We start from the raw sequence: 144,179 nt of genomic DNA, 5'->3' as shown, positions 1-144,179 counted from the left end.
CTGGCTTGCCCCCCCAAAGCGCCCGTGCGGTCAGAACCCAATACACTTTGTGGGTAGGGGGGCCATTGATATGCCAGACAATGTCTGAGCGGCATTTTAGGAATACATTTTTCTTTGAAACTCCAATATTTGTTTTCATTTACTGCTTGACTTGGTTTTAGGTATCTCCTAGGTAAATTTATGTTTTTTCTTGTTGTGCTTTTTTCAACAACAGTGCAAACCCAAGTTCTGAGCGAGATGAGGGGACAGTCTCTTCTTCAGATAATCTTATTATGTTCTGGGTCTGCTACACACACACCTTGTTTTTGTTAACTAATGTATGTAGTGCATTACTGACCAAAATCTTGCTCATTTTCAGCACCATGGCAGGAAAATGGCATGATTGTGAAAATTAACACATCACTGTGGGTGTTATTTACTAAAGGCACATCCACTATGCACTACAAGTGCACTGCAAAAGTACACCTGAAACTGCACTTGGAGTGCAAAGTGGAGTTACCTTTAGTAAATAACACCCATTGTCACCGAAAACAACAATTTTACTCCAAATACTGCTTTTGCGCAATGAAAAAGGAAGCCACACATTGTTGATAATTTAACTTTTTAATCAAAGCACATTCACATGTGCGTTTAGAAAGGGTTTTACAACAAACCAACATATTGGGTGTATCAAAAACATTATTTCAGGTATTTTTTTTTTTTTACTTGGTGTTTTTGTGTAAATAGGCGTGTATCAAAGCGTAACATACAGAACACAGGAACTTACAAAGTTCAACTTTGAAAAGTGAAGGCAATATCAGACATGAGTATGTACAAACTGGGCTGATATTGCCTTCATCACATGGGGTGTCACCCCTGGAAAATCCAAATTTGGAAGATGCACACAGTGTGTCAACATGTGCTATCTCCCATCATGGAGGATCAATGTACGTGTTTTGGGGCTGCAACCCCTTCATCTCAGCCACTTTCCACAAAACACGTACATTGATCCCCCATGATGAGAGATAGCACATGTTGACACACTCTGTGCATCTTCCAAATTTGGATTTTTCAAAAATACAAAAGTTGTGGTTTAAAAGCCAAAAAATAAAACCCTAGCTAGTTTGGGCTGTTTCACACTCTCCCCAAAACCTCAATGATGTTCTTCATTTTATTTTTAACATCATTGATGTTTTGCTGTATATTTTCTAAATCCCGATTGCACTCCATTATCTCCCCAATCAGGATCTGGGCACTTTCACTGGTAAAATGGGATTCTTCTTCCACATCACCTACAAAACAAAGCAAAAAAACACACCATGTATTATAAATATGGTGACATACATTGATGAGCTTACCGAAAGCTGTGGTCTCCGACACTCACCTGTTGTGGTGACAATTTGTCCAACTTCAACGATCTCTCCTTCCTCCTCCTGCTCCTCCGCTTCTGGTTTTGGAATGTTGCCTTCTTTGGGAGGGGTGTGGTCCCTGGTGTCCTCAGACTTCCCGAGTCTTCTCTCCCGTATGAGAATGTTAAAAAGGAATAATTAACACACAGGGGGCATAAATAGGAATATGAAACATTGCTTGGAAGTGTTGTACAATTGTGTTTTTTGGCCGAGTTCAACAGTGAGAACATTATTGTGGACACTTGGTTAAGCTGGAATACTTACCTGCAGAATGATGTTTCTTACGAACGAATGAAACCATGAACTTGAAAGTGCCCATTTTAAACTGCACAACATGAAATCAAAGCACATGGAGCAGTATGCAAGCAAGAATAATCATATGAACACATGACATCTACTTACTTTTTTGAAGAACATGCTTGATCCTTCTGTACTGATCATGCTCCCTCAGTTTCAGTTCTGACCAGCATTTTCTCAGTTGATCCTTGGATCGGCGTACCCCAAAATTCTTCTGAAGACTCTTCACAACTTTAGTCATGATCTTGGCCTTTCTGATATTTGGGTTTGGGTAAGGTCCATACTTCCCATCATAGTCTGTCCTGTTCAATATGTCCACCATCTCCAACATCTCTACAAAATACATATTTGAGGCCTTAAATCTTCTATTCCTGGATCGGGACGTTTCAGGCTCCGGGCTTTCCTCACCCTCCTCCTCGTTAGTGGAACTCTGATTGCGCACCTGCGTTCTCTCCGCCATGTGCTCTCCCCACTGCGCCGAAAGCGAAGGGGCGGGGAATAGTCTAGAAAGAACGTCAGGGGCGGGTGGAGTTTCACGCATGCGCACTGTATATAAAACGCAACACGCGTGTGTCGTCAGTACGATCTGTGAACATAGTGAGGAGCTGAATCGACGATCGTGCAAACGAAGGTAAAATTTTGAACTTGGTACATCACTAGACTAGACTGCTTCTATCTTTCTTTGGTGCGGATCATGGTCCCCACGGCAGACATGGCCTATATGAAGCGGAAAATTGGTGTCATGAAGAGTATATATCTCAGGGAGAGAAAGAAGCACCTGGAGTCCTTGAGATCAGGAGATCCAGATGCCATTTATTACCCCAGGATGGTTTACTTCGAGAGGCTGCATTTTCTGGTAGACCAGGGGGAACCCAGGCCACCACTCGATCGTCTTCCTTCAAGGCTTCCTTCACCCCCAGCTGAGGCTTCCAACGTCCAACCTGGGCCTTCCAGGCAACAACATGTGGTGGGGCCCAGCTTGAGACAGGTATTGCATTGTTGAACATCTTTCTTGTCGTACATTTAATGATGTTAACTAGATGTTCTTATTGATCAGTAAGTTGTGATTTAACAAAGTGGTTTACATATCAATAGACAGTAGTGAGCAAAAATGATTGGGACGAGAATAAAAAATGCTGGGCTCAGAATGATAGTCTATTTGGTAACATTCAATTTGCAACAGTCATGAGCTAAAAATGGTGTGATTGATGAGCAAAAAACTAAAACGATGTCCCATTTTCATACACAGGAAGACCTCAGCCGGGAGGTCGACCAACGCCCTACTTCTCCTCCTCCTGCCACAACTACAGGAGCCCAGCCACAGCCTGGAAGGACGCCTGGTGGGAAGTGCCTAAGGAAGACGAGAGAGTGATGGCCTGGGTTCAGTCTGGTCTGACAGAAGATTCAGCCTCTTGAAGAACCACATCCTGGGGACATAGATGGCATCTGATTTTCCTGATCTCTAGGACTTCTGGACCAGACTGCCCTCCCTGAGATATGTACTCCTCAGGCCACCAATATTTATTTTTCTAATTAGTTCATGTCTGCCCTGGGGGCCAAAGGCTTCGCCAAATTAACAAGTTTATCCAGAGCTGCCTTCCTCTTTTTAGTTGTTTGAGACCTAAATAAAGTTTTTTTTTGTTTGAAGAAATACTTGCGTATGTGTTTTACTTCAAAAAGGCCAGTTTATTTGTGAGCAGGCAGGTACATTTCAAAAAAACAAAAAAACAAAAAAACAATGAAATGAATAACAAGGGGCACCAACACTAAATAACCTCCTGTAGATTAAAAAAGAAAAAGAAAATATAAAAAAGATAATAATGTTGTTTTGGTAAGTTTACACACAAAACACACCCCAAAAAATGGAAAGATGAGCAAACTGTCAAAAAAGGAGATATTTATGAAAAAAAACACAAAATTCACCCAAAAAACAATAAACAAAAAATTAAATTGTGTAGATGTGACGAATTCAAAAATTGTATTGCTGAAATGAGTAAAAAAGAGTCAGGAAATAAGGAAATACGTTCGGGAAGTGTGTGTGACTATGAGCATCAAAAGAAGTTCCTTCTTGCAGCATTGTAAAGAACAAGAGAATGCGCTTCATGAAAGAATTTTTAACATTGCAACGTGACGAATGTGCTATTTCGATTACAAGCAGTAGTTTTACCTGAGCGAGCGCTTCCGTGTCTGAATTGGATTGTGAGCATGTGTGGCACCTTGTCCGTCGAAATAGGCTACACATGATCGGAGTATGTCCGATCGGAGCATTTTGTTGGAAATTTTACCGGCAAGTTGGAAAAGTAGTTCCGTCGGATATATAATCCGGACGGAAACAGTCCGATTGTCATGGTTATGCAGTGATCTTCCTGTGTTTGCTTACTTTCCCCCATGTCTTCAGACTAAGAAGCCAGTCACTTCCACCTGGTGGTTTTTATAACCTCTCCTCTAAGCATGGCTCCACCCCAGGCCCTATCAGGGAGCCCTATATTAACCTGTGCACTGCAGGCCTCAGTGCTGATCAACCATTGTGTATTCTTTGTGTGTTAGCTTCTGCTTTCCTGCTGTGTGCTCTGCTACTGTTTTCCGTTACCGACCTTGGCGTGTCTTGACTATCCTTGTTTGCCTGTGATCCTGACCTTTTGGCGTGTACCCGACTATTCTTGTCCGCTTGTGGCCCCGACCTTGGCTTTGTCCCTCATCCCTATCCTCCTGTTGCCTACTGTGGGTGTGAGCTGGGGGACCCTGGGGGTCGCGACCTGGAGCCAGTTGCAGCCAAGTCCATCCTCACCACTGGAGGCTCTGGTGAACACCTGCTGGCTCTTAGACTCCGCACCCCAGGGAATCTCACGCTCTATCCCCAGTGGGATCTGTCCCCCATCTGCAGCAGTCAGCCGTAGGGTCCACAACCTTGCGGTGCACTCCGGATCCCTACGGTGTGCACCTGTCACCTCGCCTCAAGGTGACCTGACAGTTTGATCAGCCATGGACCCGGCTGACGTGCCGCTTCCTGCAGATGATCCATTGCAGAGCTTAGTTCGGCGACTTGAGACCCAAGAATCGCATCAGACCCAGGTGATGCAATTCCTTCAGGATTTGGCGTCCCGTTTTGAACAGGTTTAGGCCTCATTAGGACCCCCGGTTCAACAACCTCAACCGCTATCTGCCACTGCACCTATCGCATCAGTCGCAGCCACACATTCATTACAACTACCAGCTCCGGTCCGTTTCTCTGGGGACTCCAAGGCTTGCAGGGGGTTCCTTAGCCAGTGCACAATTCATTTTGAACTTCAGCCCCAAAACTTCCTGTCCGATCGGGCAAAAGTCGCATATATCATATCCCTCCTGTCCGGCGAGGCGTTAGCTTTGTGGGAACTGAATGATCCAGTGGTTTCTAGCCTGTCTGATTTCTTGAAACTTTTTAGGAATATCTTCGAGGAACCGGGTCGTGTCTAGCACTCTTTTACGTCTCCGTCAAGAGTCCGCGTCTGTGGGACAGTATGCTCTTCAGTTCCGTATCCTCTCAGCTGAATTGAGCTGGAATAATGAGGCCCTAGTTGCAACCTTTTTACATGGCCTCTCTGATAGAGTGAAGGATGAATTAGCAGGAAGATCCCTTCCTGCTGATCTGGGCAGTGTCATCACCTTGTGTAACCAGATCGATATTCGCTTTTAGGAGAGGGCCCTGGAAAAAAGACGCCAGCACTCCCCGTTCTTTAGGCAGCCTGAGTCCCCAGTCCCTTCTCCTCGATCCGAGGAGCACCCCCTGCCTACTGAGGAACCTATGCAGTTGGGCTGGACTAAGTTATCTCCCGAAGAACGCGCTAGGCGCAGAACTCTGGGCCTATTCCTCTATTGTGGGGCCAAAGGTCATTTCCGTGACACTTGTTCTCTTCGTCCAGAAAAACGCTCAGGGCTAATACATCTGGAAGGTGGAGTATTAGACCCTGAAATATCACCTTCACGTTCTCGTCTTCTCCTTTCTGTGTTGCTTCATGTCGGTGCTTCCTCTCGTTCGGTCTCAGCACATCTGGATTCCGGAGCCGCTGCCAATTTCATGGATTGGGAGACTGCACCCTCCATGAGACTTACCCCTTTGCCCCTTACAACACCATTGGTGGTCTTGGCGTTTGATGGCACGGTTCTCCCAGGGGGTCCTTTCCGCTTCCAGACTATTCCTGTTAAGATGTCAGTAGGGACACTCCTCCAGGAGTGGATATCCTTCCTTGTCTTACCTAAGGCTTCATCTCCTATCATATTAGGTTTTCCTTGGTTTCGGCTCCATTCTCCACACGTTGACTGGTCTGCTGGACAGATCCTGGCTTGGGGTTCCTCCTGTTCCTCTTCCTGCCTACTCAAGGGTACCCCAAAGGAGAGACTTCCTGTTTCCACCATCCCAGTATCTTCTGCTTTTCCTGCTGTATATAGCGATCCCTGCGATACGTCCTGCAATAGTCGGACTGGTGCAGTCTCTGGGTCATGTGGTACTCTGGATGAGGAGCCCACCTATGAACCTGAGTCGATCATTCACTCCAGTTCGCATAACCATTTACCTCTGCCTGTCCCTAATCTCCCTTGGACGCACAGCCAGGCTAACTTGTCTGCAAGTTCCAGAGTCGCTATGCCTTGCGATGCGATTGAGATGGTCGCTACATCTAACAATACTATTCAGTCGGCCTCCACACCACTTATGCCAGTCCAGCCCATGCCCAATGAGCTTCCTGCTTCTTGTTTAGGACCTTCTGTGACCCAGCCTCACCCTACTACTACTATGTCCGTTCAAACCCATTTAAGAGGCTCAATCCATCCTTTGGATATAATACCTCTTTCGGCCAGGAGGGGTTTTCGATCTTTTTCTCAGGGTTCAGTTTGTGTTTCAGCTATCCAGCTTGACTCTTGCGACATGTCACCCTCTAACCAACCTGACCTCAGGGATCCACTGACCTCTGCCCAGTCTGGTGGTCCTGTTATGGATGCCCAACTCAACTTTAAGGGTGTGGGGGTCCCTGCTCAGACTCCTGATCTTCTCATGCCCTTACCCATTCCTAAAAAGCCTTTAGTCCTCAAGTCCTCTCGTCCTCTCCCTACCTCTGCTTTGGTTTCTGAGGATAATCTAAAATACGAGGTTAGTCATGTTTTGGATTCCCGGCTCCGTAAAGGCATTCTTCAATACCTCGTACTTTGGAAATGGTTGGGTCCTGAGGAGGGGTCTTGGATCACTGCATCTGAGGTCTTTGCTCCCTGTCTGTTTAGGAGGTTCCATCTGGAGTTTCCCTTTAAGCCTGGACCCAGGTGGGGGAGGGGGAGGCCTCGTAAGAGGGAGGGTACTGTCATGGTTATGCAGTGATTTCCTGTGTTTGCTTACCTTCCCCCATGTCTTCAGACTAAGAAGCCAGCATGGCTCCACCCCAGGCCCTATCAGGGAGCCCTATATTAACCTGTGCACTGCAGGCCTCAGTGCTGATCAACCATTGTGTATTCTTTGTGTGTTAGCTTCTGCTTTCCTGCCGTGTGCTCTGCTACTGTTTTCCGTTACCGACCTTGGCGTGTCTTGACTATCCTTGTTTGCCTGTGATCCTGACCTTTTGGCGTGTACCCGACTATTCTTGTCCGCTTGTGGCCCCGACTTTGGCTTTGTCCCTCATCCCTATCCTCCTGTTGCCTACTGTGGGTGTGAGCTGCGACCTGGAGCCAGTTGCAGCCAAGTCCATCCTCACCACTGGAGGCTCTGGTGAACACCTGCTGGCTCTTAGACTCCGCGCCCCAGGGAATCTCACGCTCTATCCCCAGTGGAATCTGTCCCCCGTCTGCAGCAGTCAGCCGTAGGGTCCACAACCTTGCGGTGCACTCCGGATCCCTACGGTGTGCACCTGTCACCTTGCCTCAAGGTGACCTGACACCGATGCAGACCACACACAGTCGGAATATCCGACAAAACGCTCCGATCAGAAACATTCCGTTGGAATCTCCGACCGTGTGTACAAGGACTTAGGCTACATGCCCCCGGACATTTTAAAAAATTAGCTGTAAAGCTAGTACCGACGCCAGGAAAAAAGTACTATTTTTTGCACGTTTTGCATTGGTGTTAATACCCGTTTAGACACGCTAGCCTTCAGCTGCGTTTCTCTGTCTCTATTCAAAATAGAGACGCCCCTTGTGATGTCATCACCCAGGGCATTATGGGGTGATGACATCACAAGGGGCGTGTCTCTAACTTACATTATCGGGTGGCCTGCCCCATGCCAATATAAGTCATTGCACACGGCGGACCCAGCATTACACAGGGAGATCGCAGTCAATATCGGAAGAAGAACAGGAGGGAGAAGACCCAGCAAAAGAGCAGAAGATAGTGGGGAGAGAGGAGAAGAACCGAAGAGGGGAGAAGACCCAGCAAAAGAGCAGAAGATAGGGGAGAGAGAGGAGAAGAGTCGGAGCTCCTTTAATAAAATACATTAAAAATCTGTGTAGTGTGTTTATTTTTGACACATTTTTATTTAGGTGAATGATAGAGCTGCACGATTCTAGCCAAAATGAGAATCACAATTGTTTTGCTTAGAACAGGGGTGTCCAAACTTTTTTCAAAGTGGGCCGGATTTGATGAAGTGAACATGCCTGAGGGCCGACCATTTTGCCTGACATTCTTTGAACCATTGAAAATTCGGTCTAAGTGTGTCCATCCGAGCACTAATACACGGCCCAACAAGAATTCTCCCGCCTTTGTCGCACTCGTTCCCAACACACAGACGAATGCTCTGCACTTTAGGGGGCACCGTTAATTCTTAATGGTACCCCACACATTGGAAAATGTAGGGTGCTTTTGGTGCAGTGCAATAAAAAAAAAAAACACATACAGACACATGTGCACACACACACACACACACATACTGACACATGTGCGCACACACATACAGACACATGTGCGCACACACATACAGACACATGTGCGCACACACACACATACAGACACATGTGCGCACACACACATACAGACACATGTGCGCACACACACACATACAGACACATGTGCGCGCACACACACATACAGACACATGTGCGCGCACACACACATACAGACACATGTGCGCACACACACACATACAGACACATGTGCACACACACACATGCAGACACATGTGCACACACACACATACAGACACATGTGCACACACACACATACAGACACATGTGCACACACACACATACAGACACATGTGCGCACACACATACAGACACATGTGCGCACACACACACACACACATACAGACACATGTGCACACACACATACAGACACATGTGCACACACACACATACAGACACATGTGCACTCACACAGACACATGTGCACTCACGCAGACACATGTGCACTCACACAGACACATGTGCACATACATGCACACAAATACAGACACATGCATACACATACATACATACACACACATGAATAAAGGCCTTTTTAACACGAATCTAGCTTGTAGTACAGTACCTTTGCAGCTTCCTCATTCAGCCGGGTACTGCACTGTAGGGGGAAGCAGAGAGCACAGCACAATCCTCTGCACTTTACTTTCACTTTTGAAGCTCACGGAGCTTCTCACAGTGCCGGGGATCGGCTGATCTGACAGCCCTGATCCCGCAGCACAATAAATTGAGAAAAAGCAGGCGGGCCGTTCAAAACCGGACCGCGGGCCGCAACTGGCCCGCGGGCCGGACTTTGGACATGCCTGGCTTAGAATAAAAAGAGCACAATTCTCGCAGCGTAAAATGTTTCACATTATACAAAAAAAAAAAATGGGCTTTTACTGGTTAGTTTTTTTTTTTTATTGCATTTGAGACCGCTGCCTAAATAAGTGTTTATACTTAAAGTGGTTCTGCACCTAAAAAAAAAATATTAAAAGCCAGCAGCTACTAATATTGCAGCTGCTGACTTTTAATAAAATCACACTTACCTGTCCCAGGGTCCAGCGATGTCGGAGCCAGATAACGAGCGATCGCTCATCTCGCAGGAAATCGGGAAGTGAAGCATTGCGGTTTCACTGCCCGGTTCCCTACTGCGCATGCGCGAGTCACGCTGCGCGTCTCTTGTGGTCCCCGCTGTGTCCTGGGAACTGTGTGTTTCCCAGAACACAACGGGGGGGGGGGGGGCGTCTGAGGGGGTCTGCCCGGAAGTGGGTGCAGATACCTGGATTATCCAGGTAACTGCACCCCCTCCCCCCTGAAAGGTGCCGATTGTGGCACCGGAGGGGGGGAGGGATCAGATTAGTGGAACTTCCCCTTTAGGGTGAAGAACCGCTTTAAGTTCAACTGATAAAGAATGTTTTGATTCTTTGCAGACTGCCCAGTTTTTCTCTTCCTTTTTGAGAGCTGTGGCTTCAAAAGAGCAGAGAGAATTCTTTGCATAGAAAGAATTGTGAAACACTTTAGTCAAGATCTCGATAACGATTCCTGACGATTAATTGTGCAACTCTAGTGAATGGGTAGGGTAAGATATACCCCATACTCATTCACCTAGGGTAGGGGGGGCTGTGATCTGGGGGGCCCCTTGTTGAAGGTAGCTTCCAGATCACAATAAGTCCCTGCCCACAGACCCCGAGAACCACCTGGCAAGGGTTGTCGGGAAGAGGCCCTTGTCCTCATCAACATGGGGACAAGGTGCTTCGTGGTGTGGGGTGCAGCGGCCCCCCTCTGCCCCAAAACACCCACCCCCTATGTTGAGGCCATGTGGGCTGCATGCTCGGATAAGGGTCTGGTATGGATCTTGGGGGAAACCTCACACAAAATTTTGTCAGGGATCCCCTTCTTGATCCAACTTCTGGTGAGACTTCTATTCAAATCAATGGGCTTCCATAGGGAACCATTGATTTCGAATAGAGACAGAGAAACTAGAGCGGTGCATAACACTGTATATACAGCTTTAAGCCCCATTATATCGCGTTTAACACCTTTTATTGGCATCTGGCGTTTTTACAGCTCTCGCGCTGGAGCCTCAGAATGCACTGGTCCTGGGGCTTGTTTGGAGGTTAAAAACGCCTATGCCACTTACAGCTCAAAAACACCATGGTGGGCACGAGGCCATAGGCTAACATAGATAGGCGTTTTTAAGCTGCAAAAAAATGCTCAAAAAAGTGGCTGTAAAAACATCCGTTGGCATGAGGCCTTAATAATAGGGGTAATGTTCTTTTTGTTTTCTTTTGTTCTTTTTTCTCTATTGAAAAAGTTTATTAATATATACCGTATTTATCGGCATATAACACGCACTTTTTCCCCCTTAAAATTGGGGGAAAGTCGTGGGTGCGTGTTATACACCGATCCCCACTGTCTGCGAGTCAAAAATACCGAGCACGGCCAAAAAATACCGAGTGCCGCCGAAAAATACCGAGCCGAGCAATTGCTCGGCTCCACTCGTAGTCCCGCCTCCCTGCTGTTTTTCTAGCGAGCGCTGCCGAAAAAGACTGAGCCGACTGTACTGTGTACCCAGCTGGGCTCGGCTTGCAGTCCCGCCCAAACTGGGTGGGACTGCAAGCGGAGCCCAGCCGAATACACAGTACAGACGGCTCGGTCTTTTTCGGCAGCGCTCGCTCGGTCTATCTCGGCGGCGGGAAATTTAAACATGGACAAGGCTGTAAACGGCGCTGGCCAAGCTGCAAATGACACTGCAAAGCTGCAAATGACACTGCAAAGCTGTAAACAGCGTGGGGCAAGCTGCAAATGACACTGATCATTCTGCAATGATGGACAAGGCTGCAGATGCACACTGATAAGGCTGCATTGACTGGCATTTAAATGTAAGTTTTTTTTTCCTTAAACTTCCCTCCTAAAACTTTTTTCCTTAAAATGCCCTCCTAAACTTGGGGTGCGTGTTATACACCGGTGCGTGTTATACCCCGATAATACGGTAATAACGTGTAATATGCTGCTTATTAAGCTCTATGATATAATTCTTAGTGATGTATGCATTCTTTGATTATATATCTATGTTAGCAATAGGTTTTTTTTCTCTATGGATTATCTTCTGTAGATCTCTGTGACATATTGGGTGTATTTTCTATCTTGCATGAGGACCCTCCTTGATTTGCATTATAGTCCTCGCTTACCAATATAAAAAGATTCCTTCTTTTTTTGTTTTTCTGTTTCAAACGGGTGAGTCTTTTTAGGTAAAGCTACTGGGGAGTGTCTACATGACTCAAGTATGCCTTCTGAGTGCCTATGCGATGCGGGTATGTACACGCTCATTGTTGAGAATGGCTGCTTTGTGGGTCTCATTTTCTGCCTCTCTTGGTGCTCCTCCCCCTCCCATGTTGTCTATGGTGTTTATGTGGAAGGATGCATTTGCAAGGCGATGTTTGCACTGTTGTGCCATGTTCGTTTGATGTCCCCTGTGGACGGCTCTGTTATTGCCGCTCACTCCATTGGCACTGGATGGTGGGCGTTTGCCATTTCATCACTCGGTAACATCATTTGACGGTGCCATTGCTCAGCGTGGGACCTGCGCCACGTGTGTTGGAATGTGGCTGCCTTTTGGACGCATCTGGAGGGATATAAATAGCTCCCTCCAATTTGCCCTGGTGTGGTGAGTGCGGGGGTTGTGGGACGGAGTTTTTGGCTATAGTAAGTACAAGCAATTTGAATTCCATCAACCTACACAGCTTCACAAGCGCTATGCTTACCTATATTACAGTACTTTTTTAGTTTTTCTTGTTTTTTTTCTATTTTTGTCTTTTAGATGGCTTTGAGAAACTGTTGAACTTTTTTTTTTTTTTTTTTTCTCTTTTTTTTTAAATATTGTTTATTTCGTTTTCCACATTTACAAAAAACAGTAAAAAATATTCCTTATACATACTATTAGAAATCACTTTGTTTAACATTCATATTATTTCAGTATTTTCGACATTCATATAAAAACAGACAGTAAAAAAAAAATACACATTGGGTGCCCGACCGGATCGATCCTAAATATACCGGAAGAAAAGAAAGAAAAGAAAAAAAAAAAAGGGGGGGGAGCCAATCCTCCTCCCCTCATGTGTTCAAAGTTATCCTTTTGTGATTTTATCTTGCCCTTATTGTTACCCCTCCCACGTGACGCTTTTTCTTAATTCCAATTTGTGATTTGTGTAAGGTGGGGATTCCTCTCCTTCCATCCCCACTCCCTTCTACCTTAAGATACTAAAAAAAAAAAAAGAAAAAACCCCGAAAGGACCCAAAAACAAGGGGTCCCCCCATCTCCTCCCCCCACAAAAAAAAAAAAAAGAAAGGGGTTATGAAGTATATGCATCCAGCCTCCCTCCCCTAGACACCCACTCCATCCCCCATAATTCCAAGATATATTGAGGATTTTCTGAATTCCATCCAGTTCCTCCAAGTCTCCTGGAATCTCATTTCTGCTCCCCTTTGAAGGTATATTAATTCTTCCATAATCCTCATTCTGTCTATTTCCCTTAACCAATCTCTTATCCCTGGTGTTTCCTTTGCTTTCCAGTATCTCAGGATCAATACTTTCGCTGCGTTCAGCAAAAATGGAGTTAATGCTCTTCTATATTTTTCCCTGGGGCCCTCGGTCGCGTGAAACAAACATTTCCAGGGATCCAGTTCTATTTCCTTCCCATCGATCTCTTTAATTAAGCCCACCACTTTTTCCCAATATAACTGGATTGCACTGCATTGCCACCATATATGGGCATGAGTTCCCTCCTTCCCACATTCTCTCCAGCAAAGGGGTGATAAGTCTTGGTTAATCTTATGCATTTTCGATGGAACATAATACCATCTAACCAATAATTTATAATTCATTTCTTGTATCTTTGTATCTATTGAAGTAGAATGGGTATAGTCTATATCTTTCCCTTTCAGTTTTTCTGGGATTGATTGATTCAATTCTCCTTCCCATCTCCCTAAAGCAGGCATCGCCTCGTCCTCCGTTAAAGATATTAAGGTCCTATATATTTTAGAGATCCCCTGTCTGCCCGCTCCTCCTCGGTCAATCAATTTCTCCCAAGGATTTAAATTGTCGCCAGAGCGGAGAGGTTTTGGAAGGGACTCTACAAAATGTTGGAGTTGTCTGTATCTCCATCCATCCCATCGTGTTCTACCATATTTCTCTCGCATCTCCACTAATGAGCATAAGCTATTTACTTTTATCACATCCCTTAATCTTAATATGTCCCTATGAGTCCACTTCAGGAACATTTTATTTTCTTTCCCCGGGGGAAAATAGTTATTTCCTGACAGGGGCATTAGAGGGCTTTTATTATTTTGTCCTACTGTACCTTTAAGTACCCCATCCCATGTTCTTAATGTTTCCATTGTAATCGGTGATATTCCTCTAGGGAGGCCCCTAAACTTCATTGGAATCCAAATGGTCTGACTCAGGGCGACGTTACTCATTTTTTCTTCCAGTGGTACCCATTTTTTATATGAGGCATTATAAACCCAATCCAGAATTCTCCTCATTACCGCTGCTGAATGAATCAGGGATTTAATAATTTTAAAGTAGGCCCCTGGGATATTTATCGGGAGGCTCTGAAAAATATATAGAGCCTTTGGAAGAATCATCATTTTAATTACGCTTATCCTGCCAAACCATGACAGTCTATGTGCAGGGTATCCTTTAAGATCTTGTTTAATTTTATTTAAAAGAGGGAGATAGTTATCTTGATATAAATCTGTAACTGATGTCGATAAGTATACTCCCAAGTATTTCAGGCCCCTCTCTTTCCACACAAAGGGGGAAAGAGCTCTAAGTTCTCTTCTCTCCTTTGGGGAAGTATAGACATTTAGTATCTCAGTTTTCTCCTTATTAATCTTAAAGTTCGAGACATTCCCGTATTCCTCCAGCTCCTGCAGAATCCTAGGGAGGGACTGTTTGGGGTTCGTTATATAGAGCATAATATCATCTGCGAATGCAGATATCTTATGCTCATTCTCTGAAACCTTTATTCCCTCAATGCCGTGGTTCGCTCTTATAGATGCCAAAAGAGGTTCTAGAGAGAATACAAAAAGTAGGGGAGACAGTGGGCATCCCTGACGTGTACCATTATACAGCCCAAAGGAGTTTGATAGGGTCCCATTCACCTGAATCTGAGCTGTAGGGTTAGAGTATAAAGCCTCTATCCACCTCAGCATTCTTGGGCCTAAACCAAATTTATATAATGTCTGCAGCATATATTCCCATTCTAACCTATCAAAGGCCTTTTCCGCATCGACCGATAGGAAAAGGGAAGACTGCCTCCTCTTCTTAATTTCCTGCATTAAGAGGGTTGTCCTCAGTATATTATCCCTCGCCTCCCTTCCAGGTACAAAACCTGCCTGATCTCCTTCTATACAATCTGGCATATACTGTTTCAGCCTCTCGGCTAAAATCCTTGCATAAATTTTTACATCCTCATTAATCAGAGAAATAGGTCTAAAGCTAGAGCATAATGTTGGATCTTTCCCTTCTTTTGCTAATATAGTTATAAAGGCCCCCAGAGCTTCCTTCCGTATCTCCCTTCCTTCCCCAATTGAATTCATATACTGATGAAAATAAGGTGTCAGTGGTCCCAAAAACTTTTTAAAGTATAATGACGTGTATCCATCGGGCCCTGGGCTCTTCCCATTCTTACTATCCTTAATTGCTCTTTCTATTTCCTCCTTAGAGATATCCCTATCGAGCATACCAGCATCCTCCTCTGCTATCCTCGGTAGATCTATCTTCCGGAGATATTGTTCAATTTTTTCCCTTCTCTTTTGTTTATCCTTGGGGTCCTGGTTGACATTTACCTTATACAGTAGTTGGTAATATTCTGAGAAGATGTTACTGATATCTCTTGTTGCATATTTCATTACTCCCTTCTTATCTTTAATTTTTGCAATATAATTAAAATTTCTTCTAGGTTTAATTACCCCTGCCAGGATTCTCCCCGGTTTATTACCAAATTCATATTGTCTTTTAGCGGACTTTAAAAAGGCCTGCCTGGTTTCCTGTTCCAATATATCTCTCAGTGCCTCCCTTTTTCCCATAAGTTCGTCCATTATTTTATGGTCATTTAACCCTTTATGTAACTGTTCCAACTCCTGGATTTCCTGTAAGATCAGTGATTTTCGCATTGACCTTATTTTCCTCCTCTTAGCTGCTTCTGCTATCAATCTCCCTCTCATATATACCTTATGGGTCTCCCACAACACAGTTGGTGTAATATTCTCTACATTATTTTCTTTAAAAAATAAGTTCATATCTCTTTCCAAAGCTTCAAATATTTTATGGTCATGCAAGAGGGATTCATCCAACCTCCATACTCTTTGCCTAATCGGTATATCCTCCAAGTCCAGAACAGCCATAACGGGGGCATGATCGGAGAGGGTTATTGATTTTACTTCTACTTCCTTTAACCCCTCCAGAAGCTGATGGTCTAAGAGGATATAATCGATTCTTGAATAAGAGTGATGTACCTGGGAATAATAGGTAAAATCCTTTCCCCTTGGATGCGCAATTCTCCACACCTCCACTAGTTGCTGTCGATGTAATTTTTGTTTAATTATCTTTAGGTATTTACCTTCTGAGCATAGGGATGGGGGTTGGGCATCCAGGGTTGGATCAAATACAAAGTTAAGGTCCCCTGCCATAATCACCCCTCCTTCCTTAAAACATTCTAATTTATTCAACACTTTCCCAAAGAAGGGACAGGGGAGATAATTAGGGCAGTAGATACAAGCCAACGTATACATTTTATTAAAAATCGAACCTTTGATAAATAGATACCTCCCTTCAGAATCCGATTCCATAGCCTTTAAAGTAAAAGGGGTATTTCTGTCAAACCCAATAGCAATTCCTCTTGCCCTTTTACTAGAGGAATATCCGTGAAACCAAGTTGGATAATTTTTAGACTTCAGACCACTATTATGGGACCATTTAAGATGAGTTTCCTGTAGGAAAGCAATATTTGATGACCATTTTTTCAACTCCTGCAAAATCTGATATCTCTTATCTCTTTTTTAAAAGCCAGCAGCTACAAATACTGCAGCTGCTGACTTTTAAAATAGTGACACTTACCTGTCCAGCGTGCCCGCGATGTCGGCACCCGAAGCCGATCGCTAGGTCGTCTGTCGGGTCCTGCCGCCGCCATCTTGGGTATGGGAATCAGGAAATGGAGCCTTTCGGCTTCATTTCCCGGTTCCCTACTGCACGTGCGCGAGCCGCGCGGCGCAATCCGGACGGTCCCCGCTGCCTCTGGGAACTGTGTGTTTCCCAGCAGGCAGCGGGGCACTTGCGCAAAGGGGCGGGCAGTTGCGGAAAGGGGCGTAAGTTACGCCCCTTTCCGCAGACAGCTATCCCGGAAGTGGGTGCAGTTACCTGGATTATCCAGGTAACTGCACCCCCCTCCCCCCTGAAAGGTGCCAATTGTGGCGCCGGAGGGGGGGGGGGATTCCGATGAGCGGAGGTCCATTTTAGGGTGGACCTCCGCTTTAACCCTCTAACATTATATGTAACAATCTTCAACGGGGCCATCTTTCATGGAGATCGGTTATAGCCCGCCATAGACATTCCATCGTGAAGTCAAAAACATAAATAAACGTATATTTTTTACCTAGATCGATCCAGTCGGTATACCCTTCATTGATAAATGTGAAACAACATATTCTCCCCCCCCCCGATATTTTCCTCCCTCCCTTCCCACCCCCCCACCCTTTACACATTGAATATCAATGTTACCGTCCTCCAGGCTAGTGCCTATTTACCAGACCCCAGCCCTGGTTGGATCTTCCTTGAGGGAGTATAAGTGCCCGCGTGAGCCCCCGAGCCTCACCTCCCCTTGGAGGTGGTCTCGGGGGGGCACGCGGGCACCGCCCCGCCCCCGGCGCATACCTCCCCTCCATGCGAGCCTACTCAAAATCATCCTTGCCTAGAACCTTTATTTTTCCCTTTTCTTTCTTTCTTCTTTCTCCTCTTTTCCCTTCTTTTCCCCCTCTCCCCTTCTTCCCTTCCCCTTTCCTTTCTCTTCCCCTTTCCTTCCCCTTTAATTTTCTTCCCCTATTCCTTCCCATCAACCTGTTATTATTTATTTACCCCAATATTTGCCTCTTCAACCCCCCTCTCCTCTCCCCTAATCCAGCAAAGGAGAAAGAAAGAGGAAAAAGAGGAAAAGAGGCCCTACACTCTGTTCCAAGGTTGTTCTCTTAATTTCGTCCAGTCTAGGGGTTTTTTCTCCCAGTTTTCTAGATTAACACATGGTATATTCAGTTTATTGCAAAATTCTTTCAAGTCCTCTGGGAATCTTAAGATGGCTGATATCCCTTGGTTTTTAGCTATCAGACATGCGGGGAAGCCCCATCTATAAGTGATCTTCTTCTCTTGTAGTTGATTTATTAGGGGTTTCAGTGCCCTTCTCCGGCTCAGTGTCTCTTGTGAGAGGTCAGAAAAGAAAAGCAACGTAGCTCCCTCATATTTAATAGTTTCAGAGCTTCTTGCATCTTGCTGAATTTGTTGTTTTGTTTCGTATTGAGTAAACCTCACAATCACATCTCTCTCCGTCTCAGGTCTTGGCTTCTCTTTTGTTTGAATTCTGTGTATTCTATCAAAAGCTATATAAGATGTTACTTCTTTTTTCATTATTTTATTAAAGACTTCTCGAAGCACAGTCTCCAACTCAGTGTTTTTCACGGATTCTGGTAGGCCACGGATTCCTAAATTATTACGCCTGTTCCTGTTTTCCTGGTCTTCTAATTTATATCTGATATTTCTCATTTCTATCCAGTCCATATCCGCCCTTTTTTGTAGTTCCGAAATAGCTTTTTTATGCTCTTCTAATTGTATTTCCGATTCTTCTACCCTTTTTAATACGTTTTGAATATCTGCACGGGTTGCCTTTAATTCTCCCTTAATCATCCCTTCCAAATGTGACATCATTTCTGCCATGTCCTGTTTAGTGGGGAGTGATTGGGGATTGATTCCTTCTTTTTCTGGTTCCCACATCTTTCCTAATTCTTTTTGTTGATGTCGTTCTTTCAAGCTTTTCTGTGGAGTTGTACCTTCCTCTATATTAAGTTTTTTATTTGTCTGTTCTTCACGGGCAGGTGATGTTCCTTCTCCCCTTTCAGCCTCCCTTTCTTCCCTCTGATCTACTCTGCCCTGGGCCATATAAGTTTTTATAGAGTTCCCTTTCCCGCTTTCTGTTTGTCCCGCTTTGGCTCCCCTCCTTACCATTATCCTTTCTTCCCCCCTTCCCCTTCGATTTAATCTTTCAAGTTTACGTAAATAAGCGTTAATATTATTTAACTCTATTACCAGCCTAGTCTCCCCCAGATTATAGCTCCTCCTGAGGAGCAGACACTCTTTCCTTATTTATTCCCTTCTTCTTTTCCCCTTCCCTCTCCACTTCCCCCAATATATTTGTATACAAATCCGTTTTCAATTACAATACATCCTCAGTATTATGCAATTTTTATATAATTTTTCCAAAACTATATATTATATATATTGTGTATCCTCACTCTTAAAAGAAAAGGAAGGGTTTTCCTTCTTTTTTGAGATAGATGCAAAAGGTGCAAAAAGTGCAAGAAAGATGCACAAAGTGCAAAAAGTGCTAGAGGTAGTGAAATTGCCAAAAAGTGCAAAAAGCGCTAAGAGTGCCACAGTATAGCGGTGCTAAAAAAAAAATAAAAAAAAAAGGGGGAATGAATAAATAAGTGCAATTAATGCAACAGGTGCAGAAAAAAAAAAATTATTTAATACAAAAATTACAAAAAAGTGCCAGACATACAAAAATACTAAAAAGTGTAAAAAAGAAAAAAGTGCAGAGAGTGCAAAATTGCAAAAAAGTGCATAGAATGCCAAAATTGCAAAAATAGAAAAAAAATAGAAAAAAAAAAAAAAAAAAGAGTTTTTTTAGGGGAAGGAAGGGGAGATGGAGTACTCCCAACAGCAGGGATAGGGGGGGAGGGGGGTACTTATTATTTCTTAGTTTGTCTACTTTTTTTTTTTTTTTTTACCAAAGCATTTTTTAGTCCAAACCCTGTATCCTTTTTATTTACCCCCGAAAAAAAAAAGGAGGGGGGGGTACAGGTGACAATAAGGTGACAATAAGGAAAGGGGGAGAAGAGGCAGGTTGTTATGTTGGTATACAGATGTATGCTCTAGTCTAGTCTTAGTCTCTTAATCTCTACACAGACGGAGAAGCAGTGTCCAATAACTTTTAACTTCAGCTGTATCAAAGAGAGAAAGGGGATTCCAGCACATACATCTTAATATCCATTCAACTCAATATCTGAAGTAAAATATCCGAAGTAAATTAAAAAAAAAGGGGGCGGGGGGGGAAATACAAAAAACAGTCCAATAACTCCTCCTGGGTCACACTTTCTCTGTTTGTAGTTGATTTAATAGCATTATTTTTTATAATTCATATAGAGTCCATATTTCAGGTTCCCCCAAAGCTCTATCGTGTTTTCTCAAAATATCATATCATCCAAAACCTTCGTTCAGTCTGCTGAGATAAAAGTTTTGTTTGGGGCAATCCACTCCGCTTCTACCATCCGATCGAATTCACCTCTCTCTTAGCCCCAGTGCACCAGCCAAGCCGTAGGTCTTTCATCCAATTTGATACTTAGAAGGGCTAGTTATATGAACCTAGGCATGAACTGGTTTCTATATCCACCATAGACCCAAGGCAATTTCTAAAGGAATAATCCAATGCAGCAGTCCTCTCAAAGCAATCCGCGGGACATGGGGGGGACAGGGGGGGGGGAGTAATTTCGGTTTATCAGTCTATCAGTCTATCAGTCTACACAGCCACAAGATTACAGCCGCTCTCTCTTCCCTACCCCCTCAAGAACCCTCTCACCGTCAGCCGCATCGGCATCCTCTCCCTCTGGATGTCTCAGAATCCTCCACACTCCGCTCTCTCACTAGGGGGAGGTCTCAGCGAGCAACCGCCTCCGCAGTCAGTAAGTCACGTCCTGGGTCTGGAGCTCCTGGAGCGGACCTCCGTCCGCTAATCTCCCTCACTCCTTCTCCTCCGCTCGTCCGCGTCTGGCAAGCTCCTTAGCGTGAGGGGTAAGTAGGTTTCTATGTCTGGCTCCACCGACGGCAGGGTACACGATCGTTGCTTTAGTTACTTCAGTAGCTAAGCATAGGCATAGGCATAGGCAGTGTCAGTAATTAGCACAGCATGCTTTTCAGCTCGCCGGGGAGGTGCGCCTTTGGCCGCGGCGTTCAGCTGGTGTGTGGCGCCATCTTCTGTAGCTCCACCTCCCTCCGAAACTGTTGAACTTGATGCAATCAAGTACCTTCTTTCTTATCTGGCTGTGGCTCTTTCATTTGATAATACTGGAAATATACTTGCCACAGAGTACCTATAACCCAGTGAGTATTTCCTACTTTCTTCTTTTGAACATTCATACTGTCTTTCCATTTTTGAATGAGTATTGTCACTATATATTGTTCTACTTGGCATTCTTGTATGAACACTCAAGGTATTGGGAATACTATAGATCAGAATTTTTTAAGTTCTATGGATGAGACTATCTTTCATGGATCCCTCTGCAAGGTATTTTTGTATGACGTATATTTTGCTCACATGTGATGATAATCTATTTTTAACATGTGTCATTACTATATGAAGTGTTATCTATATGTTTTCATTGTAGATCGTAAGACCTGTTTTTCTCCAACAATCCGAGTATGTCCTGACGAAGCTACACAGCGAAACGCATTGACGCACAGGGAAACACTACTATATATAATATGCATGCCTATTTTTGTTGTGTATTATGTATACGTTTTTAACTCTCTACACCTTTTTTTGCTTTATGTACTATGTATTGTTATAAATAATATATATTTTTCCATATATTGCCCACTGTCTATGTTAACTTTAAAGTCCGACCTTTGTGGCTATCATATGTCCAATTTTTCATTCTACCTTAAATATTTGTGGAGACCCAGCTTTTCTGCTCATTCGCTCACTTCCCTACATAACCTTTTTAGTGAGAGTTCTGAGTCTGCCCCATGGGGTTGCTGAAATCACATACAACACAGCGGCACACAGAAGCCATTCCAGGGTTTTTGGTTGTCTATACAGTGTTTGGCAACCTTTTTTCAGTCAAAGCCCCCCAGTGCAAAATCTCAAGGCGATCTTAAAATGTACAAAATGTGAACGTTACCAATTATCAATGGGAAAACCAAGCTTGGGATGATGCACAGAAATGTGAAAAGCAGCAGCATAGTCCAACACTGCTCACATAATTGGTCAGTGCCCCCCTTACATTGGTGCTGAGCATCTGTGTCCCAGTTACATTGGTGGTCAGTGTCTGTGCCCGTTACATTGATGGCCAGTGGCTGTGCCCCTTAAATTGATGGCCAGTGGCTGTGCCCCTTACATTGATGGCCAGTGGCTGTGCCCCCTTTACATTGATGGCCAGTGGCTGTGCCCCCTTTACATTGATGGTCAGTGGCTGTGCCCCCTTCACATTGATGGTCAGTGGCTGTGCCCCCTTCACATTGATGGTCAGTGGCTGTGCCCCCTTTACATTGATGGTCAGTGGCTGTGCCCCTTTTACATTGATGGTCAGTGGCTGTACCCCCTTTACATTGATGGTCAGTGGCTGTGTCCCCCTTACATTGATGGTCAGTGGCTGTGCCCCGTACATGGCGTTCAGTGGCTGTGCCCCCTTACATTGATAGTCAGTGGCTGTGCCCCCTACATTGATGGTCAGTGGCTGTGACCCCTTTACATTGATGGCCAGTGTCTGTACCCCCCTTGCATTGATGGTCAATGGCTGTGCCCCCCTTGCATTGATGGTCAGTGGCTGTGCCCTCCTTGCATTAGTGGTCAGTGGCTGTGCCCTCCTTACATTAATGGTCAGTGGCTGTGCCGCCCTTACATTGGTGGTTAATGTGCCCCTTGCGGCTCAGTGGTAATCAGACTACCCCCTTTTTGTTGTGGTCAATGAGTGCAGTTTTACCTGGCAGAGGAACTGCTGGCAAAGCATGAAGGGAAAGGCTCTCAAATGTAAACACAAGCTATATTTGTAATCACTGTGATTGGCCATCACACAGCACAGAGCCATTCTGATTGGTTTTGCCTGCTTTCAGTGGGACATACTAAAAGGAATGACGGAATGGAATGCCCATAGACTTTAACAGGGAGATGGAATGCCCATAGAGAATAATGGAACAAAGTGGAATGCCCATAGAAAATAATGGGAAAAAAAAATTCAATTTGTGACAGACTCTTTTGACATATAAATATATATATTTTTAAAAACCTACTTTTAAATATCAGTGGCCATGTTTAATATTGAGATTAGGTGATATTATTGTTGGTTTTTATGGCATAACAAAGGTGAATGACAGAATGGAATGCCCATAGAGTATAACGGGAAGTAAAATATAAACTCATTTGCAGGCAAATCTGAGAGACATGGCAGTTTATCCTTTACCAAAGCTTTTCCTCAAGTAGAGTAGCAGATTGTAAGATTGAGATTATTTGGGATTACATCTTTTTTATATGGAATGACAGATATATAATAGAAAGGAATGCCCATAGAGTATAATGGGAAGCAAGATGTGTCCTGGAGTCAGAACCATTGGTCATATCAGATCAATCTTTAGCAGACATACTCTGTATGTCCAGTGGTGATGCCCAAATTAGACATTAAGTGGGATTATTATTGTTTTCTATGGAATGACAAACATATGACAGAATAGAATGCCCATAGAGTATAATGGGAAGGAAGATGTGACCTGGAGTCAGAATCATTGGACATATCAGATCATTCTTTAGCAGACATACTCTCTACGTCCAGTGGTGATGTCCAAAATTCACATTAAGTGGGATTATTATTGGTTTCTATGGAATGACATACTGTACATATGACAGAGTGGAATGCCCATAGAGTATAATGGGAAGTAAAATATAAACGCATTTGCAGGCAAAGCGTGACATAGCAATTTATCCTTTACCACATCTGTTCCTAAAGTAGAGTAGCAGATTCTAAGATTGATATTATTTGGGATTATAGCTGTTTTGTATGGAATGACAAACATATGACAAAATGGAATGCCCATAGAGTATAATGGGAAGGAAGATGTGACCTGGAGTCAAAACCATTGGTCATATTAGATAATTCTTTAGCAGACATACTCTCTATGTCCAGTGGTGATTTCCAAATTTCACATTAAGTGGGATTATTATTGTGTTCTATGGAATGACATACATATGACAGAGTGGAATGCCCATAGAGTATAATGGGAAGCAAGATGTCACCTGGAGTCAGAACCATTGGTCATATCAGATCATTCTTTAGCAGACATATTCTCTACGTTCAGCAGTGATGTCCAAATTTGACACTAAACGGGATTATTATTGTTTTCTATGGAATGACAAGACATATGACAGAAGGGAATGCCCATAGAGTATAATGGGAAGCAAGATATGTCCTGGAGTCAAAACCATTGGTCATATCAGATCAATCTTTAGCAGACATACTCTCTATGTTCAGTGGTGATGTCCAAATTAGACATTAAGTGGGATTATTATTGTTTTCTATGGAATGACAAACATATGACAGAATGGAAGGCCCATAGAGTATAATGGGAAGGAAGATGTGACCTGGAGTCAAAACCATTGATCATATCAGATCATTCTTTAGCCACTTGAGATCCGCGCTATAGTCAAATGACGGCTACAGCGCGGATCTCAATTTTCGGGACTACGTCTATTGACGTTGTCCCCTTTAAGAGCTCCCTGCGCGCTCCCGGGAGCGCGCATCGGGGAAAATCTGTGTTGGCCGTGTCCCCTGGACACAGCCAATCACAGATCGCTGTAAACGGCCAATCACAGCGGCCGTTTACAGCGCGATCGCCGCCTCCAATGGGTGATGATCTCAAATGTAAACAAATGAGATCATCACCCATTGCCGAACGTGTCTCCTCACACAGCGATAGCGTGTGAGGAGACCGAAGGATTTAGTGAGTTTTACAGCATACTAAAAGTGACAGTAAACCTATTAAAAACCATGCCAGTGCCCAGATCTACCCCACCTGTGCCCAGATCTACCCCACCTGCATCCAAATCTACCCCACCTGTGCCCACCTGTGCCCACCTGTGCACCGCCAGTGCCCACCTGTGCTCCATCTGTGCACCGCCAGTGCCCGCCAGTGCCCGCAGTGCACCACCAGTGCCCGCCAGTGCCCATCTGTGCACCGCCAGTGCCAATCGGTGCCCATCTGTACCAATCGGTGCCCATCTGTGCCTCAGCAGTGCCCATCTGTGCCGCCTAAGCAGTGCCCATCTGTGCCGCCTCAGCAGTGCCCATCTGTGCCGCCTCAGCAGTGCCCATCTGTGCCGCCTCAGCCGTGCCCATCTGTGCCCATCTGCTGCCTTATCAGTGCACATCCGTGCAATAAATCAGTGCACATCTGTGCAATAAATCAGTGCACATCTGTGCCGACCTATCAGTGCCCATCTGCCGACTCGCAGTGCCCATCTGTGCCGACTCAGCAGTGCCCATCTGTGCCGACTCAGCAGTGCCCATCTGCCGCCTCAGCAGTGCCCATCTGCCGCCTCAGCAGTGCCCATCTGCCCCCTCAGCAGTGCACATCCGTGCAATAAATCAGTGCACATCTGTGCCGACCCATCAGTGCCCATCTGCCGCCTCAGCAGTGCCCATCTGTGCCGCCTCAGCAGTGCCCAAAATGTGAACGTTACCAATTATCAATGGGAAAACCAAGCTTGGGATGATGCACAGAAATGTGAAAAGCAGCAGCATAGTCCAACACTGCTCACATAATTGGTCAGTGCCCCCCTTACATTGGTGCTGAGCATCTGTGTCCCAGTTACATTGGTGGTCAGTGTCTGTGCCCGTTACATTGATGGCCAGTGGCTGTGCCCCTTAAATTGATGGCCAGTGGCTGTGCCCCTTACATTGATGGCCAGTGGCTGTGCCCCCTTTACATTGATGGCCAGTGGCTGTGCCCCCTTTACATTGATGGTCAGTGGCTGTGCCCCCTTCACATTGATGGTCAGTGGCTGTGCCCCCTTCACATTGATGGTCAGTGGCTGTGCCCCCTTTACATTGATGGTCAGTGGCTGTGCCCCTTTTACATTGATGGTCAGTGGCTGTACCCCCTTTACATTGATGGTCAGTGGCTGTGTCCCCCTTACATTGATGGTCAGTGGCTGTGCCCCGTACATGGCGTTCAGTGGCTGTGCCCCCTTACATTGATAGTCAGTGGCTGTGCCCCCTACATTGATGGTCAGTGGCTGTGACCCCTTTACATTGATGGCCAGTGTCTGTACCCCCCTTGCATTGATGGTCAATGGCTGTGCCCCCCTTGCATTGATGGTCAGTGGCTGTGCCCTCCTTGCATTAGTGGTCAGTGGCTGTGCCCTCCTTACATTAATGGTCAGTGGCTGTGCCGCCCTTACATTGGTGGTTAATGTGCCCCTTGCGGCTCAGTGGTAATCAGACTACCCCCTTTTTGTTGTGGTCAATGAGTGCAGTTTTACCTGGCAGAGGAACTGCTGGCAAAGCATGAAGGGAAAGGCTCTCAAATGTAAACACAAGCTATATTTGTAATCACTGTGATTGGCCATCACACAGCACAGAGCCATTCTGATTGGTTTTGCCTGCTTTCAGTGGGACATACTAAAAGGAATGACGGAATGGAATGCCCATAGACTTTAACAGGGAGATGGAATGCCCATAGAGAATAATGGAACAAAGTGGAATGCCCATAGAAAATAATGGGAAAAAAAAATTCAATTTGTGACAGACTCTTTTGACATATAAATATATATATTTTTAAAAACCTACTTTTAAATATCAGTGGCCATGTTTAATATTGAGATTAGGTGATATTATTGTTGGTTTTTATGGCATAACAAAGGTGAATGACAGAATGGAATGCCCATAGAGTATAACGGGAAGTAAAATATAAACTCATTTGCAGGCAAATCTGAGAGACATGGCAGTTTATCCTTTACCAAAGCTTTTCCTCAAGTAGAGTAGCAGATTGTAAGATTGAGATTATTTGGGATTACATCTTTTTTATATGGAATGACAGATATATAATAGAAAGGAATGCCCATAGAGTATAATGGGAAGCAAGATGTGTCCTGGAGTCAGAACCATTGGTCATATCAGATCAATCTTTAGCAGACATACTCTGTATGTCCAGTGGTGATGCCCAAATTAGACATTAAGTGGGATTATTATTGTTTTCTATGGAATGACAAACATATGACAGAATAGAATGCCCATAGAGTATAATGGGAAGGAAGATGTGACCTGGAGTCAGAATCATTGGACATATCAGATCATTCTTTAGCAGACATACTCTCTACGTCCAGTGGTGATGTCCAAAATTCACATTAAGTGGGATTATTATTGGTTTCTATGGAATGACATACTGTACATATGACAGAGTGGAATGCCCATAGAGTATAATGGGAAGTAAAATATAAACGCATTTGCAGGCAAAGCGTGACATAGCAATTTATCCTTTACCACATCTGTTCCTAAAGTAGAGTAGCAGATTCTAAGATTGATATTATTTGGGATTATAGCTGTTTTGTATGGAATGACAAACATATGACAAAATGGAATGCCCATAGAGTATAATGGGAAGGAAGATGTGACCTGGAGTCAAAACCATTGGTCATATTAGATAATTCTTTAGCAGACATACTCTCTATGTCCAGTGGTGATTTCCAAATTTCACATTAAGTGGGATTATTATTGTGTTCTATGGAATGACATACATATGACAGAGGGGCATGCTCATAGAGTATAATGGGAAGCAAGATTTTACCTGGAGTCAGAACCATTGGTCATATCAGGTGAATCTTTAGCAGACATATTCTATGTGTTTGTTAGTGATGTCCAAATTAGACATTAAGTGGGATTATTATTGTTTTCTGTGGAATGACAAACATATGAAAGAGTGGAATGCCCATAGAGTATAATGGGAAGCAAGATGTCACCTGGAGTCAGAACCATTGGTCATATCAGATCATTCTTTAGCAGACATATTCTCTACGTTCAGCAGTGATGTCCAAATTTGACACTAAACGGGATTATTATTGTTTTCTATGGAATGACAAGACATATGACAGAAGGGAATGCCCATAGAGTATAATGGGAAGCAAGATATGTCCTGGAGTCAAAACCATTGGTCATATCAGATCAATCTTTAGCAGACATACTCTCTATGTTCAGTGGTGATGTCCAAATTAGACATTAAGTGGGATTATTATTGTTTTCTATGGAATGACAAACATATGACAGAATGGAAGGCCCATAGAGTATAATGGGAAGGAAGATGTGACCTGGAGTCAAAACCATTGATCATATCAGATCATTCTTTAGCCACTTGAGATCCGCGCTATAGTCAAATGACGGCTACAGCGCGGATCTCAATTTTCGGGACTACGTCTATTGACGTTGTCCCCTTTAAGAGCTCCCTGCGCGCTCCCGGGAGCGCGCATCGGGGAAAATCTGTGTTGGCCGTGTCCCCTGGACACAGCCAATCACAGATCGCTGTAAACGGCCAATCACAGCGGCCGTTTACAGCGCGATCGCCGCCTCCAATGGGTGATGATCTCAAATGTAAACAAATGAGATCATCACCCATTGCCGAACGTGTCTCCTCACACAGCGATAGCGTGTGAGGAGACCGAAGGATTTAGTGAGTTTTACAGCATACTAAAAGTGACAGTAAACCTATTAAAAACCCTGCCAGTGCCCAGATCTACCCCACCTGTGCCCAGATCTACCCCACCTGCATCCAAATCTACCCCACCTGTGCCCACCTGTGCCCACCTGTGCACCGCCAGTGCCCACCTGTGCTCCATCTGTGCACCGCCAGTGCCCGCCAGTGCCCGCAGTGCACCACCAGTGCCCGCCAGTGCCCATCTGTGCACCGCCAGTGCCAATCGGTGCCCATCTGTACCAATCGGTGCCCATCTGTGCCTCAGCAGTGCCCATCTGTGCCGCCTAAGCAGTGCCCATCTGTGCCGCCTCAGCAGTGCCCATCTGTGCCGCCTCAGCAGTGCCCATCTGTGCCGCCTCAGCCGTGCCCATCTGTGCCCATCTGCTGCCTTATCAGTGCACATCCGTGCAATAAATCAGTGCACATCTGTGCAATAAATCAGTGCACATCTGTGCCGACCTATCAGTGCCCATCTGCCGACTCGCAGTGCCCATCTGTGCCGACTCAGCAGTGCCCATCTGTGCCGACTCAGCAGTGCCCATCTGCCGCCTCAGCAGTGCCCATCTGCCGCCTCAGCAGTGCCCATCTGCCCCCTCAGCAGTGCACATCCGTGCAATAAATCAGTGCACATCTGTGCCGACCCATCAGTGCCCATCTGCCGCCTCAGCAGTGCCCATCTGTGCCGCCTCAGCAGTGCCCATCTGTGCCACCTCATCAGTGCCCATCAGTGCTACCATGGCTAAACGTGTCTTTTCCGCTGAGGAGGCGTACCAAATTATTTCCGTGGCCGACGAGAGCAACGGGGAGCTCTCCTCTTCAGATTCCTTTTCGGATTCGGATTCTGAAGCCGACGTAAATTATGAGCCAGTCCTCAGCAGTGAAACACTGACTGATGAATCCGAGGAGGAAGATATCCGGTCCATCAAGCGAAGACGTTCTAGTGAGGCAGTGCCGTCCACCAGCACCGCAGTGCCGTCCACCAGCACCGCAGTGCCGTCCACCAGCACCGCAATGCCGTCCACCAGCACCGCAATGCCGTCCACCAGCACCGCAGTGCCCCAGCGAGAAAGGCCAAGTACCAGTGGGGTGTCATCTCAGCCCCAAAGGGTTAGGAGCCATGCTGGCCTTCCCTATGCCCTTCAGAACCCCTTGTGGCTTCCTCCTAATTCAGGAGAGGCCAATGTTCCCCCTTTCACCGCCCAGCCAGGAGTCCAGGTGGACACGGAGAATTTTAGCCCTATCGATTTTTTTTATTTAATTTTTTACGGAGGACATGTTGGCATCAATTGTGGCCCAGTGCAACCTGTATGCACAACAATTTATTTTTCAAAATCCGACCTCCTTTTATGCCCGTCCCTACGAATGGAGAGACCTAACGGTGGAGGAGTTCAAGCTTTTTTTAGGCCTCACATTTAATATGGGACTCAACAAAAAAAATCAATTACGTACCTACTGGTCAACCCACCCCCTCCACCACTCACCGCTCTTCTCCGCGGTAATGCCCAGACACAGATATCAGATGATCCTGAGGTTCTTACATTTCAGTGACAATTCCCAGTGCCTTCCACGAAACGATCCAAATTATGACCGCCTTTACAAAATTCGACCAATACTAAATTATTTTTCAGAGATATTCCCCAAATTGTTTACCCCGGACCAACACATATGTGTGGATAAGTCCCTTATTAAATTTAGTGGCAGGCTTAGAATGAAGCAATTTATGCCCAGCAAAAGGGCCCGCTATGGGGTGAAGGTCTACAAATTATGTGACCGAGCCACAGGGTACACATATTCCTTCAAGGTGTACGAAGGGAAGGACACCCAGCTACAGCCCCCTAATTGTCCGGACTATTTGGGATCCAGCGGAAAAATTGTTTGGGACCTCATATACCCCCTACTGGATAAAGGCTACCACCTCTATGTAGATAACTTCTACACATCTCTGCCCCTGTTCCACAACCTTCACCGGAAGAAGACGCCAGCATGTGGCACTGTAAAAAATTATCGGAAGGGCTTTCCTCAAAGTCTGGTGAACAAGAAGCTGCGGAAAGGAGAAACCGCAAGTCTAAGAAACAAGGAGGTTCTGGCAGTGAAGTGGAGGGACAGAAGGGATGTGTATATGTTGTCTTCTATCCACAACGATACCTTCGTGGAAATCCCCAGAAGGAATGGCCCCGTAAAGAAACCCAAATGCATTTCCGAGTATAATTTGTTCATGGGAGGAGTCGACTTCAACGACCAAATGATGGAACCATATCTGGTCACAAGACGGACATATCATTGGTACAAAAAAGTAATTAGTATTTTTTTCAATTGGCCATTTATAATTCATATGTCATTTACCGCAACGCCACCCAAAACCCCAAACGTTTCTTTGGCTACCAGGAGGAAGTTTTCACAGCCCTTATTTTCCCAAATGGCCCACCAGAAAATATCAGATCAGACGTTGTTAGTCGACTCTCCGAGCGCCACTTTCCGGATAAAATCCCCCCCACACCAACAGGCAAAAGACGCCAAAAAAGATGTAAGGTGTGTACCAAAGCAGGAGTCAGAAGAGACACATCTTATTATTGTGCACAATGTCCTTCCCAACCAGGCCTCTGTATAGGCGACTGTTTTCGGCGTTACCATACTTCAATACATTTTTAGTGAAGTATGGTAAACATAATCCTCAGTTCCTGCCTTCATACACCTTCACACCCCTTATGCCACTGCCTGCTTTGTAACTGACCCTGGCTTGTTATTTGACCACTCTTATGCCTGCCGATTCTGTACATACCGCTGCCTGATCTGGAACTGACCCTGGACTGTTATTCGACCATGCTTCTGCCTAACGATTCTGTACATACCTCTGCCTGATCTGGAACTGACCCTGGACTGTTATTCGACCATGCTTCTGTCTAACGATTCTGTACATATCTCTGCCTGATCTAGAACTGACCTTGGACTGTTTGACCACGATATTTGCCTGCCTCTTGGACTGATCTTGTATTCTGCAACTGGACTAGTGGGATTCAACACGGGGTCTCACATATGTGAGGGGCTCCAGTATAGTTTTTCTGGAAGAAGAAAACAATTTTCTTTGTTTTCTTATTCCTAGATTAGGGTCTGGAGACTCGGAGGCTTCAAAGAGATTTGGGAGGGAGAAGCCTCTACCCCTATCCCCATTCTGTCCTGAACGAGGCTCTACTTCTGTCTGCTGCCTGTAGGACTTACTGCCATCATGCCGCACTGACCACACCACAAGGACCTGCCTACTACCAGGACCAATATTTTTGGCACTGCTGACATCTCTGCACTAACCCTGGACTGTAATATGGACAGTATCCCTGCCTGCTGCCTGAAAAACTGTGTTCGCTGTTGCTGACCAAGTCCCTGCCTGCTGCCTGGACCAGTGATATCCTCCTGTGGACAACTGCACTTCTAAAACCACAGGTAATCTTTTCTTTACCCTTTGCTCAGCATAATGTATTTGGGGGTGTAATTCTTGGTATGTGCAGGCTATGTGTCCCTGGAACGCCGACGGTGTTTCTTGCATGTTGCGCCTCTGTATGTGGCCAGGCTGTATAAACGTCTCACACATGTGGTATCGTTATACTCAGGAGGAGTAGTAGATTGTATTTTGGGGTGTTATTTTTGCTATGTAAATGCTATGTGTTGGAAATATCTTATAAACGGACAACTTTGTGTAAAAAAAAATGCGTTTTCATTTTTTTCCACATTTTCCAAAAACTTCTGGAAAAAAATGAACCATTGAAAAGACTCATTATGCCTCATAGATTATACGTTGGGGTGTTAGCTTTCCAAAATGGGGTCATTTTCTGGACGTTTCCATTGCCCTGGTGTTCCAGGGCCTTCAAAACTGTAATAGGTGGTTGAGAAATGAAATGTGTAATTTATGCTCCTAGAATGCCTGAAGGTGCTACTTCAAAATTAGGCCTCTGTATGTGGTCAGGCTGTGTAAAAGTCTCACACATGTGGTATCGTTATACTCAGGAGGAGTAGTAGAACGTATTTTGGGGTGTTATTTTTGCTATGTAAATGCTATGCGTTGGAAATATCTTATAAACAGACAACTTTGTGTAAAAAAAAAATGCGTTTTCATTTTTTTCCACATTTTCCGAAAACTTCTGGAAAAAAATTAACCATTGAAAAGACTCATTATGCCTCATAGATTATACGTTGGGGTGTTAGCTTTCCAAAATGGGGTCATTTTCTGGACGTTTCCATTGCCCTGGTGTTCCAGGGCCTTCAAAACTGTAATAGGTGGTTGAGAAATGAAATGTGTAATTTATGCTCCTAGAATGCCTGAAGGTGCTACTTCAAAATTAGGCCTCTGTATGTGGTCAGGCTGTGCGAAAGTCTCACACATGTGGTATCGTTATACTCAGGAGGAGTAGGAGAATGTATTTTGGGGTGTTATTTGTGGTATGCACATTCCGTGTGGGAGAAATAAGCTATTACAATGAAAATTTTGTGGAAAAAAAAAATCGTAATTTTGCAAAGAATTATGGGAAAAAATGACAACTTAAAATAACTAACCATGCCTTTTACTAAATACATTGGAATGTCTACTTTCCAAAAAGGGGTCATTTGGGGGGCATTTGTACTTTCCTGGCTTGTTAGGGTCTCAAGAATGGAGATAGGCCTTAGTACATCAGATGTGATCTTTTTTTGCAAATCTTTATGATTTGCACCATAACTTGTAGACTCTATAAATTTCACACAGATCATATAATATGCAAAAATTTGGGTTATTTTTACCAAAGATGTGTAGTAGTATAAATTGTGGCCAAAATTTATGAAGAAAAATTGCTAATTTGCTAAATTTTGTCACAGAAACGAAGAAAAATTCATTTTTTTTCAAAATTTTCGGTCTTTTTTCATTTATAGCGCAGAAAATAAAAAACCGAGAGGTGATCAAATACCACCAAAAGAAAGCTCTATTGGTATGAAGAAAAGGACAAAAAAATCATTTGGTTACAGTGTTGCATGACTGAGTAATTGTCATTCAAAATGTGAGAGCACTGAAAGCTGAAAATTGGTCTGGGACTGAGGGGGGTTTAAGTGCCCAGTAAGCAAGTGGTTAGAAGGCATACTCTCTACGTCCAGTGGTGATGTCCAAAATTCACATTAAGTGGGATTATTATTGGTTTCTATGAAATGACATACATATCACAGAGTGGAACGCCCGTAGAGTATAATGGGAAGTAAAATATAAACACATTTGCAGGCAAATCTGAGAGACATGGCAATTTATCTTTTACCACAGCTGTTCCTCAAGTAGAGTATCAGATTGTAAGATTGAGATCATTTGGGATTAAAGCTGTTTTCTATGGAATGACAGATAAATAATAGAAAGGAATGCCCATGGAGTATAATGGGAAGCAAGATGTGTCCTGGAGTCAAAACCATTAGTCATATCAGATCAATCTTTAGCAGACATACTCTCTATGTTCAGTGGTGATGTCCAAATTAGACATTGAGTGGGATTATTATTGTTTTCTATGGAATGACAAGGGTGAATGACAGAGTGGAATGCCCATAGAGTATAATGTGAAGCAAAATATAAACTGATTTGAAGGCAAATCTGAGAAACATAGCGATTTATCCTTTCCCACAGGTGTTCCTCAAGTAGAGAAGGATATAGTAATATTGAGATTATTTGTGATTCCAGCAGTTTTCTATGGAATGACAGAAACATAAAAGAAAGGAATGCCCATAGAGTATATGGGAAGCGAGATGTGACCTGGAGTCAGAATCATTAGTCATATCCGATCAATGTTTTCTAGACATACTCTATGTTTAGTGGTGATGTTCAAAATTGAAGTGGGATTATTATTGTTTACTATGGAATGACAAAGGTGAATGATAGAAGGGAATGCCCATAGAGTAGGGGTGCAACGGATCAAAAAACTCATGGATCGGATCGTTCCTCAGATCAGAGTCATGGATCGGATCATTTTTCGGATAAGCAAATAATAATTGAATTTGCAAAAACCTGTGAAAATTCTACCGCCATATAGTTCCCACTGTAATATCCACAATCTCCCCCACTGTAATATTGGCTGAGCATGGCTGGGTACGGCTGAGCATGGCTGGGTACGGCAAAGCATGGCTGGGTACGGCAGAGCATGGCTGGGTACGGCAGATCATGGCTGGCTATGGCAGAGTATGGCTGGCTATGGCAGAGTATGGCAGAGTATTACAGAGCATTACAGAGTATGGCAGGGTATGGAGGGGGAATGGCAGAGTATTGGCAGGGTATTGGCAGGGTATTGGCAGAGTATTGGCAGGGTATTGGCAGGGTATGGCATAGTATTGGCAGGGTATGGCAGAGTATTGGCAGGGTATGGCAGAGTATTGGCAGGGTGTTGCAGAGTATTGGCAGGGTATGGCAGAGTATTGGCAGTGTATGGCAGAGTATTGGCAGGTTATTGCTGGGTATTGGCAGGGTATTGCAGAGTAGGCTGTCAAAGAGCAGCACTGTGAACACTACAGATGCAGCCCACAGCGCTGCATCCATCTGATGTCTCCCCCTCTACTGTACAGATCAGTACAGAGAGGGGAGAGAGGAACCGGCATCATGACATGACGCCGGTTTGTTTACAAGTGATCGCATTGTAAATGGCCTGGGTGTAGAAAGTTGGCCGCCGCTTCGGAGCTAGGCCGAAGCCGCAGCCTTTCCTAAGGCCGTGACCGCAGATCGCGGCATGTGCCGATCCAAGCAGGATAGTGGGTGTTGTGTGCCTTCAGCGCAGTATACACCTGTATCTACCCTTTATTGCTGTTCTCTAATTGAGCCATCTGCAGGAGTTAGTGGGTGTTTTGTGCCTCCAGCACAGTATACACCTGTATCTACATTTATTGCAGTTCTCTAATAGAGCCATCTGCAGGAGTTAGTGGGTGTTGTTTGCTTCCAGCGCAGTATACACCTGTATCTACGTTTATTGCTGTTCTCTAATAGAGCCTTCTGCGGGAGTTAGTGGGTGTTGTGTGCCTTCAGCACAGCACAGTATACACCCGCATCTACCCTTTTTTGCTGGTGTTCTCTAATACAGCCATCTGCAGGAGTTAGTTGGTGTTGTGTGTCTCCAGCGCAGTATACACCTGTATCTACCCTTTATTGTTGTTCTCTAATAGAGCCATCTGCAGGAGTTAGTGGGTGTTGTGTGCCTCCAGCACAGCACAATATACACCTGTATCTACCCTTTATTGCTGGTGTTCTCTAATACAGCCATCTGTAGGAGTTTGTGGGTGTTTTGTGCCTCCAGCACAGCACAGTATACACCTGTAACTACCCTTTATTGCTGGTGTTCTATCATACAGGCATCTGCAGGAGTTAGTGGGTGTGGTGTGCCTCCAGGACAAATTACACTACCCAATTGCTGGTTTTCCCATCTCCCTGCAGGCCATTACCATGTCTGGAAGGCCAACAAGGAGAGGCAGACAGGCATGAGCCAATAAAAGAGGGCAAGTAGGCTCTGTGTCTAGAGACAACAGTGCTGGTTGTTGGACGTGGTGCATTGTCATCAGCACATGGCCATGGGACACGCTTGTCCCTATTTTTGGCAGATGGACGTGTTGAGCCGCATCATGCCAAAGACTTGGTAGAGTGGATGGCCAAGCCCCCTTCATCCTCCTCATCTTGTGTGCTTCCAGCGCAGTATACACCTGTATCTACGTTTATTGCTGTTCTCTAATAGAGCCAACTGCAGGAATTAGTGGGTGTTGTGTGCTTCCAGCGCAGTATACACCTGTATCTACCTTTATTGCTGTTCTCTAATAGAGCCATCTACAGGAGTTAGTGGGTGTTGTATCCTTCCAGCGCAGTATACACCTGTAACTACCTTTATTGCTGTTCTCTAATAGAGCCATCTGCAGGAGTTAGTGGGTGTTGTTTGCTTCCAGCGCAGTATACACCTGTATCTACGTTTATTGCTGTTCTCTAATAGAGCCTTCTGCGGGAGTTAGTGGGTGTTGTGTGCCTTCAGCACAGCACAGTATACACCCGCATCTACCCTTTATTGCTGGTGTTCTCTAATACAGCCATCTGCAGGAGTTAGTTGGTGTTGTGTGCCTCCAGCACAGCACAATATACACCTGTATCTACCCTTTATTGCTGGTGTTCTATCATACAGGCATCTGCAGGAGTTAGTGGGTGTGGTGTGCCTCCAGCACAAATTACACTACCCAATTGCTGGTTTTCTCATCTCCCTGCAGGCCATTACCATGTCTGGAAGGCCAACAAGGAGAGGCAGACAGGCATGAGCCAATAAAAGAGGGCAAGTAGGCTCTGTGTCTAGAGACAACAGTGCTGGTTGTTGGACGTGGTGCATTGTCATCAGCACGTGGCCATGGGACACACTTGTCCCTATTTTTGGCAGCTGGACGGGTTGAGCCGCATCATGCCGAAGACTTGGTAGAGTGGATGACCAAGCCCTCTTCATCCTCCTCATCCTCTCTCACCCAGGCTCAGGGTACTAGCAAAGCAGCTGCCAACGCATCCTCTTCCCTTGTCTCAATGCCATCATCAGTCACTCCTTCCCTAGACCCACCATGTCCTCCTGAGGAGTCCCCCGAACTGTTTGAGCACAGTGTTGGGTACATGCTCCAGGAGGATGCCCAGTGTTTAGTAGTCTCTGATGATGATACTCAGCTAGAGGAAGGCAGTAGCATAAGCGCAGATAGAGAGGATGCTCAAGAAGGACAGCAATCTGGCAGTCATGTTCCATAAGCTGCAGCATACTGCCAGGTTTGCTCCAGTGATGAAGAGGGAGGGGATGATGAGGTCACTGACTCCACGTGGGTGCCTGGTAGGATAGAGGAGGAGGAAGAGGCACATCTCCAACGAGGCAAGATGCCCTCCGGGGGCAATCTTAGGGGCAGCACACTGACTGAATCACACTGCAGAGCTCCGCCTGTCCAGGGCGCTGCCTCTGCGCGTTATTCTAAAAGTTCTTTGGTGTGGGCCTTTTTTGAGACGAGTGCATCAGATTGCACCGCTGCTATTTGCAACGTATGTCTCAAATGTATCTTGACCAGACATATGTTGACCTGCCATGCAACTCATGGGCAAGCGTACCTCAAAGACCCACACCAAAGAACAAAGCGGACCTCTCCTTGCTCCTCATCAGCTGGGATCTCCAACCCCACTAGACCTTCAGTCCTCTCTGAAACTTGCAGTGAGAGAAATGAAGGTGTAGAATTAGGTGTGTCACAGCCAAGTGCTTGCGGCACTCTGCTAGCAGTACACCCATGTCCGATTGTAGCAGGCAAATTTCCCTGCGCCAGCTGCTGGACCGTAGAAAGAAGTTCACTCCCAGCCATCTACATGCCCAGCGGTTGAATGCTAGCTTGGCTAAATTGCTAGCACTTCAACTGCTGCCTTTTCAGTTGGTAGACTCTGCCCCCTTCTGTGAGTTTGTGCAACATGCGGTTCCTCAGTGGCAGGTACCCAAACGCCACTTTTTCTCACGGAAAGCGATTCCGGCTCTCTACCGGCATGTGGAAGGCAATGTCCTTGCCTCGCTGGACAGGGCGGTCAGTGGTAAGGTGCATATTACTGCTGACTCATGGTCCAGCAGGCATGGACAGGGATGTTACCTGTCTTTTACGGCCCATTGGGTCACTCTTTTGGCAGCTGGGAAGGATGCAGGACAAGGCGCAGTAGTGTTGGAGGTTGTTCCGCCACCATGCCTCCAAAATGCTACTACTGGTTGTGACACACCTCTCTCATCCACCCCCTCCTCTTCTTCTTCCTCCATGGCCTCTTCCAGTGCTCTGTCTTCGGAACCAGCGGTGCTCCATAGGCATTCAAGGGGCTAGCAAAAATGCAGGCAAAACAATGCCATGCCGTGTTGTTGTTTGGGGGACAGGAGCCACACTGGGGCAGATATTTTGTCAGCTCTGCAGGGGCAGGCCGAGAGGTGGTTGATGCCATGCCAGCTTAAGGCAGGAATGGTGGTTTGCGACAATGGCACCAACCTCCTCTCCGCCCTCCGATGGGGACAACTGACCCATGTGCCCTGTGTGGCTCACGTCCGTAACCTGGTGGTGCAGCGGTTCTTGGGCAGGTACCCGGGCTTACAGGATGTCCTGAAGCAGGCCAGGAAAGTCTGTGTGCATTTCCGCCGATCATTGAATGCCAGTGTTTGGCTGGCTGAGCTTCAAAAGGAGTTGAACCTGCCCAAGAACCGCCTTATATGTGACATGCCCACCAGGTGGAACTCAACGTTGGCCATGCTGCAGCAGCTGCACATGCAGCAGAGGGCCATCAATGAGTACCTGTGCGACTACAGCACTAGGACAGGGTCAGGGGAGCTCGGTTTTTTCTCACCACGCCAGTGGGGCATGATCTGGGATGCATGCACTGTCCTGTCACCACTTGAGGAGGCCACAAGGATGGTGAGCAGTGACAGTGCATGCATCAGTGACACTGTACCTCTTGTCCACCTGTTGGAGCATACGCTGCATGGAATAATGGACAGTGCACTTGAGGCAGAACAGAGGCAGGAAGGGGACTTCCTTGTCTCTCAAGGCCCCCTTTATCCAGACAGTGTTCCTGCTGTCCCACCCATCACACAGGAAGAGGACAAGGAGGATGATTGCATCAGCATAGAGGTGGAGCCTGGCACTCAGCATCAGCAGTCTTGTAGGGATGATTTACAGTCCCAAGAAACACGTGGACTTGTACATGGCTGGGAGGAGGTAGCTGCGGATCATGTTGTCCTCAGTGACCTAGACGACTCCGGACCGAATGCCTCAGGTAACCTACGCTGCATGGCCTCCCTGATCCTGCAAAGCCTGCGGAAGGATCCTCGTATTCTTCGGATCAAGGAAAGGGACCATTACTGGCTGGCCACTCTCCTTGATCCATGGTACAAGGGTAAGGTTGCCGACCTTATCTTGCCGTCGCAGAGGGAGCAGAGGATGAGACATCTCCGGAAGGCCTTGCAGAAAGGTCTGTGCAACGCGTTCCCAGAGATTGGGAGGTTACAAACTCCTGGTCCTGGACAATGTGTTGCTGAGGCATCGGTCAGAAGGAGCGGTGGAGAAGGTGGCCGTCTGACCAATGCATTCAGACAATTTTTTAGTCCGCAGCCCCAAGGTATGATCTGTTCCAGCAACCATCGCCAGCATCTGATTTACATGGTGCAGGAATACCTAGGGGCAAGGTCAGACTTGGACACTTTTCCCACCAAAAATCCTCTGGCTTACTGGCTCTTGAGGATGGATCACTGGCCAGAGCTTGCACAGTATGCAATTGAGCTACTGGCCTGTCCTGCATCCAGCGTTCTTTCGGAATGCACCTTCAGTGCTGCTGGTGGCTTTGTAACCGATCACAGGGTGCGCCTGTCCACCAACTCGGTTGATCGACTGACCTTCATAAAGATGAATCAGACTTGGATCACCACCAGCTACCAAGCACCTGAAGCTGATGTAACCGAATAATTTTTTTTGAAATATCACATCCCTTCAAGACTGCCTATGTTGATGCTGAGTGACTGTCCTGTTATGTTGACTGTCTATCCTCTTCCTCCTCCGCTGATATCTTGGAAGAACATTTTTGGTTCTGGGTGATGCCTAAGGCCCAATTTTTCAGCCCCTGTTTAACAGGGGTGTGTAATTACAATTTTTGATGCAATGCTTTGCAGCAGGGCTCATTCCTCCACTCCAAATAGAGTATATGGGAGAGGTTTCAGTGTCGTGGCACCAGCACCAGTGCCTAAGGCCCAATTTTTCAGCCCCTGTTTAACAGGGGCGTGTAATTACAAGACCCAAAGGAGGCTGGTAATGGGCAGGGGGGGCTACCCATGCCATTTTTCTCAATGATTTTCATCCATATTGCCGGAACCAGATATTACATTAAAACCGCAAGCAGTTTTAAATGATTTTTTTTCTGTTAAATGTCATTTTGTGCAGGGACTGTACTAAACACGGGAAACACGTGGCACTTCACAGGCATACTATAGACACCCCCCAGGGTGTTTTTAAAAACATTTTAGCCATTTTCCCCTGTCCCCTGGGGCAGGAGCCAGGTCGCCAAACCCTTTTTAGGACAATATCTTGCATATTAGCCATTAAAATAATTTCGAACGTTCGAGTCCCATAGACTTCAATGAGGTTCTAAAGTTCGCACAAATTTTTCGGTCCGTTCGAAAGTTCTGGTGCGAACCGAACCTGGGGATGTTCGGCTCATCCCTAATAGAGAGTATGTCTGCTAAAGATTGATCTCATATGACCAATGGTTCTGACTCCAGGTCACATCTTGCTTCCATTTATACTCTATGGGCATTCCTTTCTATTATGTATCTGTCATTCCACAGAAAACAGCTGTAATTCCAAATAATCCCAATCTTACAATCTGCTACTCTACTTGAGGAAAAGCTGTGGGAAAGGTGAAATTGCTATGTCTCTCGATTTGCCTGCAAATGAGTTTATATTTTACTTTCCATTATACTCTATGGGCATTCCCTTCTGTCGCGTTTGTCATTCCATAGAAAACAATAATCCTGTTTAATGTCAAATTTGGACATCACCGCTGAACATATAGAGTATGTCTGCTAAAGAATGATCTGATATGACCAATGGTTCTGACTCCAGGTCACATCTTCCTTCCCATTATACTCTATGGGCATTCCTTTCTATTATTTATCTGTCATTCCATAGAAAACAGCTGTAATCCCAAATAATCCCAATCTTACAATCTGCTACTCTACTTGAGGAAAAGCTGTGGGAAAGGTGAAATTGCTATGTCTCTTGATTTGCCTGCAAATTCGTTTATATTTTACTTCCCATTATACTCTATGGGCATTCCATTCTGTCATATTTTTGTCATTCCGTAGAAAACAATAATAATGCCACTTAATGTCTAATTTGGACATCACTAACAAACATATAGAGTATGTCTGCTAAAGATTCATCTGAATTGACCAATGGTTCTTACTCCAGGACACATCTTCCTTCCCATTATACTCTATGGGCATTCCTTTCTATTATTTATGTCATTCCATAGAAAACAGCTGTAATCCCAAATAATCTCAATCTTACAATCTGCTACTCTACTTGAGGAACAGATGTGGTAAAGGATAAATTGCTGTCTTTCAGATTTGCCTGCAAATGAGTTTATATTTTACTTCCCATTATACTCTATGGGCATTCCATTCTGTCATATGTCTTGTCATTCCATAGAAAACAGTAATATTCCCATTTAATGTCAAATTTGGACATCACTGCTGAACGTAGAGAATATGTCTGCTAAAGATTGATCTGATATGACCAATGATTCTGACTCCGGGTCACATCTTACTCCCCATTATATTCTATGGGCATTCCATTCTGTCATATGTTTGTCATTCCATAGAAAACAATAATAATCCCACCTAATCTCAATATTAAACATGGCCACTGATATTTAAAAGTAGGTTAGCAAAAAATACATTTGATATGTCTAAAGACTTTCTCACTAATTGATATTTTTTTCTATTATTTTCTATGGGCATTCCACTTTGTTCCATTATTCTCTATGGGCATTCCATCTCCCTGTTAAAGTCTATGGGCATTCCATTCTGTCATTCGTTTTAGTATGTCCCGCTTTCGGCAGCCTAACAGTCAGCACCCCGGTTGAGAAAAGCTGGTCTGCACAAGGGAGACAGAAAAAAAAAGCAGACAGTAACCCTAATTCTGCTGCACAGCCCCATCTCAGTGACCTATTGCACTGGTTTAGAATTCGACGAGAAATGTTTGTTTCCGACGCTGACCGAGCACTCAGCGATCCGCTCATCACTCCACACAACCCCTTCCCTGCATTGTCACCGCTCTACTTAGTCCTTACCTAGCCAGAAGGGCGGGAGTGCGTCCTGCCAATCAAACAAACCCGAAAACCGATTGGTCCACTCAGCGGACAGGAAGTAGCCCAGAAACGTCAGCGTGTGATTGGGCGCGTCTGTGCATTCGGGGCTGTGGGCACTTCCGGATCCCTGGTGTCAGCTCTGCGGGAGAATGGATACAATGCCGGAGAATGGGAGCCGCTGAGAAGTTGTGACCCCGGGGGAGACAGGCGCTACAGGCGGACACAGAGGTCTTGGGAAGTCGGCAGTTCGGTAAGAGGCGGATGTACCAGAACAGTATCCTTCCCTTCGTACTGCCATCAGCTGTACAGGGACTGGGCACTGTCTGCTGCCCTCCATCACAGGGGGACAGGCCCTCAGTCCCTCCACAGCTGGGGCTTTTCATACACCCAGGAATGCCAGAGTTTATAGGACAGATCCTGGGCCAGCCCCTCCCACCTGGGTCACGTGATGGCTGCTCCTTGTACTGGTGTAGGGATTGGAACATATTGCAGTTTGCCCATCCATAACCCTGGTTCATATTGGAGTGACTCGTCATGCAGTTTGACCTGTCAAATCGCATGACAAGTTTCACGCTATTGTCTGCAAAGCCGTGTTCAAATTGATGCCACTCAGACTTTGAGGTGCCTCATCGATTTAAAGTAGTGCATGCACCCTGGTGGATTTGGGTGCGACTTCTAGACATCTATGCATAAAACTGCACAGATGTCTTCAAAGTCACACTGACTTGCGGCTTTGAAATTGTGCGATTTCAGATCGTCGCACAATTTCAAAGCCTCATTCAATGTGAATGAGGGCTAAAGGTAACTTTTTCCATTGGGGCAGCATTGGGTGGCTATTCCAGAGTAATCGTGTTGCATGGACACAGCAAAATTATACAGAATTTATATAGTGTCTACAGTTTGCTCAGTGCTCTACAAAATGAAGGCAGATCGTACAGTTGCAATACAATTTGGTACAAGAGGAAACCGCAATGTCTGGGGAATGCCCAGGATAAACCCAAAGCTTACTTACCACCAGCTCGCAGACAACCAAATTGACCTTTCTAACAGTATGCGTTAAAAACGGGGGGTTTAGTCCACACACATTTGCAAAAGCATGCTTGAGCCACTTCACGGCACCCTGGTGTCTGTGGTCCTAACACTAAAATAAAGGTGTCCCCGCAGTGGAGGCACATGCATTCTGATGGATAGATGAGAGCAGATGGACTCCTTAAAATTACAGGAGCACATCAAACACCCAGCGAGAGCACAATGACAGCAAAGGTGTTGGTGCGCTGCTGGACCAATACAAACACACGTTATAACAAAAACTTGCCACCACCCTCATCTATAGCTGGCTATCGCAGTAAGCGGCATTGGAGGGCTAAAACCAGTAACAACAATGTCTGGAGAATGCCCAGGAAAAACCCAAAGCCTACTTACCACAAGCTCGCAGACAACCAAATTGACCTTTCTAACAGTATGCGTTAAAAACAGGTTAGTCCACACGCATTTGCAAACGCATGCGAGAGCCACGTCACGGCACCCTGGTATCTGTGGTCCTAACAGTAAAATAAACAAGGAATTGGAGGGCTCTGCTTGTTAGAGCTTACAATCTAAGAGGGAGCGTCATGTGATACAAAAGGTAATTACTGGGGGATGATCTGTTTTTACTTTCTCAATCACAGTGTATTAGAAGCAGGATAGGCTTCTATAAAGAGAAGGGGTTTCTGTGTCCCATTGAGATTTCCCTTCACTTCCTGTCCCATAGTCAAAACGGGAAGTGAGATAAAATGCTTCAAGTGCGGGAATCCCGATGTGTCACCAGAAGAAGTGTCCTCTTTGGAAGATTTGCCCTCTTTTACTGTTTTAGGGATAACCTAAAATTTAGAATTTTTTTATTCCTTTCATGTTTGATGAAAAATGTTAGAGGGCAAATGGAGAGTGTGACACCTAATATGGAAATGGACAATACAAACCTGATTATCCCTCTCCACTCTATCCAAAACTACACCAAAAAAGTTTTACCCTGTTACACTTTAACCACTTAAAGCAAATAACTTCGTTGGCTCTGGAGCGAGTGCTGCCGGAGCCACGATCCCGCTGTGATTGGACATAGCGGGTCTGATTGCCACCTGCGATCGATCGTTCAGAGGCCAGACAGAAAGGTGATATGCCTACTGTATGTAAACAAGGCAGACCACCCTTCTGTGAGGTAAGAAAATTAAGATCTTGTGAAGAAACACGGATCTCGGTTTTCCTCCAGTTAGCACTCCCTAGGGAACACTTAACCCTTTGATTTCCCCATTATGTTAACCCCTTCCTTGCCAGTATCATTTATACTGTGATAGTGCAATTTTATTTTATTTTTTTAAGCACTGATCACTGTATTGTCATTTGGTGTTAGATTTGTCCGCCGCAATGTCACAGTCTCGCAAAAAAATTGCTGATCGCTGCCATTACTAGTAAAAACATTAAAAAAAAAAATCCATGAAAATATACCATAGTTTGGTTTGAGCAAAAGTTATAGTGGCCACAATAAACATACGCTTTTTTTTTTTTTACCAAAAATATGTAACAGAATACATATTGGTCCAAATTGATGAACAAATTAGATTTTTTTTTATTGGAGATGTTTTATAGCAGAAAGTAAACAATAATGCTTTTTTTTTTTCCCCCAAGATGGTGTGTCTTTTGTTTTTTTGTTTTATAGTGCAAAAAATAAAAACCACAGAGGTGATCAAATACCACCAAAAGAAAGCTCAATTTGTGGGGGGAAAAAGGACATACATTTTATTTATTTTTTTGGGTACAAGGTTGTTTGACCGCACAATTGTCAGTTTAAACAACACAGTGCCGTGTCGCAAAAAAATGGCCTGGTCAGGAAGGGGGTAAAACCTTCCGGAGCTGAAGGTAAAAAAAAATTCTTACACAGGCTAGTCTGAATAGGTGTTAGGGGATGGATAATTTTTAAGAGTAGTTAGGTTTTGGCCAAAATTCTACTTTTAACTGCTTCAACCCTCATGCTGGTTCTAAAACTTCTTACATTTATGTAAAAATCACTAAATTACTTGGAACCCCCAAACCAGTTTACATTTTTTTAAGCAGAGGCCCTAGAGCATGGATATGCAATTACCGGACCTCCAGCTGTTGCAGAACTACAAGTCCCATGAGGCATAGCAAGACTCTGACAGCCACAAGCATGACACCCGGAGGCAGAGACATGATGGGACTTGTAGTTTTGCAACTGCTGGAGGTCAGATAATTGAATATCCCTGCCCTAGAGAATAAAGAGGTAATCCCTGACGCTGTACATCTGTTTTTAGTTTTATGGTGGTAGTGATGAGAGCGAAAATATCAGTCTGGACTCCTACTAGGCCACAGCCCCAATGCGTTTACCCCCCCCCCCCCCTTTTCATAATTGAGTGATTATTGATGATGATCAAATATTCCCCCACATGCATGGGATCTCCATGACTAAGCTCTGGAGGTAGAGTGAAATGTGTTGGGGACGTGGCTTGGTAGGAGTCTAGGCTGAAGGTGTCACTCTCACCAACACCATAGGACTACACGGATGTGCGGCACCAGGGATTAGCTTTCTTCTCCCTTGAGCTAGAGCCAGGATGAGCTCCATCCCTTGCCAGTGCTCCCAGCAGCGGTTGTTGAGCTATCCACATGCACACCCCATATCGGCAAGCTTTAGCGGCACACACAGCAATACCATTGGCCCTAGAGAATAAAATGGTGGGTGTTGCAATGCTGTTTTTTTTTTTTTCCATGGCGAGTGGTTTTTGCGCAACAGTTTTCAAATCCAAATTTTTGAGAGATACTTTTCAGGAAATTTTAGTGCACACAAACAATATATATATTATTATTTGGCGAATTATAAAAGATTATTTTACACTAAGCAAATAGATACCAAACCCGTCATGCTTTTAAATTGCACATGCCCATGGAGCGGTGACACAATATGGTACATTATATATTGGGGACGCTTTAAAGGCCTTTACAGATTACCACTTTAGATTCACACAGGAGGTCTGGTGCTAGAATTATCGCGGTCGATCTGACGTTTGCAGTGATACCTCATGTGTGGTGGGATTTCTATTTACGTATGCATGCAGGACGGATGCATTCGTTCTCCTTTGCATGTGAGCACTTAAAAAATTGTTTTTTATTTATTTTTTAATAAACTTTTTATTGGATAAACAACCCTTGCGATAGCATAAGCAGTGACAGGTACTCTTTATTGTAAAATCTATTCGACCCCAGAACACTCCTGCACTTAAAAGCAACAGATCGATCAGATATCAGTTTTATCTGATGCTTTCACAGGCCGATAAAGGCCTGTTTACATTGTATGAAACCAACGGTGACAAAATACTCAAAGTCCGGTTTCTTAGACCGCAGAGATGATTAGAGACATTCCAGTCCTCAGGCATCACTGTGATCAGTCGGGATAGGACAGGAGGGGGTAGCCCGTTTCCCTCACCTGTAATGGCAATCCAACTGCTAATTAGCCGCTAGGATTGCTTTTAAATTAAAGATAGCAGGATGATGCTTGTAGCTATAGGCATTATCCTGGTATAACCCTTTCAGCCCTGGTTCACACTGACTGCGGGAATGAAATTGTACTAGTTCATTCCCGCATATCAGTCGCGATTTCAGAGACATCTGTGGTTTGATAAACATTTGTGCATATACCGTGGTGTCTGAAAAAATCAGTAGCACCTTCTTTTTATTCTAGAGGTCATATGGTTTCATAAAAAAAAATTTGGGGTCTTTCGCAAATTCTGAAAGCTGTAGGGAAAAATGAAAACCTTTCATCCATTCTTTGAGAAATTTGGATATTTACACTTTTGTGTCTGTTCAGTTTTCACCATTTCACACAACTTAAGTTACAAATATTTGTTATTTATTAACTCAGTACAGGTTAAGCTTTTATATATAGTAGGAATTTTGTAAAATTTGCTGTGCTTTTATCTGCTAATAATTGTTTTAATGTATTTTTTACAAATATGTTCGTTTGAACATTTGCACAAACACAGCGGGGTCTAAAAAAAGAAAAAATCTGTAGTGCCTTCTTTTTATTCTACTGATCATGTGCTTTCAGAAAATATATGGGTTTGGGGGGGGGGGGGGGGGGGGTCTTTCACAAATTCTGAAAGCTATAAGTGAAAAATAAAAAAGCCAAGGAAAAATTGCAAAAATGGTTTGGCCACCTGAGTTTAAAAAATGGAGCACGGGACCTGGCAGCAAAAAGGGTACGCTTTTTAAGTGGTTATAGCAAAGTTTTTTTTTTTTATTTATTTATTTATTTTTTTTTCCTTTTGTGATAAATGTTTTACAGTAAATTAATAAAAGCTGATCATTGTATGCACTAAAGTTCTGCTATGATACCCTGTGAGTAGGCAATCATTTTATCACAATAGAGAAATGCAATGTGTCTTCTGCAATAAAACATACCTACCTTCCTGCTCATAGTGATCCCTGAATTGTAAACTGAGCTGTGCAAGCGCAACCGTCTAATGCAGCCTTTCTCAACCTTTTCAACACAGAGGAAGGAACCCTTGAAATAACTTTCCTGTCTCAAGGAACCCCTGCTAAAAATTACATTAAATTCAATCCATAATACGTTAGTGTGAAGGTCAGTGGGAAGAATACTCCTTTTACACTTGTGGACATTGAGAATTACCCCTTAAAGATAGCTAAAAAGATCATTTGGTATTGGTGGGTATCTGAGAGGCAGAAATGGTTCAAGGAACCCCCTAGCAACCTCCTGGAGGGGTACTCTACGGTTCCATTTAACCCTGTTTGAGAAACCCTGGTCTAAAGCCTGCCATACACATTACAGATGATTGCTCAATCTCTTTTAGATGTAGTGTAAAGGCCTGCCTGACTGAATACAAACAGAGTTGATAGTTTTAGTAAATCTAATCATTGTTCCTAATTTTTACTGACAATCATGGTACCAGCTGGTTGAAGAAAAGCCAATGTAGCACCAATATTTAAAAAGGGCCCAAAATACAACCCTGGGAATTAGACCAGTTAGCCTAACATCAATAGTATGTAAACTCTTGGAAGGGATAAGGGAATATATACAAGATTTTAGTAATGAGAACGGTATCATTATCAGTAATCAGCATGGATTCTTGAAGAATCCTTTTTGCCAAGCCAATCTTTTACCCTTCTATGAGGAGGTGAGTTGCCATCTAGATAAAGGAAGGCCCGTAGACATGGTGTATCTGGATTTTGAAAAAATATTTGACACAGTTCCCTGTAAACGTTTACTGTACAAAACAAGGTCCATTGGCATGGACCATAGGGTGAGTACATGGATTGAAAACTGGCCAGAAGGGCGAGTTCAGAGGGTGGTGATAAATGGGGGAGTACTCGGAATGGTCAGGGGTGGATAGTGGGGTCCCCCAGGGTTCTGTGCCTGGACCAATCCTGTTTAATTTGTTCATAAATTACCTGGAGGATGGTGTAAATCTCTGTATTTGCAGGGCAATAACTTCTAAGCAGGATATGGAAACCTCGCAAAAGGATCTGAACAAATTAATGGGGTGGGCAACCACATGAGCCTAACAAAGCAACCAGAATATTGGTAATGCATTATAAAAGGGATTCATTCCAGAGATAAAACGATATTTCTTCCACTCTACAAGACTCTGGTCTGGCCGCACCTGGAATATCCTGTCCAGTTCTGGGCACCAGTCCTCAGGAAGGATGTACTGGAAATGGAACGAGTACAAACAAGGGCAACAAAGCTAATAAAGGGTCTGGAGGATATTAGTTATGAGAAAAGGTTGCGAGCACTGAACTTATTCTCTCTGGAGAAGAGACGCTTGAGGCTGGATTCACACCTATGGCATTTTTAGTGCATTTTTCAGATTTGTACTACAGCATGTATTAAATGGACTGTAGTGCAAATCTGCAAAAAGCACCAAAACTGCATAGGTGTGAATCCAGCCTGAGAGAATATGATTTCCATTTATAAATGCCATACTGGTGACCCCACAATAGGGATAAAACGTTTCCACAGAAGAGAGTTTAACAAGACTCGTGGCTAGGGCTGCAACTAACTATTATTTTCATAATCGATTATTTGGCCGATTATTGTTTTGGTTAATCGGTTAATAAACTACAAAAAAAAGTGGGTCAGATTGACGTTCATTTTCAACCACAGTGACGGAAAAATTTGGAAATAGAAAACTTCTTGGTCAAAGGAATTTTCAGACAATGTATGTGGTTTTCGTTCAGAAATTAAGTGAAAATTTCAAACAAAATTCTTTCATTCAGCAAATGTACAAAGATTTTTCATCTGAATAGTCTCACCTGAAAATTGATCCGTGAGGCCAGCATAAGGCTCGGTACACACCTATGCAGTTTTTGCTTTCGATCTGTTTCTGCAGTGCTTTTTGCTGTACATTTTGATATTTGCGCACGTGATTTTACTGCAATTTGCGTTTTTTTTGGGCAGATTAAAAAAACACAAATTGCTGCAAAAACGCATTACATTCTTTTCTGCAGCTTCTCTATTGAAGTATATTAAACCAAAAAAGCTCCGTTTTGCGTTAAAAGTCCCTGACCCTTTCCAAATATGCAGCGGCTGAAAAAAAGCACAGATATGAACGTGTCCCATAGGAAACTATGTAAATGAACTGTAGTGCATTTCTGCAAAAAGCACCAATAAACATATAGATGCGAACCAGGCCTAAGACGTTTAGTAACCTAATGGGGTTAAAAAAAAAAACTAAAATTCGAATTAGCCCTTTATAGTACAAAAAAAAGCAAATCGCTACTGGAAGGGGTTCATTTTTTTTTACTGTAGAACAGTGAAAGTAATTACAGTAGTGATTATATTTTTGTACTATAAAGGGCTCATATTTTTTATTTTTTTTGAACCCCATTATGTTACTGGCTGATCGATTTATGAAAATGGTAATCAATTAATTTCATAATCTATTAGTTGTCGATTAATGTTTCAGCCCTACTCGTGGCCACTCATTAAAATTAGAAGAAAAGAGGTTTAACCTTAAAATACGCAGAGGGTTCTTTACTGTAAGAGCGGCAAAGATGTGGAATTCCCTTCCACAGGCAGTTTCAGCGGGGGGCATCGATAATTTCAAGAAACTATTAGATAAGCACCGGAATGACCGCAACATACAGGGCTATACAATGTAATACTGACATATAATCACACACGTAGATTGGACTCAATGTTTTTTTTTTTTTTTCAACCTCACCAACTATGTAATCTTGATTGTATGGTCAGATTACAATGTGTGTGGTGACCTTAAAGCAGAGCCTAACTGTGAGGTTAATTTATTAAAGGCAAATGGACTGAGCACTTTGATGGTTGCAGCTTCTGGCTTATAATTTCAATTAACTACCATGGCGCTGTTGAGCGCTTGGGTAGTTCATTTTCTCTTCCTTTCAGTGTGTATCTGCCTGGTATGATCAAATAGAAAAACAGACAAGTCTGCAGGAGTGCTGCTGCTTTACAGGCTTCAAGTAAAAAACAAAACAAAAAAAAACATGCGTGCACTTCCCTTTTATTTTTTTTTTTTTCCCCTACAAAAGATGTGCATTTTATTTTTTTAAGAAGGTAAACTTATGCTTTAAGCACTTTCCAATTGCACTAATTTTCCTCAGAGTTTAGTGAATGTGATTGAGCTCTGAGGATTACCATCATTCAATCATATGCAAGCAAAGATGCAGTTTTCCCAAATTTATCTTCCAGGATGGCCATTTCAGAGATGAATGGCCCCATCTTCAACAGGAAACGCAAAAAAGGTTAAAAATCCCATCCCTTCCCCCTCATCCTCAGCTATTTTGTTTCTGTCTTTTCCCCTATATTGTTTAGGGCTGGAGCATTTCATTTGGCAAGAGTCTTCCTGTGCAGAGCGTGTTGAAGCATGTGAGGCTGTTCTGCCTCTGTGACTGGTGCCATCTTGGGAACTGTCCGGCCACGGGCCGCTGAAGAATTCCATGAGCTGGCGGGGCTCCGGCAGCTTGTTCTTCTTTCGGGACATCCCTGCTAGGTCACTGGGCTGAGAGGTGCAGGATGGCGCTGTTGGTAGCGGCTGGAACTACTAGTGCTCAGTGTCTGTTTCGCTGCAAGGCTCCGTCCAATTTGGCACTATTTTTAAAACCCTTGCCAGACCCATTGGCATCCACAACTTTCTTTCTGAGGGTCTTCGAGAGCACAGTTGATCTTTGATATTGACATGTGGTGTCACCTTGACAAGAGAACAGCAGACCCTGGATAACTGAGGTTTAATTACTTCAATACATGTCACTCACTGTACCCAAATAAGAACATTTTTATAATTTTCTTCCCACAAATGGAGCTTGCTTTTTGGTGATATTTGATCACCACTGGGGTTTTTTTTTTTTTTTTTTTTGCTAAACAAACTAAAAAAGACCAAAAGAAAAAAGTTTTTCTTTGTTCTAAAATGTTGTTTCTCTTATATTCACCGACAGCTCCTCTCTGTAACAAAGTGGGTTGTTAGCCCTATCACTGGAGATTACTAGGCAAAGTTGTAATACAACACTTCAGAACTCTAGTTCTGCCCAGGGGACGGTCCCTTAGGCTACAATCCCCACCCTCTGCCCTAGCAGCCTCAGTTTTTTCTTGCCTAGTGAGGAGATAGATCTAGGAACCCTGCGGGCCCATAGGTCCATGTTTTTTGATGCAGAAGCTTAGCTTTTTGCGCAAGATGAATGATCCTGTGATCTTCTATCAACAGCGGCTGGGTGACAGGCTGGTTTACTTATCCTTATAGTCTCCTCAGTCCAGCCATCGAGCATGTGCAGGTCGCAGCTACGGTTCGGCAGGCCACGACATACCTCAGCTCCAAAGGTGGTTGGTGAGCTTTTATGCTCCAGGGCATACATATGACCGGGCTACTGATGTCTGCGTCACAGTATGCCGGGCCAGTATCCTTCCTTGTACTGATCAGGAGTTGGATACAATGGAATGTCTCCCAGCTCTTCAGGACTGGTAAGTACGGCTCTCCCTGTCTCGGCAGGGTTGAGCAGCTGGGCATTCCCTGGGAGGTAGATTGGGGGGGCCCCCTTCACCCCCCCTCTCTTCTCTCCCCTGTCCTTAACTCCCCTCCCTTGGGGGGGGGGGGGCGCGTGGATGCTGAGCGGTGTGTGTGTGTGTGTGTGTGTGCCCCTGGGCCCTCACCTGGGTTCTGGCTGTACTGGGGTACCTGGGTCCTGAGTGCTTAATCCTGGGAGGTGCCTGTGAGTGTTGCCCCTGTGTCAGTGCTGCGCTGTCTGCCACATGTTTTCTTTCTGCCTCTCATGGCGCTGGCTGGCGGCCATTTTCAGTGTGGGCAAGGCACACTTCTGGGCTTCAAGCGGCCATTTTCCTGGTGATTCCCTATTCAGAACACTGGTGGCCACTTTCTTGAAACCACACCACGTTTTTTGTGCTCTAGCAGCAGCTTCCTGTGCCCTCAGCATCCTGTTTTGTCATCACAGAGTGCTGGCAGGCTTTCTATGTAATCTGGACACGTTTTTTCAGATCGCTGACACAGCTTTGGTCCTTCCGCATCTGGGAGCACCAGGGGGCTACAAGCACTGCTGTATACAGCGCGGAACTCCTCAGGGCGGTGAGTCCGGCGGGTTAGAACCCCTCAGCCAGCGGCAGCAAGGAGGGTGGGACTGTCACTGTCCTAAGTCCCCTTCGGGTGGCAGACAGGGTAGGGTCAGCATGGCTTCAGAAACTAGTGTTTCTTCCCCCGAATTCCAGGCAATTGCAACCGGGTCACCTGTGGACTGCGCGGTTCCCATGGACACCCTGATGGCGGTCCTCAATTTGTTTGTTGCCAAGATAGAGGCAGTGCGTGGGAAGAAAGGTGCCCCCATCCTCTTGGGAGAGCTCTGATGCAGACTCGGGTCCTGCTGAGGCCGGTGACCCCTGCTCTGTCTTGTCAGATGATGCTGACCAGGACAGTGAGGATATGTCCCCATCCGGGTCCGTGCACGACAAAGGACTTGTTGGAGCACTTATCACAGCTGTGCATGATATCCTGAAGATTCAGGAGCCAGCGGATCCCTTTGCTGATGTACCGGTGCCTTTTGGGTCCCGCAAGCCAGCGCGTTCACCTGAGGTGTTCCCGTATCTGACTTATTTTGACAAGTTAATTTACAAGGAATGGGGTCACCCACAATGGACCTTTTCGGTCTCCAAATACATGGCGGTTCGTTACCCCTTTTTGAGGAAAGCCTTCTCAAAAAGTGGTCGGCTCCTCAGGTCGTGGACCCCCCCCCTCCCCCCCAGTATCCAGGTTAAATAAAGTAACCACGATCCCGGTTGAAGGGACTCCTGCATTCAAGGATCCCATGGACAGGAAGGCCAAGGTGGTGGCTTGTTCCTTGTTTACAGTTGTGGGGTCAGTCATGCGACCTGTACTGGCATCCGCACTTGTGTCGCATACACTGAGTGGGCAAAACTTTTGCACCGTGAATTGGGAGAGCAACAGACTTCCCCTGTCTGCGTGGAACTAGTAGACCAAATAGTGCAAGGCCTTAAGTACGTCTGTGACGTGGCCCTGGATACTCTTCCTCTTTTATCCAGGGCTTCAGTGTCAGCTGTGGTTCTGAGGCGCCTAATTTGGCTAAAATGCTGGTCTGCTGACCAGGCATCCAAAAAAGCCCTGACGGATCTGCCTTTCCATGGCGACTGGCTCTTTGGAGCCTCATTAGATGACATTATTAAAAATGCCACTGGTGGTAAGAGTACACTACTCCCACATGCCAGAAAGCTAAAGAGCCACGCCGTAGGCAAGGGCCCTCCTTTCCCCCCCCCCCCCCCTCACAAACTGCTTTTTCGTCCGCCCGGAGCTTCGACTAAGTGTCCCCAGCCCGACAGGACACCCACGGATGCTCAGAAACATCCCTGGAATCGCAAGCAAGAACACAAGAAAATAAAAGTGCTACCGCATGAAGGTTTGCCCCCACCCTTGTCTCGGGTGGGAGGTCGCCTTCGTGAGTTTGCAGCCCGGTGGTCCTCCTGGTTACCCGACCAATGGGTTTGCCATCTGATTTCCACAGGCTACAAGATAGTTTCTCTCTTGGCCACCAAACAGATTCTTCCACTCCAGCATACCCTTATCCCTGGCTCGCCGGGAGGCCCTCTTGTCGGCAGTAAGGGATCTGCTGAATCGCAGGGTGGTTGTACCGCTTCCGGACTCAGAACACTTTCAGGGATTCTATTCAAATCTGTTTGTGGTTCCCAAGAAGAAAGGAGTACGTCAAATCTTGGACTTAAAAGCCCTCAATCACTTTGTGAAAGTGCAGAGGTTCAGAATGGAATCAGTTCGCTCAGTAGTCGCTGAGCTCCATCAAGGGGACTCCCTGGCATCCTTAGACATCCAGGATGCGAACCTGCACATACCCATATGCCTTTGGCATCAAAAGTTTCTGCGTTTTGCAGTCGGGGACGACCATTACCAATTTGTGGCTCTTCCCTTTGGTCTGGCATCAGCCCCCCGTCAAACTACTGATGAACCGCAAGTCGTCGTCGCTCCGGTTTTGCATGCGAGTACTGGGACTCGAGGCAGTACCTTACGCCCAGTTCCACGCCAGAGTTCTGCAGAAGGAGATCTTGTCAGAATGGTGAGCCAGCCAGTCAGGGACTCGCTGATCTGGTGGCTGAGGTACCCGGTGATTCAGTCCGGGAAATCGTTCCTTCCTCTGAAATGGACGGTGATCACTACGGACGCCAGTCTATCCAGCTGGGGTGGAGTGATGGGGGTTCAGTCAGCTCAGGGCCTCTGGTCGATGGAAGAATCCGAGTTGCCGATCAATCTGCTCGGATTGAGAGCGATCAGGCTGTGTCTCCACACATGGTCGATGAGTCTTCAAGGGCGTCCGATCAGGATTCAGTGGGATAACGCCACGTTTGTGGCGTATGAAAAATCACCAAGGGGGAACAAGAAGCTCAGCCGCTGCACGGGAGGTCGCTCACATACGTCGGTGGGCAGAGCGACACGTACCGGCCCTGTCGGCCATTTACATCCCGGGAGTGGAGAACTAGCAGGCGCACTATCTAAGCCGCCAAATGCTGAACCCAGGAGAATGGGCGTTGCATCCGCAGACATTTAGGCCTGAAGTGGGGCATGCCAGATGTGGATCTACTGGCCTCCTGTCTCAATCGGAAGGTGCAAAGATTCGTGTCCAGGACAAGAGATCCATGAGCAGACACGCTGGTGGCCCCGTGGGATCAGTACCAGCTGAACTACGCCTTTCCTCCACTGAAACTGTTGCCATGTCTGCTTCGCAGAGTGGAAGCTGAGGGGATCCCAGTAATACTGGTTGCCCCGGATTGGCCTCAGCGTCCTTTGCCACCAGGTCTGCGTACAGATGCTCCCTGGTGACTGCCGTTGCGAGAGGACCTCCTATCAAGGTCCAATTCTCCATCCTGCTTTACCATCGCTGGCTTTAACGCCATGGCTATTGAGAGCCAGGGTCTGTCGGACTCAGTTTCATAGTTTGTTAGGTTGAATAAAGACACCAGTCCATCCAGTTCAACCTGAGTGAGTGTCTACAATGGTCCATTTCCCTGTACATTGCTACACCCACATCGGTCCAAGGTCCCCATTCATATACTAGGGCCAATTTTGGACAGAAGCCAATTAACCTACCTGCATGTCTTTGGATTGTGGGAGGAAACCGGAGTACCCAGAGGAAACCCACGCAGGCACAGGGAGAACATGCAAACTCCAGGCAGGTAGTGTCATGCTTGGGATTTGAACCAGTGACCTTCTTACTGCTAGGTGAGAGTGCTAACCACTACACCACTGTGCCGCCCAGTGATTCCAACTATGTTGCGGGCACTGAAATATTCTCGGAAGATATACCATCGCACCTGGAAGGCCTACATTCCCATGTGTGAGGAGAAAGGATGGCATCCGTGCTCCTTTTCCATATCCAGGATCCTGCTGTTTCTCCAGCAAGGAGTTGACCAGAGATTGGCATTAAGCATCATCAAAGGGGCAAATCTCAGCCTTAGCTGTCTTTTTTTTTTTTTTTTTTTTTTCCCATGACCCCTGGAATCGCATCCTTTAGTGAGTACCTTTTGTTCAGGGGGTACAGCACCTAGTCCCTCCGGTGCATCCACCGTTACCCCCATGGGATTTGAACCTGGTGTTGTCGGCGCTTCAAAAAAAAACGTTTTGAGAATATCAGAGAGATTCCCTTTTTGACTCTTTCCCAGAAAGTGGTCTTTCACCTCAGCCAGGAGGGTTTCGGAGTTGGCGGCCTTGTCCTGCAAGTCGCCTGATCTGATTATCCACAGGTATAAGGTGGTGTTGCGTCCACAACCATATTTTCTACCGATGGTGGTCTCGGCTTTTCATATCAATGAGGACATTGTATTACCATCTCTGTGTCTTAAGCCGAAGCACCCTAAAGAGGTGGCCCTTCACGCTTTGGACGTGGTTAAGGCTCTGAAGGTATATTTGTCTGCCATGGCTCCCTTTCGGAAGTCAGATTTACTGTTTGTTTCGGTAGCTGGTCCCAAGAAAGGCATGGCGGTCTCGTCGGCCACCATTTCCAGGTGGATCAGACAGATTGTGGTACAAACCTACGCCTTGAAGGGGCAGGTGCCCCCCTTTCCGGTCACGGCCCACTCCACAAGGGCAATCGGAACGTCTTGGGCCTTCCGAAACCAAGCGTCGGTCGCTCAGGTGTGTAAGGCGGCGACCTGGTCGTCTGTCCATACGTTTACCAAGTTTTACAAGGTAGACGTCAGTGCATCAGCTGATGCCTGTTTTGCCCGCAAAGTTTTGCAGACGGCCGTGTAGTTGCAATTGAATATGCAACCGACATTTTTTTTCTTGGTTTTTCGAAAAAACGCAGTACTGTTATGTTAATGCACTGTTGCATTACTTCCGCAGTTGGCTGCAGTCTTGGGGATCACTCCTGTTGAGGATACCCTGTTTTGTGGTGGTTTTCCACACACTGCTGTGTGGTGTTTTTTTATTTATTTATTTTTTTTTTTTTATTGTGTGAGTTTAGTTTCACTAGTTCCCACTTGCCATGGTGGATGAAGTTTTTATGCCGTTTTTTTTTCCTACCCCCCTGTTTGGCACTGCTTGGGGACGTCCCACTTTGTTACAGAGAAGAGCTGTGTCGGTCGGTGAATATAAGCGAAAATAGGATTGTTGTACTCAACGTAAAATCCTTTTCTCCTCCTCCCTCCTCCTCCTCCCTCCTCCTCCCTCCCTCCTCCCTCCCTCCTCCCTCCTCCTCCCTCCCTCCTCCCTCCCCTCCCTCCCTCCCTCCTCCCTCCCTCCTCCTCCCTCCTCCTCCTCCTCCTCCTCTTTACGTTATACTGCTTGTTGACGTACTGAGGCTGCTAGGGCAGAGTGTGGGGATTGTAGCCTAAGGGTTTGCCCCCCCCTGGGCGGAACTAAAGTTCTAAAGTGTTTTGCCTAGTAATCTCCAATGATGGGGCTAACAACCCACTTTGTTACAGAGAGGAGCTGTGTCGGTCGGTGAATTACAGAGAAAAGGATTTTACGGTGAGTACAAAAAATCCTATTTTTCTCCTTCATGGACAGGCACTGATGAGGTGGCATTGATGAGGTACTGATATGCAGCACTGATGGACAATACTAGATGGCACTGATGGGTAGCACTGGTGACCAGGTACTGACAGGTTTTACTGATGGGCACTGATTGACACTGTGGTGGGCACCCCCCACCCCACAACAGGGAAAGCTGCCGATCGGCTCTCCCTGTCAGCGCCAACTGAGCAAAGCTGTTACTGGCTCTTCCTGGTTCACGCTGTGATTGGTCACAGCAGATCACGTGGTAAGGAGCCTCCCTCAGAGGCTCCTTACTAGGATTGGAGATGTAGTGTGTCAGAGTGACACACGGCACCACTGATCAGCGAGCCGGCATGTTATCCTACTGGATGTCATGACGCCCAGTCAGGATAACTGAACCACCGCCCGGCAGTTATTTTGCTATAGGGCGTGCGGGAAGTGGTTAAATAAGACAGGTTCCACCTTCAAAGGGGTTCTACTCAATGAACCTTATCTGGAACATCTTAAAGCGGAGTTCCACCCAAAAATTGAATTTCCGCTTTAAGTGATGGTGACCCCCTGACCTGCCACATTTGGCATGTCCTTTTGGGGGGGGGGGGCAGATACCCCCCCCCCTTTTATTTATTTATTTTTTTGAGGCATCCAGCTCCCACTTCCTCCCGGCCTCTGTGGCACCGGAAGGAAGTTCACCTCTCCCCCCCTCTCTCTGCAATCTTCTGTTACACGTCGCAGGTTCCTGAAGATTGCCCAGCCATTCACAGCACGCCACAGCTGGGCACCCACAGTTACAATGTCGGCGACGCAGAGATTTGTTCGCCCGCATCACTGAACCATGGGACAGGTGAGTGTCCGATTATTAAAAGTCAGCAGCTACACTTTTTGTAGCTGCTCTCTTTTAAATGGGTGGAACTCCGCTTTAATGGATTTGAAGTGGTGCTAAATGTGGGGTCTACTTACTTTTGTCCATGTGAGAAATCTGTATTTTTATTAATTTACATTATAATAAATACACTGTTGATTTTATGTGCCATTTGTTCAATCATATCACCTCTGTTTATAGGCACTCTTTGCCTGTCAGATATGTGGAAAGAGTCAACAAATGTAATGGAGTGTACTTGTTCTTCACATGACTGTTACTACACTTACTCCTATGATCCAAATCTACTGTCCAGATGTCAGGTGTTTCGCTTTTCAGACTTGCTATCTTCTACATATGTCCGAGTGTTCAATAACTTAACTCGGATCTCTTTGTGACTGTTATATGCAGGTAACTTAGTAAAACTTTCTATGGGTCTTGAAAGTAAATCGCACCAGGACTGCCTTGAGTTTTGATATTAGAACCTCAAGAGTATTTTATCTTTTTCTATTCTTGTTCTACAGCATGAAGTTTCTTTTTTATAAAGTGATCTGCTGACAAATTTTAATACTTCTATTTTATCATCTTTTGCCTTAGACCGGATCTGTGCAAGTGAAATGACTGAATACAAGCTTGTCGTGGTTGGTGCTGGAGGCGTGGGCAAGAGCGCTCTGACCATCCAGCTCATACAGAACCACTTTGTTGATGAGTATGATCCTACTATTGAGGTGAGCAGAACTTTGTTATGATGGCTTTTCAGGATTAGCCTAATAAACCTGTAGTGCCTCACTGCATCTTTAAAAAAAAAAAAAAAAAAAAAAAATGCAGTTCATGATCTACACAGCAATAACATTGTAAGCTTGAAATCTGATGGTTTGATTTGAGTTTACGTGCCCACCTAAACCCACCCGATTCTAAGCTAACAATGTATTAATTAACCTGAAAAACCTTTGGTCATGCTGCAGCCTCCCAGTGTCCCTGTTTTACTCACCTGAACCCAGTCTTTTTCTCCCTGGAGACGAGCATACCAGCTCTACCTGGTGTCTCGTGTCCTGATTGGATAGATTGATAGCGGCGCATTGTCTCCCGCTGCTGTCAATCAAATCCAGAGATGCGGGGGCGGGGCCAAATCCTGCTGTCTTTGTCAATAGATGCAGGACTTGGGAGAATGCCAGTCCGGGTGTCCCGAAGTTGAACGCTTCTCTGACGGGGCACTCGGGAAGAGGAGGAGCTACTTGTGCCGATGTGGGGGGCCCAGAAGAGGAGGATCAGGGCCGCCACTCTGTGCAAAACCAACTGCCCAGTGATGGTAAGCATGTCATGTTTGTTATTAAAAAAAAAAAGAAAAGAAAAGGGGTTTAGTAACCCTTTAATTTCTTAACCACTTCCCGCCCAACGACATCATATGACTTTGAGTGGGGACATCTGAATGATGCCTGCAGCTACAGGCATCATTCAGATATCATATTTTAAAGCCAGCGATTCCCTGCACCGCAAGAACAATTCTAGTAGCTTTATCATTCTTACAGGCAGCGAGAGGGGATGTCCCTCCCCCTACCGCCACCCTCCGGTGCTTCTCCCGTTTTGCCCGTACGAACAGCGAGAGGGAGAAGGAATCGGTCCATGCTGGAAGTTTACCATAGAGAATCTGGTGGGCCAGACGGCCCCCGGACATCTATATGATCTTTTCGGAAAAATATGCCACCACCGCCTCCCTTTTTTAATTTTTATTTTTAATTTTCCCTTCATGCCTCGCAGCCTAGAGGCGATATGTGGAGACTTATTGACCCCAGATCTCACTGTAAAGAGGACCTGTGATGCACTATTCCTATTACAAGGGATGTTTACATTTGGGCGGCACAGTGCTGTAGTGGTTAGCACTCTTACCTAGCAGTAAAAAGGGTCGCTGGTTCGGATCCCAACCACAACACTGATAAGAGAAAAGGGGGTAGGTGCGCTATGGACCCTAAATGTGAAATAAAATTAAAATACTATATATAAACAACTCAAAAACGGAATTGGAACCCTAAAATTGAAAAGGGGCTGCCACTACCATGTAAATTCACCCGGAATGTGAAAAAAGTGAATATGTACCCAAAGTGGTAGTCACGGCGCTCACCTACTATTAATTGCACGTAAGCAGGCTCACCTGCTATTAATTTGCACTTTTTTTAAACAAAGGTGTAACTGAAAAATGCCTACGTGACAATATCTCATAAGATGTCTCACATAAAATGATATACAAACATGAAAATGAAAAGAAACCAATATTATATGAGAAACATCAAGTGGGTATAATACATGTATAAATCCCTAGCCATATGCTTAGAAAAAATTTGTGAAAAAAACCTACTTCACATATAAACATTAAATTCACTTATTGGGATTTACCAGAAGTGCAAAAATGCTAAAGTGCTAAACATGCAAGAAAGTGCCTTATTGACAATAATGACAAAAGCCACTGCAAAAAAGTGCTGCTTAAAGTGCCATAGTATATAAATTATCTGTCCTTGTGCGATTATAAAGTCGCTAAATTATAACGTGCAATTTTTAATTGATATAAAAGTCCATCGGCATAAAGGCAAGAAAGACAAAAAAGACAGTATAGCTCCAATAAAAGTTCTTCTCTAGCAAAGGTGACTGTGTGCTTTGATTTTCAATGGATTCCTGGATTGCGACCGGTGCGATTTTTCGTGTGAAAAGACAATAATCCGCACTCACCAGCTCCCTCTCCCCTTAAGGGGTTAATACGCCTCCACAGTGTAAGCCCATGTGTCGCTGTGCAGAGCTGGTCCAGTTAAAATCCAGTAGTAATCCAAAGATTTCCAACTCCCTCTCCCCTTAAGGGGTTAATACGCCTCCACAGTTCCTCATTAAAAGTAAGATAGGGCAAACATAGTGTAATCCCAGTTTTTTTAAACTTTATTAAGGTAAAAAGAAAAACTACTCACACATATAACTGATATTTTAAACCTCTAATGTGTGAGTAGTTTTTCTTTTTACCTTAATAAAGTTTAAAAAAAACTGGATTACACTATGTTTGCCCTATCTTACTTTTAATGAGGAACTGTGGAGGCGTATTAACCCCTTAAGGGGAGAGGGAGTTGGAAATCTTTGGATTACTACTGGATTTTAACTGGACCAGCTCTGCACAGCGACACAGGGGCTTACACTGTGGAGGCGTATTAACCCCTTAAGGGGAGAGGGAGCTGGTGAGTGCGGATTATTGTCTTTTCACACGAAAAATCGCACCGGTCGCAATCCAGGAATCCATTGAAAATCAAAGCACACAGTCACCTTTGCTAGAGAAGAACTTTTATTGGAGCTATACTGTCTTTTTTGTCTTTCTTGCCTTTATGCCGATGGACTTTTATATCAATTAAAAATTGCACGTTATAATTTAGCGACTTTATAATCGCACAAGGACAGATAATTTATATACTATGGCACTTTAAGCAGCACGCAGCACTTTTTTGCAGTGGCTTTTGTCATTATTGTCAATAAGGCACTTTCTTGCATGTTTAGCACTTTAGCATTTTTGCACTTTTGGTAAATCGCAATAAGTGAATTTAATGTTTATATGTGAAGTAGGTTTTTTTCACAAATTTTTTCTATGCATATGGCTAGGGATTTATACATGTATTATACCCACTTGATGTTTCTCATATAATATTGGTTTCTTTTCATTTTCATGTTTGTATATCATTTTATGTGAGACATCTTATGAGATATTGTCACGTAGGCACTTTTCAGTTACACTTTTTTTTTTTTTTTTTTAAACAAAGTGCAAATTAATAGCAGGTGAGCCTGCATTATGTGCAATTAATAGTAGGTGGGCACATATCCAACCACAACACTACCTGCCTGGAGTTTGCATGTTCTCCCTGTGCCTGCGTGGGTTTCCTCTGGGTACTCTGGTTTCCTCCCACACTCCAAAGACATGCAGGTAGGTTAATTGGCTTCTGTCCAAAATTGGCCCTAGTATATGAATGGGGACGTTGGATTGCGGGCTCCTTGAGGGTAGGGCCCAATGTGAGTGTGCAATGTACAGGGATAGGGACAATTGTAGACACTCACTCAGGTTGTACTGGATGGACTGATGTCTTTATTCAACTTTACTAACTATGTAATAAAAATTATAAAAAAAAGTGTGTCCAAAATAGAAAAATAAAAGTAAAACAAACAATAATAAAAAAAAAGTTTAAATCGCCCGCCTGCTCGTGCGTAGACGCAAACGCATACGTAGGTCGCTCCCACATATGTAAACGCTGTTCAAACCACACTTGAGCTATCGCTGTGAACATTAGAGTGAGGGCAATAATTCTAGCACTAGACCTTCTCTAACTCTAAACAGATAACCTGTAAAACATTTTAAAGTGTCGCCTATGAGGATTTTTAAGTACCGAAGTTTGGCGCCATTCCACGAGTGTGTGCAATTTCAAAGTGTGACATGTTGGGTATTTTGGGCTAACTTTACTGTTTTTTTTTTTTTTGTTTTTTTTTGTTTTTTTTATGCATGAAACTGGTTTGTAAAAAAAAAAAAAAAAAAAAAAAAAATCGTTTAAAAAGACTGCACACATATCGTGCAAGATAAAAAGTTGCAACGACCACTATTTTATTCCCTACGGTCTCTGCTAAAAAAAAAACATATAATGTTTGGGAGTTCTGGGTAATTTTCTATCAAAAATATGGTTTTTACATGTAGGAGTGAAGTGTCAGAATTGGCATGGGCAGCAAGTGTTTAAAGTGGTTGTAAACTCACCCAGCTAACTTTTCCCCATTTAAATCAGTAATAAGCACTTTACAGATTGCTGTGTATGAATTCATTTTAACCTGCTTTGTTTGCTTGTAATCTGCCTTTTTTCATTTTCATGTCACTGGCGCATGCTTATATTTCGCCTGATTCACGGCACATTCATTGTGCTGTCAGTCCATTCATATATGTGCTCTCCTCTCTGTGGCACAGCTCCAAGATCCCGCAAGAGTTCAGTGCTATTCACAAGTTCCTGAAACATCCCATGTGACTTGCAACGCACAGGGGGTGTAAACTTTAGCACTTTGCATGGCACACAGGAGCAAGGAGATCAGCTTTATCATGTAGATTGTGTCAAAAATATATTAAACCATCAATAAATGTCTCATTAATGACAGGAATAGTACCAGTGGATTGGCGCAGGGCCAATGTAGTGCCTATATTTAAAAAGGGAACAAAGTCTTTACCAAGTAACTATAGACCTGTTAGTTTAACTTCTATAGTTGGGAAGATACTGGAGGGATTAATAAAAGACCACATAGATGAGTTCTGACAGGAAAAAATATTTTAAGCAACAGACAACATGGATTCATGAAGGACAGAAGTTGGCAGACAAACCTGATTTCTTTTTATGAGGTGGTAAGTAAAACCTTGGACAGAGGGGTGGCAGTGGACATGGTATACTTGGATTTTGCAAAAGCGTTCGATACAGTTCCACACACACGGCTCATGTGTAAGGTAAAGTCTACAGGTTTAGAAATATCAGTTTGTAAATGGATAGAAAACTGGCTAAAAGACAGAATTCAGAGAGTAGTGGTTAATGATTCTTACTCTGAATGGTCTAAGGTTATCAGTGGTGTACCCCAAGGTTCAATGTTGGGACCCTTACTTTTTAATATCTTTATAAATGATATTGGGTCTTGGATCAAAAGTAACATTTCCGTCTTTGCAGATGACACCAAGCTATGCAGTGGAATAACGTCCTTGCAGGATGTCTCCAATTTAGAAGCCGACCTCAATGCTCTGTCTAATTGGGCGACTATGTGGCAGATGAGGTTTAATGTTGAGAACTGTAAAGTTATGCACTTGGGGGCTAAGAATATACATGCATCATACATGCTAGGGGGGGTACAACTGGGGGAATCCATAGTGGGGAAGGATCTGGGGGTTTTGGTAGATCATAAGCTCAATAATAGCATGCAATGCCAAGCCGCGGTTTCCAAAGCGAGCAAAGTCCTTTCCTGTATTAAGAGAGGTATGGACTCCAGAGGGAGAGATATCATTTTGCCCCTGTTCAAATCATTAGTAAGACCTCATCTGGACTATGCAGTTCAGTTTTGGGCACCAGTTCTCAAAAAGGATATCGGGGAACTGGAGAACGTGCAGAGAAGGGCAACCAAACTGATAAGAGGCATGGAAGAACTTGGCTATGAGGAAAGATTAGAGGAATTGAATTTATTCACTCTTGATAAGAGGCGATTAAGGGGGGGTATGATCAACATCTACAAATATATAAGGGGTCCATATAGTGAACTTTACAGTCAACAAAGAGGACAAAGGGACACTCTTTACGTCTAGAGGGAAAGATTTCATCTCCAAATAGGGAAAGGTTTCTTCATAGTAAGAGCTGTGAAAATGTGGAATAGACTCCCTGCAGAGGTGGTTCTGCCAGCTCAGTGGATTGCTTTAAGAAAGGCCTGGATTATTTCCTAAGTGTACATAATATAACTGGGTACTAACATTTTATAGGTAAAGTTTATCCGGGGAAAATCTGATTGCCTCTAGGGGGATCAGGAAGGAATTTTCTTTCCCTGCTTTAGCAAATTGGATCATGCTCTGCTGTGTTTTTTTTTTTTTTTTTTTTTTTTTGCCTTCCTCTGGATCAACTGTGGGTATAGAATTGGGTATATGGGATTGTGTGATATTATTATTATAATAATTATATATATATATATATATATATATATATATATATATGTATATTATTTTTTTATTTTCTCTGTTTTTGCTTTGTGGTTGAACTGGATGGACTTTTATCTTTTTTCAACCTGACTAACTATGTAACTATTTCCTGCACTATGCTTCAATATGTGGGACATTATTGCTATACTAATCGGGAATGAAAACAAGGCTTGGCTACAACATTATTGAGCATATGCGAGGTTACAGCAGGGACAAACCGAAAAACAGGGTGGAAGTAAGCTGCTTTTCAGACTCGGAAGACAGTAGCTAAAATGGTGCTGGCTGCAACCAGGAAGTAGGAATTGGATATCAACTGGAAAAATGTAAGGAACATCATTAGGGGGAAAGCATAATGTAGAATGTTATTGAAAGCTTTATCAGACTGGGTTTATCGAGAAGCATTTGAGGGGCAGAGTTTACTTTTTAAAGAGGAGGGTCCTGGCTCCTTCAGAAATATTAGGTCAGCAGCTATAAATACTGCAGGTGATATTAGGACACCTGTCCAGGGATCCTGCGGTGTCTTCACCCCAGATGATCTTTCAGTTGGCTCTCGAGTGCCGCTATTGCTTGTAAGGGAAACCGTCAGTAAAGCCTTGCGGCTTCACAGCTGGTTACTGTGCATGCGCGCTGCGCTTTGTGAATGTGTTCAGGCGGTGGGGAGCCGAACTTCCGAGTGATCACACGGGAGCGGTACCTGTCAAAACTGGGTACCCACTCCCCCCCCCCCCCCCCAATGTGGCATCGGGGGGGGGGGGGGGGGGTGTCAGATAAGGGTGGCGCTCTGCTTTAACATCTGTCTTTGGTTAGTGAATAAACTTAAGTGTGGAAGTGTTACACGTAAATCTGCATCACTAAGCCAGGCACAGCTTGTGTGGTGTGGCAGAACATTTTGTAAATGACATGACTGGTTGCATAAATTGTGATTTTTAGTTTACATGCAAAATCCTGTTCTTGGAGTACATCACAGGACATGGCATTTTCATATGCATTACCATAGGGATATGCTGTCGCCTTCAGTTGATTAGGCATTCGTAAAAAAGACAGTAATCAACTCCCCGGTATAACCCTTCCCAGCTAGACACAACCTTGGTTTTGTAGCCATAATGTACAACACAGGACAAGAGGTGGGACCCCTGTGTCCTGCAATGTATTCTAAGAAAGATTTTACAGGTAAACCAAAAATCCTGTATTCTTTATCGTACTTCCAAGGACACATGGCAAATTTGTATCAATTATGATAGGGAAGTAAAGCAAAAGAAAGCTGGGAACCTGAAAGATAAATGGATGGTGCCGCCCTACATGCGGGCAGGGTGTCTAACATGGCAAATAACCATAGAAACAAAAAATTGTGTACACCCAAAAGGCTACCTTTATCACATATTTTATTAATCATATGCAAAAATAGTACATATAAAAACATCACAGACCATGTAGCAAACACTTCCCATTCCTATCCCTCCCCCACCTCCCTCCCAGACAACCCTGCAAACCCCACCAGTTCCCTTACCCCCTAGACCTATGAACTGCCTCACCGGGATCTCCCCAAGGAGCTGAGAATGTGTGGCTATGCCGTTAACCCCTCACAGAGATGAAACAAAACCCTGGTGACTACACCTACAAAGATAGTTACTTGAACAATGGGGATTCATACATCCCCCCCCCCCCCCCAAGCAGCTGAGAAGACAGCACTGCACCTTTTTAAAGCCACTATGGGCAAATGCAGTGCAATCTGACAGACGGCTGCACCTGAGGGATGGATGTAAAATCTGATTAACCACTTAACAACCGGCCCATAGCCAAATGACGGCTACAGGGCGGTTGCTTAACTGGGAGGGCGCACAGTACCGTCTTCCCAGAATCCCGCTCTCAAGCATCCCCTGGGGCGCGCACCCGAGAACTTCCGTGACCGGATCGCGCTAAACGGCCGCTGATTGCGGCCGTTTACCACGTGATCGCTCCGTCAAATGACAGAGCGATCACATGTAAACAAACCAGCGAGATGTTCGTCTCCTCCCTCCCCTCTCCGTCCAGTGTGAGCGGAGAGGGGAGACATCAGTGGCAGCAGCGCTGTGGGCTGCATGTGTAGTGCCCACAGCACTGCTCAGTGACAAATCCATCCATACTCTGCATACCCATGCTCACCCATCCATGCTCGGCATAACCATACATACTCGGCATACTCCTCAATCCATCCACCCATGCATACTCAGCCATCCATACTCCTCCATCTATCCATGCTCAGCCATCCATCCATCCTCAGCGATACTCATCCATCCATGCTCAGCCATCCCATCCACCTCATCCATAATTAGCCATACTCAGTCGTACCCAGCCATATTCAGCCATACCCGGCCATCCCCATTCATGCTCATCCATCCCCATGCTTATCCATGCCACATCAGTTATCATCCATACCACATCCATGCCACTACAGTGCCTCACAAAAGTGAAATAAGTTTCATATCTAATTTGACTACCTATGTCCCTAGAACACCTGATGGTGCTCCCTATATGTTGGCCCTCTGTATGTGGCCACGCTGTGTAAAAGTCTGACACATGTGGTATTGCTGTACTACTATTTTGGGGTGTAATTTTTGGTCTGTACATGCTATGTGTTAGAAATATTGTGTAAATGGACAACGTTGTGTAAAATGCATTTTTTCCTTTCGTCTTCCAGGACAGCCTCTGAGATATAGGGCTCCTCCCTCCGGGACAGGAAACACGTCTACCCAATCAGATAAAAAGGGTGGTCCTCCAGGCCCTCAGTTATTTGTGTTTCCTGCCAGACAGGAAGGGATCATGTGAGGAACCTGGGGAGCTCCATGTTCCAGGACTGTCCCGGGGGGAGCCTCTGAAGTACCTTCTCCTCTGCCCAAAGCGCCCCTCTGTCTAATGCAGTGAAGAGGGGGCTGCTTGTACACCGCTGCCTACAAGCTCGGGGAGAGTTGGACCTCTGAAGAGCGGCGGATCCCCTACCTCCATTTTGTCGCACAGTCCGGTCGTGGTTCTTCATCAGAAGAACGAACGGCGTCCACGAGGCATGCGGGACATCGGTTCCGGGTATGGTTACGAACGTATGTGCGTCCAAGGAGGGGCTTCCGTGTTCCAACGCGTCAGAGGGTGCCAGGAGACGAAGGTTCCAGTTTCCAGGCGCAGTGTGTGTGGCTTGTCGGGCATCTGGAGCCTGTGTAGATCCAGCAGAGGCTGTAATATTAAAGAGCCATGAAGGGCACTGCAGCAGTTTAGGCAGTCGACTCCGGTTCCTCTGGCACCGGTACCTCTCAGGTAAGCATGGTGAGGGCAGACCATGGCTTACTGGCTGGGAGGGGGTAAGGTCCTTGTGACCGAGGCCATTCCCTGGGTGGAGAACCACAGGTGAAGGGCTGAGCACTTCTCTCCTTCCCCCTGAGCAAAGTGGTGGTGACGGTTGGGAACAGGCTTTCATGATTTGTTTTCTGTCCTTTCTTTTTCTTTCAGGGTAAAGCACGGGACAGATCTCAGATACAGCCTACAAGGAGAAAGTGTGCTGTTTGTGGGACAAAGCTTGGGTCCTGTTGGGAGAAGCCACTTGCCCCGAAATGTGTCAATTTATCGAAGGATGACTCTGACAGAGCGTTACAAGAGCCTTTCATCACTAAAAGACGAGATTGCATCCACCTTCAAATCATTTAGCCCTTGTACACACGGTCTGACATTCTGACAACCAAATCCGTTGGATTTTGTCCGAAACTGTTGCATACACGCGGTTGGACAAAGTTGTCGGAAAATCCGATTGTACATAACGTGATGACGTTATTTTGTTACGACGGGACTACGTTCAGGCTAGTAGCCAATGGCTTTGGTCTAGGAATTTGATCTGAGCATGCGTGGGACTTTGTCCGTCGGAGTAGGCAACACATGATCGAAGAATTTTGTCGGAAAATTTTACGGACAAGTTGGAAAACTTGGTCCGTCGGATACTCCGACGGAAACAGTCTGATGGAGACCACACAGTCGGATTATCTGACAAAACGGTCCGATAGGACACATTCCGTCGGAATCTCCGACCGTGTGTACAAGGGCTTAGTGGAAGGATGGATAGGATACAGGGTCCCTCTGTGCCCTTATCTAGAGCGGCAAGTTTTCCTTCCCTGTCTGAGCCCAGTCGGGAGCATAGGCCCAGGTTGCTAGCCTCTTCTCAGGTGGACTCAGGGTCTGACTCTGAGGAAGAGGAAGATTGCACCAGAGGGTCCAGGTACAAATTGACATTGGACGAGGTGGAGAATTTGTTAAAAGCGATCTATGACACCCTAGAGATCAGAGAGGAGTCGGTACAGTTTTCTAAGCATAACCTCATGTATCAGGGGGTTTTTTGCTTAAAAATCCAGAGTTTTCCCTGTGCTCAGATCTCTAGTGGAAGTGATCCTGCTGGAGTGGGAGCACCCTGAGAGGAGACCGTTTTGTTCTTTTCCGGCAGTCTCAAACGCAGATTTTCCTTCATGAAGGATGCAGCCCAGCCTTGGAACAAGGTTCCTAAGTCTGTTGCGCCGCTAGCAAAGGTGTCCATTAAGGACCCAATGGACAAATGGGGTGATGTGCTGTTCAAGAGGGCTTGGGATGCCTCCTCTATTGCACTCAAACCTGTGCTTGCAGCCACCTAGGTGGCTAGAAATTTAGAATGCTGGATAACTCAGTCTCATTTTTCTACAGGCACGTCCCGAAAACAACGGCTGAAATCCTTTCCCTTACTATTTAAGGCAGTTGGGTTCCTGGCCGATGCTTCTGCAGAGTCGATAAAGCTAGCGGCCAGGTCTGCGGCTTTGGTTAATATGCCCAGAAGGGCTGTATGGCCGAAAGCCTGGTCGGGAGATGCAGCATCTAAACTCAGGCTTTGTGGATTAACTTTCTCAGGCGATCACCTTTTTGGCCCTGGAATGTACCCAGGACAAGAAGCAAGCCTTTCCAGAGAATAAGAAGCAGGAGAGCAGATATCTTTTTCGAGGGCTTAGGCAACAAACCCAGCAGGAGAGAGAGGGTCTGCCTAAAACAAAAAAAAAAAAAATGGCCGGGTCACTAGGGGTGTGGCAGAGGAGGAATACTATTCAGTCCTCCGACCAACTCAAAATACCAGTGACTCCGCTGTCTCAGTGGGAGGAAGGTTGGGGGATTTCCTCCCACAATGGACCAACACAACTTCAAGTCTGTTTATATTACCGATTTTATAAAAAAACGGTTACAAGTTTGAGTTCAGTGCCATTCCCCCACCTACCTTCCTAGTAACCAAGTTACCAGAGACCGGGAGAAGGCAGAAGCCCTGATTCTGCTGTTGGGAGAGTTGTTAGATCAACAGGTCATCAGCTGAGTACCAGAAGCAGAACACGGATGGGGGGTATATTCCCTCATGTTCGTAGTTCGAAAGCCATCAGGTTGATCTTCAATCTCAAGCCCCTGAACAGGTTTATCAGGTACAAACGGTTCAGGATGGAGTCAATCATTTACGATAGCGAACCTCCTGTTTGCCGATGGCTTTATGGCAACAATTGACCTCAGGGACGCATATTTGCTTGTACCGTTACATCGGAAATTCCAGAAATTCCTCAGACTGACAGTCTGGGTGAACTAGGAAATTCTCCGCTTCCAGTTCTAGGCACTTCCGCTTGGCCTAGCATCCTCTCCCAGGATTTTTACAAAGGTCCTGGCAGAAGCCCAAGCACCGATGAGGGTCAAGGCCATTACAGTGATCCCCTATTTGGATGATCTTCTGTTTGTCGCCCAGTGTTACCAGCAGCTAGAAGAGGATCTACAGGAGGTGCAGCACTTCCTGCATTCTCTTGGTTGGTTGATCAGTCTGGACAAGTCCCAGTTGATCCCAACCTAGGAAGTATTGTATCTGGGTTACAGAATCTCCTCTGTAGAGAAGGGCTTTCTCCTATCAGAGAAGATAGACAAGGTAGGTCTGGCAGTAGCACGGCTTAAGACTAGTCAGTGAGCCCAGGTCAGAGATGTCATGAGAGTGATAGCTTAATGATATTCTGTTTTCCAGCAGTCCCTTGGGCAAAGATTCATCAGTGCCTGCTGCAGACTTTTCTTATGCATTGCTGGGATGCCAGCTAACAGGGCTTGGATCAGCCCATGCTGATTCCCACCAGGGTCAGAAGGACTTTGTGATGGTGGCGAACCAGTCGCAAGTTGGACAGGGGTCTGTCGTGGTTCAGACCAACAGCTCTGGTGCTGACAACATACGCCAGCTCTTTTGGCTGGGGTGCGCAACTAGAAAAGGATCAGGCTCAAGGAGCCTGGTCTCAGGTAGAAGCCGGACGGACCTCAGATCAGAGGGAATTGCTGGCAGTACAGAGGGTGATGGTAGACTTCCAGCAAAAAATAAATAAGGGGACAACACTTCTAAGTAAGGTCGGACAATGCAGCTGTTGTTGCCTATATAAACAAGCAGGGGGGGACCAGGAGCCCTGCTTTGCAGAAGATAGCAGGAGAGATTTTCTTTTTGGCTGAGATGAATCTGGTGTCTGTCAGCGGTTCATCTGAAGGAGCCTCAGAACTCGCTGGCAGACTTTCTCAGTTGTCCGTTTGTGAAACAGGACGATTGGTCACTCAACCAGGAAGTGTTTGCGCGGGTCTGGGGCAGACCAGAGGTGGATTTGTTCGCCTCAGAAAGCAACAAGAAGGTTGCTCAGTTCTTCTCCCTGCACTCGCAGGATCAAGCCAGAGGGATAGATGCCTTCGCCAGTGCATGGCACTTCAACCTGTGCTATGCCTTTTAACCCGGTAAGGCTGGTTGCAGCGGTCCTTTAGAAATTTCAGACCCAGGAACGGAGCTCATTCTGATAGCCCCATTTTGGTCCAAGAAGGGCCTGGTTTGCAATCCTAAAGAGATTGGCAATATATCCTCCAATTCATCGTCCGAGGAGGGAGGATCTGGTTACCCAAGCCCTATCCGGCATTCTTAAATAGAGACCCTCAGACTTACAGCGTAATATCTGAGGAACAGCTGGTAAAAGCCCAAGGTTTTTCAGAAGGGATCATCAAGACTCTCTTGGAATGCCGTAAGCCAGTGACCAGGGCCATTTACACAAAGGTGTGGAAGAGGTTCAATTCCTGGTTGGCAGAACAGGGGCAGGAAGATCCAGGTATCCCAGCAGTGTGGGACTTCTTACAGGCAGGAGTGGAATTAGGGCTTTCTGTCAGCACCTTGACGGTACAGGCTGCCGCATTGGGCGTCTTTCTTCAGGTCCCCCTGCAGCAAGATCGTTTTGTAAAGAATGTCTTTAAAGCCCTCTTCAGGTCCGGACCAGTGAAGGTCAGAGCCTGTTTCTTCTGGGATTTAGCCTGGGTACTTGGTACTCTTACAAGGAGTCCCTTCGAACCTCTGGAGAAATCTGATGCTAAATGGGTATTTTTAAGAACCGCTTTTCTGATGGCAATTGCCTCAGCCCGAAGAGGGAGTGAGTTGCAGGCGCTCTCGATTAGAGAGCCTTTTTTGTTGACTTTGGGAGGATAGGGTTGTGCCTAAAACGGATCCTAGTTTCCTCCCCAAGATTTATTCTACTTTTCACAGAACTCAAGACATTATCCTGCCAACATTTTACTCCTCAGAAGGTGATGAGGAAGGAGGACTCCGTTGAATTGATGTTGGGCGTAGCCTTTTAGTTTATTTAAAAATTAGCAAAGACTTCAGGAAGTCGGAATCTTTGTTTGTGAATTTTGCGGGGTCGCGCAAAGGACTTAAGGCATCTAAATCCACCATAGTCAGATGGATTAGGATCACGGTTTTGGAGGCATACAGGTTGGCAGTGAGGCAAGCGCCTCTAGTTGAGGCACATTCAACTAGGGCGGTGTCGGCTTCGTGGGCAGAGAAGGCCGGTGCCACTCTGGAAGAGATCTGCAGAGAAGCAACGTGGTCCAGCTACTGCACGTTTGCAAAGCATTACCGCTTGGACCTGGCTGCCGATAAGGATCAGGCACCTGTGAGAAAGGGCAGGACCTCTGCCTGGAAGAACTAACAGAGTAAGTTCCTTGCTCATCTCAGAGGCTGTCCTAGAAGACGAAAGGGAAAAAAAACGGAGTTAGACTTACCGGTAACTCTCTTTTTCTAGGAGTCTTCCAGGACAGCCTGGTTTCCCACCTGGGGTTGTTTAGATTGACTGGTGGTGAGGGTGCCTACTGTCGTTAGTGTGTTATGTTTTTCAGAGCCTTCCAGCGGTACTTGGATTAAACTGAGGAGGGCCTGGAGGACCACCCTTTTTATCTGATTGGGTAGACATGTTTCCTGTCCCGGAGGGAGGAGCCCTATATCTCAGAGGCTATCATGAAAGGCTCCTAGAAAGAGTTACCGGTAAGTCTAACTCCGTTTTTCTTTACACATTTTCAAAAACTTGTAGAAAAAAGTTTACATGTTCAAAAGACTCTATGCCTCATAGATTATACATTAAATTGTTTGCTCATTTTTGGGGCGTTTCCATTGTCCTGGTGCTCCAGGGCCTTCAAAAGTGTAAGAGATGGTCAAGAAATTATACGTGCAATTTAGGCTCCAAGACCGCTTGATGGCGCTCCCTGCATGTTTGGCCTCTGTATGTGGCCACCCTGTGTAAAAGCCTCACATGTGGTATCGCCATACTCAGGAGGAGTAGCAGAATGTGTTTTGGGGTGTAATTTGTGCTATGCATATGCTGTGAGAAATAACCTGCTAATATAACAATTTTGTGGTAAAAAAAAAAAAATCTTGATTTTGCAAAGAATTTTGGGAAAAAATTACAACTTCAAAAAACTCACTATGCCTCTTACTAAATACCTTGAAATGTCTTCTTTCCAAAAAGAGGTCATTTGGGGGGTATTTGTACTTTCCTGGCTTGTTAGGGTCTCAAGAAATGATAGGCCGTCGGTACTTCAGGTGTGATCAATTTTCAGATTGGCACCATAGCTTGCTAACTCTATAACTTTCACAAAGACCAAATAATATACACTAATTTGGGTTATTTTTACCAAAGATATGTAGCGTTATAAATTTTGGCCAAAATGTATCAAGAAAAATTACTAATTTGCAAAATTTTATAACGGAAATGAAGAAAAAGGCATTTATTTAATTTTTTTTACAGAAGTTTCGGTCTTTTTATAGCGCAAAAAATAAAAAAACTAGCAGTGATTAAATACCACCAAAATAAAGCTCTATTTGTGTGGAAACTTGTATACTTGATACTCATTGTATGTGCCTAAAAAGTCCACCGCTAGGGGTGCTTTTAATTCTTGAAAATGTTATATAGTTACAGTGTTGCATAACTCTGTAATTGTCATTCAAAATGTGAGAGCACTGAAAGCTGAAAATTGGTCTGGTTAGGAAGGGGGTTTAAAATGGAAGTAAACCCTTCCAAACAACTTTGACCTACAGGTAAGCCTAGATTAAGGCTTACCTGTAGGTCCAAGTAATATCTCCTAAACCTATATGGTTTAGGAGATATTTGCCCGAAAATGGGCACCGCTGTCTACGGCGCATGCGCCGTAGACAGCGGCGCGCATGCGCACTAAATGCGGCAAGTCCAAGAATGGATTTGCCAAATTTGTCGACTCCCGTGCGCATGCGCGGGAGTGACGTCATCGCGGCCTCGCCGTATGACAGCGGCGGAGCTGCGAGGCGCGACTCCCGTGCGCATGCGCGGGAGTGACGTCATCGCGGCTTCGCCGCTGTCATTGGTCGGAGCTGCGAGACGCCACCAGCAAGATGGACGCGGCGGACTACAGGGATCAGCGGCGACTTCGCTGGCTCCTGTGTCAGGTAAGTGACACATAATGAGCTACTATGCGATGCATAGTAGTCCATTATGCTTTACCTTTGCAGGGAAAAAAAGAGGAAGTAAACCCATCAGGGTTTACTTCCTCTTTAAGTGCCCAGTGGTTAATAATTTCGAGCCCTGCTGTTAGTCCTGTAACAATACAAAAAACCTCAGTAAGGCCTCATTTAGTCCCGAATCTCAGGCAACAGTGCCAGTAGGATAAACGCACAGAGGTAGCTGGTGCTAAGATGATATCCAGCAATCTGCTACGGTATATAGTGTTATTGAACACCTCATAAGGAATAAATGTGATATTAACTGCTTGCTTTGCTTGGTTTCAAAGGTGAATAGCACAGAAATGGTCACTACTAGGACATAGCATCAAAGGACATAAGCTCAAACATTTCTGGCATCAAATTGAAATCCGACCCGGCCAGTACTAAACCACTGTGTCCCAGAGCCTCTAGGTACCTCATGAATAATGCCAATATGGTCAGTCTGTCTGTGTATAAATGTCTCACTGTTCTGTGTTTTTTTTTTAGCAGCCATTATATGTTGATCCTATGGTCCATAGTTTCTAGTGGAAATAGCCAGAGGGTTTCACAGCCAGTTTGTTCAGAAGGCAAGTACAGTGGAAGTCCTTACAGGTGTCCTGTGTGAATAATACGGGTGTTCAGTATCTCCTGTAGATAATCTCAACTGCTGACATCCTATGGAGCATAGGACAGGTGCAGAGTGGGATGATCCTGTAGCACAGTACACCAAAAGCCTTTGTTAAGTCTGTTAGGTAAATGGTATTATGTGAACAGATAGCCGGATGCAGTACATCAAGGGGTTTGAAAGGTGCTGCTCCAAATGGATCTGCATATGTTTCATTCCGCCCCCAGAAACGTCTTCAGGCTCGAATTGGTGGGGTTTGTAGGGTTATCTGGGAGGGATAGGATTGGGAAGTGTTCGCTACATGGTGTGTGCTGTTTTTATATGTACTACTTTTGCATATGGTTAATAAATGTGATGAGGTAGCCTTTTGGGTGTACACAATTTGTTTTTTCTTTGTTTCTACGATGGGGAAGTCCCAGCGAACTGAATATGTGGGGAGGGCTACAGGTCTTGAAAACAAAGCCACAATAGTTTAGAACCTTACACAGCTGCCTGCAAGACCCAAAGTAAGCATCCATAGAGGCCTGGACATCTACCTGGTAGAACTTGGTAAAGGTATGAATTGAAGACCAGATAGCTGGGTTACAAACTTGAGCTACCGAAGCTTGAGGTTGAATAGCTCAAGAAGCGCCAACACTCTGGTAGAATGAGCCGTTACAGAGATTGTAAGCCAGAGAAATAAGATTCATCTAGAAATTGTAGATTTTTAAGCCGCATGCCCTTGGGTCATCAGGAAGGACAGAGAGCATCAGATTGTCAAGTCAGAAGCTGGAAACACAGAACACTGGAGCCCAGCTACTATTCAGAAAGGTGAAGATGCATCTTTAGCCTAAACCCCCTCCTGACTACATTCTGCTGACATGTTTTGCTCTGCCCATGGGGCTTAATCATAGAGCTGAGAGGGTAACCGAGATGGCAAACTTTTATACATCATCAGTCACACTGCTAGTGACACACATGCATGCAAACAGAAATAGCTGGGCTGGAGCCAAAACAAGGCATGACATGGATGTTAAAGAAAAAAAAACTTAGCCTTAAAACAAATAATGCATTACAATCAAAAATGAGAATAAGGAATAGTGTGGATAATAAAGTGCTAGAAGGCAGAGTATGTGTAATGATGGAATAAATCCCATTTAATAGATTACTTGCCAGCCCAGCTAAAAATATTACAATTTTTTTTTTTTTAAGCTGTTAATGAATTGCGTGAACCTCAAAAGTCTGGACCCATAAAAACAAAAACTCTTTATTACACCAAAGATAGATAATATCATTATTGAGAATATTGAAAAAATAATGCCTAAATGTATACATTTAACCACTTGGGTACCGCGCTATTGCAAAATGACGGCAACAGCGCGGACCCACATTTCCGGGACTACGTCTATTGACGTCGTCCCGGATACGAGCGGCCTGCGCGCCCCCTGAGGGGCGCGCGCGGCGCGCTCTGTGATCGGCGAGTCCGTGAGACTCGCCTGATCACCGATCCGTGTAAGGGGTCGATCCCGACCCCTTATCACGTGATCAGCTGTCAGCCAATGACAGCTGATCATGTGATAAAACGGAGCCGGTAATCGGCTAGTATTCCTCCTCGCGCTGACAGCGCGAGGAGAAAAAAAAAAAGCCGATCGCCGGCGGCCGTGTTCGGGACATCAGTCCCGATCACGGCCAGCAATTTAAGCGGACACCTGCCCCCTGCCAGTGCCCACCTGCCACCCGCAGTGCCATCCTGAAATAAAGTAAGTGCCCCCCTGTCAGTGCCACCCAGCAGTGCCCATAGTGCCCACAGTGCCACCCACAGTGCCACCCAAAATCTGCCTCAAAGGTGCTGCACCCCAGTGCCGCCCATCAGTGCCCAGCAGTGCCGCCCATCAGTGCCCAGCAGTGCCGCCCATCAGTGCCCAGCAGTGCCACCTATCAGAGCCACCTATCAGTGCCCATCAGTCCCATCTATCTGTGGTACCTATCAGTGCCCATCCGTGCCACCCATCCGTGCCACTTATCCGTGCCACCCATCCGTGCCATCTTATCTGTGCCCATCTTTGCCCATCAGTGCCGCCTTATCTGTGCCCATCGGTGCCGCCTTATCTGTGCCTATTAGTGCCGCCTTAACTATGCCTATCAGTGCCCACCAGTGCAGCCCATCAGTGCCCACCAGTGCAGCCCATCAGTGCCCACCAATGCAGCCCATCAGTGCCCACCAATGCAGCCTATCAGTGCCGCCTAATCAGCGCACTTCAATGAAGGAGAAAAATGACCCGTTTGCAAAATTTTATAACAAACTATTAAAACATGATTTTTTTTTTTTTTTTGCATCTTTTTTTGTTTGTTTAGCAAAAAATAAAACTCCGAGCTGTAACTAAATACCACCAAAAGAAAGCTCTATTTGTGGGAAAAAAATGATAAAAATTTCATTTGGGTACAGTGTTGTATGACCGCGCAATTGTCATTCAAAGTGCATCAGCGCTGAAAGCTGAAAATTGGTCTGGGACTGAGGGGGGTTTAAGTGCCCAGTAAGCAAGTGGTTAATTATGAGCAATAATCTGGGAGGTGAATAGAGAGATATAGGCATAGCATTCCATGGGATTTTCAAGAGTGTCAAAAAAACACATCCCAGGGAAAAAAAGATTTTGGGTAAATCGTTACTGTACAAACCACATCCAAGGTATATAAAGATCAATAATCTGTGTGCTGAAGATTGGGGCCAAAGAAGACAATATCCTGATTTGAGGTGGAGAACAAACTCCCTTGGGCAAAAAAGAAGGCTGATGGGATAAGACCAATTTATCTCAATCACCAAAAAAGGTTTCTTAAGACCCATACACAGATTTTTTGCCGATTTTGTTTAAGATTTACCAAAACCATGTAGTGCAAGGGCCTGCCTGATTGCATACAAATTGAAACTCCTAAGGTTTGACCTCATATTATATGGTTTTGGTAAATCTGAAGGAAAAAATCTGCAGAAAAACAGATAGTGGGTATGGGGCTTTACAATTAATAGCAGCCAAGTCTGAAACCTTGCAAGGGAAGTTAAGGTCCCACAAATGATACTCTGAGCTAAACTTTTGTCCAATCTCGATTTAGAGAGCAGCCAGAACGCGCCCCATGTCGTATTTGTGAGGGTGAAGTTTATTTATCTTACATGACGCAAAATAAGACTTTCTAGTCTGATCTTGCATCCTCTTTGATGACGCTTTCCTAGCCCTAAGAGGCATAGGGATCCCAGGATCTCACACCCTGCCTTTTTAGGACCCTGACTTCAACAGCAAAGTTGTTAAATCCAGTGGCTGTAAAGCTGCATGGGATATCGGACCCTGCCACACCAGGTCGGGTCATTCTGAAAGAAACCAAAACTAGTCCATAGACAATGTCGGCATATCGTGCCCTCCCTTGGTTTGGCAAGAACGTCACCGGAATCCCTTCTAATTTTATCCTGCAAAGCAGCCAGGGCAAAAACTGCAGCAGAGGCAAGACTTAAATGATAGAAAACAGGTCCCACATCACCAAGGCATTTGTTACGAATGCTTGTCAATCACTAGTCTTGAACACAAATCTGTCACGTTTCTCATTGTGCCTCAAATTCCTCTGAAGGGCCCATGAATTCTGGATTCAGACTTCTGCTGAGTAGCACCTGTCAATTTTTGCACACCGGGAATGTGTATGGTGGAGAGGGCAGGATCATGATTATTGGCACAAGACAGATTTTAGATCAGGAGGAAACGGAGCAGTGCAACTTCTTGTTCCTCCCTGGTGATGTATACCACCGCTGTGGCAAAATCCGACTTTTGCATGGATTTGCAAGGGGAGACCTCTCACTGGTGTACAGACAAATCCAGAACAGCTAGCCAAACTGCACTCTATGGCTATGGCTTATTATTGCTATAATATTGATAGGCACCATTCTTTCCTCCAACCAAGTACCTGATCCAAGAGGTTCTCTAGGGCTCTGGCCCAGCTACGCAGGCTAGCATCTGTTGTCAGCACTCAAGGACAGTGGAAGCAACAATTGGCCCACCTCCAATATCTATGTGCAGATCCACTAATTGAGCGACAGATGTGTTAGGGTGCAGACACATCAAAGAATCCAGTAAATCCCCAGTCTTACACACGACCGCTGACCCCATACGAGGAATTCCTCACAGGCACGGAACCAGTTTCTCGAGTCCTCTCTAAGATGTACTCGACACTGAATACACCAGCCCACCCGCCAAGCCTAGCGTGCTTGGACAAGTGGGAGGCGGAGCTTCACTGCACCTTTACTGCAGTCCAGAAACAGAATATAATTGACCATTCTCTTAAAACGTCACTGTGCACTAAAATACAAGAGACCAATTATAAAATCATGACCTGGTGGTATCTTACACCTAGTCGCCTACATGCCATTTTCCCAGACACGTCAGCAAGTTGCTGGCGATGTCATGAGGAGAGGGGGTCCATGTTACACATGTTTTGGTCCTGCCCTAAGTTGACGCCTTTCTGGACTGCAGTGCGAACAGTGTCTCAAAAATTTACGGACCTGCTGATTCCCAACGACCCGGCGTTCTTTCTACTCCATGTGTCCACCCTGCCCCCCCGAAGATACAAGAGATCTATACTGCGACACTTGACTAACGCTGCCAAATCCTGTATCCCCCTACTGTGGAAACAAGACTGTTCTCCGACCGTAGCAATGTGGTTGAGGAGGGTAGAAGACATGAATAAAATGGAAGACTTGGTGTTGACAGCGCAACACAAACAGGACACCTACAGGAAAACCTGGTCTCTCTGGAATATGTTCATACTTTCAGATGAAGGAAAGTCGCTGCTTGCGTCTTGAGCTGTTGTGATTACATGGACACTAGGCAGTACACGGAGGTTCCAATCCCATGGACGGGTATCTCAGTCGCACGCCTCCCATTGTCCCTCCACGCCCCCCCTTCTCTCCCGATCCTCCCCCCTCTCCCCTCTAACTTACCTTTCTTTCTTCTTTCATTCTTTTCTGGTAGCGATATGTCGACCTATATTGTTTAGATCTTGGCTATACCAACAAACTGGACCTCGGGGACATATGGACCCTGGTTATATTCTCTTTCTTGTGCTGTTGGAATATGCACTGTATTTTATATCTTGTCAAGATGAGTGACTTGGAGGCTGCGACCTCCATTTTTTTTTTTTTTGCTACCGCTGTATGTTAAACGGGCCCTTGTCCCGTTGTTGAAAACGAATAAAATATATATTTGAAAAAAAAAAGAATTCAGTAAATGCGTCCATCCCATATAACCAATCCTATATCCACAGTTGATCCAGAGGAAGGTGGAAAAACCACAGCAAAGCATGATCTAATTTGCTACAGCAGGGGGAAAAAATCCTTCCTGATCTCCCGAGAGGCAATCCGATATTCTCCTGATCAACTTTGCTTTAAAAAGGCCATTTATAGGTAATCTACTGAGCTATCCAGAACCAGCTATTCCACATTTCACAGCTCTTACTGTGAAGAAACATTTCTGTATTTGGAGATGAAATCTCTTTTCCTCTTGACATAAAGCGTTCCCCCCCCTTGTCCTCTGTGATGACCTTAAAGTGAATAATTCAACACCAAGTTCACTATATGGAACCCTTATGTATTTGTATTTGGTGTATGTTGATCACATCCCCCCTTAATCTCCTCTTCTCAACTGACAAAATTCAGTTCCTCTAATCTTCCCTCATAGCTGAGCTCCTCCATGCCTCTTATCAGTTTGGTTGCCCTTCTCTTCGCTTTCTCCAGTTCCCCAATAGCCTTTTTGAGAACTGGTGCCCAAAACTGAACTGCATATTCAAGATAAGGTCTTGCTACTAACTTGTACAGGGGCAAAATTATATCTTTCTTTCTGGAGTCTATTACCTATCTTAATACAACAAAGGACTTTGCTGGCTTTGGAAACTGCAGCTTGGCTTTGCATGCTATCATGAAGCTTATGATCTACCAAAACCCCCAGGTCCTTCTACATTGATTCCACCAGTTTTACTCACCCTAGTATATATGATGCATGCATATTCTTAGCCCCCAAGTGCATAACTTTGCATTTGTCAACATTACACCTCATCTGCCACATAGTCGTCCAATTAAACAGTACATTGAGGTTGGCTTGTACGTTGGAGACATCCTGTAAGGACATTCCACTGCATAGCTTGGTGTCATCTGCAAACACTAAAATAGTATTTTTAATCTCAGACCCTATATCATTTTTAAAGATATTTAAAAAGTAAAGTTCCCAACATTGAACCTTGGGGTACACAACTGATAACCTTAGACCATTCAGAGTAAGAATCATTAACCCCTGCTATCTGAATACGGTCTTTTAGTCAGTTTTCTTTCCATTTACAAACTGATCTGTCCAAGCCTGTAGACTTTATCTTACACATTAGCTGTGTGTGGGGAGCTGTGTCAAACACTTGTGCAAAACACAAGTATACAATGCCTACAGCCACCGCTCCTGTCCAAGGTTTTACTTCCCACCTCATAAAAAGAAATCCGATTTGTTTGACAAATTATGTCTTTTGTGAATCCATGCTCTGTTGCTTTAAAATTATTATTTTTTTTCCAGCAAGAGCTAACCTATGTGGTTTTTTATTATTGTTAAATTAACAAGTTTTTAGTTAGTGGTAAAGACTTTGTTCCCTTTTTAACAACTTTAACCACTTCCCGACCAGCGCACGACGATGTACGTCGACAGAATGGCACGGGCAGGCATATTGGCGTACATGTACGGCCAATATTCGTTGCCGCCGTGCCATCGGGAGCGCGCCACCGGCGGTGCGCTCCCGCGCTGGTCGGGACCCCCGTGAGTCCGGTCGCGGGACCCGCGGACTCGATCGCCGCGGGCATCCCCGCGATCATCTCACGGAGTGGCCGAATGGAGGAAATGCTGTATAAACAACATTTTTCCATTCTGCCTAGCAACTAGTGACGCTGATCTCTGCTCCATGTGATTGGAGCAGAGATCAGTGTACACTAAATGAAAGCCCAACCCCCCACAGTTAGTAACACACCCCTAGGAACACTTAACCCCATACACTGCCACCCACTGGTTAACCCTTTCACTGCCAGTGTCATTTACACAGGAATCACTGCATTTATATAGCAGTGATTACTGTATAAGGCTGGGTTCACACTGCTGCGGGGGGAGATCCGGATGTGATTCGCACCGCAAATCACATCCGATCTCCGTAGCGATGCGAGTACAGCCATACAGATAGTATGGCTGAATTCTCAGCGCTCCCGCAGCAAACTCGCACGGGACCCTTTTTTTGGTCCGCAACAGAATCGGATCGCATGGTGGTTCACACCATGCGATCCGATTCCTGTGCGAGTCGGCAGATCACACTACGATATGCGGACGGATCTGGGGGTGTCATTAACATAACATTGACACTCCCAGCCGTCCGCATAGGGCAGTGTGAACTGCCGTCGGGAGGTGTGCGATGCGGGAAAACGCCGCGGATTCGCGGCGTTCCCGCATCGCAGCGGTGTGAACCCGGCCTGAATGACAATGGTCCTAAAAATGTGTCAAAAATGTCCGATGGGTCCCCCACAATGTCGCAGTCACAATAAAAATCGCAGATCGCCGCCATTACTAGTAAAAAAAAATAAAAAAAAAATATTAATAAAAATGCTATAAAACTATCCCTATTTTGTAAACGCTATAACTTTTGCGCAAACCAATCAATCGCTTATTGCGATTTTTTTTTTTTTACCAAAAATATGTAGAAGAATACGTATCGGCCTAAACTGAGGGAAAAAAATGTTTTTTTATATATTTTTGGGGGATATTTATTATTACAAAAAGTAAAAAATAATGCGTTTTTTTCAAAATTATCGCTCTATTTTTGTTTATAGCGCAAAAAATAAAAACCGCAGGGGTGATCAAATACCACCAAAAGAAAGCTCTATTTGTGGGAAAAAAAGGACGTTAATTTTGTTTGGGAGCCACGTCGCACGACCGCGCAATTGTCAGTTAAAGCGACGCAGTGCCGAATCGCAAAAAGTGGTCTGGTCTTTGACCAGCAAATTGGTCCGGTCTGAAAGTGGTTAATACATGTCACTTTCGCACCTTCTTGCCCAGGCCAATTTTCAGCTTTCAGCACTGTCGCGTTTTAAACGACAATTGGGCGGTCTTGCTACACTATACCTAAAGTTTTCTCCTTCATTGATGAGCACCGATAGGCAGCACTGATTCATAGGTGGCACTGGCAGGTGACACTCGGCACTGAAAGGCTGCACTGGGAATTATGGGTGGCATTGATGGGCACTGATGGATGGCATTGAATTTTACTGATGGGCATCCTTGGCAGACATTTTTCATGGGCACGGATTGGCAGCTGCCAGGGCACTGAGTAGCATTTCCCTGGTGGTCTAGGGTGGCCATCCCTTGTGGTCCTGGGCGGGCATCGGAGGGGGGGTCTGCACTGATAAACACTCAGCACAGCCCCCCCCCCCGCCCCTTGTCAGGAGAGCAGTAGATCGGCTCTCTGCTACTCGTGTCTGTCAGACACAAGTGACGAAAAGCCGATCAACGGCTCTTCCTGTTTACATCGTGATCAGCCATGCCCAAAGTGTCTGTCAGACTCTTTACCTAGATTGGATTTGCGGTGTGTCAGACTAACACACCGCAACAAGGATCACCGTGATGTGCGCCCCCAGGGGCGTGCAGCGGCTTGATATCCTGACAACGTCTGGTCAGGATATGGCAACCACTTTACCGTCATATTGCTATATGGCGGGCGGCATGTGGTTAAATATAGGCACCACATTGGCCCTATCCAGTGATACTATCCCATTGATTAAAGAGTCCCTAAAAAATAGAAACAATGGCTTTGCAATAACGGAGCTCAATTTATATTAGGATCTGTGGGTGGATGCAATCTGGTAGAGGTGCTTTTATCCACCTTTTTATCCGGTCTAAATATTTCTGGACCATATCACGTTTGAGCTATTGTGGATCAATTGGGGCTGTGTCCATACTCTCCCCATTATTGACATGAGCTCCCCCATGCTCCTTTTGTTTATATACAGAGCTGAAAGTATTTCATAAATTTGCACTCTGTCCCCAGTCACCCACTCTAGATTTTGTAAAGGGTCTACATGCTCGGCCCTTTTTACTAATATACACTGCACCAAAAAATTAAAGGAACACTTTTTTTTAATCAGAGTATGGCATCAAGTCAATTAAACTCTTGGGATATTGATCTGGTCAGTTAAGTAGTGGGGGGGGGGGGGGGGGGGGGATAATCGGTTTCAGCTGTTTCGGTGTTAATGAAATTAACAGGTGCAATAGATGGGCAACAATGAGACGACCTCCAAAACAGGAATGCTTTTACAGGTGGAGGCCACTGATGTTTTTTCCCTACTCCTTTTCTGACTGGTTTTCACTCGTTTTTCCTTTTTTGGCTATGTAGCACTGACCTCTGAAGGAGCTGCTGGTTTTATTTGGGCTTACTGTTACTTCACTTGTTTGCTTCTCCGTCTTGGGGTTCCTGTGGTAGATTGTCCAAAGTGCAGCGCTTGGCCACTAAATATAAATGTAAAACAAAAAAAGCTGAAGTTTTTGTGTGAAGAAAAACAGGGCCAGGATAGTTGAAAATAACAACAATGCATTTAAAGAAGCCTCATCTCTTCATAGCTCTGGCCAGCAGTTGCACTCCAATGGCTTAATTTTCAGTACAGAACCAGTAGTCCTGCATTGTACGCAAGGATCGCGAGAACCTACTCACAAGCCATGCAACAAACTGGACCAGAATTCTTTTTTCCCCATCAAAAGTGGTAGCCTGGCTTGCTGGAAGTGATAGGAAGTGACTGACAGTTACTTCTCTCTGCTATATGAGCCACAGCATCACACAGCATCACACTAATGCTGTGGCATGGAGGTGATACATCGCTTTGAGGCCTGCTGAGAGGATCCGAGTGGATTTGAAGATCACGTGACATCCGAACGATTGGGTCGTTTTCCGTCATCCTGTATTGAGACGTCTATGTGATTTGTGATCGAATCTGCCCAGTTCGACCTCCCTTAACGGGGTCACTGGGGATCTGGTAAGCCTCCATTTATTAGTGATCTATAGAGGTGAAGGGTCCACGTGGTCAAGTATTATTATTATTTTTGAACAAACAAGATTAGCTACCTTTGCTTCATATTCACATGGGACATTATTTATATTATTTTGCTGCATCGATTTTATTTATGATCATTTGGATTCACAGTTCGTTTTTGATTCTATTGGACACTTGAGTTTCAAAAGCATCTTATATTAATGTTTTTTCACAATATTTGTATATTTCACTTCACAGTTTTTTTTGTTTTACATTAGGCCACATTCATATTTAGTGGCCAAGCGCTGCACTTTATTTCTTTTGTTTTCGTTGTGCCCAGTATCCTGGTTATCCTGATTTATTCGTTTTTACTAAGCGCAGATTTTTTATTTTTCTAGTTACTTTAGGATAGCTAGACAGGGCTGTCTAGCTCTCCTCCTAAAGTCTGAGCTCCTTTGTGCAAAGGAGGACAGGATGAACACTGCCAAAGCCCTACAAAATGACCGTGTACTGTATAAAAAAAAAGTTGTATATACGTGATCTGTGAGCTCTGATCAGCAATCACATGACGTGCCGCATCTCTCCTTCTCTTGCCTCCTCTCCACCTCCTCCAAACCGACTTCAGTGGGGCAATCTCGGCTGTTCCCGTTCCATCTGTCAGACTAGGAGAGATGCTGCATGCCACGTGACCACTGATTAGCGCTCACAGATGAGGTATATACAGTGTGTGTTTGTTTGTTTGTTTTATTGTACTACACACAGGGGACATACAAGGCAGAGCGGATTATATTAAAGTACTTGATGTGGGTTAACAAACTCTTTAATAAATTAGTTACCTTAAAGCGGCGTTCCACCCAAAAGTGGAAATTCTGCTTATCTGATTTTGTTTTTTTACAGGTTCCCTGTCCCCCTTTCTGGGAGTATGTGTAGCTGCTGACTTTTTTTTAAATTTTTAAAGTGGTGGGCAGAACTCCACTTTAACCACTTGCTTACTGGGCACTTAAACCCCCCTCCTATCCAGACCAATTTTCAGCTTTCAGCGCTGATGCACTTTGAATGACAATTGTGCGGTCATGCCACACTGCACCCAAATTAAATTTTTATAATTTTTTCCTCACAAATAGAGCTTTCTTTTGGGGTATAGGATCACCTCTGTGGTTTTTATTTTTTTAAGAGGCTTCTGGGCAATCTGAGCCGCTGCGCCCATCTGGTTTTGTGTCTACAGTCAATGCTGCTGCTTCACCCTTTATCACCAAGGATCCTAGCTGGGTTAGAGCACAGGATTGCTGGCATGATATTTGCCTCCATCCCTCAGGATGGCAAGAAGCGTGACAGGTCCCCCTCCCCGGAACCTTCTAGTTTGGAGCAGGAATGGGTTAAGGATGCGGGAGAGCTAAAAGTTCAGGATTCTGCGGAGGGCCTGACGGATGAGTCTGCTTCTGAGCGATCTGGACAAGAAGAGATCCAGTTGATGTCTGCCTTAGTCGCAGAGGCTTTTGATCCAGACTCTTGCCAAAATGGTTTGTTCTGCCTTTAAGTTGCTTCTTACAGAGGTTACTGAGCCCGCCATATCCTCTTTGTGGTCCCTAGCAGACAGTTCTGTTGCCAGAAATACAGACCCTGAAGTTATTGGCCTGGCTTCTGAAGAGAGCCTCTTGAAGTCTAAGAGGCTCTCGGATAGGGTGATTAGAACACTCCTTTCTAGTAGAAAGAAGGTAACCCAAGCAATTTATGTTAAGTTTTGGAAGGTTTTTTGTTCATGGTTAGACACTAAAAAGGTGTCCAAGTATCCCGACAGTCTTGGAGTTTTTGCAAGACTGTGCGGATAAGGGACTGGCCATTAGTACCTTTAAAAGTACAAGTTGCGGCCCTGTCTGTTGTTTTTTGGATCAACCTCTGATGGCAGACCCGCTAGTTAGCAGGTTCTTTAAGGGGTTGACCAGGATTAAACCTGTTCCTTTCAAAATTTTACCCAAATGGGACCTGTCAATTGTTTTACAGGGATGGGTAAAAAAGTCACAGGAAGAGCTTTCCTTGAAATGGATCACGCTCAAAACAGTGTTCCTAGTGGCCATTTCCACAGTCAGACGCATTAGCAAGCTTCAGGCACTCAGTGAAAGAGAGCCATTTTTGAAGACAGGCTGGTGTTGCGCACGGACCCTGGGTTTTTACCCAAAGTAGTGACAAAGTTCCACAGAACACAGCAAATTGTTTTACCTTTGTTCTGTGGGTCCCCACTAATCCTAAGTAGGTAGAGTTTCACCAACTGAATGTGAGAGCCTGTGTCTTATGCCCCGTACACACGAGAGGACTTATGTCCGACAGACCTCCAAAGGAGTTCCGCCGGAGTTCCGACGGAGTTCTGGCGGACTTTTCGACCGAACGGACTTGGACACACACCATCACACCAAACTCCGACGGAGTCGAACGTGATGACGTACGACTGGATTCGAATAAGGAAGTTCATAGCCAGTAGCCAATAGCTGCCCTAGCGTCGGTTTTAGTCCGTCGGAGTAGCATACACACGAGCGGATTTTTCGAAGGGGACCGGGTCCGGCGGAGTTCCGTCGGGAAAATTTGAAGCATGCTTCATTTCTAAAGTCCGTCAGACTTTAGCGAAGCTAAAGTCCGTTGCAGCCCACACACGATCGAATAGTCTGACGGACTCAGTCCGTCGGACTTTGGATGTCGAAAAGTCCGCTCGTGTGTACGGGGCTTTACAGTATCTGGAGATGTCAAAGCATTAGAAAATCAAATGCATTATTTGTTTTACATGCGGGTAAAAAATTGGGGTCGCAAGGTGGATCAAACAAGCTATTGTAGAAGCTTACAACGTGATGAAAATGGAATGTCTTCAACCCCGCCCCCCCCACCCATGGCTCACTCTACACGGGCACTATCGACCTCTTGGACAGAGCGAGCTGGAGCGACAACAGAACAAATTTGTCGAGCAGCAACTTGGTCAAGCTCCTGACGTTTATGAAGCATTACAGATTGGACCTTATCTCAGCGCAAGATCAGGCGTTTGGGAGAAAGGTCCTTCAAGCTGTAGTTCCCCCCCAATCTGGGATTTTCTGATTGATCCTCTCTAGTGCTGTCCTGGACAGACGACTAGAGAAAACGAGAGTTAGACTTACCAGTAACTCTGTTTCTAGGCGTCGTCCAGGACAGCATGGATTCCCACCCTATATGCTGTTATAATGCTGGACAAGTTTTTTTTTTTGTCGTTACAGAAGCTGTTTCGGGGAAGTTCTCGGTTACAAGACTGAAGGGGAAGGGACGGAGACCGCCCTTTAAAGATCTGGATTGTGTTTCCTGCCTCTGGAGGTGGAGCCTATCTCTCTAGTGCTGTCCTGGACGACTCCTAGAAACAGAGTTACCGGTAAGTCTAACTCTCGTTTTTCAATTTGGCTCTATCCTCTGTGCTTGCCACAGCTCCCTGGCTGTTCACAAAGGTCCTAGCACCAGTACTGGGTGTTTTATGGGCCCAAGGGATCTTGGTTCTAAACCAAGGTGGGACCTGGAGTCGTTCAGCTCTGAAGGAGGTGACCCACATACTAGCCTGGGCAGAGGAACATGTACCAGTTCTATCTGTAGTCCATATCCCGGGAGTAGAGAACTGGAAGGCAGATTATCTCAGCCATCAGCAGATCTGCCCAGAGGAATGGTCCCTACACTCAGGGGTGTTTCAGGAAATTTGCCAGCTTTAGGGATGGCCAGAAGTCAACCTAATGGCATCCAGGTTCAGCAACAAGCTACAGCAGTTTGTGTCCCGAACAAGAGATCCTCTGGCAATCGGAGCAGATGCTCTGGTAGTTCCATGGAGCCAGTACTCCCTGGTTAATGCTTTTCCTCCGATTTCCTCTCCTTCCACATTCGCAGGATTCTGGAAACCAGAAGGCCCTGGTTCCCAGATATTGTGAGACTGACAATAGATGGGCCATGGACACTTCCACATCGCCCCGATCTACTGTCTCAAGGTCCTATATTCCACCCCAATTTACAGTCTCTAAATTTGATGCCATGGCTATTGAAGCCAGGGTGTTAAAGGACACTGGCATCTCGGGACCAGGGATTTCTACCCTAGTGAATACTAGAAAAGCTGTCACTAGGAAGATCTGTCATAAAGGTCTGGAAGACTTATTGACTTATTGCTTGGTGTGAAGCCAAAAAATGTCATCCTCAGAAATACATTTGGAAAAAGTCAGCTGTGGAAATCGGATTTTCTTTGAGTACAATCAGAGGTCAGATTTCGGCCCTGTCAGTATTCTTCCAAAGTCCTTTACTCTCCCATTCTCTGGTCTAAACCTTTATGCAGGGGGCAACTCGTCAGCTTCTCCCCCCCCCCCCCCCCCATTAGGTCACCTATGTTATGCACCTTGAACTGGGTGCTGTCTATGTTACAGAAACAACCATTTGAACCTATCAAGAAAATTCCATTAGACTTACTGTCATGCAAGCTAGCCTTCCTGATGGCCATCACCTCAGCTAGAAGGGTGTCGGAGCTGGCAGTCCTTTCAAACCATACTTGATGCTTCACCAGGGTTGTGTTACGACCTGTTCCATCCTTTTTGGTGTCAGCCTTTCATTTCAATCAGGACATTATTTTGCCCCATTTCTCCTCCGTTGGGGCTGAGAGAAAAGACTGCATTCCTTGGATATTGTCTGGGCAGTCAAGGTTTATTTGTCTAGATCTGCGGAGATCCGAGGATCCCTTTGTTAAAAAAAAAAAAAAAGGACCCAAGCAAGAAGGGGCAGGCAGCTTCCAAGGCTTCCATTGCCAATTGGCTCCGTCAATTGGCCATTCAAGCCTATGGTCTGAAACGTAAAGCTCCTCCCTTTTTAGGATTAGAGCTCGTTCTACCAGGGGTGTAGGAACCTCCCTGGGCTTTTCGCCATCAGCTATCTGTGGCTCAGATTTGTAAGGCTGCTACCTGGTCTTGGTCTCGGATGTTCACGCAGCCGAGGATTCAGCTTTCAGGTGCAATGTACTGCGGGCTGCCGTATAAAGTCTGATGGCTATTGTTTGGCAGGGTGTCTCCCTCCCCTCAAGGCTATTGCTCTGCTCTGGGACGTCCCAGTAGGTAATAAATATTAGCCTAACTCTGTGTCCTATGATGCATGGAAAAGAAAATGGGATTTTTTTTTTGTCATACTTACCTGTAAAATCCTTCTCTTTGAGTACATCATGGGACACAGATCCCTCACCTTTCTTTTTTTTTTTTTTTTGAAGATTCAGTGCTTGCTACAACACTGAAGTACTTTCTGTATGAGAGAGGTTATATAGGGGATCACTTCCTGTCTATAGACCCTTGGTCTACCAGTGTCCATTCACCTGGTGATGAAGTATAACCCAGTAGGTAATGAATATTAGCCTAACTCTGCGTCCCATGATGTACTCAAAGAAAAGGATTTTACAGTTGAGTATGATGAGAAAATTCCTATTTTTTATTTTTTAAGGCTTGTTTATAACTTGTTAGTTATATTTGAATCAGTATGTCCATAGCCTGGCACAGGTTCACATTATTTGATTTGCACTTCAAGATATCCAGCAACGTGGATAGTTTTTTTTATTTTTTTTTATTAGCCAGCAAAATAAATCGCCTTATTCTGACTCCACTAGACCACTCGATTTGCTTATTACCAACATATATTAAGAAAATAAATAACCTACTTCTAGCAGAGCTCTGGGCAAAATGTCAGTTTTCCGGAGGATTGGCGGATCAGGAGAGTATAATAAACTTTTTGCTCACTCTTAGAAAAGACAAGCAGTTGACTGCACTGCATGGGGAAAAACAATTCTACAAGAGTAGAGTATCCCAGTATTGTACAGTACAATCCCACAAGAGCTGCCATTTTGGAGATGTTTTTGACCCAGTCTAGCCATTACCATATTGGCTCTTGTCAGTCACTCAAATCCTTAAGCTTGCCAAATATATATATATATATATATATATATATATATATATATATATATATATATATATATATATATATATATATATATATATATATATATATATATATATATATATATAATATAATTTTTATTTTTTTATTTTTTTTGTTTTTTATCTTCTGCTTTCAACCCATCAACTTCAGGGACCATATGTTCACTTGCTGCCTAATAGATCCCACCCACTTCGGATGCCATTGTTGCGTGTGTTACGTATCGGTGGTCATAAATTGGCTGATTGGTTTAATCGGTTAGTATGGCTGATTTTTGCAGAAATCTGTTTTTAACCAGTTGCTGCCTGCAGGGTGGTACAGCTCTCGTTCTGGGACGTCATCTTATGACCACATCCCAGAACGGCTGCTTCTGCATGCCCACGGGGGGGCATGCAACGCAGCGATTGTGGCCGCTCCGTGTTGCAAGGACATGGTGCGACCCCCGATCTCAGTAAAGAGCCACGTCCGCGTGAGGTAAACGGCGCTCCTCACCTCCACACAGTGTGTGGCGAGGAGAGCCGATCAGCGGCATCTCCACGCAGGAGGACATCTAAGCAATATATAGACGATATAGCACCAACAGTGTCACAAATCAGTGCCCCTTGGTGATGGCAGTCAGTGATGCCCATCAGTACCACCTATCGGTGCCGCCTATCAGTGCCCATAAGTGCCACCTTATCAATGCCTACCAATTCAACCTATCAGTGCCACCTCATCAGCGCACATCGGTGAAGGAGAAAAATTACTTGGTTACAAAATTTACTGACAAAAACTAAGTAAAAAAATATTTTTTTTTCAAAATTGTTGGTCTTGTTAATGTAATCATAGAATTTAGTTAGTATTTTATTTTTTGTCTTCCTTTTTACAAATGCAGGATTCGTACCGAAAGCAGGTTGTGATAGATGGTGAAACATGTCTGCTGGATATTCTCGACACTGCAGGTCAAGAGGAGTATAGTGCCATGAGAGATCAGTACATGCGAACTGGAGAAGGCTTTCTGTGTGTCTTTGCTATTAACAACACAAAGTCTTTTGAGGACGTCCATCATTACAGGTTAGATGCATATATCTTTGCCTTTTAGCTTCTTGATTTTTTTACTTTCAATACTTCTTTTTCTCATCGTACATCACGGGATACAGCGCCATAGTAGTTACTATGTGGGTTATAGGCCACCTTCAGGTGATGCACACTGGCATGCCCTAACACAAAAAGTGCCCTCCCTATATAACCCCTCCCACTACTGGGAGTACAAAAAATTTTTTGCCAGTGTTTAAGGTGTTGGTTATCAGTAAAGATGTGCTGTGCTGAGCTCCACTGGAGCAATCCTTGCTGTGGCTAACCCTGCTGACCGGATCCATTCAAAGTGTCACTTCTGGCCAAATTCAATGGTACCCGGGCTTTATATCTGATGGAACAAGGTTTTTTTCTTTTTGCCTGTGAATGCTTCTCTTTTTAGAGAGCTGGCCCTGGTAGTAAGGCCATAAAGTTTTACTGGCGGGGTGCTGTTGCAGGTCCAGGATTGTGGGTTTCCTCAAGGATCCCCAGCTCCTGAAGGTTTAATGGAACCCACCGTGAAGGGTGAAGATTGGGTCTGTTGGTTTACCACAGAAAACCCTGCGGCGGCAAAGGTAAGTGGCGTTGTCTAAGACATTTTTGGAATTTTCTTTTGAATGTCTCCCTTTAAAATCATAAAATGTTATCATGCCTATATGTCACCACTAGGGTCTGTATTGAGCACTCACCGCCTCATGCTGGAAACAGCATTGTCAGAGAGCTGAAATGCTTCCTCTTCCTCCAGCCGAACAGCAGGACCTCCGGTAAGCTTGAGGGGGGTGGGTTTGCCCCGCTTATCACCCCCCCAGTTTCCCCCTTGTGGGTAAGAGGCGCTCGGCTTTTTTTTTTTTTTTTTACTTTAAAGAGACAGGACTAGTGTGCCGCTCGGCGGCTTGCGAACACCCCCGGGCCATGCTATCTCTTGGTAGATCCGAGAGGACCTGTAGTCCGCTGCTCTCACGTGGGAGAGCCCTTACTTTAAAAAAGTGGGAGGAGCCATAGGCAACACGGGAGCGGGGCTTAGCGGCGTCAGCGTTCTCCGATGCCCAAACCCAAGGAGGCAAGTTTTTAAAAGCACATTGTGTGTTACTGCAGGCTGTGGAGAGACACGAGCAAAAAGGTGACATTAACAGGTTTAGTGACATGGGTATTTTCTTTGACATATTTTTTTACTGCTGCTTCAGGCTGGGCATTAATAGTAGCAATTGTGCTGGACTATAGACCTAGCAGCGTAACCATTCCTTCTGGTAGTGCCTCTGCTTTATGCATCAGGCTATGAGCGGAAGGGGGACAAGGAACACCTCAAAGGGTTCTAGAGGATAGATCTTTTCACGGCAACCTAAATCCATGTCTAAAAAAGGCATTCTCCTCTGAGAGTGATGTGGTCGGTCAGTGAGCCGTCATGGGGGGGACTGATGTTGCAGCAGCTCTGGACACTTCAGTGTGGGGGGTGTGTGTGTGTGTATATATATATATATATATATATGTATGTATGTGTGTGTGTGTGTGTATATATATATATATATATATATATATATATATATATATATATATATATATATATATATATATATATATATATATATATATATATATATATATATATATATATATAATATAAATTTTAGAGGTCGACCGATATGGGTTTTTCTCTGGCCGATTCCGATATTTAGAAAGCACGGCGGCCGATATGTTAGGCCGATTTTTTATTTTTTATTTTTTTCCTTTCTCCCCCATCTCGTAAAATCTAACAGACACCTTTCACACTGGGGCGTATTTCAGGTGCTTTTGGGCTAAAAATAGCTCCTGTAAAGTGCCTGCAAAACAGCTCCCTTGCAGTCTGTGTGAAAGACAGTGCATTCACACTGAGGCAATGCGCTGGCAGGATGTTAAAAAAAAAAGGAAAAAAAAAGTCCTGCAAGCAGCACCTTTTGGAGTGGGGTATACTGCTCCTCCACCACTCCTGCCCATTGAAATCAATGGGCACCACTGCCAAAGCACATGGATAGCTGGGATATATGCACCCCACTAGCAGCTGAATAGCACCGCTAAAATGACGGTAAAGCACCGCTAAAACGAGTCAACGCCTGCCCGCTCCAGTGTTAAGGCAGCCTTAAGTAATCAGTGATGCAGAAAATTTCTTACCTTTAAACATTTATTAAACAAAAACAACCCTCCAGTCAGTTTACTTGTATGTATAATTTAGATTTAAAAAAGTGTGTGTGTGTGTGTGTATATGTGTGTAAAATATATATATATATATATATATATATATATATATATATATATATATATATATATATATAATCAAAACGAAAAAAGATGGGCTAACTTTACTGTTTTTTTTTTTTTTTTTTTTTTTATCGTTGGTGTATTTAAAACAAAAAGGGTTTGAAAGACCTCTGCGCAAATGCCTTGTGACATAAAATATTGCAACAACCGCTATTTTATTCCCTAGGATCTCTGCTAAAAATATATATATAATTTTTGGGGGTTCTAATTTATTTTCTTGCAGAAAATACAGGATTTTTACTTGTAAGCAACAAGTGTCAGAAAAGATTTAGTCTTTAAAGCGGGAGTCCGCCGGGACTCCGTGTTTTTTTTTTTTTTTTTTTTTTTTTTTTTTTTAAAGCCAGCAGCTACAAATACTGCAGCTGCTGACTTTTAAAATAGTGACACTTACCTGTCCAGCGCGCCCGCGATGTCGGCACCCGAAGCCGATCTCTAGATCGTCACTCGGGTGCTGCCGCCGCCATCTTGGGTATGGGAATCAGGAAATGGAGCCTTTCGGCTTCATTTCCCGGTTCCCTACTGCGCATGCGTGAGTCGCGCTGCGCAATAAGGACGGTCCCCGCTGCCTCTGGGATCTGTGTGTTTCCCATCAGGCAGCGGGGCACTTGCGGAAGGGGGCGGGCACTTGCGGAAAGGGGCGTAATCTAAGCCCCTTTCCGTAGAGAGCTATCCCGGAAGTGGGTGCAGTTACCTGGATTATCCAGGTAACTGCACCCCCCTCCCCCCTGAAAGGTGCCAATTGTGGCACTGGAGGGGGGGAGGATTCCGATGAGCGGAAGGTCCATTTTAGGGTGGACCTCCGCTTTAAATGGTTAAACTGAGAACTCCTACACACACAGCTCAGTTCCTTCAGAAGTGTAAACATTGCATCTCTTTGCTCTTTTCTTGGCAGACTGCCCAGAGAGGAGGAAAGTCTTCACTGAAGACTCAGGCAACTTGCATTGACTTCTATTACAGAAGTCATTTGCAAGTTGCTCTGTAGTTATAATTGGCTTTTTTATTAGCACAATCGGCCGATGCCGATTAATTAAACCTCTTTTTTTTCTTTTTTTTATATATTCTCACTCGGGGGGGGGGGGGGTTTCTTCTACCATTTTAAGTTTGGAACAGAAGATTAATGCTTTATTCATTTCACACAGTGGGCCCAAGTATAGCTGATCCCTGCCATTGCTCAGGACCCTCATACTGAGGAACATGGGACAAGAGATCATGAAGTTCTCTCAAAAGATCAGGAAGAGGCTGATGACTCCTCTTCTGAAGATCCTAATATGGCGGGATCAGCCTCATAGGAGAGACTGTTGGTACACTCCCTTACTAAGTTGGTCCGCTCAATTTTTTTTTACTGCCTGTAACACAGTTTATTGATGAACCCACCTCTGGTTTGGGATCACTAAAACCTCCCCAATCTATTGATACCTTTCTTATCCATTCATGGCTAAAAAAGCTGATACGATTAAAAGTTGTATTTTCTTTTTAAAAACATTGCTCTTGCAGGTTCAGTTTTTCAGTCGGCTCTTGTGGCGATTGGAGTATCTCAGTCCATAAACGACTAGTTTGTGAAGGTACTCAAAATTATTCCTGATCAGCAGGCCCAGCAGATGGCTGGCATATCAGAGGCACTGTGTTTCACAGTGGATGCTATGAAAGATTCTATTATTCAAGCCTCACGGCTTATGCCAGGGCTGGTACATATGCGCAGAGTCTTATGGTTGAAAAATTGGTCAGCCGAAGTGCCATGTAAAAAGCTCTTGGCCAGTTTCCCATTTCATGCTGAACGGTTGTTTGGAGACGATTTGGATAAGTATATCCAAAGAATTTCTAGAGGGGAAAAATTCTCTTTTACCAGTAAAGAAGTTTAAATGTTTTTTTTCCTTTAAACTCGCATCTTCTCCAGTGCCAGGAGCATCTGCCTCCAGGAAGTCTCGATGGCCTCCACCGTCCGGTTCAAGAAGAAGGCTTCAGGGGCAGTCCCAGGGCACAAATTGGACTTGGAAGGAAACTTGCGAAGCAAAATACTAAAGCCTCCTTATGAAGGGGCACCCCCGCTCACTCAGCTGGGGGGGAAGGCTTCTACACATTTCAAAGGTATGGCAGGAACATTGTCAGGACAGATGGGTGGCTTCCTCAATTTCTCTAGGTTCCAAACTAGAGTTCCGAGAATTCCCATCTCCCTGTTTTTTTAAGATCAAATGTCCCCAGAGATCCATGGAAAAGGAAGTCTCTTTCTGGCTCTAGAGCACCTCTTGTCTCAGAAAGTGATATCAGAGGTTCTCCCACAGAAGAGCAAGGATCAGGGTTTTATTCAAACCTCCTCACGGTACCAAAACCAAACAGGGAGGTAAGACCCATTTTAGAACTCAAGGATCTAAACTGGCACTTAAATATCCATCCCTTTCACATTGGAGTCAATCCGATTGGTTGTCTCCATTCTACAAGGCAGACATTTTTTGGCATCGATCGATATCAAGGATGCCTATCTCCATGTGCAAATTTTTCCCACTTTATCAGAAATTTCTATGCTTCGAGGTAGAAAATCGTCATTTGTGGCTCTGCCTTTCAGTCTGGCTATCACACCTCATGTGTTCACAAATATCCTGGCCCCTCCTTTAGCCAGGTTAAGGGCTCAGGGTAGAACAATTGTAGCCTACCTAGACGATCTGCTCTTAGTAGTCACCTGTCTAAACCAACGTTTTTAATCTCAGCCGTGAACTACCTAGAATTCCTGGGCTGAATTCTCAACCTAGAAAACTCCTCCTTAAAACCATCAAGGAGATTACAGTACTTGAGGCTGGTCATAGATACCGTTCAAAAGAAGGTATTCTTACCCCAGGGAAGGATCCGCTCCATAAAGGAACGGATTTGGCTTGTCAAAACAAAGAAAAATCCTTCCATTTGGCTGTGTATGAAATTGTTAGGAAAGATGGTGCCCTCCTTCGAGGTCGTTCCTTATGCGCAGTTTCATTCAAGACTGCTGCAAAACAGTATTCTGTTGACTTGGAACGAGAAGATCCAGGCTTTGGACGTTCCAATGCGATTATCCCCCGAGGTGCGTCAGCGCCTCAATTGGTGGTTGATATTTAGCAACCTTCAACAGGGGAAATCCTTTCTACCAGTATCCTGGAAAGTGGTAACAACGGATGCCAGCCTTCTAGGCTGGGGAGCAGTCCTGGAAGAGGCATCTGTCCAGGGGAAGTGGTCCAAGTCAGAAAGGACCTTACCCATCAATATTCTAGAAATTCGGCAGTTCGTCTGACTCTAGAGGCCTAGACGCTCAGATTATGAAATTGTCCTGTCAGGATTCAATCCGACAATGCCACGGCTATGGCCTACATCAATCACTAAGGGGGCACAAGAAGTCGTGCAGCCCAAAAAGAGGTGAATCCTGTTCTGTTTTGGGCAGGAAGGAGGTGATTCTGGTGGCCCAGAAGATCTTGGTTTGCCGAGATCCTAAAGATGGCAGTAGGGGACCCTTGGCCCCTGCTGCTGTGGCCACACCTTCTCAGACAAGTTCCGGTATTCCACCCTACCTTACAAAAGCTAATTTTAACGGTTTGGCTATTGAAACCCACATTTTAAAAGGCCGTCGGTTGTCTCCTTCTGTAGTGTATACTTTGGTTAATGGTAGGAAGCCGGCCTCCAGAGTCATATAGTATAGATTCTGGAATACGTATGTCTCCTGGTGTGAGTCCAGGGGTTGGCACCCCAGAAAGTATGTCATAGGTAGGATCCTTGAATTCCTGCAGATGGGATTGGAATTGAAGATGGCCTTGAGTACTATCGAAGGCCAGGTCTCGGCCTTATCAGTATTGTTTGAACAGCCTCTTGCCTCTCACTCTTTGGTTCGTAACTTTATTCAGGGGGTAACGAGGATTAATCCTCCCGTCAGAACACTCTTGAACCCTTGGGATTTGAATTTAGTCTTAGCGGCTTTACAGAAACAGCCTTTTGAGGCTATATGGGATATTCCCTTGGTTCTTTTAATGAGAGGGATGATAATCTTTTTGGTTGCCATATCCTTCGCCAATAGAGTATCGGAATTGGCGGCTCTTTCTTGTAAAGAGCCATAATTGATTATTCATAAGGATAAGGTGGTATTATGGCCTCATCCTAAATTCCTAAGTCCCGTGATGTACGATAAGAAAATAGGATTTTTATAACCGCCTACCTGTAAAATCCTTTTCTTTGAAGTACATCGCGGGACACAGAGGTCCCTCCCTTCTTTGGTATACACGTGTATTGCTTGGCTACAAAACTGAGGTACTCCCAGTAGTGGGAGGGGTTGTATGGGGAGGGCACTTTTTGTCTTGGGGCGTGCCAGTGTCCATCACCTGCAGGTGGCCTGTGACCCACATAGTTACTACTATAGCACTGTGTCCCGTGATGTACTTCAGAAGAAAAGGATTTTACAGGTAAGCTTTTATTTTATACAGGTATGAAGGTGTATGACTGCTTATGTTAACCACTTGCCGCCCGCCTATAGGCAAATGACAGCAGCAAAGTGGTTTCAAAATCCTGACTGGGCGTGATAGGACGTCCTCAGGATTTTGAGCCGCTGCGTGCCCCCGGGGGCGCGCATCACGGCAATTGTTGTTGTGGGGTGTCAGTCTGACACCCTGCAACTACGATCTCGGTAAAGAGTCTCCAACGGAGACTCTTTGGACACGGCTGATCACGTGGTAATCACGGCTGCTTCTCTGAGGGGGGGGGGGGATCTGTGCTGATCGATTATCAGCGCAGCCCCCCCTTCCCCCGAGGATGCCCACACTGGACCACCAGGTATGCCACCCTAGATCACCAGGGATGCCAGTCAGTGCCCACAAGGGGCATCACTGGCATGAATTGTTTGGCACTGATTGGCATCTATCAGTGCCCATCCGTGCCGCCCATCCGTGCCACTTCATTGGTGCCGCCTTATCAGTGCCACCCCACCAGTGCCCATCAGTGAAGGAGAAAACGTACTTATTTACAACGTTTTGAAACAGAAAAAAACGTTTTTTTTTTCAAAATTTTCAGTCTTTTTTTAGTTGGCAAAAAATAAAAACTGTAGAGGTGATCAAATACCTCCAAAAGAAAGATCTATTTGTGGGGGAAAAAAACGATAAAAATTTAATTTGGGTACAGTGTAGCATGACCATGCAATTGTCATTCAAATTGCGACAGCGCAGAGAGCTCAAAATTGGTCTGGACAGGAAGGTGTTTAAGTGCCTGGTATTGAGGTGGTTAAACACAGTTGATGATGACATGAAAGGCCCGCGAGTTTAATGGCATGACTTAAAGTGGAAGTTCAGGCAAGACCTAACTTAACACTAAAGCTACTTTTTGCCACATTCCAAACCTAATCAATCGTATCATATACCCTGTAAAGCAAAAATTGCTGTACTTGCCAATTCTGCAGCCGATCGAGTCCAGTCCCAGCATCAATGGTGGCTTGAGTGTAGTCAAGTGCAGGAGAGGCAGCTAACAACGGAAGCCCCATAGTAAGTCTTTGGGTGACGTCCCTTCCCAGCCATTTCAGTCGTTGACGGTCCTCCCCTGCACAACGCTTTCGCTGCTGGAAACCAGACCAAATCGGCTGCAGAATAGGTAAGCAAGTACAGTGATTTTTGCTTTAGGGTTAGATAAGGTTTAGAATGTGGCAGATAGCCGGTTTAGAGCTAGTCTTTGCCTGGACTTACACATTAAGGGTATTTTATCAGGTGTGTTGTAGAACTTTTAACAACTCCTCAACGACATTTAGGATCAGTATTCTAACGCTACATGATAGAAATATTATATAAAATATATATACTGTGTATACATAAGCACACGCCTGTGTGCGCACACACTATCTCACAAAAGTTAGTTAAAGCTTATAAAAGTTATAGCTCATATGACAACACTGAAGAAATGACCCTTTGCTACAATGTAAAGTAGTGAGTGTACAGCTTGTATAACAGTATAAATTTACTGTCGCCTCAAAATAACTGACCGCATAGCCATTCATGTCTAAACCGCTGGCAACAAAATTGAGTACACCCGTAAGTGAAAATGTCAGAATTGTGCCTAAACTCAATATTTTGTCTGGCCACCATTATCTTCCAGCACTGCCTTAAACCTCTTGGACATGGAGTTCACCAGAGCGATTCACAGGTTGCCACTGGAGTCCTCATCCACTCCTCGGTAACAACATCACATAGCTGGTGGATGTTGGAGACCTTGCATTCCTCCACCTTCCATTTGAGAATGCCCCTCAATAGGAATTGGGTCTGGAGACATGCCTGGCCAGTCCATCACCTTTGCCCTCAGCTTCTATAGCAAGGCAGTGGTCATCTTGGAGGTGTGTTTAGGGTCATTATCATGTTAAATTACTGCCCTGCAGCCCAGTCTCCGAAGGGAGGTGATCATGCTCTGCTTCGGTATGTCACAGTACCTGTTGGCATTTGTGGTTCCCTCAATGAACTGTAGCTCCCCAGTGACAGCAGCACTTGTGCAGCCCCAGACCATGACACTCCCACCACAATGCTTGACTGTAGGCAGACACACTTTGTTTTCCTCACCTGGTTGCGATTCAATTCACGATTCAGTTCGCATTGTGCGCTTTACAAGTGTTTCATTCATTTCATTCATTCATACACACACTTGACCCCATCTCAACCAAATACGTTTATCTTAAAAGAGGCTTCCTTCTGGGACAACAGCCGTGCAGACCAGTTTGATGCAGTCTCCAGCGTATGGTCTGAGCACTGACCGTCTGACCCCCCCCCCCCCCCCCCCCCACCCCTTCTACCTCTGCAACATTGCTGACAGCACTCATACGTCTGTTTCCCAAAGACAATCTTTGGATATGACTCTGAGCATGTGCACTCCACTTTGGCCGACCATGGCGAGGCCAGTTCTGAGTGGAACCTGTCCTGCTAAACCGCTGTATAGTCTTGGCCACCATGCTGCAGCTCAGTTTTAGGGTCTTGGCGTGAGAGTGATAACATCAAATTTTAACACATCTGCTTACCATTCACACCTGAGACCTTGTAACACTAACAAGTCACATGACACCAGGGAGGGAAAATGGCTAGTTGGGCCCAATTTGTACATTTTTACTTAGGGGGGGTACTCACTTTGGTTGCTAGTAGTTTAGACACTAATGGCGCTGTGTTATTTTGAAGGGACAGCACATTTATACTGTGATACAAGCTGTACACCATCTACCCAAATAAAATATTTTAAAAAAAGTGTGCCGATATTTAGTTGATTTAAAAATTTTCATTATTCACTTGAAAATATCAGCTATGATCTTTTTTCATCTGTAGAGAACAGATCAACCGAGTAAAAGATTCTGATGATGTGCCTATGGTATTAGTTGGTAACAAATGTGACCTCCCATCACGGACAGTGGACACAAAACAAGCACAAGAGCTAGCAAAGAGTTATGGTATTCCATTCATAGAAACCTCTGCTAAAACAAGACAGGTGAGTTCCCTTGAGCTTATTTTTTCAAAATCTTCAACTTGCTGAATGGTTTCAGCTAGAGGTGGTGTTCTTCTGTTTCTTGAGCTTCTCACAGCTTTTCGGAATCTGTTTAGTATTATTCTTTGCCTGCTCACAACCAGAATGAGTTTGTGTCTTTATATGCCCCTGCTGCTGCAGATATACAGTACTGTGCAAAGATTTTGGGCTAGTGTGGAGAAATGCTGTAAAATAAGAAACTGCTGTATAGGAGGCTTTAAACTGGGTGAGGAACAGACAAACTCTGCTACTAAAGTTAGATTGTGGAAGACCGCTTCATGTCATAGGTCATGCACAATGGCAACACTGAGCACAACATGACACAAGGTAGTTATACTGCATCAGCAATGTCTCTTCCAGGCAAAGATTGCAAAGCAGGCTGGGGTTTCAATATGTTCTGTTCAAGCTTTTTAGAAGAAGCAGGCAGTGTTGAGGAGCGTAGATGCAGTGGTTGGCCAAGGAAACTTAATGCAAAAGTAAACACTCGTATGGCTATGCATGTAATTGCCATCATCCCTTGAAATAGAATATAAGAATAAACCTCAAATTGTGGGATTTTAAGAGAAATTGAAAAAAAGGGGGTACATTGTTTAAAAAAAATGTAATTTTATTACAAATTGAATTAGATAAAAACTTTTCCAAAGTGGAATTCCAAAAATATGACAAAAAATTACATAAACATGAATAAGATTCAAAAAATGATCCTAAAGTGGTACTCCCCAGCTACTTGCTTTTCCTTCATTGGTATAATTCCAAGGAGATAGAGTAGATGGGAACAGCCAACGCGTTTCGAAATGCAAGCATAAGTAAAATCTACTTCGGGAAGTAATGCCACTTCTGAAAGAAACAATTATATTGAAAAACCCAAATATAATTATATACAGATATACATATGCAGGAGGGCTACTCCCACCTAACTGGGAACATACAACAATTAAAAAGCCGTAAAACATACTGGTTCTCATTTTTATGTGTTTCCTGGGGCTTTCCCCTGGAAGGTGCCTCCCAAGTTTTTTTATATGGAATTTTGTGTGTGGGAGCACACTTTAGGGGGAGTGGGCACCTGTTCTCCCAGTTATAGGAGTCAGGACTCTCACTGGAGCTTCTGGTAAGGCAGATGGTGCAGCCCTCATCCATTCACTGTATCACTGCCGAGGGGGCTGTCATGGGGAGGCTGCTGGGCAGTATGCCAGGTCCTGATATCTCATGGTTCCATCATGACTGCTGAGGGGAGGCCGGCTTAATTTCTGGTGCTAGGATTTGGCATGACTTCACTTCTGGGTATCGGCACAGGGGCGACCATTTTGTTTGTTGGTCTGTCTCCCCTATGGGGCACTGTGAATATAGGAAAAGGGGCTTCAGATCCACACAGCCACAGGGGACCAGAGAACGTACACAGGTGGAGCTTATCTATCTCCTTATATTAAGGCCCAAATGGGAGCGATCCTGCAGGTCAGCAGCTTCTGTAGAGACAGGGGAGGCACACACCAAGGTAAGAAGGAAGAGGTGGGTCCTCTTGTCACTACTTACTATTTCTGTGTTTCTTGGCTGGTGAAGGGGGCACTGGCTGAGGGCATGGTCCTCGTCTCATGCAGGGGCATGTATGGCGGGCTTTAAATGATTTATGTTTTCCTTTTGCACTGGGTGCTGTAGCTTTCTATAGTTTACAGCTACTTAGTTCTGACTGGGGGTCTGTGCTTATTTCAGGCAAACCCCCAGGAGGAGAAGAAAAAGGAGCAGACATCCAATGGCGGATCTTCCAAGAAATGTTGCGCTACATATAAAAAAGAAATGTCCAGCTCTTGGAACAAAACATTATGCAGGGATTGCTTGGATAAACTCATTAAAAAAAAAAGCTGTCTGGCAGCATGCTTAAAGGATTTGTGCAAAGTTTAAACAGGAATTGGCACTTTGGGTTCTTTTAGAATCCTGATGGATGTGTGTCATTTCATGGTGGCACAGTTGTGAGTACTTCTGAAACGGATGTATCCTCAGCTGCTCCTAGCACCGCCAAAGCTCTTCCGAGGATTTGGAAGAGTGTTCAGGGAAGGACTCCAGATTCCAAAGAGGGGGAGATTCATGAGAAGGGAAGTAAGTCACAGAAATCCCTGTTCCCAACAGAAGAGACTGAACAACTATTAAAGGTTGTTAATGACGCCTCGTGATTCAGGGAAAAAGTAAAGGTGCTCATACTTCACGATCAGCTTTATGCTGGGCTTCAGAAGAAACCAGTCTGAAATGTTATTGTACATAACTCTGATACGACAGGAGCCAAAGAAGGCGGCCTTCCTTCCAAATCACAGGACGAGGGATGCTTACGTTACTTGTAATAGGAATAAAAGTGATCAAAAAAAGACATTTTAAAGAGTGTAAAAATAAATTGAAAGTAAGATAAACAATAAAAAAAATTTAAATCGCCCCCATGTGCTTGCACACAGAAGCAAACGCATGCGCAAAAGTCGTGCACGCATGCGCAAAAGTCGTGCACGCATATGTAAACATCGTTCAAATCGCATGTGAAGTATCGCTGCGTACGATAGAGCGAGAGCAACAATTCTGGCACTAGACCTCCTCTGTAACTCTAAACTAGTAACCTGTCAAATTTAAAGCGTCGCATATGGAGATTTTTAAGTACTGAAGTTTGGCTCCATTCCACAAGCGTGCGCATTTTTAAAAGCGTGACATGTTGGGTATCTGTTTACTCTGCTTAACATCTTTCACGTTTTACAAAAAAATTGAGCTAATTTTTACTGGTTTGTTTCTTTTTTTTATAAATTCTTTATTTTTTCATCTTTTCTTTCCATAGATTTCACATTACATTTCGTTTTACATCTACAACTTCTTTAACAGCTATAACAGTCTTATAATATTTCAATCCATACCTCAATTCCATGTCATCCTCCCCCCTCCCTCACCCTTCCCTCCCAGAAAAATAAATAAATAAATATACAAACAAGAGAAAAAAAAAAAAAAAAAGTTTGAATCCATAATAGATAAAGCGAAAGCAAAGCTAACTCGAGGGAAACGGAGATTCTATGAATTTGGGAATAAACCAGGGAGACTGTTGGCAAACGCCCTCAGAGAAAGCACAACTAGGAATTCAATTACACAAATTAAGACACAGAGAGATGAAATGGTTAATACATCGGAGAAAATTGCTCAGGTATTCAAAGAATACTATGAGAAGCTATATCAGTTGGAAAAGAAGCCTACGTTGGCAGAGGAGTTAAAAAAAGGAGAGATCGCTAGAGAATATATTGAAAGGACAGAAATGCCAAAAATAACAGAGGAAATGGCCAGAGAAATAGATGTACCAATCACTCTAGAGGAAGTTGCAAAAGCATTAAAAATATTGAAATTAGGTAAATCACCAGGTCCAGATGGATTTACTTTGTCATATTATAGAATGTTCGCGGAGAAATTGGCTCCGAGATTCGTGGAAGCCTATAATTCAATACGGGAAGGGAAGCAAATTCCAACAGAAACGTTACTGGCGCATATAACAGTAATACCGAAAGAAGGAAAGGATCCCTCTCAGTGTCCCAGCTACCGACCTATTTCGTTGTTGAATGTGGACCTTAAATTGTTCACAAAAATATTAGCCATGAGATTGATAAATTTGATACCGGAACTAATACACCCAGATCAAGTGGGATTCGTCCCAGGGAGAGAAGGAAGAGAAAATACGCAACGAGTGGTGAACACAATTTACCTGGTACAAAAATTGCATAAGTCAATGGTGATAGTATCTGCAGATTCAGAAAAAGCGTTTGATCGGGTGGATTGGATATTCTTAAAAGCAGTACTACAACATATAGGCCTGGGGGAGGGGATGCTGAGATGGATCCTAAACTTATATTCAAAACCAAGTGCTAGGGTGAAAGTGAATGACAGATTATCAGAGCCATTCTCCATTTTAAATGGAACACGCCAGGGATGTCCCCTCTCACCCCTGATATTCATTTTGACAATAGAACCTTTTTTAAGGAAAATACGTGCCAATGTGGATATCAGGGGGGTAAAAATAAAAAATGAGGATCAGAAGTTGGCAGCTTATGCAGATGATTTGATCTTTTTTGTAACGTCCCCAATTACATCTCTCCCATCTTTACTAATGGAGCTACGAGAATATGGGAAAATATCCAACTTTAGAATAAACTATGGAAAATCGGAGGCAATGGGAGTAGAGATGGATTCGCCTCAGTTGCAAGCAGTGTCCACGCAATTTGATTTTAGATGGACGAATTCATATATAAGTTACTTAGGAACAAAAATGTCAAAAAATCTAAATGAACTGTTCGAACTTAACTATATCCCACTGGTAAGACAGATCAAAAGAGATCTTCAAAAATGGGACAAAGAGATTTTTACATGGTTCGGGAGAACCAATATTATTAAGATGAATGTGATGCCCAGACTGTTATACATAATTCAAACTATACCAATTAAGATCCCTTCAAGTTTGTTTAAGGATCTTAGATCAAGATTTATGAAGTTCATCTGGGCTGGGAAGCCAGCAAGAGTACGTCGAGATATTTTAGTACTCCCCAAAGGAAAAGGAGGGATAGGACTTCCAGATCCAATAAAATACCAGGAGGCCTCACACTTAACTAGAGTAGTGGAATGGTGTAGGCTTAAAAACGAAAAACCGTGGATACAGACAGAACAAGCAGCGACAGATATCCCATTGGAAGGATTAGTGTGGATTCCAGATACAGAAATACCAATGGGATTGAGAAAACATCCAATACTAGGGGAGACATTACGAATAACTAAAAGAGTATTCAGGAAAACATCTATTTCAAGAATTCCCAGTCCGCTCCTTCCTATCCTTGGTACCCCAGCATTTCTACCGGGAATGACAGATCCAAAGTTTAAAACAATACAAGATAGAGGTATGAGTAGAATTTGTCATTTCTCGGTAGGCAACCGGTTAATGACTAAAAAAGATATTGAAAAAGGAATGACATTAGGATTAGACCCTTTCAGAATGAGGCAATTAGAAGCCTTTATTAGATCTAAATCAAAGGTATACGTAGAAATAAGGGCATTGACTGAGTTTGAAGAGATCTGTTTGAAAGGAGAGGAACTGAGACATCTGATGTCTTATTTTTATAGTATGTTAATAGAACAGGAGACTTCACAAGATTTGCCCTTTTTACAGGCTTGGGAAAGAGATTTAGGGACTACGTTTTCCCCAGAACAAAAGGATAAGATGCTGTTGTTTAATCAAAAGGCCTCGATGGCAAGCAGATATCAAGAAGGGGGATACAAGATCCTTACTAGGTGGTATAGAACACCAAAAGTGTTACATCAAATTTACCCCCAGATATCAGAGACATGTTGGAGATGCCATGGAGCAGAAGGAACATTATTACATATATTTTGGGAATGTCCAAAAATGAGAGTGTTCTGGGAGATGGTAGCCGATACTATTGTAAGGATTACAGGAATTGACCTGGGAGATAAACCGGCAACTTTTCTGCTGCTGGACATCCCAATGGCAATAGAAAGATTCAAAAATTCTTTGCTGAGACATTTATTGATAGCAGCAAGGGCATGTATCCCGGTTCTGTGGAAAAAAAGCAACCCTCCAGCTAGAGCACAGTGGTTTCAGAGAATTGCAGAAATCCAACAAATGGAAAATTTAACAATGACAATGAGAGATCAAGATGAGAAATATCAGAAGATCTGGGCTCCATATCTAAATTATAGAGAAAGTATGATGTAAAACATTTCGAAATATGATAGAGCAGGCGGGTGGTGGTGGGGGGGGGGGGAGTGAGGGGGGGGATTATAGTGAAAATTCAAACTGGTTTGTTTCTTAATTCATGAAACAGTTTTTTGTTCTCCCCCACCCCCCACCAAAAGAGTTTGAAAAATTGTTGCACAAATACCGTGTGACCTAAAGTGTCGACTGCCATTTTATTCCTTAGGGTCTCTGCTAAAAAAAAAAAAAAAAGTTTGCAGATTCTGAGTAATTTTCTAGCAATAAAACTTTTGAGTTTTACATGTAGGAGAGGAGTGCCAGAATAGGGCCAATATGGAAGCGATTAAAGAGGAAAGCTCGCATGTTTCGAAGAAGTGTCCCAGACTAGATGCTTCTTTAGAAGTCTCTAGAAAGACAGACCTGTCATTTTGATGGCGCTGTAAAGGACCCCATGGATCGCAAAGCAGAAGGTTGCCTAAAATTAGCACGGGAGGCCAGCGCAGCCAACCTTAGACCTGCGTTGCCTGCACTCTTCATGTATGCTAGACAGGCTGAAGGACAACTTGCTTAAAGATACCCCTTCAGACCAGATGCTAAAATCCTTGCCTGTCCCAAACAAAGCAGTGGCTTTTATGGCAGATGCTTTGCAGAAACCATCAAGCTTAACACTCTTTTTTTAAATTCAGCTAGAAGAGCTATCTGGCTGAAGACTTGAAATGGCGACCAAGCATCCAAAACCAAGTTATGCAGGTAACCGTTTGAAGGGAACCTCCTGTTCGGGTCCAAATTAACCTCAGCATGGAAAGGTCACCATATAGGAAGAAGCAGCCAGGGGAAAAAAAATGTTTTATTCCCCACGCAACCGGTGTCCAGGTCACTATAGAGGTCAGGTGGAAAGCGAAAGGGCTGTACCTTTGTTTAAAAAGAGGAGGGAAAAAAAGGGAAGAATTCTTGTTCAACCCTTCTCAGTCAAATGAGAAGCATCAATCCCTATGACTCAGAGTGGGAGGAAGACTAAGAGCATTCCACAGTAAATTGATGCAACTCAGAATCTGTTCTAGACATAATCAGGTACAGTTCCAATATAGTTAGTGGGGATGCCTCCTCAGATTCTTCAATACTCTACTTCCAAGAGAACAGGACAAAGCCAATGCATTTGTCTGCTTCAAGAGATGCTGGATCAAAAGGTAATCCCGTATGTACCAGTCGAAAAAACTCAACAAGGGTTCTATTACATTTTCCTGAGGAAGAAACCCTACGGAAGCTTCAGAATGATCTTAAACCTGAGGGTAGTAAAAAATGTGTCAAATAGAAAAAATTCAGAATGGAGTCAATATATTCTGGCAAAGAATTCATTCTAGTTGCCCTGGCCCGCACGCCCAGGTCTCGTACCCGATGGGGCGGCGCACTTGGCTGGCAGCCCCCTTCGTACAGCTGACTGCATTGTTGGTTAAGGGGAAGCATATTCATATCCTCACCCACCACAGGCCTAGCGTAGCCTAGCCGTAGCCTACATCAGGAAGCAGGGTGGTACAAGGTCAAGCAGTCTAATGATTTACTCTGGGCAGAGACGAATGATATCTCTTAGGGCAGTTCCCCCTTAAGGGGGATCTGAATTGCTTAGCCGACAGTTCCTTTCCCTTGAAACAAATGGAGTGGCTTCCAAACCGGGAAACCTTCACACAAATTTGTGCAAAAATGGGGCTTTCCGGAAATCAATCTCTTTATAGTACATCATAGGACACAGACCCTCAAGTATTTACTTAGTGAGTTATGGGCCTACCTTCTAGTGTTGACACTGGTATAACCAATACAGGAAGTTGACTCCCCTATATAACCCCTCCTCCTTCCAGGAGCACTCGGTTTTTTCGCCAGTGTCTAAGGTGTTGGTCACGAGTGAAGATGTGCTCTGAGGAGGTCAATGGAGGGATCCATGCTGGATTTAAAAGAACCTCCACAACCAGATCCATCCTCACCACTGAGGCCATAGGATGGTACCTGGACCTTGATTCAAGAACAAGGTTTTGCCTGTAAGCTTCTCTCTGAGAGCTGGTCCCTAGGAACCAGGACTTTTTTTGGTCTTGCTACATTACCTAAAGTTGTCCTGAAGGGTGCTATACAAGGCCCAAAGGAGCAGAACCCCTATTAAAAGGGGCGCAGACTTTGAAGGTTTAAACTACACTAACCGCCGTGATGGGTGAAAGTTGGATTTGTCAAATCAGCAGTATCCTGCAGCGAGGACAAGGTAAGGGAAGAAGCTATGCTTTTTCCTTCAATATACCTTATATGACTTAAAAATGTCTCCTCTATAGGGAGTAACTTACACTACCTATGCACTATGTCTTGCTCTGTCTCAAAATGTGTGGTCCCAGCGGCAGAGGGGGTTCTTACTTAAAGAAATCTTGTGGAATTTGGTAAAAATACAGCAGTTGCTAATACAGAGATGTGTATAAACTTCTATATGGGCAGGAGCTGAATGGTTGAGGCAGCTGCTTTAGCTGCATGGTTTAATTACAACCCAGCACTTCCACCTAGTAACATTGGGAAACTCCCTGTGCCTCTGTGGTTTTAAAAACGATAAATCTGCTGACGGAACACCCCCTCCCCTCCCCTCCCCTCTTGTAGAGGTGTATAGTACGTCCACAAGTTACAGATACTCGCCTTACTTTGTGTTGGCCATTTGGGTCCCTAGCAGGGCCTGAGGACACAGAGGGGCATGTCCGCAAGGTCACGTGATGCTGTGTATGGATGTAACGTCCACACGCCCAGCACTCGCCACATAGCTGAAGGGGAAGAGCTGAGAATGACAATTGGGTTCCACCTGAGGCTTTATATCACAGACACTCTAATTTCAGAAATACTTTTTAAATGAAGAGAGGCAGTCTGTCACACTAAGACACCAGAGCACTGGGCACGTAAGGGTGCAAACGGGCATTTCCAGACAGGAAAAACTATTGTTACTTAGCAGCAAAAGAACTGTTATTTTGTTGACAGTGTCTTTGCTAGAATTGTTGTCAAGCAAATATTTTGTGTGTACCTCCGCTTCCAGACCTACGGTAAAGGTACCTAAGGTGTCGCCCCCAGGCGCTGGAAATCCCAGTTATGCCTCCATACTGTCTTCCTCTTCGGAGAGATCAGACATGGCAAACCAGGATGAGTCATTGGAAGCTAGCGTTGGTGCAACTGCTTCACACAATTCAGCCCCTGTATATGTGACTGAAGATGCATTTTCCTCTGCCTTGCAAGGCTTAGAAGGAAGATTAGCGGCTTTAATCGCATCCTTCATCTAAGTGTATAGGAAGCGTCCTAGATCCCCCTCCCCACCTTAGACTCTTTACAGTCAGTGGAGGGTCCAAAAGAATTATGGGGACTGGATGGGGTATTGCCCTCAGATGATCGAGAGGAAAGACATGCCGATTATTCCTCTGCGGGGGAAACAATACTTGAAGTTCCTACTTCACAATCTGAAGTAAAGAGCCTTACAAAGATAGTTCGCTCTGCTTTCATGCTACCCCTAACAGAGTTAGCTGAAGGTCCGGTCTCCTTGGGTTCCTTGAAGCCTTTATAGCCTTTGCATGCGTTTCCCGTCCACGCATTACTAAAAAAGCTTATTTATACCGAATGGGATCATCTGGATAAGCATTTTTACCATCCAAAGAGACTCTCAAGTCTCTATCCTATGGAAGAAAAATTCACCAAAAGGTGGAAAGTTCCAGCAGTTGACACTGCGATTTCCAATGTGAAAAAATAAAATAAAATTTAACTTGCCCAGTGGACAATGCGCTTGTGCTTAAAGATCCAACAGATAAGAAGTTGGAAGGTCCGTTAAGATCCTCTTTTCCTTAGCAGGTACTGTTGCTCAGCCTGCAATTGCAGCTATAGGCATCTGTCAGTCCTTAAAGGACCAGTTCACAGATGCTCTCAAATGAGCTCCCTGCACAACAAGCACAGGAACTGGCCAAGCTACCTAAAGCATTATGCTTTGCTATAGATGCTATGAAGGATTCTATTCACCAGGCATCATGCCTTGCGCTTGTACTTGTACATATGTGAAGGACCCTTTGGTTAAAGGGTTGGTCAGCTGAAACGCCTTGTAAGAACCTTCTAACTAGTTTCCTCTTTAAGGGAGAACGATTATTTGGCGATAGTTTGGATAAATACATTCAAACAATTTCCTGCGGAAAGATTACTCTTTTGCCAGTCAAAAGAAAATATTTGCGTCCTTCGTTTAAACTGTTCGGCCTCCGCCATCCGACCAGGCATAAAGGAAGACCTGGGGCAAAGCAGAATACAAGACCTTGTTATGAAGAGGCAATCCCTGTTGAAAACAGACTGATTATTGGCTCAAGGGGTGATCAGACAGATTCCCAAACAAGAGCAAGGTTTGAGGTTTTGATAAAGTGCAGAGAAAATGCAGGAAAAAAAAAAAAAAGTAAACGCACTAGAGTCAATTGAAAACCTCCACGGAAACACAACTGCTTCAATTGAGTGCAAAGCCAAAAAACAGTGAATTAATCATAAAGTGCCAAGTGCATCTTATAAATGTGCAAATAAGTAAACACTCTCCAGAGGGGATATAAGTGAACCACCCTAATAATAAACAAATGATATACAAAATAAGAAAGGGTATACCTAGACCAAAAAGAGTACTCTCTCCTGATCACATGGAAATAAACTTTAAAACAAAAAATATATATAGTAGTAAATGCACTACAGAGCCGGCTGTAACATACGTTATATCAGAATGAGTCTGGCCTCTATTCCTCTCAACCTAAAGAAATCCTCCTTAAAGCCACTTAAAGAATGCCAGAGTATCTGGGCCTGATCATAGACACAGCCCAGAAAAGGGTGTTCTTGCCTCCGCAAGGATCAGCTCCATACAAGAGCTGGTGAGGATGATCAGGTCAAAGAGAAATCCTTCAATTCGCATTTGCATGAGGTTGTTAGGGAAGATGGTAGCTTCATTCGAAACAGTTCCATATGCCTAATTCCATGCAAGACTGTTTAAAAACAGTATCCTGTCTGCTTGGAACAAAACGATTCAAGCTTTAGAATTGCCAATGTGGCTGTCCCCATGTGTGTTCCAAAGCCTCAGTTGGTGGTTATTATCTTGGAACCTGTTGAAGGGAAAGTCCTTCAGACCAAATATCTGGAAGGTAGTAACGACAGATGCCAGCCTTACAGGCTGAGGAACAGGAGCCTTGCCCATCAACATCCTATAAATTCGAGCAGTGTATCTGGCTCTAGAAACCTGGACCTCCAGGTTTAAAGAATTGTCCTGTCAGGATCCAGTCTGTCAATGCCATGGCTGTGGCATATATATCATTCACCAAGGGGGCACCAAGAGTCTCTCAGCTCAGAGAGAGGGGAACCAGATTCTAACTTGGGCAGAAGAGAATGTCCCATGCCTATCGGCAGTTTTCATTCCCGGAGTAGAGAATTAGCAGCCGCACTATCTAAGTCGCCAGCAGTTATTTCCGGGGTAATGGTCTCTTCAGCCCAAAGTGTTTTGGTTGTTTGCCAAAGATGGGGGACTCGGGACGTAGACCTTCTAGCATCCAGATTCAACACAAAGCTAGTCAACTTTGTGTCCAGGACAAGGGACTCGCTCGCATGCGGAACAGATGCGTTGGTGACCCAGTGGGATCAGTTCTCATTGATCTATGCATTTTCCATCCTACTTTACGAATGCTAAATTTAATGGCTTGGCTATTAAGACCCACTTTCTGAAGAAACATGGGCTTTCCATGTCAGTTATATCTACTTTGATTAATGCTAGGAAGCCAGCTTCTAGAGCTATGTTTCCTGGTGTGAATCCAAGGGTTGGCACCCTCGGAGATATATTATAGGCAGAATTCTTGCCTTTCTACAATTAAGCGTAGAGATGAAGTTGACCCTGAGTGCTATTAAGGGCCAAGTCTCAGCCTTATTAATTTTTATTTCAAAGACCACTTGCTATGCATTCTTTAATCCAGGGTTTCATGCAAGGAGTGCTGCGGATTAATCTGCCAGTTAAGTCACCCTTAAGCCCTTGGGACTTAAATTTAGTTTTGTTGGCGTTACAAAAATAGCCATTCGAACCCTTAGTCCTGCTGACTAGAAAGCTGATATTTTTGGTTGCTATATCCTCAGCAAGGAGGATTTTAGAATTGGCTGCTCTCTTGTATAGAGCCATAATTGATTATTCATGAGGACAGAGTGGTGTTACGCCCTTTTCCAGGCTTTTTGCCAAAGGTGGTTTCAGGTTTTCATCTGAATGAAGATATTGCCCTGCCATGGTTTTTCCCAAGACCATGTTCCAGGGAAGAAAAGTCACTACATTGTCTTGATCTAGTGAGAGCAGTGAAAATCTTTTTAAAGAAAACTGCTCAGATTCGTAGGACTGATGTCTTATTCTTCTGCCAGAGGGTCCTAAAATCCACTGTCGCTAAGTGGATTCGGCAAGTTATAATTCAAACTTGTGATTTAAAGGGAAAGATGCTCCCTTTTCAAGTTAAGGCACGCTCTACCAGAGAGGTTGGTGCTTCTTGGGCAGTGCGTCACCAGGCCTCCATGTCTGAGATCTGCAAGGCCGCGACTTGGTCTTCAGTACATACGTTTGCAAAATTTTATCAAGTAAATGTAAGATGGAATGAGGATATTGCCTTTGGGCGCAGTGTGCTGCAGGCAGCAGTATAAGCCCTCAGGTCTGGGGACTACCCTCGGGGTTGTCTCCCTCTCCTCGAGTAGCATTGCTATGGGACATCCCACTAAGTAAATGCTTGGCTCTGTGTCCTATGATGTACGATAAAGAAAATTGTTTTTTTAATATGGCTTGCCTGTAAAATCCTTTTCTTGGAGTACATCATAGGACACAGAGCTCCCACCCCTCTGTTTTATGTGGTGAGAGTATATTGCTTGGCTACAAAAACTGAGTGAGTGCTCCTGGAAGGAGGAGGGGTTATATAGGGAAGTCAACTTCCTGTATTGGTTATACCAGTGCCAACACCTGAAGGTAGGCTCATAACCCGCTAAGTAAATACTTGAGGCTCTGTGTCCTATGATGTACTCCCAAGAAAAGGAGTTTACGAGTAAGCTGTTTTAAAAATCCTATTTTTTTGCCTCTAGGAGCAAGAAGCGGTACCAAGTACCCCTTGGCAACTTCCTCAAAGATCAGACCAGTATCATGCAGTGGAGACGTTGGCCCTTTTTGCATGGCTTCTGAAAGAACTCTTAGAAAGTAAAGGTCTGTCTCATACAGTAATTTAACACTATTTTGGAAAGTAGGACAAATTCTACCAATTCCATTTATTTAGAAATTCTCGGCATGGAGAAAAGCCAAAAATCAAACCAGTTCTGGAATTTCTACAAGACGGTGCAGATCTTAATTTGGCAGCCAGTACCCTTAAAGGGGTTGTAAACCTACCTGTTTTTTCACCTTAATTCATCCTATGTATTAAGGTGAAAAAACACCTGGCAGTGACCGGACCCCCTGTTTTATTTACCTGAGCCCTAGAACTTGACCCACAGGGACGCACTCTCTCTCTCTGCCTGGGATTCTTGGCTCTTGATTGGATAGATTGATAGCAGTGCAGCCATTGGCTCCCACTGCTGTCAGTCAAATCCAATGACACGGGGGCAGGGCCGAGTCCTGCATTCGGCCTCTATGGATGCCGAATGCTGGACTCGGGAGCGTGCCCGCAAGGTAACCCCCCTAGGAGAGCGCTTCTCCCAGAGGGGTATCTGATGTGGGAAGGAGTCGCCGAGGGACCCCAAAACATGAGGTTCAGGGCCACTCTGCAAAACTAGCTGCACAGTGGAGGTAAGTATATGTTAAAAAAAAAAAAAAAAAAAAAAAACCCTTACAGTCACTTTTAAGGTACATGTAGCAGCTTTTTCTGATTTCCTTGAAATACGTCTGCCTGAGGTTCCCTCAAACGATTTTTGATCTCAGCCATGTCAAGCAAGCATCCTGGGATTTAGGTACTTTGCTCAAAGGATTCCAAAAACCTTCATTTGTCGGCTTCTTGGTGGGATCCCGAACACACCCAAGCCCATTCCTAGCTGGAACCCCTGTCAAAAGCAGATCGAACCTTCAGTAGGAAGGTTCTGAAAGCAAGAGTCCTGCCCAAAGCAGGTAATTCTAGTTTATCCTCCCTGGTAGCTGTCCTGGAAGATGGATTGGGAAAACAAAGTTATTACCTGTAAACTGTATTTCAGGAATCTTCCAGGACAGCATTAGTTTCTGCCTGATTTTATAATAATAATAATCTATATTATTTAGTCTTTTGTAGCCTTCAGTCATAACTGTTGTGGATCATGTTTAACCTTTTAGGTGGGAGGAGCCTCTCTCATGGGTAGCTGTCCTGGAAATAGTTACCAGGTAACCTGTTTTTCAATCAGCGCTGTCCTTGTCAGTAAAAAGCAATGCAATATGGCTACCTGGAGGCATTCTATACACAGATGGTGTACAGAACGCCCCCTGAAATTTTCCAGTTTGTGTGATTTGTCTTTACTGATTTTTCCCAGTAGTCTGTACTAAGATGCAAGTCATTTTTTTGGCATCCCCTGCAACAAAAATTTAATTTTTGGTGAGATACTTCCTAAGGGAAACCATGTCTAAAGGGATTGGACCTTGCCAATTTTCTAATTCGAGCCCTGCAGGTGCAGCAGCTGATTGACAATTATAAAATCACTCCCTCTTTTTCTATTAGACTTTATTGCGATCACAAGAGATGAGCAACACTCCCTATGATAGCTTGATCAGCAACAGGTACCCTTTATTGAGAGATCAGGGATTGATTTACACCCCTTATTCCTGATCAAACAGATTGGCTGCCTCTGGTAGCAGCTAGGTAAACAAAACAAAGTAACTAAATCTTCATCCCTTCTGGTTTCACTCATCACGTAGTAGGGGAAAGAACCGGATGTTCCTGACCGCTTGCAACAGTCCTAGGCTCCAAATGGGGCAGTGAGCCCAGAAACAGCAGAGGAAGGGTACAGTCTTAGTCCTGTAAAATGCTTGGGCAGCTGTACAGCCACTTACAGTGCCTTGCAAAAGTATTCCCAATTTTCCACATTTTGTCATGTTACAACCAAAAACCAAAAAAATATTTTATTGGGATTTTATGTGATGGACCAACACAAAGTGGCACAGTGGTCAACTGATATCATTGTTTGTTTTTTTTCAGGGTCAGTATGATACCGATTTTTCGGCCACCTGTCAGGCCGATAGCCAATATCGGGTGCTTATATTTTGTACATTTTAAATTTATTTTTACACTGTCCTTTTAATTTCTTTTCTTACCACTTTTATTGCTGTCACAAGGACTGTAACATCTTTGTGACAGTAATAGACAGTGACAGGTACTCTTTATGGAGGGATCTGGGGTCTATAAGACCCCAAACCCCTCCTCTGCACTTGAAAGTATTTAAAACAACTTGAAGCAATATCAGTAAGTTTCTGACCGATACTTTGAAAAATGTGAATATCGGCCACTCTGATAATCGGTCGACCCATAGCACATAATTGTGAAGTGGAAGGAAAATGATAAATGGCTTTCAATTTTTTTTTTACAAATATCTGAAAAGTGTGGCGTGCATTTGTGTCAACTCCCTTTTACTCTGGTACCCCTAACTAAAATTTAGTGGAATCAATTGCCTTAAGTCACCTAATTAGTAAATAGAATCCACCTGTTTGTAATTTAATCTCAGTATAAATACAGCTGTTCTGTGAAGCCCTCATAGATTTGTTAGATAACCTTTGAAAAAACAGTAACTTGAAAGCCAAGGAACATAAATTTTACCTGCAGGTAAGCCTTATAGAGATTTAAAAAAAAAATAAAAAATAAAAAGAAGAAGAGGGTATACAACCCCTTTCAGAATTTAGGGAAGGTGCAACCACTTGGTCTCCACTGCTATATCAAGCAAAATCACCAGAACCAGTTGCTTCAATCTCTACTGCAAGAGTGCAGACAACATGTCCTATGCAACTGGTAAATTTATTGTGTACTGTATTTATCGGCGTATAACAAGCGCCGGCGTATAAACACGCCCCCAAGTTTAGGAGGCAAGAAAAAAATTTTTTTATGGAGGGAAGTTTAAAAGAAAAAAAAAAAAAAAACTTACATTTAAATGCCCATCAATGCAGCCTTGTCAGTGTCATTTGCAGCCTTGCATTGCAGCCTTGTCAGTCATTTGCAGTCTTGTCAGTTTGTTTGCCATTTAAAAATGGATCTGCGGCGCTCGGTAGTTCTCGGCGGCTTTCGGGTATTTTCGGCCACACTCGGCCTTTCTCGGCTGCTTTTGGCTTTCCGAAAGCTGCCGAGAACAGCTGAGTGTGGGCGAAAATAGCCTGAGAACGGCCGAAGATACCTGGAAGTCGCAGAGAACGGCAGAAAGGGTTAGAAACAGCTGGGGATCAGCGTATAACACGCAACGCTGATTTCCCCCTGATTTTCGGGGGGAAAAAAGTGCAGGTTATACACCGATAACTACGGTAATTGACGCCGATGCCCTCTTCTCTATTTAACATTTTTACAAGCATTTTGTTTGTTACATCTTATCACAATTTGAAGAAACTCCAGAATTCTATATTATTCTGTCATTATAAATAGGGGAAAATTCCTATAAAACCTGTGTTTTTTATCTACATTAGTTTTAAAACTAATTTCCAAACTAGAACAATATTTCCCTTATTTTGTGGTTTTTGGATCAGATACAAATAATTTCTTGCAAGAAATGACCCTAACACACAGTATCTAATTTTTTTCAATGCGTTTCTTTTTACTTCAATTTTACTTGGAATCGTAAAAAACAAAACTAAAAAAAAAAAAAAAAAAAAAAAAAAAAAGGGCAAAATTGCTGCAGAAGCAATACAGAAAACATCTAAAATGTAAAACCTGCTCTGGTCCATGAATATAATTTTAACTGAGGGCAACTGCTTATAATGCTCAGGTTTAATATCACAATTTTGTGATGTTCATTTAAATTTTTTATTTTTTTTTAAAGCGGTTGTATAGTCATATTTATAACTTTGACCTACAGGTTTTTTTTTTTTGAAAAAGCCCATGGCGTGCAAACACACCCAAAAAACTTCCACCCGGTGCATAAAAAAAGTGCACACACATAAAGAGTGACACACTAAAAAGTGCAGACGGGTGCCTGATGTCCTCCAAAAGAAGGACCATACCCTGATCCCCCGGGGCGTTAGGCTCCAGACGGGGACTGAGGTACCAGACTCAACGAGTGGGACCCGGACGAAACCGGAATCCCTCCTTTCCCCGGGAGGACTGCCGACACAGAACCTCCTAGGTACTTGGTACTGTAGGGGGCTTCCCCGAAGGTAGGCTCCCCCTCATGGAGATTGGACCAAGCCAGAAGGCCTATGTCCGCTCTCCCACAAGACGTTCAGGATTGGTCCGAGGACCGACACCCTACTAATCAAACGTGAAGTGACACACAGTGACAAACACACAAAGATAAAATAAATAAAAAGTGGGGAAGGGATAGTGAAGAGGAGAGTGAAAAGTGACCATTGTGAGATACAATGGCCGGCCCTCCGGCCAGGAATCAAAAATTCCTCTGGTCCTAGCCAAAAGGCCGGGCCCTAGAGGCAGGTGTAAAAAAAGCGTGTAATGGTGACGTGACCTAGGTGCCTAAATCAAAGTGCTGACGCACAGTGAAAGAAGGCACCCCTGGACTGCCACTCCAGGGGCACATCACCATGGGCTTTCCAACAAAAGCATCCCCGACAGCCCAGCCCAGACCACAACAGCCCCCACCCCTATCAGGAAGGCATGGAGATCAAGGAGCTTAGTGAGACCCTTTACCATCAGGTCCCACCCTCACTCCCGTCACTCCCACCTAATTACATCCAGGACGTACTGACCGTTCCCCCCTCCAGGCTAAAGGGGAACAGGCGTTCCAATCCCGAAAAACTGACTGGGGCTAAAGCTGCCACAATCCAAGCCGGTCTGCCAGGGTCCCCTCCCCTGGCGCCGACCAGTGGTTCTCTGCCCTCACCAGGTGCATCCTTCCAGATGGCTCAGACTCGACCATACATCGGCCCCCAGTTTACTGTCGGGCGGCACGACGTGGCCCCTACCGAAACCATCCTTCGGGATGCAAATTACACCATCGGAGAGCGCCGCCCAAACCCTCTCAAATAGGGATGGACCAGCGCCTCCTTTGGAAACTGATAAGAACAGATACTACACTTGATCTTAGCCAAAAGGCCGAGAAGCGAGTGGGAGTAAAGCATGCGCCGTGAGTCACCAGAGCTGCGAACCCAGAAGACACACCAAGGGGAAATGTCAGCTCCCTTGGCGTAGACCAGAATCAGCTGCTGACGCCTCAATCTAAGGACTGGGACAGGAGGTGCGTCGATGGTAAAGCGGCGCTATTTTTAGCGACACTTTACCGTCAGATTTGCGGCACTATTTGGCATCTAGCGGGGCAGTTTTAACCCCCCCCCCCCCCCCCCCAGCAGCCGGGAGAGGGTTAAAAATCATCAAATCGCCACAAAGCACATCTGCAGAGACACTTTGCCGGCATAGCCGTGCTGTCCCATTGATTTCAATGTGAGGGAGGGGTGTGTTCACCGCTCCAAAGATGCTGCTAGGAGAGAAAATAACAGATGTTAGGAAGGGGAAGGGGGTTTATCAAGGGGAAGTATGAAGCCGCACCCACCCTCATCACCAAGGCGTCCACACTTCGATGCGGGTTTCACGGATCAACCTTAAGACGATATCTTTCAGTGGTTGTGAAATGAGTCCAGCAAGCCCATATGAATGGAAATGTGTGCATTCTATCTCGCGAAATATGGATCAATTCTTCCATATCTTTTAATTGAGATTCTTGCAAACCATTCCCTGACCATGGAGTGCGGCTAGTGCAAATGTTTGGGGATGCAAAGTCTGGCTGCATTCACCATATGCATGGCTAAGGGTTTGTAATACTCGTTCTTGGATAGGCATGTGTGGTGTAGGAGGAACTGGCCCTGGGTGTAGTCGAGAGTGAGTGTGGTGATATGCGTGATGAGGCCATGGACCTCCCTCCAAAAGGGTTGGAGGTTCTCACAGTCCCACCACAAATGAAGCATTGTGCCCACTCCCAGCCCACATCTCCAACAGATATTGGGGATGCTGGGTGAGAACTTGTGGAGGCGCGAGGGGGTTCTGTACCACTTGGTGACCGCCTTGTATCTGTTTTCTTGGATGGTGACATTTAACGAGCCCTTATGTGCGTAGTCATAGAACGTGGTCCATTCCTCATTTATTAGAGGAGTTTGTAAGTATCTATTCCACAAGGTTTGTGAGGAAGCTGGGGTCGGATTCGGAAATTGAGGGAAGGGTGTATAGGAGAGAGATAAGATGCCTTTGTTGTGTTTTGCGATGGCAGAGAGACTCAAAGGGCATAAGTTGTCTCGTCCAATTCATTTGGCACGTATGGGTTTTAAGGAAATGGTGGACTTGCCTGTAGGTCCAGAAGGAGAATGAGGTCGTCTTAGTAATCGTTCTAAGTCTATGTAGGGGGATGGGTTTCCTATCAGCGTAGAACTGAAGGGCTAGTACATCTTCATATGGCCAGTCCTGTATCAGAAAGTTGTTTGAGTCGCCTGGGGGAAAGTCAGGATTTCCTCTTAATGTGGTTAGGGGGCCCGGAATAGGGGCTAAAGTCCCACTAGCTGACACCTTTCTGAACGCCAGGAGAGACTGGTGGATAAGAGGGTGTGTTAAGAGCGCTTGTGGCCAGTTTTTTTAGGGTAGCCAAGGAAGAGGGTACAAGGGTCCAGACGAAAATGCATTTCCAAGAAATATACATGTCTTTTTAAGTGTGTAGATATTCCTGTCCTCAATCCTTTTGAGGTGGCAAGCAATTAAATATTTATGCAAGTCTGGTAGCCCAATGCGCCTCTAGATTTGGGCAATGTGAGGCGGGAGTATTTGATACGTGGGGGAGAGTCCCTCCATAGAAAGGCAGAACATGCTTTCTGATGAAGAAGCTTGCTGGCAACGCTATCGGGATCGTTTACATCAGGCATAGTAAACGTGGTAGAATGATCATCTTAATCAGGGCCGACCGGCTATACCATGACGCATTTAGGCCCATCCAGTCCTTGGTGTTTTTGGGCCCTAAGCAAGGCCGTGTGGAGGTTTAAGTAAAGGTCTGAGAGGCGAGTTGGAATTTGGATACCAAGGTAGGTGATTGCACTTTTTTTTCCCAGTGAAATTGGAAGGATTCTTGGCAATGGGCCACTTCCTGGGGAGGGAGAGTGATGTTTAAGGCTTCTGATTGTTTGAATAATTTTGAGATTGGATATTTTACCAAAGAGAACTATGTATTTTAAGGAGGTTCGGTAGGGAAATGCAGGGTGATTTTTAAAGAGAGCAAAATGTCAGCAAAAGCTGCGACCTTGAACTCTCTTCCCTTCAGTCACTCCTTGGATGTCTGGATTGTGTCTTAGCCTGTTAAGGAAAGGTGCTAGGGTTAGTATGTAAATCAGCGGAGAAAGTGGGCATCCCTGGCGTGTCTTTGCTAATAGGGAAGGCGTCCGACATGTGGGCATTAAAGAGGAAGTAAACCCTGATGGGTTTACTTCCTCTTTCATTCCCTGCAAAGGCAAAGCATAGTAGTCCATTATGTGTCACTTACCTGACACGGGAGCCAGCAAAGTCACCGCTGTCCCCTGTAGTCCGGCGCACCCATCTTCTCGGTGGGATCTCGCATCTCCGCAGCTGTCATTCAGCGAAGCCGCGATGACGTCACTCGATGACGTCGCAGATGCCGCGCTCAGTGCGCCTGCACGTCGCCATCTACGGCGCATGCGCCGTAGACAGCGGTGCCTGTCTTTGGGCAAATATCTCCTAAACCGTATAGGTTTAGGAGATATTTCTTGGACCTACAGGTAAGCCTTAATCTAGGCTTACCTGTAGGTCAAAGTGTGTTGTAAGGGTTTACAACCACTTTAATCCTCACTGTGTCGGAGGGGCCAGAATATAGGGCCATTATGGAAGAGAGCATGCAGCCCTCAAGGCCAATAGAGCCTCATGCTTGTAGTCCTAGGCCACCCCCGTCGAACGCGTTCTCCATGTCAAGAAAGAAGGATTCTGTGCATTTTGGAAGACGTAAGCAAGTGGTGCAGATTTAACCTGCGGATGGTGTTGTCCCTGGCTTCCCTGCCAGGGACAAAACCTACTTGGTCTAGGGAGATGAGGTTGGGTAGTAGGGGGAGGAGTCTATTCACTCAGATCTTTGTGTATAGTTTAATGTCTACGTTTAGCAAGAATATTGGTCTGTAGTTTACGACTAATGAGGGGTCTTTGCCTTCTTTGGGTATCACTGCAATGTGGGCTGTTAAAATTCTATCTGGTCTAGTGTGGGGATCTGTCGAGGCATTAAAGGTAACTAAAAGTTTTGTAGTACTGGAGAGTGAAGCCATCTGGCCCCGGGAGAAATAATAACTTATTGTTACTGCTTTTGCCTGCTGTCTTCCTAGATCAGTGTTTTTAGTGATATTGAACTCTGGGTATGGGACGTAAATAAATGTTTCTACTGCCCTCCCGCAATGCAGATGGGCAAACACCAGGTCCCCGGATCCTGTTTCATAGGGAATGAAAGATGTGACTAGTAGTATGTGAGCTCTCAGGATTGTGTTTGGGGTTGGGGGGAAGTACCTCTTCTGCTAATTGATAAAATGAGAGATAAGGCCAACTAAATTTTAGGTTATTAGTGGATGGGACACCGATTATCTCACCTGAGTATATGTGAGGTTGCTTACTATTGGTGGGATTTGGGGGCAGAGTTGGGGAAACTGCACTGTTGAAATTTTCTTTCTTTTCCAGAAGTACATAAGTGAAAATACTTTTAAACTTTGTGTGACACAGTAGATCACAAAATGTCAAAGGCAGCCAGAAATGATTAATCCCATTGTTCAATGGCAGTAAATTCAACTGTTTATATAAAAGGGGAAGAGATCGTGTAAGCAGAATGACTTTCTTATCCTGTTTTAGTAGCAAACAACATTATCTGAGGGGAAATTCCAGTTCATTTTAAAACTAACTGGCTTTTTACTTTTCTCCATCCCCCTGTGTATCCTTTGGAATCATCTTGACACAAAGGGAGTTGAAGATGCGTTTTACACCCTTGTCCGTGAAATTCGCAAACACAAAGAGAAGATCAACAATGGAAAGAAGAAGAAATCCTCCAAAAGGAAGTGTGTCATTCTTTAAAACAAGTGCCATCCTTCAAAGGAACGCCAGTCAAACCACAGCCTGTGTGCCAACTAAAAGCAAACTGAATGTATGGACTTAAGTAATGCAGTGAAATGGGACTAATTGCCATTTTTATTCAAGATTCACTTCATTAATTGTTTTTATTAGAGGGATTTCATAACCCATATATATATATATATTTTTATTTTTTTGGCCGTATGGAGGCTGGGCTTTATAAACTTTGAAGTCCATACTCTTGCATAGAAATAAAAAGGCAGTAATAAATGTACAAACTCTAATTAAACAGACGGTTTCAATTTTAAGAGCCCTCCAATTTTTTTTTTTCTCTGGAGAGAAACCCACCCAAATGAATAAACACAAACCTGGTCCACAGTATTTTAATGCTCAACTAGAAATCCTAGGAATTTTATAAAGGTGATGAAATCATAGTTGTGAATTATGTCTGAGAATGGGAAACATGCTAGTAAGAAATAAAAAATGTGAAAATGTATTTTGTGGGTCTTTTGTTTGTTGTTTTTTTTTATTTTTATTTTTTTTCATTTTTAAAAATGGGCCTTCTATGACACAAATTGCTTTAAAGAAAATAATCACAAAAAGCATGTGAAAAATAGTTAAACCACCTGCTGACTGCTTACAGCAAATATACTGCGGGCAGCAGGCACAATCAAGTACGTGTACATCAGCATGCGCGTGCACCCCACACTCTGACAGCAGATTTCAGCCAATGATCTTGGCTGAGACCGGCTCTGTCCAATCACACACAGTTCTGTGTTTACAAACACATAGGACTATGCATGCAAAGGAACAGCGATCTATCGGTTTCTTCTTCGTGAAAAGCAGGGAGGAAAAAACAGCCAAATAGTAAAGTAAACGCAGCACACATTACATTGTTGGGCAACACAGTTAAAGGGCTTGTAAACGCTTTTGTTTTTTTCACCTCAGTGCATCCTACGCATTATGGTGAAAAAACTTCTTGCAGTGACTGCACCCCCCGTTTTAGTTACCTGAGCCCCTCCATTTCCTCGGATGAGATGCGCTCTCCCCCTTTGCACGGGGTCCTGGCTCTTGATTGGATAGCAACGCATTGGCTCCTATTGCTGTCAATCGAATGATGCAGGGGGGCTGGGCCGAGTCCAGCATTCGTGTCTATGGACTCGAGCTGCACAATTAATCATCAAGAATCGTTATCACAATGTTGACTAAAGTGTTTCACAATTCTTTGTATGCAAAGAATTCTCTCTGCTCTTCTGAAGCCACAGCCCTCTAAAAGGGGAAAAAAAAAATGGGCAGTCTGCCAAGAATCACAACATTCTTTCAGTTGAACTCAAGTATGAACATTGTAACAATTTGTCGATGGAATAGACTTCGTGTGTAGAGTGAAAAAAGTTTAACCGCTTCCGGACCGCCTCACGCAGATATACTGCGGCAGAAGGGCACGTACAGGCAGATCAACGTACCTGTAGGTTGCCCTTTAAGAGAGTGCTTGCCCGCCGGGAGCTCCGTGACTGATCACGGATCCCGCGGACTCTTATGTCCATGGGCATACCCGCGATCGTCTCACGGTGAGGAAGAATGGGGAAGATGCTAATGTAAACAAGCATCTCCCCATTCTGCTTAGTGACACTGTCCCTAATCTGCTCCCCCTGTAGTCGGGAGCGGTGATCAGTGATGTCACAGCCCCCCCACAGTTATCACTCCCTAGGACACACTTAAGACCTACAGCGCCACCTAGTGATTAACACTTCACTGCCAGTGCCATTTTTACAGTAATCAATGCATTTATTTGATTGGTTGAATGCCGTTTTAATGCCAATGGTCCCCAAAAGTGTCTCATGTGTCCGCCATAATGTCGCAGTCATGATAAAAATTGCTGATCGGCGACATTGCTAGTAAAAATCAATAAACGCCATAAACTTATCCCCTATTTTGCAGATGCTATAACTTCTGTGCAAACCAATCAAACGCTTATTGCGTTTTTTTTGTTTGTTTTTGTTTTTTGTTTTTTTACCAAAAATATGTGGAAGAATAGGTATCGGCCTAAACTGAGGCGGTCCTACTGGCTATACCCCCACACACTGCATCCAGCAGCTCAGTTCGTTGAAAGCAGTACAAACATAAACAGGAGGGATGGGTGCGGTGTCCATCAATGAACATCAGAGAAAAGGATTTTACGGTGAGTACAAAAATCCTGTTTTGTCTTTTGTTCATTGATGGACACAGCATCTTCCCAAATAACATTTATTTATTATCAGGTTGTACAATACACATTCAGATAACTTGAGTGTATACTTTTCATATCCAAACAATGTTTAAACAAAGAGAAGGACAGTATACAGTGAAGTCTATGCCAGGTTCTGTTTCTTCTCTGATCTTGAGATGTCAACCACGTGCTTGAAGCATGTGTATCCACAAAAGAAAAATCGCGTAAAAAGGACAAGTCGGAGTCTACAGAATACTCCAGGTAGAGAAGAGGAAAGGAAAGAAGGAGAGTAAAGATGAAGAATAAGGGGGGGTGGGGGAGGGGGGGAGAGGTGCCTCACCTCAGTAGCCTGTTCATCTGATCAAGGTGGGTCCTCCCGAAGGTGCCACAGCTCCCACACTTTATCGTGGGCGTCCGTTCTATCTTGCATCCTGGCCGTCATCCTCTCCATCAACTCCACATCTTTAATTCTAGCGTATAGGGTATCGTCGGAAGGGGGGGTCCTCTTTTTCCAATTGAGGGCGATGAGGCACCGTGCCGCTGTGAGGATATGTCGAACTAACTTTTTACGGGGAGTGGATATCTTAAGTTGGGACAGTCCCAATAGGGCAAACTTGGGGCCCATAGGGATCTGTATGCCTAAGAGGTTGATTAGGAGTTGTTGGACCGCGTTCCAGAAGGGGGCGATTAATGAGCAAGTCCAGTAAATGTGGAAAAGGGTGCCCCTATCTCGCAGACATCTCCAGCACCGGTCGGAGCTGTTAGGATAGATGGTGTGGAGTACATCAGGGGTCATATACCATAGAAAGAAAGATTATTTTATAAGCATTTTCTTTATATAACGTGCAGAGCGAACTTTTTGCCGCCTGTGACCATATCACCTGCCACTGTTCTCTGGATATGTCCTCATTGAGGAATTTCTCCCATTTTAGCATGTATGCGTGTTTTCCGGTATTGTCCATGGAGTAGACATACAGTATTTTGTAGATATTGGATATCAAGCCTCGTTGAGCTGTACCCGCCAATATCAGGCTTTCAAATGGGGTTGGGGGGGAGAATTGTAGGCCAGGCGCTATGGTCAGGGCATAGTGGCGAATCTGCAAGTAACTGTAGAATGCCTGGCGAGGTAATTCATGCTTAGTCTGCAATTCAGAGAAGGGTAATAGTTTACGTGATCGTGGGTCTATCAAATTCCCATAGTGGAACAAGTCCCGCGAGGACCAGGGGTATGACATTTGGTGCGTAAGGCTATCCGGCACTGAGGGGTTACAAATAAACGAAGTTAAAGGCGACTTGTCTGAGGACAAAGCATGTGAGGGCGCCAGCTTACGCCAAAGTCGGCGAAGCTGGGACATGGGTCCCAACATGCGTTCGAGGGGCACCTCCACATTCGCACTCCACAGGAGACTGTTTGGGTGGGCAGGGGCCATCCAGATTTTTTCAATTTCTGTCCACCTATTATACGATCTTTGAGTGAACCATGATGTTATTGCACGGAGTTGCGCCGCCTGATAGTACTTTAAGAGGTTGGGAAAGGCTAGTCCACCATCCGAGCGAGCCGACATCAGGACAGATTGGGGTTTCCTATGCCTTTTGTAGTTCCACACAAATTTGAGTAAGTCCGATTGTAGTTTTTTCAAATGTTTGTAAGGAACCGGGATGGGTAGCGTTTGAAATAGATAAAGTAACTTCGGGAGGATCGTCATCTTTATTGATGCGATCCGGCCTAGGAGGGAGATTTTGTGTTTTTTCCATGATTGGAGCAAATTTCTAACCGAGCGAAAGAGGGAAGGGAAATTCTCCTGATATAACGTGGTAAACTTTGGGGTGATGTGTATTCCCAGATATTTCAGGGAGGTACTCTGCCAACGGTAGGAGAAATTTGCCTGCAATCTCGAAACTTCGGCTTCCGGGATGTTTAGTGGGAGAGCCTCTGATTTGGATGCGTTAATTTTATATCCTGATAAGGCCCCATAGCTATCCAGTTCAGCCTGAAGGTTGGGAAGGGACACCCTAGGCTGGGTCAGGGAAAGGATGATATCGTCGGCAAACAGTGAGATTTTAAACTCCTTGCCCCTGACCGGTATTCCCCTAATGCTTGGGTTACCTCTGATTGTAGCGGCTAGGGGCTCTACACAGATCGCAAACAGCAGGGGCGAAAGTGGGCACCCCTGCCGTGTGCCGTTGGTTATAGAGAATGATTTGGATAGGGCAAAGGGGGTCCTCACTTGGGCTGTAGGGGCAGTGTAGAGATGTTGGATCGCCCTCAGGAAGGGTCCCCTGAAGCCTACATGCCGAAGCGCAGCGACCAGGAAGGGCCAACCAAGACGGTCAAAGGCCTTCTCGGCATCCAGGCTGAGTAGCAAGGACGCCGAGCTCTCCCTGTTCGCCACGTCCACCAGGTCGATGATCTTCCTGGTGTTGTCGCCCGCTTGCCTGAGTGGGACAAAGCCCACCTGGTCTTTATGTATGAGGGATGGAAGGACTACATTCAGGCGGGTGGAAAGTAGCTTCGTAAAAATTTTGAGGTCAGAGTTAAGCAGGGCAATTGGTCTGTAGTTGGCGCATGAAATGGGGTCTTTGTCTGGTTTGGGGATCACCGTGATAAAGGAGCGTTGCATATCTGGTGGTATAGGAGTATCATGGAGGAAGGCATTGAAGATTCTGCACATATGGGGAGTCAGAATGGAAAGGAAAGCCTTATAATATTCATAAGGCAATCCGTCTGGACCCGGGGATTTACGAGGAGGGAGTGCTTTGATAGTCCGTTCTAATTCCTCGTCTGTGATCGGTGCATTCAGGGCTGCCAGGTCAGCAGGTCGGAGTCGTGATACTCCACTACGTTCCAGGTACTGATGCATACGTAGGGAGAGGGAGGGTTACAAGGTATGTCAGGATTGTTGTAAAGTTCCGTGTAGAATTCTGCGAACGTGTGTGCTATATCTTTGGGGTGGGTCAATAAGGAGCCCGAGTTGTTTCTGACTTGGTGGGGGGTGGACATGAGGGTGTGTTCCCGCAACTTCTTCGCCAGCAGGGAATGCGCTTTATTGCCTTTGTCATAGTAAGTTTGCTTTAGTTTAAGCAGAGCCTTTTCTACACGGCCTAATGCAAGGTCACTAAGGATAGTCCGGAGTTTCGTGATTTTCCTAAGGAGGGGCACAGTGGGGGTCTGCTGCAGTCGGTGTTCTAGGGTTCTAAGTTCTTTTTCCGTACGGACCCTCACGGCATGGGCATCCTTTTTCATGGCGGACTATAGTGCCAGACACCTGCCCCGTATAACCGCCTTGTGAGCCTCCCACAGTATAGAAGGGGAGATGTCTGGGGTATTGTTTTCCGCAAAGTAGAATTGCAAGGTGGATGTCAGCTCAGAAGCGGACGGGAGGTGTTGAAGCAAGAACGTGTTCAGTCTCCAGTTGCAAGGTCTTGGGGTGGGGGAACCCAAATCAAGGGTGAGCATGATAGGGGCATGGTCTGACCAAGATATTGGTAGTATCCAGGCCTCCCGCGTGATTCTAAGTGTAGAGTTGTTAACAAAAAAGTAGTCTATGCGGGAGTGGGTACGATGGGGGGGTGAGTAGAAAGTGTACTGCCGATCCCCCGGATGAAGAGCCCTCCAAGCATCAAACAGAGCATAGCGTCTAGCAAGTTGACGGAACAGCTTAGAGTCCCTAAGGGCTCGAGCCGGAGATGTCCGGGGTTCACCATATGGCGATCAGCAGCCACTGAATAGGTAAGGTTAAAGTCACCCCCCACCACCAAAAGCCCGTGGTCATTTTGAAATAGTCGGGAGAACGTTTTCGATAGGAATCTATACTGTTTGACATTCGGGGCGTATAAAGCGCATAAGGTCATGTCCTGATCTCGCCATCGTCCTTTAAGAATGACGAAGTGGCCATGAGGGTCACTATAGTGTTCCCTTTCCGTGAATGGGGACCCATGTTTAATGAGTATGGCCACACCCGCTCGTTTGGAAGGACCTGAGGAGAGGTAGTTTTGGGGGAAATGCTTGGAGGCAAATGCAAAGGTGCCCCCCTTATCCAAGTGAGTCTCCTGGACAAATATAATGTCTGCGCCTGACCGCATAAATTCCCTCAGCGCCAGATGCCTTTTCTTATTGGAGTTTAGGCCTCGGACATTTAGAGAGAGTATCTTGGCCATCTTAGGAGGAGGTGGGGGAAGGAGTAGGAGCGTATCTTACCTGTTGTGGAGGCGAGGGTCCGGAAGACGGCGGCCAGGAGCGGGCACACATCAGGAGGAGGACCAAAGAAGTACCGTGATCTGCACAGTGAGCTACCTGGGATAGGGGGGGAGGTGGGGGGTAAGGAGGATAGCAAAAAGAAAAGAAAGAGAGAGAGGTTAGCACATAAGAGAACCAGAGTAATCAAAGCAACAGTAAGCATCTGACCTTGAGAGGCTCTCCGGCCTAGGTCAGTACGGTTTCCCCGAGTTCCACCCACCCTCCCGCGTAGGGGATGGGCCGGGGGAGCACCGGGGAGCCCTTGGCTGGGTGTGAAAAAAAAAAAAAAAAACGGTAAGTCTAAAGTGAGCATAAACACTCAACAGGGGGACGGAAAGGAGAGCGCAAAAATTCCCACTCTCTCGAGTCTCAACAGAGACGTGCCCATTAAGTAAACTTGACAGTAAATTCAAGGCAGTTAGGGGGGACCAACAAAACAAAAAAAAAAAATACAATAAAACAAAAGGAAAACTGCATGCAAAAATGACCAGGACAGATCCATTCAGTCTTGCGTGGGTGACTGTTCTACTAGTGAAGTGGACCCGGGGGAGGGGTGCCTGTGGGGTCACCAGTCTTGCGTCTGGCAGGGTTACAGGATGTATCCGTGTACCGGGGACGGTGTGCCGAGGGGACTTTCTGCCACATGATCGGAGGCGGGGGTTGCGTAGCTACCAAGTCCCAGTCCGGAAGTTGGGGTGCGGAGATCTCTAGAGTGTCACAGAATGCATTCAGGTCCTCAGGGTATCGCAGAGCAGCGGATTTTCCCTGAGTTTTCGCTGTGAGGCAGAAAGGGAATCCCCATCAGTAGGGTATGTTGCCGTCCTGAAGGATGCGCAGCAGGGGTTGCAGGAGCCTTCGCTTTTGCAGGGTTATCCAGGAAAGGTCGGGGTATAACTGCAAATGAGTGTCGCGAAATGTCACTTTGCGAGCCAAGCGTGCTCGTTGCATGATCTCTTCCTTGGTATGGTAGGAGTTAACCCTACAGATGATGTCCCTGGGTTTGGAGGCAAGATTCTTGGGACGTAGGGCCCGATGGGCCCTGTCCATCTCAATGCGGTTAGTAGCAGGTGCCCCCAGGAGGTTGTTAAACACGGTCTGCAGAATGGACTGAATGTCCTCCGGCCCCTCCGACTCCGGCACCCCTCTGACGCGGATGTTGTTCCTGCGCCCCCTGTTGTCCAGGTCCTCCACGTGGCGTTGCAGGTCTCGTAACATGCTACGGTGTTCAGCACCTTGGAGTTGGGTCCTGTGGACAGCTAGTTTGGTCTCTTGGATTTCTTCTTCGGCCATTTCCACCCGATCTGCTAGGTGTTTTAGGCCAGACTGCAAGACTTGTATTTCTGTGCGGCATGTGGATTGTACATCTGCAATTAGCTGCTTGAAATCCTCCTTAGTGGGTATCGCCTGTAGGTAAGAACGCCACTCCGGGTGCGCAGGGTAGTTTTCTCCCGACATTGAGTGTGGGGGTGAATGAGGAGGTGGGGGACCAGGGTGAGCGGTGTCGTCGCTCTGGGGGGCGGTTGTCAGTCCCGGGGTGTGGCTCCAGGAATCCCCCCCATGCTGGGGTCCTTGTGGGTACGTAGTCCTGCCCGTGCCCTGTAGCATAGCTCGTGGGGACTGGAGATTGCACCGTTTGGGCATAGGTGGGGAAGGGTGGCTCCTGTCCCTTTGAGGGGTGTGGGATCTGCGTGTGCGACAGTCTCTGAGCCTTGGGAACAGGTGGGCCGTTCATGCAGCCTCTGCCAGCCACCTGGCTACCCCCCGACCCCTGAAGCACACGGCCTGCCTGGGTCAGAGGAGCAGGGAGGGCTGGGTAGTCTGCGGAGTAATCAGATGAGGCTGGGGAGCCGGGGTCCCCCAGAGAGGTGCTCGGGTCAGGTGCTGTTCTGAGCAGCTGCGGGTAGGCATCCGAGCACTGGGTGTATTGCGGGGGAAGGGAGCCGGAAATGTCGGGCCGTGCGCCGTGGAGCGGCATCTCCAACGAGGCTGAGTGGGGAGAACTCACCGCGCCTTGGTCGCCCTGCGGGTCCCGCTGAAGGCTCTCTGGGTTGCCGTGTAGTGCCTGAGCCGGCGGTGAAGGCAGCGGAGGTGTCCGGGAGCAGGCCGTGAAAGTCGCCGGCGCCATTTTGTCCGTCCCGCCGGGAGGCATGTCCGAGGGCGGAAAGAACGCTCTGAGGTCCGTGGAGGAGTTCAGCGGGGCTTGTTCTGTTCCCCTGGATCTCGCGGATCTAGTGGTCCTGGATCTGCCCATGAAAATGCAGCGAGGTGTCCCCTAATCTGCTAAAAAGTTCGGGCTGAGAGAGAGCTGGAGGTTCAGGCAGCCATTCAGAATGGCTTCCGGTCACGCCCCCCCGGACACAGCATCTTCATCTTGACCTTAGGGACCTCCCCAAGCAGTGTTAAAAAAAAAATAAAAAAAAATAGAGTGGTAATAGCAAGAAAATAACTCCACCCATAACAACCAGAGCACCTCAACAGAGGATTTGCAACCTTAAACAGCTGCCTGCAAAACCTTGCAGCCGAAGCAAGCATCTGATTTTGTGAAAGTGAACGGACGACCAGGTCGCCACCTTACACACCTGTGAAACAGACACGTGATGTCAGAAAGCACAAGAGGTACCAATTGCCCTATTAGACTGTGCTGTGACAGGAAAGGGAGCCCCCTTATCCACTGCCCACTAAAGTGTGATCACAGCGGGATTAAGCACTGGGAGATCCACACCTCAGTTGAATTTGCACTTAAAGGAGACTGTTTGTTTATTTATGGACTTGAATATTTATATCTTTTTATTTTTTTTATTTTTGATGGATTTCAATATGTATATTTAATCTATAGAGGCCGGATTCATTCTGATATAATGTTTGTTACAGCCGGCTCTGTAGTGCGTTTACTACTACCCTGTTTCCCCTAAAATAAGACCTAGTGTGATTGTCGGTGATAGCTGCAATAAAAGCCCTACCCCCCAAATAAGCCCTAGTTAAAGTCCTTGTAGGTCTTCTTTTCAGGGTAGGGCTTATTTTTGAGGAAACAGAGTAGGGCTTATTTGGGTGGTAGGGCTTATATTGCAGCCAACGCCGACAATCACGCTAGGTCTTATTTTAGGGGAAACGGGGTATATATATTTTTTGTTTAATTTTAACGTTTATTTCCATGTGATCAGGCGAGGGTACCCTCTTTTTGGTATAGGTATACTCTTTCTTATTTTCTTGTATATCATTTGTTTATTATTAGGGTGGTTCACTTATATCACCTCTGGAGAGTGTTTACTTATTTGCACATTTATAAGACGCACTTGGCGCTTTATGATCAATTCACTGTTTTTTGGCTTTGCACTCAATTGAAGCAGTTGTGTTTCCGTGGAGGTTTTCAATTGACTCTGTAGTGCGTTTACTTTTTTTTTTGTTTTTTGCATTTTCTCTGCACTTTATCAAAATAGTAATTTTTTAAGAGACTGTTTTTAGTTACTTAACTTTGTTTACTTGATTTTCATTTATTTGGATTCTATCACCTCTGTGGTGTGTTTATTTTATTTAATGTAGCACTTTGCACTTTTTGATATTGAGTAGATATGTAGGTTTGAAGATATATATATATATATTACACTATTGATTTATGTAACTAGGCATTATACTTGTCACGCTCGGAGGGTTATTTAATATAGGGGCAGCGCAATACCAACATATCTTTAGTTTCATATTAAGTGGATACGTGTGATCCATTCCGGTAGTAGAAGCAGCCCCTGACATTTGATAGATCATCAGTGGTAGCGCAGGAATAAAACGCTATCATTTAAACAGCGAGTCCGACCTCCGAAAAGGAGCCGTAGCAGACAGATACACCCGCAGAGCCCGGACCATGTTCAAGGAATGCAAAGCCACCTCTTTGGGGTGTGACGGCCAAGGACATAACGATGGAAGCACAATGATGAAAGGCCAAAACAACCTCTGGCAGAAACTAAGGCTGTGGACGCAGCACTGCTTTATTTTTGTGGAGGATCAAGTAGGGAGACTTGCAAGACAATGCCGCCAACAGACTACTTTCTGAGAGAGTGTCAATCAGAGAATCTCCCTAATGTTTTCAAACAGCGATTTCTGAAGCACCGAGAGCACCAGATTAAAATCCCACAGAGGTAGTGGTGGTCGAACCGGAGGGGCCACATGTCGAACCCCCTGAACAAACTTACCAATGAATGAGTCGCCAAGGGTCGCTGAACAGACCGCCAGATATCTGCCTCCTGATGGTGTTTAAGGCAAGAATCTGATCCACTCCTCGCTGCAAAAACAGCAGGATCCTGGAAATTGAGTGTGCATGGACTCCACCCCATCTCACATGGAGCTGTAGGCCTTCCACGTACGATAATAAATCTTCAGAGCAGAGGACTTCCGTGCCCGCAGCATAGTGTATATTACCGAATCCAACAGACCTCGGCCCCTTAGCACCTGGCTTTCAAGAGCCATGCCGTTAAAGCCAGTGACAGTAAAGCAGGATGAAGTATTGGACCTTGCGGCAGAAGGTCCTCTCGCATCGGCAGTGGCCAATTTGTACTATGTCTCAGTACCACGGAGGCTGAGGCCAATCTGGGGCAATCAGAATTACCGGAATCCCCTTGACCCCCACTCTGCAAAGCAGACGTGGTAGGAGTTTGAGTGGGAAGCATAAATCAGCCGATAATGCCCCCATGGAGCCACCAACGCGTCTGCCACATCCGCCCGGGGATCCTTTGACCTGGCCACAAAACTCTGCACCTTCTGATTGAGTCAAGAAGCCAGGAGAGCCACAACTGGTGTGCCCCACCTTAGGCAAAGGAGCCGAAATATATCCGAATGTAGCGACCATTCCCCTTGGTCCAGCATCTGACGACTTGGGTAGTCCGCTTGCCTGTTTTCTATGTCCGGAATGTACACAGCCGACAGAGCCAGCATACGCTGCTCTGCCCACCGCAGGATGTGAGCGACCTCAGTGTTCCTTGTTCCTCCTTGATGGTTGATGTAATGTTTATGCAGAATCACTGTGACCCTTAACCCCCTTCTCCTGATGCATGCTGGGGGAGGGGCTGCACCAGGAAGTCAGTCAGTCTGTGTGGGACTGGGAAGCAGCAGCATGATACTTAGAGGGAGACCTGTTGTATATGACTCCGCCATGTAAAAATGTACACTCTTTTCTGAGTGAGTAATAAACCCTTCCCTGGTTAAGAAGTGCATCCAGCCTGTGTGTAACTTGCTGAGCAAACACTGGCAGCATTGCTAGCAACACCTTGAGTCAAAGGGACGTAACAGTGGCGACGAGGATTGTGGATTTTAGCATACATGGCTTTCATAGGGTTTATTCAACCATTTGATCCTGCTGCTGAATCATGGAGATCCAGGGTGGAGAGGCTGGAGCAGTATATGGAAGCAAATAGTGTGGCTGTAGAAAAAGTTGCAGTTTTGGGTGCCATATGCAGCTGCATATGGCACTCTGACTTAATTTCTCCAGATAAGTCGGTCTCTAAGCCCCTGCTTGAGTTAATTCAGAAGCTACATGAGCACTACAACCCAAAGCCATTAGAAATCGCAGAGCAGTTTAAATTCTACAGTAGGAGGCAGCATGCTGGGGAGGATTTAAAGAGTTCTATATCATTGCTTTACGTAAACTAGCTGCCACTTGTCAGTTCGGAGACTACCTGCAGATGGCTCTCCGCGACATGTTTGTCATGGGACTCTGCAACCCAGCCATTCAGAAACGTTTACTCACAGAACCCGACTTGACTTTGACGAAAGCCACAGACCTTGCTACAGTCATGGAGTTGGCTACACGGGACGCCACCTGCAACTCCTGCAAGCCAGGGAGAGGAAATATTCCACACTATCACCCGACACCCATGACTGCCGTTGCCAAATCAACCTAAACCTCGCCACCCTAATTCTTCTGTCTCTAGGATACCAACTTGCTACTGTTGTGGTGACACTTCTCATAGTGCACCTGCTTGCAAGTTCAAGGATGTCATTTGTTTTCTTTCTGGAAAGACTGATCATATTGGGCGTATTTGCGCAGCTCATACTCTGCGAACACTACCACAAAAGGTAGATGTAAACAGACATTCATGTGGATACGGACAATAACTGCTCCAGCTCTGATGAGGAGACCTGTGTCCAACATGCTGGGCTGTTTCGGGTAGCTGGGAACACTCCTGCGATAAAAGTGGATGTCACACTCAATTGATGTTGATAAAGGGGCGGCTGTATCCATCATTTCATGGACTGATTTAAAGGCATCGGGTCTGTCCCTACCGCTCCAACCTACAAATCTCACACTACAAACTTATAGCAAGGAACTGCTACAGCCCTTAGGTTATGTGAAACCCATTGTAACATTAGGCAAGTGTAGTGAAACTCTAAACGAGGTCCTCCTCTGTATGGTTGGGACTAGATCAAAGCCCTGGGCATGCCCCCTCTTGCCATTGCCCAGTGTACATTGCTTTCTGAGGCAGACCACTGGGTGGAATCCCTGAAGTCATGCTTTAAGGAGGTTTTTGAGGACACTTTGGGCTCGCTAAAAGGAAAAATGGCCCACCTTATCTTAAAGCCTGGTGCTCCACCTCGTTTTTGTAAGGCAAGATTGGTGCCCTTTGCCTTGCGGAAGAAAGTCGAAGCAGAGCTGGACCATCTATTGGCTGAAAAGATCATAACTAAAGTTGATAGAAGTGAATGGGCATCACCAATCGTGCCTGTCAAGAAAAAGACATTAGAATTTGTGGGGATTTCAGGGTTGCCCTGAACAACCAACTTCTTGTGGATCAATACCCATTGCCTCAACTTAAAGATCTATTTGGCTCACGGGCTGGGGTGCAAAAGCTTACAAAAGCAAGCTTACCTGCAACTGCAAGTACACCCAGATTCACGCTATCTGTTGACCATTAGCACCCATAAAGGATTATTCCCATATAACGGCATGGTTTTTGACATAGCTCCAGCCATCTGGCAACGGATCATGGAGGAGGTCCTGGCAGGCATAATTTTCACCCAATGTCTACTAGATGACCTGCTCATTACTGGTCCCACCAATGAAGAACACAGAATGTTGAAGCTGTGCTACAGAGACTCCAACGGTATGGTTTACGTGTCAATCTTTCAAAATGCGAATTTAAGTCTCGACTGGAATTTTGTGCCCACACTGGACCGACGTGGGTTACACACTACTGAAGAAAGGGTTAAAGCCCTTACCCAGACCCCTTCTCCCCATAATGTCACACAGCTCAGGTCCTACCTTGTCCTCCTAAATTACTACCACCGTTTCTTGTCAAACTTAGCACACCAGCTTACTGGATGCAAGAACTAAATGGATATGGACACACATGTAAAGAAGCTTTTCTAAAGAACTCATTCTGTCCTCTCAGGTTCTGGTCCACTACGATTTAAAGAAACACGTCACCTTGGCTTGTGATGCCTCACATTATGGACTGGGTGCCGTGCTTTCCCATATAATGCCAGATGGCACAGAGCGCCCCATTTCTTTTGCCTCCAAGTCTTTAACCTCAGCAGAACAAAACTACTCCCAGATAGACAAGGAAGCTTTGGCTATTGTATGGGCCACAAAAAAATTTCACACGTACAACTATGGACGGGAGTTCACATTTATCTCTGACCACAAACCTCTGTCCATACTGAATCCTCAAAGGAATTTCTACAACAACCGTATCTCGCTTACAAAGGTACGCTTTATTCTTGGGAGCTTATACTTATTCCATCAGAAACCGCTCCCACGAGGCCCATGGCAGTGCAGATGCATTTTCCAGATTGCCAATTGGAGACCCCCCACCTAGAGACATACGCATAGTGGAAGTACACAGGTCATGGTCCTGCATGTCCACCTCCCTAATTGCCAGACATACAGCCACAGATCCCTTTCTGTCTCAGTCGCGTATGTTCAGGCTCGATGGCCAAAATGCCAGGTGAATTTCGTCCGTACTTTAGCAGAAAATGTGAGTGTGTGACTAAATCTGGTTGCCTACTGTGGGGCAATAGAGTGATTATACCTCAGTATTTGCAACCAACCATGCTAAGTATACTGCATGAGGGCCATCCTGGTGTGGTGCGCATGAAGCAGCGAGCTTGGAACTGTGCTTGGCCACAAATGGATAAAGCAATTGAAGATGATGTCTCAATGTCCTGGGTGCTGTCAAGCTCAGAGACCCCAAAAGAAAGGAACCCTGCTACCTTGGCCATGGCCGTCAGACCCATGGTCAAGACTCCATCTTGATTTTGCTGGCCCAATCCAGGGTAAAATGTATTTGATCGTGGTAGATGCACATTTAAAATGGCCGGAGGTATTTCAAATACCTTCTACTACCTCAGCTACTACCATTCTAGTCTTAAGGAAGCTCTTTGCTCAGTATGGCTTGCCAACAGCCATAGTCTCGAACGATGGAACTCCATTTGCATCGCATGAGTTTCAATCCTTCCTCAGTGGCTTGAGCATCCAACACTAAAAAACAGCTCCTTATCAACCAGCCTCGAATGGGTTGGCAGAACGGTTTGTGCAGACGTTCAAGAAGCACTTGCTGTCCACTCTAGACCAGATTGGACTGTCAGAGGAGAAGTTGCTGGACTTCTTTACCATGTACCCTAACACAAAACACGATACTACTGGGCTGTCCCCTGCTTTTCTTCTATTTGGCAGGCATCTCTGCACCAAACTGGATTTTGCAATTGAGGAAGCTTTTTCCGACCACTAGAGACAAACCCGACCCCCTCTTTCTAACCAACCACCAGAGTCTGCTCAGGGCTCTACTAGTGACATAAGGCATGGTGTCTGGAATGATCCCACAAGTTTACAACCAACCCCTGAAAAGGTTGGTGACCATATTCCTTAGGCGTCCGGACATGTGCCTGGAGTTGCAGAGACTGATTGATTGGTCTGTTGGACACCCACTGACATCTCCAGAACCCTTGACCGACTCTCCCTTCCAGTGCTGTGCCACTTCGTACGTCTGCCCGCCAAACACATCAAACTCCTCTTTGGCAAAGCACTGAAATCTTACGAGACAGGAAACGGAGAAAAAGGGCTCCTGAAGTGCTGCGGAAGCCACAGATCTGAGTTGGCGATACTACTTGATGAACTGATCCTGTTTGCCTTGTTCTTTGTGTTGAGTATTTTATGTGTTGTGTATTTGTTCTCTTGTTTTATATATCTATATATATATATATATATATATATATATATATATATATATATATATATATATATATATATATATATAATATATATATATATATATATGTTTTTTTTCTTCGCGAAAAAGAGGTGTGATGTTTATGCAGAATCACTGTGACCCTTAACCCCATTCTCCTGATGCATGCTGGGGGAGGGGCTGTACCAGGAAGTCAGTCACATCACACTGTGTGGGACTGGGAAGCAGCAGCATGATACTTAGAGGAGACCTGTTGTATATGACTCCTCCATGTAAGAATGTACATTGCTTTCTAAATGAGTAATAAACCCTTCCCTGGTTAAGAAGTGCATCCAGCCTGTGTGTAACTTGCTGAGCAGACACTGGCAGCATTGCTAGCAACACCCTGAATCAAAGGGGTGTAATAGTGGCTTTCGTAGGGTTTATTCCACCAACACCAATTTCTGTAGGTTCAGTACCCAACCAAACTCCCGAAGAGTTTGCATAGTGATTGCCACATCCTCCCTTAATTCTGAGGCGGAAGCTGCTCTCAGAAGGAGTTCGTCAAGGTAACCCACGATTGGGATCCCTCGCTGCCTTGGCAAAGCCAAAATTGAGGCTAGCACTTTGGTGAAGACCCTCGGTGCCGACACCAGGCCAAAAGGGACAGCTACAAATTGGTAGTGCTCATCCCCAACCGCAAATTGCAGAAACCTCTGATGCTTGATGCATATGGGGACATGCAAGTATGTGTAAATCCCCCTGATGGAGTGCAGCAACCACTGAGCAAACTGATTCCATCCTGAACCTTTGTACCTTCACAAAGCTGTTGAGGTCCAGGACCAGACGGACCCCTTCTTCCTTTGGGCCTACAAACAGATTGCAGTAGAATCCCTGAAACCTTTCCGGCGTCTGTACATGTACTCGGGTATCACCCCACGCAACAGCAGGTCCTGTACTGCCCCAAACAAGGCTTCCCGACGAGCCGGAAGAAGATGAAGGAAAAAATCTGTTTGGCGGTCAAGAAAGAAACTCTATCTTGTATCCTGATGAAACCAGTTTGCCGACCCACTGGTTGGAAAGCAGGGAGGTCCACCAGGCTGCAAACCTTTTCGGACTTGGAACACTTACCTGCCGACCCGTTTGGATGAAAAATCCTCTTCTGAGCAGAAAAGGAAGGCCCTTGCCTACGGCGTGGCTCCTTACCTTTTGTGGACTGTGGGAGCAACGTACTCTTACCAAGTAAAATTCTTAATGATTTCATCCAGCGAGGCTCCAATAGCCTCTCTCCCCGGAAGGGCAAGTCCGCCAGTGCTTTCTCAGATGCTTGGTCTGCAGACCAGCAGTTCAGCCAAATCAGGCGACATAGCACTACTGCTAATACAGAGGCTCTAGAGAGCAAGGGGGCCGTATCTAAGGCCACATCAGACATACTTAAGGCCCTGCACCAACTGGTCTGCCACCTGCACGCAGACCGGGTAAGCCTGTTGCTTCTCCAACTCATGGTGCAACAATTTTGCCCATTCAGTAAGTGTCTGACACCAGGGCCGTGGCCAACACTGGCCGCAATGCTGACCCCAACACCGTAAACTTGGACTGGGCATCCACCTCAATGCATTTCGGGCCTGAAAAGGCCCTCCGTGGTTTTCCCCACTCCTTGTAAATAAACTTTTCAAAATAAGTTGGGTAAGGAAACACCTTAGCCGTGCGGGTCCAGCTTGTGGGACCCGAAAGGGACAGACACCTCTGTAGATGCCCCTGCTGTATCCTCCATCTTTAAGGTATCCCGCACCGTCACATCAGAAAAGGGGCCGCCTGTCACAGCGGGGCCCGAGTCTGAATCAGCTTTCCCTAGAAGGCGGGCCAATAGGATGTCTGGAGAAGAAGTGCCAGCTTCTGACGCCATGCTGACCCACACTCGCCTGTCGCCACTTGGGGACCTAAGGCAAGTCACAGAATGTCCACCCTCCCAGCTGCCACAGACTGAGGGGACCCCCGCAGGACTTGCCACCCTGACCCAGGTACTGTGCTGCTGCTGTCCTCTCTCCCCTGTGTCATCCATGAGGTTTCTGTGTGAAAAGCGTGCTGTACTAGAAGGAAACAAGCACCCAGCGCTAGAGGGAAAACTACCTGAGGCTACTAGAAAATGGCCGCTACAGCAAAAGTGTCTGACACCGAGAAAATGGCCGCCAAACTTACAGAAAATGTCTGAAAGACTGGTCGCTGCCCCAGGAAAATGGCCGCGGAGAGCACGGTGGCCTCCCCACATGTCAAACACAGCACAAACGCCCCTCCCAGAAACAGGGAGGAGGACGAGCAGACCCCCAAACACCCAGCGCAGCCCCCTGCCAGGACCCAGAGCTCCCCCGGAGGACCCCCAGTCAGGTAAGTGCACCACACCCCCATGTTCCCAGTCACACAGCGGCCCATAGAATGGGGAGGAGCGAAGGGAGAGTGAGAGACCCCCTAGTAGACCTCCCAAGGAATGCCCAGCTCCTCCATCCTGCCGAGACAGGTGGAACCATACTTGCCCCTCCTGCAGGGACTGCTGGACGCATTCCACAGACAGACCCATCACCCAAGCAGTATGAGGTGGCTGTCGGTTACTGCACACTGTGACACAGACAGCAGTAGTCTGGTCATATATGTGCTCTGGAGCATATAGCTCACTGGCCGCACCTGGATCAGACAGGGGTGGCCCACAATTGCTCGGGGCACATGGCGAACCTGCAGCTGTGTGTGTAAACACAGATTCCGGTTCTCTGAGCAGTGAACTGACAGATCATCTGTTTATACAGAGTATGGACAGCGATCTGTTTCCCTGCACAGTCACATCCCCCCCTTCAGTTAGAACACAAACTAGGATACATATTAACCCCTCTCCTGCTCCCTAGTGTTAACCCCTTCACTGCCAGTGACATTTTTACAGTAATCAATGCAATTTAATCGCACTGATAACTGTATTAATGCCAATGGTCCCAAAAATGTGTTAAAATTGTCCGACGTGTCCGCCATAATGTCGCAGTCACGATAAAAATTGCTGATCGCCGCCATTAAAAATTCCATAAATCTATCTCCTATTTTGTAGACGCTAACTAAAACCAATCAATATACGCTTATTGCATTTTTATTTTTTTTTACCAAAAATATGTAGAATACGTATTGGCCTAAACTGAGGAAAAAAAATGTTTTTTATATATATTTTGGGAGATATTTATAGCAAAAAGTTAAAAAATTGGCGTTTTTTTGTTTACAGCACAAAAAATAAAAACCGCAGAGGTGATCAAATACCACCAAAATAAAGCTCTATTTGTGTGAAAAGAGGACGTCAATTTTGTTTGGGAGCCATGACCGCGCAATTGTCAGTTAAAGTGACGCAGTGCCGAATCGCAAAAAAGTGGTCTGGGGCTTAAGTGGTTAAAAAAAATTACTTGAAAGAATAATAAAAAAAAAAACTAACCAGTAAAGTTAGACCTTTTTCTTTTTTATTGCATAATGTGAAAGATTTTACGTTGTGAGAATCGTGATCTTTTTATTCTAAGCAAATATTGTGATTCGCATTTCGCCCAGAATCGTGCATCTCTAATGGACGCACGTTGAGGTAAGGAAGATGTTTATAAACCTTCAAGTTTTATTCGTAGGAATGCTTCAGCAGTTCCGCTATTATTCGTTTTTTTTTATTAGTGGGAATGCTTCAGCAGTCTCACTATTGTTATTTGTTTTTATTTATTACTGGGAATCCTTTAGCAGGCCCACTATTGCTATTCGTTTTTTTATTTATTAGTGGGACTGCTTTAGAAGTCCCACTATTGTTGTTCCTTTTTTTTATTAGTGGGAATGCTTCAGCAGTCCCACTAGTGTTATTACTTTTTTTTTATTTATTAGTGGGAATGCTTTAGCTCTTTCAGCTGATGTGTGCTCTTCTTCAATTTTTTTTCTACTATTTATACTTTTTCAAATATTAAGCTTTTTAACACTTTTTTTTTAAACTTTGAAGTCAATGAGAGCATGCTTAAAATCCGTAAAATCTTCTTCCGCTACCAAAAGTTTCAGCTCCTTCATACTTTCACCAAACAAACTTTAAAATG

General features: G+C 45.1%; 1 protein-coding gene and 1 pseudogene across 1 annotated transcript; one reads left to right on the top strand and one right to left on the bottom strand.

Annotated features, from left to right (window-relative positions):
• Positions 1-42,295: 42,295 nt before the first annotated feature.
• On the top strand, positions 42,296-124,995 carry LOC143933891 (GTPase KRas-like). Its single transcript, XM_077457001.1, has 5 exons — positions 42,296-42,464; positions 59,219-59,349; positions 92,629-92,807; positions 102,386-102,545; positions 124,392-124,995. The coding sequence occupies exons 2-5, from the start codon at positions 59,239-59,241 to the stop codon at positions 124,500-124,502; spliced, it is 561 nt and encodes a 186-aa protein (XP_077313127.1). The 5' UTR covers positions 42,296-42,464; positions 59,219-59,238; the 3' UTR covers positions 124,503-124,995.
• Positions 120,411-120,518, bottom strand: LOC143934644 (U2 spliceosomal RNA; annotated as a pseudogene).
• Positions 124,996-144,179: the final 19,184 nt, after the last annotated feature.

This window comes from Lithobates pipiens, unplaced genomic scaffold, assembly GCF_037356315.1.
Source record: "Lithobates pipiens isolate NorthernLeopardFrog02 unplaced genomic scaffold, aLitPip1_a1.2 Scaffold_27, whole genome shotgun sequence".
NCBI lineage: Eukaryota > Metazoa > Chordata > Amphibia > Anura > Ranidae > Lithobates > Lithobates pipiens.
The sequence above is the reverse complement of the archived record's forward strand: the minus strand, read 5'-3'. Positions and strand labels throughout refer to the sequence as shown.

What these genes read in the sequence shown, in the direction of transcription:
- LOC143933891 (XM_077457001.1), top strand. Translation starts at nt 59,239, where the DNA reads ATGACTGAATACAAGCTTGTCGTGGTTGGTGCTGGAGGCGTGGGCAAG. An exon ending in GAGGACGTCCATCATTACAG is followed by an intron (nt 92,808 to 102,385) that starts GTTAGATGCATA and finishes TTTCATCTGTAG; the next exon opens with AGAACAGATCAACCGAGTAA. An exon ending in CCTCTGCTAAAACAAGACAG is followed by an intron (nt 102,546 to 124,391) that starts GTGAGTTCCCTT and finishes CTTGACACAAAG; the next exon opens with GGAGTTGAAGATGCGTTTTA.